General features: G+C 36.4%; 1 protein-coding gene across 1 annotated transcript; it reads right to left on the bottom strand.

Moving 5' to 3' along the window:
- Positions 1 to 67,146: 67,146 nt before the first annotated feature.
- CDH9 (cadherin 9) lies at positions 67,147 to 133,918 on the bottom strand. Its single transcript, XM_037382216.1, has 11 exons — positions 133,614 to 133,918; positions 109,839 to 110,133; positions 88,417 to 88,536; positions 85,944 to 86,111; positions 83,995 to 84,182; positions 82,425 to 82,678; positions 80,954 to 81,090; positions 79,611 to 79,732; positions 70,293 to 70,410; positions 69,944 to 70,195; positions 67,147 to 68,050 (listed from the first exon to the last, which is right to left on the bottom strand). Exons 1-11 carry the CDS (start codon positions 133,842 to 133,844, stop codon positions 67,563 to 67,565), a joined length of 2,373 nt encoding a protein of 790 aa, XP_037238113.1. The 5' UTR covers positions 133,845 to 133,918; the 3' UTR covers positions 67,147 to 67,562.
- Between the last annotated feature and the right edge of the window lie 10,261 nt (positions 133,919 to 144,179).

Below are 144,179 nucleotides of genomic sequence, written 5' to 3'. Positions count from 1 at the left end.
TAGCTGCCTGATGTCAAGCAGTGACAAAGTTCTGTTCATGTACACTAGAATAAATAAGAACTGATTACAAGAAGTAGTAGAAGTATAGTAGACTATGATGTTTGGCAGGAAATAGAAAATACTTAAACATAATGAAAACAACTTAACAGGGGTTTTATATACCATTTGTCACTTGAGACAAACCCAGGGCTGGAAGAGTCTTCTAATTCTTTCCCATTCATTTTAAATTATTACTATTATTATTATTACTACTAAATAATAATAATGACAATAATATGTCTGTAGTCCTCTTATCTACTCATTGATGGGTATTCCTATGTGTGTACATTTGCCTCTGTGTGTGCATATAAGGTAGTGTATAAACACTTTGACTTCACTGACTTCTCCAAAAAAAGAAATAATTTTGGAATACTGGATAGGGTATTTCCTGGAAATACTGTCTAGTCATTTATTATTGCTATAGATTTTGCAATTTTCTTACTAATTTTGACAGTTAAAAGAGGAAATCCAGGAAGCCACTTTGCCAGATTTCTCTCTGCTGCTGAAGATTGCAATGAGAGATAAGATCTACTTACATTCAGATCATTAAGTTTGAACATACATCATACTGGTAGTGATCTATACCATGGTCCTGGTGTTTTTCATCAGACAGGCTGAAGGTGGTTTCTTTGAAAATCAGGAACTATACCTGTGAGTATATGCTTAAAACTTAAGACGTGAGTCCAGCTGTCCTTTAATTTTGGAAGCTTGTCCTTCCAAGCTAGGTTTTGAGGTACATTGAAATCATGGACATTGTTTAACACTAATTACTACCTGTGTTTGCAATTTCTTCTATTCTTTTTTTTTTTTTTTTTTTTTTTTTTTTCCCAATGAAGAAAAGAGGGGCAGCTAAATGTCTTTTTCTTTTCCTCCCTCTGTCATCTTCTTCACTTTCTTTTCCCTCTTTCCCCAGGTATAGCAGCAAAATCCTTTAAAGAGATGATGAGTTCTGTTCAAACATAACGACCAGTTAGTTTTTCTATACCAGAAAATGAATATTCTTACTGATGGTATTACCTCTGGCTTTCTCAGTGGAGCTGTTTGTAAAGGAATTGGCTTTGATGTTTCACTGTGCTTTCACTCCCGTATCTCAGCTAAGGACCGTTAACAAGGCAGTATGAAGAGGTTTGCACCTTGAGTAATCAGACAAATGTTCATGTTCTGTTACCTTTACAGAAACCAAGATACAATCCAGTATGAGCAACGTTGTCTGGACTTCCAAGAAAGTTTAACATGTAAAGCATGGGTTTTACATTGCTTAGCTACTTTCAGTCAATTCTTGTGTAACATTTGTTTCTTACTGTCAAATATTTCAGTGCCTTCGAACGTGCCTATGGCCCCCCGTCCCCCCTCCCCCCCCCCCTTATAATAGACTATATAAAAAATTTAGGAATTTGAGTTAGATGTACTAATATACAAGTTCTGACACATGTAAATGCAATTCAACCAGTCAAATGTCATCCCAAAACAAAAGAATATGATTTTATTCAGAACTCATAAAACTTTATGTCTTAAGAGTAATAAGAAAATTAAGAAAAATAAATAAAAGCAAATAGCTGGGGAAAATATACCCTTGGCTGCAGAGAAATGTCTGATGATGTTTTCTATAGCATAACACGAACACTTATGGATCTGATATACCTATGCTGTTGAATAACACTCTTTTGTGAAGGTCAGTGACCCCAAGCAACCTTCTGTAGGGGAGCAAGATTAATTCTTAGCAGACAGTGTCAGGTCACATAAAGTAAATATGATGGTGGTGAGGCACTGTAAGGAAAGAACAGAAGAACCGTTTGTGTCATTGCAGTTGACAGCCCATTTATGTGCATTTTTAACAGATGTGAATTTACAATCAGCATGTAGGTAAATGAAGATTTTACCTCAGTGACATTTTCATATTTTGAAACAGTTGCAATGCCTGTTTTAGTGTGCTTGGGTTTTGATTTTTGCTGCATCTTCTTCTTATATTGTTTAATTCAGATTAACACTGGTCTTTAGCCTGTTCAGGGGTGAGTGGTGACTGCTTCAGGAAACTGGCCATTTTAAGTTAGAGTGGAAGAACAGTTTTGATCTTAGATGTGCAACTCTTTGTGTAGAACTCAATTTCTAAATAGGGTTTGCTGAGTCAGCAAAGAATTGCTCAAACCTCTTGGAATCCTGCACAAAAGTCAGCAATGATTTATATAATACTCAAGTGTTACATTTACAATTACTTAAAATAATATTCAAGACAGCTACTTTATCATGGAAAACTACTTATAAAAAAGGATACTAAAAGTACAATGGATGTCACCTGCAACAATCACAATATTTCTAATTTAGAATGACTGAAATATGCCTTTCTCAAGACAATCCTAAAATTCAGAAATCTTGTGCTTTTTTATTAAAAAAAAAGGCTATTTTTTGTCTAGAATTTTAGATATTCAGTATGAGGCAATTATACTGTATGCTGTTTGTCACTGACACAGGTGTGGCTTTGGAAGCCTTGGAATTTTTTTTTTTTTTTCCTAACCCCACTGCAAAAGACCAGAATTAGGGAGCCCAACACCAGCCAGTAGTCTTACATCAGTTAGTGACCTGAAGGCCCTGACCCAAAACTTTTGATTGTTACACAGTTTTAAATATACTGGGTTTAATGCTACTTGCAATTGTACTTGCAGAAGTCCACGTATGTTTTTTTTTACAGTTTGAAGATAGGTCAGGCCTGTGAAACAGGCACTGAAGTAGGAATCACTGTAAAATTGTACCAACCTAAGCTTGTGAGGGAGGGAGAAACAATATTTCAAGGAAATTCAAGTTCAAGTAAACTAAATCTTCAATAATAGGCAGTTTACCTGGGCAGTCACCTCTGAAGAAATCCTGACGGCTATGATGTTTACCTACATGCTTCACAGGGACAATTGCTTTCATTGGAGAATTTATACTTCCACTCTCATGTCTTTGGCTTTCAGACCACTAGCAGTGCAATATGACTGTGTTCAGAGGACATTCTTGATTGCCAGGAATGTCTTACAGAAAATCATCACTGAGGTGATGAAGGAATGCAAATTTATTTCTAAAATGCTGTGAAACATAAAAGGCTTTTCTTAGATCTTTTCTTCTTCCCAGAGGTGATGTCTAACGTCCAGCACATAAGAATTCAAGTACTATTTCTAAAATGCTCTGAAACATAAAAGGCTTTTCTTAGATATTTTTTTTTCTTCCCAGACATGATGTCTAATGTCCAGCACATAAGAATTCAAGCACTGCTGTGGAAAATACCAATACAATAGACTCTTGGCAAAACATCAGGAGCAGAATTCCACTCTACAGTTTACTAAATTCCTAGATGTCACAATGAAAAAAATAAAGGCCCAGAAAGTATAATTTTCATTTTATTGCAGGCAAATTTTGTATAAAGTGTGACATTTATGAAGAAGGAGCTGTGACAGAACATTTTACTGTTCATAAAATCTTACAAACTAAATTACAATGTCATAAACTTGCAATTTTAATATATCAACCTTTCTGATAAATAACATGCAAAGTACCTGTCAAAGACTAGCAGCAAACTATGAGACTATTACTGATACAAACAAAGGGATTGACCGAAAACGCACTGAAATCAATGGGTGTATTTTGATTAACTTTATTGTTTTTTTGATCAGGCCTGTACTCTTAGTGATATAAATAATTTTTGCTTAAATGTTAGTTCACAAAATTGTGTTGTTCATGTTTTGCTTCATGGCAAACTGTACTTTATCTCAGACTGTTGATTTTCATTCTATATTTTTTGTAAATTCTAGCAGAAGATGTTTATACAAGTGTGTGTATATAAAACTGCTAATTTTTTCTTTTTGGCTTGTCATACAGGTGAAACCAAGTAATAACTTCAAAGAACTTTCTAATGGAAAATAGGAATGATTAGCATCATTGTGAGTCTTGGATTTGAGCTATATTCATGTTTTTGATATTAAGATTATAAAAGTTATTTGATCTAACCCTGAGTGCTATAAAGAGGAACCTAGGGATATATTCAGGATGTGGAATCCAGACCAAAACATTGGATACGTATAATCACAGTAATGCATGGTTTTAGTATACCTACTCTGTGAGGTTGATACAGACCAAAGCCTAAAAGTACATCATCTACATGGTTTTCTTGCTAGTAAATGCAATAAATAAACCCCCCCAGCCAGGTCTTCTGCTTGCCTTTCTGCCTGTAAGTGACCCTGTACCATTCCCTCTCTCTCTGTGTTTATGGTGCTTCAGCTTTGCTCTGAATTTAGCTGATTATTTTTTTCTGCTTCCTGATCTCTGTGTGTTGGCTTTAGTTTGAAGACAGAGTATTTGTATTAGGGATTAAGTTTTACTGTGTGTACATACTTAGCACAGTAGAGTACCTCTAATAACAAGATTCTTTCATACGCTTGTATAAAGATAATACAAGTAAGAAACCAGACGGTGCTAGTTACCTAAGTTTCAGTTTCCATGAGGGCCTGAATGACTTTCTTGTACAGTGCACAGTTCCAGAGTTTACCTTAGCCCTCCCATCTTTTGACCACAGCATGACGCAATTTTTTTATGCCATGACTAAGGTACTATAGGGGCATATCTGGCAAAATAATAGTAATACATTTTTCTTTTAGCTTCAAACTGAACAAATATAGTTGGCATTTTAACCTATATTATTGTGCATGTATCGTGGGAAAATATATGTGGAAGACAGAAGATATATAAGTTGGTTCCTGAAGGAAACTTTACGTAGGAAGTTCTAACCCAGTTCAGGACAACACAACTGAAAAATCTCAACCAAAACCCTTTTTGTCTGAAGAAATTTGTTACTGCTAGGGTGTGGCATGGATTGCTTAGATAAAGGTCAGTTTCCTAACTTGAAAGTGTTTCTCTAAATGCTTTGCAGTCTGTTGATTTTGTTCAAACTGAAAAAGACTTCATGTTTTCATATTTTTTGGTTGAAAACAGTCTGCAGAACAGCTCAATGGAGGGTGTTAATACTTTCAAGAAACAGTATATGTCAATAAAATGTGGATGAACATGATTAGGCCATTGATGGGTAGTGTAATTCAAAGACTCAACCTCTGTAAGGGAGAAAGGTGTACATGAATCTGTTTTATTTTAAAGAGTAAATCTATGTGTATCTTATACATACAAAAAAACCAATACAGTAGTAAGATTATGCAAGAGCTGTTCTGTAGTTTTCAAGGTTAGAGTTTTGAAGGCTTTGGGAGTGCTGTTGGCATTCTAGGTTGTGGTCATAACAAAAACTGAGATCCTACTTGGTTTTAGGAATACTGAACATCTCATATGTAAAGTACTTTTACTATTTGCTTAGAGAAGGCGTTATGTGGAGAGAAGATAAGGAAGATTTTCCTTGTACTTGTCTGATTTCCCATTGAATTCCACTTGAGATATCAATGCACTGGAATTCTTGAAAGTGATTACATTATTATGTTATTTTATAATATTATTTTTTAACCTTTTTCTTCAGTCCTCAGGTAAAAATGTTTTTATTGTTCTGCTTTAGATTCTTGTTGTAATAGAAATCACCAAATATTTCAGAGTCAGCTGATGAATCTTAACATATTAACTTGTTGAAATTATAAAGACAATAATTTTTCTGTAAAATAAATTTTCAGCAGTCCTAGTGTTCATCACGGGTTTGGAAAAAATGCTGAATAATACTGCTGGAGAAAAACATTTCTTCTCCATGGCTTGGTCTTTGCAACAAGGTTATAATTCTGTGCCATTCCATCCTCTCTACTCAAAGACTCAGAAACTTACTACCTCTCTTCAGGGAATAGAAGCTCATGGCTCCACCTTGCTAGGGAAAATGCGCTAAACACATGCAACAAGGCATTCTGTATGAGGTATTGTATTCCTGCCTGTTGATATTGTCTATTTGAAATTAATTGTTATTGCATCACAAGCTGGAATCAAAATAATCTATCTTCAAGCTATTGTCCTAATTCTGAGGCCACGATTCTCTATCCTTTTCTCACCTGAATGGAATTACTTCAGGTAATATAACATAGCTCCAGCAGAAGTAGCTGATGGAGCACCCATTCTGAATATACAAAGTCTGGTAGAGATACTCTTGTGGAAATATTACCTCCTGACCAGGGAAGAAAATTAATTTGAAACATTCTTACTGTTAATAGATGATATTTCATTGTTTTCAGCCAGGAAAACAAATAAGTAACTAGAAGAGTGAAATTAAATTTTCTTACGATTAATATAATTTTGGTTATTTTTGGATGTAGCAGCTAGACCCCAACAAGTCTATTATTAAAATGATTTTCAAACCCAGTTGTTCTTTTTCTATAGCTCTGTTCACCTTTGTTTTTTTCTGTCTTCTGTTATTTTTCTGTCTTCCATTGCAGTCTCTCTCCCATGCTGCCAGAAGATTTCTCTCAATAACGTATTTTGCTGTTAACTATACATACTTATTTTCATTCTTTCTTAAGGGTTAATTACAATATTTGTCAGAGGTGTCAAACGTGTAAGAACGGGCATTGACTCCATCTTCAGTGTTCCCGAAAACTACCTGAAACAATTCCCACTGAACTCAGAATCTGAAGTGTGAAATACCACCTGCTTTTACCTATGATTCATATTCTTTTGTAACCTTGTATTCTTTGTGAGAAAATACTGGTTTATTATATAGTAATACAGAAAAACATATGCATATGAGACTAATAAAACAGGATCATGAACAGATCTTTTTCAGTGTAGCACCTCTTCAGCATAAGAACCTTTCTTGAACTTTGTTATAATAGGAACATAAACAATTTAAGGAGCCAGATAACCTATTCTATTAAATGCTGTTGTGAGAATAAATGCTGAAATTCTTCAGGTGAAGTAACATACTAACAGGAAGTGGAAACTCTCCAATTTCAGGTGGCAACCACTAATATATAAGCCTTAGGAGGTAGCCAGAAAGAAGACATTATCCTTCACTCTTTAGAAAAAAGCATTTCAACACTATGGAGTCAATTATGCATCTAAAAAACATTAAATGAAATAAATAAAAGGTCTTCTCATCTACCAGTACGCACAGAATTCAATATGCCAAACTCAAGAAAAACTGAGTTTGACATTAGAAAAAATTGAGTGTGACAGCTGCAGCAGTTACGTTTTGTAGAAGGATGTGTGTGCTTGCAAAGACTTTACGTCAGGTCCTGGTTGGGAGCTGGCATTTTCAAAGGTCATGAAGCTCCTTAGCACCGTTCAATTACTGCACAAAGGGTACCACTGACAGGTTTAACACTGTAGTTAAATTAGCCGAGGACTAACTGAGACAATCAAATTTTGACAGGAATGGCTGGATAATATATATATCACCAAAAAATTCTGTCCTGGTTTTGTCTGGGATAGAGTTAATTTTCTTCTTAATGGCTGGTACAGTGCTGTGTTTTGGATTTAGAATGAGAATAATGTTGGTAACACACTGATGTTTCAGTTGTTGCTAAGTAGTGCTTACCCTGTCAAGGACTTTTCAAGTTTCCCATGCAGTGCCAGTGAGCAGGTACCCAAGAATCCTGGAGGGATCAGAGCCAGAACAGCTGACCCAAACTGACCAAAGTGATATTCCATATCATAAGACATCATACTCAGTATATAAACTGTGGGAGTTGGCTGGGAGGAGCCGATCACTGCTCAGGGACTGGCTGGGCATTGGTCAGTGAGTAGTCAGCAATTGTATTCTGCATCACTTAAGGGTTTTTTGTGTGTTTTGGTTTGGTGGGGTTTTTTTGTTCTTTTTGTTTTTTACCCTTGGATTTTATTTCCCTCTCTCCCTCTCTTCATTACAATTAATACTGTTGTTGTTAGTGTTATTAATATTATTATTATTTTTACTTTATTTCAATTATTAAACTGTTCTTCCCACAGCCTACAGCTTTCAACTTTTTCTGGTTCTCCTCCCCATTCCACCAGCGTCAGGGGGAGTAAGCAAGTGGCTGTGTGGTACTTAGTTGCTGACTGGGGTTGAACCACAAAAAATTCAGCTATAATACTCATGTCACTCCTGCTCCATCTTTATTTTTGAAAGACAAAGAAAACATCAGAGAACCATTCAGTTGTCTTGTAGCTTGTGAACTATCTAAGACTACAAATTTTTATAATCGCTTTGCACAAATACAGGTATTTCATGAGGTATAAGACAAAGTTTTTGATTTCAGCTGGTTTTGATTTTGTTCTTTATTTTAGCTATTTTCTTCTGAATGTGTAAAGTAATCTGAATCAGTAACAGACAGATCAAATTCTTTCATTCTGTTCCCCATCCCTGTCTTCCAGCTCAGTACCTGGGTACCTGGACGACAGCTGGTCTTACCCTTAAAGACTGAGGCAAAGAAGGCATTGAGTAACCAGCCTTTTCCTCAGCCTTTGTCACTATGTTTACTCCCATGTCCAATAAAGGATAGAGGTTCTCCTGAGCCCTCCTTTTGTTGTTAATGTATTTATAGAACAATTTTTATTACCTTTTACAGCAGTACCCAGATTAAGTTCTAGCTGGGCTTTGTCCCCTCTAATTTTCTCCCTGCATAGACTCACAAAATCCTTGTAGTCCTCCTGAGTTGCCTGCCTCTTGTTCAAAAGGTCATAAACTCTGCTTTTTTTCCTGACTTCCAGCCAAAGCTCTGTTCAGCCAGGCTGGTTTTCTTCCCTGACATGTCTTTCAGCACATAGGGACAACCTGCTCCTGCATCTTTAATATTTCCTTCTTGAAGAATGTTCACCCTTCCTGGACTCCTTTGTCTTCAGGACTGTCTCCTAAGGGACTATGTTAACCAGGCTGTTGAACAGACCAAAGTGTGCCCTCCGTAAGTCCAAGGTGGCAGTTCTGCTGAGCCCCCTCCTTCTCCAGGAATCAACAACTCTATCATAACATGATGACTATGCCCAAGATGGCCTCCAGACATCACATCACCCACAAGTCCTTTTCTGTTTGTGAGCAACAGGTTCAGTGGAGCGCCTTCCCTAGCCGGATCACTCACCAGCTGTCAAGGATTTCCCTTCTACACATGCCAGGAACCCCCTAGGCTGTTTCCTCTCTGCTGTATCGCATTTCCAGCAGACATCTAATAAGTTGAAGTCCCCTAAAGAGAACCAGGGCTAGTGATGGTGAGACTTCTCCCAGATGCTTAGAGAATATTTCATCTGCCTCTTCATCCTGGTTGGGTGGTCTATAACATACTCCCACCAAGATATCTGCCTTGTTGGTCTCCCTCCTTATTCTTATCCATAAAAAGTCAACCCTATCATCACCATCATTAAGCTCTAGACAATCAAAAGATTGCAACATACAGGACTACCCCACCACCTCTCCTTCCTTGCCTATCCCTTCTGAAGAGTTTATACCCATCCATTGCAGCAGTCCACTCATGCGAATCATCCCACCATGTTTCCATGATGGCAACTATGTCATAGTTTTCCTGCTACACAATGCCTTCCACCTCCTCCTGTTTCTTGTCCGTGCTGCATGCGTTAGTGTAGATGCACCTCAGCTGGGCTATTGATCCCGCCACCCTTTTGGGGAGAGAAATGCTAATTTCTGTGTGAAAATTTCTATGTGAATTTCTATGCACTTCCATGGTTTCTAACACATTAATAACCCCTGCATCTTTGTTACCACTTGGGTATTCATGCCCTGCCTCCACTGTAGATGGCAGACCAAAGGACCTTGTTAGCACACCATCCTTCAAACCTTCGTCTGCTGACCTCAGGCTTAGGTCTGGTGAGCCTGGGTTTATCCCTTTCCCTCTTCAAATCTAGTTTAAAGATCTTCCAATGAGCCCTGCTAACTGCTGCACAAAGATCTTTTTCACCCTTTGAGACAGATGTACCCCATCTTCTGCAAGCAGTCCTGGTGTCATGTAAACTGACCCATGATGAAAAAATCCAAAATTCTGCCAGTGACTTCATGCCTGGAGCCAGGTATTGATCTGCTGGCTCTTTCTGTCTCTTCCTTCGCCATTGCCTGCAACTGAATGGTTAGATGAGAACACTCCCTGTGCTCTTGATCCCTTACCCAGTCATGCCAAGACCCTAAAGCCTGTCTTGATTGCCCTCAAACTTCTTGTTGCAACTTCATTGCTGCCTACCTGGAAAATCAGTAATGGATGATAACCTGAGGGCTATACCAGGGCAGGAACCTCTTTTCACATCTTTAGCCCAGGCCCCAAGGAGGCAGCAAACTTCCATAAGAAGTGGATATGGTCTGCATATTGGACCTTCTGTTTCCCTCGGGAGAGAGTCTTCTATGACAATGTCCTGTCTTCTTTTCTTTAATGGAAGTAGTTTTGATGCAGGGCATAGTCCAGCTTAACCTTGGCAACACCTCCAAGATAGATGAAACGTCATCCTCGTTATTGGTTGGTTCCATTTGCACAGCCTTGTACTTGTTATGCACAGACACCTGGGAAGGTGGGGCAGTCACAGAGGAGACACACCTGTTGGCCAGGCAGGAACTTGTTGCCATTGCTGCCTATCTTTTAAAGCACTGTGTTCAGGCTGGCAGAGAGAGGATAGGGGTTCTTCTGTATTATGTGTCCTATCTTCCTGTTGGGCTTGCCCCAGAGAAGGCAAGATGCGATTCCAGTAATCTCCCTCTCTCTTACTTTCCCTGACACTCCCCAACCTACTGACCTCCTCCTGGAGCTGTGTCACTGAGTGGAGGAGTTCCTGTACCTGGGCGCACCTCCCAGGGCTGTGCTCACTGCTGCCGTCTGGTACTGGCACAAGAGCAGGGCACAGCCTGCAGCCCGGCTCCTGGGTGGCAGCTTCTTCCCACCGGAGCTCTGTCCGGGCAGCTGCGTCGGTAGTGGTGGGTGCAGAGCTTAGAGTGGACATGGCTTTCTGCTGGGTGGGTATCATTGCTCCCTGGTTGAACTGGTAGAGCTTCAGCACCTTTGCTGCACACCCTTCTGCTCGAACTGCCACACAGATGGCCGCGCCATGCCCTTGCTAACGCACCATGCCGTTTACCCACCCTTTTGTGGTGCTCTTGACCACTAGTGCTCTCTAGGGGCTTCTTTTATAGGGGGGGGGGGGGGGGGGGGGGGTTGGCTGCCATTGCTCCTGGCCCCACCCAGGCACTGTTAGCCACTGTGGCATGAGCTGGGGGCTCCCCTGAGGTTCCCCCAGTTTGGGAAGCCCCCATGTGCACTGCACTAGAGCACTCCATTGCTGATTGTGCCAGCACTGGAGGTGCTTGTCTCAGCGCTTTTGTGTTTAATGTTGTTTATATGTGTGTACATTCTTGCACATGCATTGAAGTGACATAGGGAGGCCTAGATGAATCTTTTAAAGTAGATGATAAACATAACACAATAATGCAATTAGCACTTCTGGGTATTTACACAACCACACTTGCTTCCTGTCTTCTGTACGTATACCTAATTATGTACATGTGTTTCTTAGGTACATGCATGTGCACCTGCAAGTCCCTACACAATACAAACTATAATCAGCATCCTGAAGATGAGGAGAGTTATTTGTTAGCTCCTCTGCACAGCATACAAGTATAAAGTTCATCTCCTGTCTAGGCAAATTGGCTCCTTATTTCTGATGTTTTCTATTTTCAGTATGGAGGGTTTTTTTGTATATGTTTCTCATGTACATAAAACTTACTAATTTTAATCTAACAGTACAGAATACAAACCCAAATATGTGCATAGATAGGGGGTAGGATAGAGCGTTTTCATAGTATTCATAGTAATGAACCCAGCCATTACAAGGATTTAGCTGGGTGTTTTGAAATATTTTATATTCACGGATGTAAGAAAAGAGAGAGTAATAAGGTACCATTGGACTTGACTCTCTGAAGTCAAATTGAATCAAAATTAAATTTCAACAAAGCATCCCTGTCTCTTATAAACTTTTTCTTTCCATGTAATCTTTCTCTCGCCTATACTCTCAATAAGTCTTGATGTCCCAAAAGCTCTCCTTTTTAACATTTGTTTCTACTCAGTTATGAATTCAGCATCCCTTTTCCTTATGATCCTACCTCCTTTCCACATCTTGTCCTTCCTATCGACATTTTAGATATCTGGAAAACATGGAAAGATGAATATCTGTTTATTCTCTCTGTTAACAGCTTGGGTTTTACTGCAAGTAGAAATGGCTCAGCATCATTCATGAACAATGACCTGGCATTGCTGAAGAAGCTGAGACTTTCATGGAGGCTTGATACAAAATGTAGTGTCTTAGCTTCTGTGTGAACTCTACTTTTTGTTGTGTTTAAACAGGTTAAGATTCAAGTCCATAAATTGTCACAGTCATCACCTTTGGCTTTTTGGGACCTCTGTCTTGAATCTGAATCCTCTGACCCTAATTGATCAAGTAATCCTTGTTGATGTGAGTTCATGAACTCTATAGCAGCCGCAACTACATGAAGAGTGATGTTTCAGAATATCCTTGCTGAGGATAATGTATGTATGGTTTTCTAAGAAATTGAGACAAGGGTATGAAAACCACATAATAAATTAAAAATGTAAAACACTAAACTATAGAAAAGTATCTAAAGGTGTGTAAGCTAAATCTTTGCTCTAAAAATAGAGGAAGACTATCGACATGATTATTGCTAAGACTTTCAAACGTCTATTTGCCATTCTTTATTCTGCAGCTCTTGTTATTTGTCAATGAAAGTATGAAAGTTCTTAAGTTTACCTAAAACACAAGTCAATAATAGCACTACAGCCCCTCTTTGAGTTATGGACTGTTCCACTGCTGTTAGTATACAACTTGATAGTAAGATAGATAAATATATCCCTTTTTTAAACATTGTGCCAATTTGTTAGCATACTGTGCCAAGATATCCAAATCTCATGAGCTTCTGATCAGTAAAGATATGCATTAATCTCCCAGGAAACAGAAAAAAAAAATATCATTCAGTAGTGTTTTGAAGCAATAGTAAAGAACTACGGTATCTATGGTAGAGAAAAGATCTGTGAAGCTCCAGTCAGTGATCATTCAGATAAAGTACATCGTTTCTTGCTAGATGTCTTGTAATTATCCGTTAAAGTTTATCACAACCAGAAATGGAATATGCAGAGTTTAAAATCAAGCATCTTCAAGGACTCAATCTAAATAAGGCCTTGGACACCAACTGAGGCTCCATCTGTTTAAAGTCATGGCCAAATGATGAATAAATAGCAAGAAAAATATTTTGAAGGAAAAAGTAACTCTGAAAAAAACAGCCATGTCATACTGGTCCCAGAGTAGTGAGGGAGGCATGTACAATTGTAATAGAGATATAAATACAATATTTGGTCCAAGAAAAACAAAATTGTCTAGCTCTTGGGATTTGTGGTCTTCTAATACACCTTTCTGAAATACGTTCTGTTCTGAAAGACAGAAGACAGTAGCAGGCTACACCACAGTAGCAGTGTATGAACAGAAAATGTAGGAGATGGAAGGAAATAAACTGTCCAGACACAGGAATGTTAATGCATTATGCCAGGAAAAGCTGCCTGCACAGGATGGATGTACTATATGTCATATGAAAAGTGAGAAAGCATTCAGTTTCACTGCATGTTCTGTACATGCTCAGGACTGTTATGAAAATATGGTCAGTAATTGTGTTCCTGGAAGTCTGAAAATCTGCTCAGCTAGATATTTGGAAAAATGCCCGGTTACAGCAAAAAAAAATGCAGCAAAACCCTTGGATCCCATAAGACTGTCTTAAGGGATATGGAGTTTAATGATACACAAGAAATCTCATTATATGGGAAAACTAGCAGTGGTAACTGGCCAAGGAGTCTTGAAGGTCTTTTCAAGTAGTAAGGGGTTGAAGCTGCTTGTTTAAAAGCCCCGTTGTTTGGAGTACCTAAAGAATTAAGGATTTTGTACTGGATTCCAGACACTTTCTTAGCTTCCAAAGGATGATTTTCTAATAAAATCTGGTTTATAGGAGAAGATTCCCACGTCTTTTTGTAGGGACAAAAAATCCGCTATTATCAGATTTCAGAGATACTTTATGAATGTTACCATAATGTCACTATCTCAGTGATAAAAAAGGCATTAGATTTCAGTACATCCACTCTCAGCTCATCACATACCCTTAGAGAATCAGCTGGCTACAAAGGTATTAATAATAGTTAAGGAAGCAACTTTAACCTTGAAATCTCTGAAGAGACTTGGTTGGTCTAAACAATATGAAACTTGAAAAGGTACATAGTATTAAATGTTCCCATCTGTTACGAATAAGTATGAACCAGGTCTCAGTTAAAATAAAATGACAGATGCTTTAGGTTTTGGTGATTTTTTCTCCCCATCATTTGAAACTGTTACTTTGAAACTTAATCAGTGTCAAAATCAGTGGGTGTGTATGATGTTTTTCTCATCATGAAATAACCAGATAAAAAAATCTTGATAAAATAAACAGGCACTGCTAAAAGTCTGCCTATTATAAAGAGACATTATTTGAAATTTGTTAATAATGAAAATTTTTAAGAAGTATGAATGTAACAATTCTGAAAAAATCTCATATTGCATTCTGAAGTGCTGGAAATGGTACACCCCCCCACCACCACCACCTTGGTTCAGGAGGCAAGGAATTACTGCAAAGTGTTCCAGCTACAAACCCCTGCCACTTGTGCTGGGAAACAACAAGGTATTAGTGCCTCCTCCATTGGGATAATGTCTTGGGATTGCATTTGTTGTTTAAATCTTCCAGAGAAAATAATTAAATATTATTTATTACCACTCTTAAAATCTGTAAAAAAAAACCCCAAAACACCACTACCATGTTACTTTCTCTCTTTTTTTTTTTTCCTTTCTTCCCCTTTTCCAGTACTTTAGTAATATATGCAGTCAGTAAAGGGGAAAAAAACCGACCAGAAATGACTGACATCAAACATAACTCAATGTTCAATCAGTGCCATACCATGCATATTGTGTTAACACAGAGTGTAATTACTTTCTCACCAAATGCTATGCCAGATCTTTTCACTGAATAAATGTGTGTGTGTAATGTGCCATCATTCTATCACTGCCAATTTAATAGGCATCTCCTCTGGAGAGAAGAAGAAAAGTGAAAGTATTTAACTCATTTCTTTGAATTTGCACATTCAGTATTAAACAATTAAATTTTCTAGGTAGAATAAAAGTTTTTATTAAAAAGTTGTACAGAATTAACATCTACAATGATGAAGATGGAAGGAAAAACAGAAGCCCTGAACCCTAAGAACCTCTGACAGTACTGGGACATCCAATTCCCTTCACTAGGAACACAGAAGAAAAAAGAACACCAGAGATGGTATGAGCTTTTTGGTTCTCTACCCACCTATCCTTTACTTCTTAAATAATAATAATAATTAAAAAAAAAAAACCAAAAAACAACAACATTTTGTTTCAACTCAGTACTCAATTTTTGGCATAGACTGTTGCATATCCATTTTGTCTGGAATCCCTCCTGAGCTGAGTATGCTATTTTCATTGTATGTTCTTCTTGTGAGATAATTGTCAGAAACCTGTGAAGGTAAAATAATATTCTAATGCTTATTTGTATGATGTTAGAGCAGACACAGCATTGGTGTGTACTACTGCACATTAAACTATATTGTTTCTATGGCCATGTAGATTGAACTGTATGAGAAATGTGACACTGAAGCATGAGAGGGCAGTAAGGGAGTGAAAATGAACAGGAGAAACAGATGAAATGTTGAGTATAACATGTTAAGCTGTGTTGTTTGACATGCTATAAGCTAGCAAAGAACAAAATCAAGTGAGCTTGGAGGCAAAGCAGCAGCAAGCTGTAAAACAATTTCACTTTGACAGTTTCTGAACAGCTATAAACCCACTCCCATTTCTGGTGCCTCTAACTAGGATTATGGGATGGATATCGGTTTTCTATGAGCTTGTGAGCTGAAGGGGAAAATCTGAGCAGTAAGGGAGTGCCCCTACTGAAATGAATACATAAATACATTAGCTTCATACTGAAAATAAGTTTTATTTAACATGAAACGAGGCTTGTGGATTTTATTTCAGACACTTCCAGTAAAAGGAAAGACAATGGAAATGAAAAGTATAGACTGTGCTAGACTTGATTTTGGCTTTTGTCTATTAGTCTTGTAGTTTGGTAACTCACCTAGGTTGTGGAAGACGTCTTTCAAATCTGTTATCTGTCTGAATCCCACAAAGACTTACATTAGAATGCTTCAGGATATTTTGGAACAGGGATACTCTCCTTTTATTTTGTTGAAATTGTGTGTCTAAGGGAACACTTTACTATCATTTTAAATCAGGGCATGCGATGCAGATGTCCAGTTAGGTAAATGGCTTATTCATTAGATTGTAGAGTCTGATGAAAATATTGGAGTATTCCATGAAAGGTGCAACTGCATCCAAGAAAAGGGAATGGTAGTGTCCCATTCTCCAAACCTCAATTCAAAAATATGACATTACTTTGGGAAGGTGCAATTTGGATTCATATCTCAAAAATCTCCAATAATTTAGTGAACTAGCTGTATAATGTCCAGAACTGTTTATTTTGGAAAATAGTTTATTTCCTGAAAAGAATTTGCATTTCTCTCACCTAGACTGTAATCTGTACCTCCAACTAGTTCTGAAAAAGTGGTGTCACTTTGGAGTTCAATCTTCTTAAGGCTTGAACTACAGGAAATATTGCTGACTTTTAAAAAATACACCTTTGCATGATTTTTTTGAGAGAACTAAATGTGTTGTTTGAGCCTCTCTTTTTTTAATATATAAGGAAAAAGTCTGTGAAAAATAGCTGCTGTTTTGTCTTTCTTTTCAAAGACAAGATCAGAATACATTATGGGGAAAAAATATGATTAAGAATGGAGTTCTATGAAGTATGAAGTCAGGAGAGACCCTAGTTTCACTTCCTGCAAGGGACCACAAGGTACTTCTACTTAGTATTTCCAAATTTCATTATTTCACGATGGTATTCTTTTTCACAAAAAAGTAAAAATGTTCAAGTAAGAAATCTTGGGATTTTTTAATATTGGAAACTTTTATTGGAATATATTGGAAATATTAAGTGGGTAAATCTTAATATTGAAACCATACATTTTCCAGTTAAGTATTGCAATGGTAGCTTTGGCATACTCAGTGTTTCGAGCCTTCCTAGTTTCAGGTAATACAGTGCCTGAAGAGCTCCCATGGTTTCTTCACTTACCTGGCATTAGTTGCTCTGAAAATTGAGGATATTGTCAAAAAGCTCTCCTTCATGAGTTTCTTCTCTAAGCCTGCCACATTTTTGAGGTTTTGACCCATAAGTAGTTATTCACGGTAAGAATTTCTAAATATATATATATTTTTAAGAAGAGAGCATTCTACATTGGAAGAATACCACAAGAAAAGAAAACCCAGAATCTCATCAAAATGAGCCAGCATAAAAGCAACAGATAAACAGACATTAGCCACACTAGAAAAACACACTCCAACCACGAATGAAAGAACAAAATTATTTTTTTGGAAAAAGTATGCAATTATAAACTAATATCATGAAGGATTTTATTTCAGAAAGCAGAAAGATGCTTTAAATGCAAAAAAATTAACCAGCAGCATTACCCAGACATACATTTATGTGAAAAAGACTGAAAGCAAAGCAGGAATGAAAAGGATGATCACAATCAGGCAAAACTGTTCAGACATTATTAACACTGACTTAGATTAGAGGATTTCATTTTAATTTTCCCACTCAGAATAGGCCTACTGTACTTGGTATAACTGGTACAGTGCTTTTTATTTTCTCTGTTATTTTTAGCATAAGCCATTTTTCAAGGTGATAAACTTTATTTCTCATTATTCTGTAATTCTTCCTTTTTTTTCCCATATTTTCTAAGCAAACTACATTTTTCTGTTTATGTTCTTCAGGGAAAAACAAGTTGAAGTGGTGTAATTGGATACATATTAGACATGTTAGTAAAGAAGATAAAATAAATAATCTTTTACTCCACAGTTTTGTCTGTTATTTATTTAAGTACAATGAAATGATCAAATTATTAACTTCATTTATCCAGGAAGCACTTACTACCCACTGAACAAAGCTAAAATGAAAAAACCATGAAAATTCCCAGACAAATGTAAAAACTACAATGCACACCTAACAATAATAATTTAAAAAAATCATTAAATAAACTTATGATTCAGATTAGAAGTTAGTCTACAACACTTAAAATCTATGTCCTGAATGGTTCAGTGCAAGCACATACAAATTACATTGAGACAGAATGCTCCTTTATCCTTTTAGCTCTCCAATTTGTCTTGATGCTCAACTATCAACTCATATTTTCAGTCTTTATTCACCTTTTTGTGAGTTTTTCTTTTCTTTTCTTTAAGAAAGCTTTAAGATTTCTAAACTGCTGGTAATTGGTAAAATAATATTTATATGCAAATGAATATTACATATGAAATCTTAGGAATAATTGTGAAGTCTGAGTAATTTTTCTCCTTTTACTTTGTATCAGTAAATGTCAATGGAAATGTTTAAACCACAAAACCAAGCAGTGTAACATCCAGGATTAAGGTTCTACTAGACCTAGAGCAAAAATATGACTTTGAACATAATTTCTTTTGATGCAGTCTGGTATGTGAGGAACAACTATTTGCACAGCCTACCCAACTTTTAAAGTCAATATGAGGAAGACATGTCATTTTCTCTACTGATCAAGTGGAAGAAGGGTGAACTACCAGACTGTATTCTTGTTCCTTGATATTATTTTATTACTGCTTTATTTCATTGCTTTATTACATACAATAGGTATTCAATGTTCCTTTCAGACAGCTGTCAACCCACACAACTGGCTAAAAAATTTGGTCTCGAAAGGGTCCCTTAGCTATTTCTTTAATGTTAGGGTGGGGGGGTCTTTGGAGTTTTGTCTCCTGTGATATTGATTGCATAAGCCTTCCCAAACCTTTATATTCCCACACAGATTTTTATGCTTTAGTCTACCTCTTTTTCCTCCAGTCAAGTTTTTTTATCTATATTGGACTTTATCATTAGTTTTAAATCTATTTAGAACCCTTACAGCAAATCAGTTAGTTGAGTAGTAAATAAGGTAGTATTGTCATCTCTGGATATCTTCTAAGATTTGAAGCACGTGCATGATTTGCTTTTGGTAAAAGGCAACCTCAGTTGTTCAAAAACAAGACTACAGATACATTGATTTTATGAGATATTGTCAGGGCCGATGATAAATGTCTGTGCTACTTTCAGTAGTTCTAGTGAAAGAAAAAAAGCCTAGATTCATGTTTCCTTCAGGAAAAGTCTGCATTCTTGCTATAATGAGGGTTTTTCAACATATACTTCAATGCTGTTGAAAAGTTCTCAATTGACAGTTCCAAAGAATGAAGCCCTCCAATGCAGTTACGCTAATCATGGCAGTAATGTCATTAATACTATTGTAAGTTTAGCCGTGCATCAACAAGTTTATGTGTTCAATTGCTCTAGTTCTAGTATAACTTTAATAAGCAGCAGTCAACTGGTAAGAGGAGGATATTATCCCTCCCATTAGCTCATGAAGAACTGTTCAACAGACAAAATTAAATTTCTTCCTTTGTTTCATAAAATAAATCTGTGGAAAACCAGGGATTGAACCTCTCTGTTGCTTGGAATCCTATTGGGATTGAGCCAGGTAAACAAATCTTCCTGGTATCCTGAGGCATTATTTAGGCAGCTGAGTGCATATTGTTCCTACGCTGCCAGTGATGGGTTAAGTTATGGAGAAGTAGCTTGCTGCATTGATGCACAGTGCAGTTCATACAACCAAACCTTCATAGAATTAGTGGCAAAAAATAATAATGGATGTTGATCAAAGTCCATTAATGATTACTGAAGCAAATCTTCACCAATGAAAAACCAAAAATCTAAAGAAAGTGTATTCAAGACTTTATGTTTTTATAAGAGGATGTTCAGAGATCCTAGGGAGAGGAGACAAATCACAGCAATGCCCACTGGTCAAATTTATGACTGCATGGCAATGAAACTCTTGATTTTGTGGTTGATGTACAGGTGGTATTTTCAAAGACAAAGTAAAGATGTGTATTTGGTTTGTGTGGCACGGTTTTGGTAGCCGAGGGGCTACAGGGGTGGCTTCTGTGAGAAGCTGCTAGAAGCTTCCTCTACATTTGATGGACCCAATGCCAGCTGGCTCCAAGATGGACCTGCCGCTAGCCAAGGCTGAGCCCATCAGTGATGGTGTTAGCATGTCTGGGATAACATATTTAAGAAGGTGGAAAAAAAAAAGCCTGAGCAACAAATTGCAGCCAAAGAGAGGAGTGAGACTATGAAAGAGAAACAACTATGTTGACACCAAGGTCAGTGAAGGAGGGTAAGGAGGTGCTTAAGACACCAGAACAGAGATTTCCCTGCAGCACATGGTGAAGACCTTGGTGAGGCAGGCTGTTCCCCACAGTCTGTGGAGGTTAACAGTGAAACATATCACCTGCAACAACAGAACAACCCTGCAGCCCATGGAGGAGCACATGCTAGAGCAGGTGGATGTCCAGAGGAGGCTGAGACCTTGTGGGAAGGCTGTGCTTGAGCAGGCTTCTGGCAAGACTATGAATCCATGGAGAGAGGAGCCCACACTGAAACAAGTTTGCTGGCAGGACTTGTGACCCTGTGGGGACCTGTGCTGGAGCAGTCTGTTCCTGAAGGACGGCACCCCATGGAAGGGACACATGCTGAAGCATTTTGTAAATATCTGCAGCCCATGAGAAGGACTCACATTGGAGAAGTTCATGGAGAACTGTCTCCTGTGGGAGGCACCCCAGGCTGGAGCAAGGGAGGAGTGTGAGGAACCCTCCCCTTGAGGAGGAAGGAGCAGTAGAGACAACGCGTGATGAACTGACTGGAACCCCCATTCCCTGTCCCCCTGTGCCACTCATGGGGGGGAGGAGGTAGAGAATTCAGGAATGAAGTTCAGCCTAGGAAGAAGCGAGGGATGGGGAGGAGGGTGTTTTTAAGTTTTGGTTTTATTTGTCTCATTATCCTACTCTGATTTGAATGGTAATACATTAAACTAATTTCCCCAAGTCGAGTCTGTTTTGCCCGTAGTGGTAACTGCTAAGTGATTTCCCTGTCCTTATATTGACCCATGAGCTTTTAATGATATTTTCTCTCCACTGTCCAGTTGAAGAGGAGTGATAGAGTGGCTTTGTTGGGCACCTGGCATCTGGCCAAGGTCAACCCACCACAAGAAGCTAGATACGTGTTCCCCTGACTTACCTTTGTCATTTGCCATTACTTTGGAATGGACTGCCGTGTGGACCTTTTGAAAAAATCATAGCCACTGATTTATTCTTTCAGCATCATCCGTTTGATTCTACGCTTTTATAGTACTCTTTTATTTTAATTGTGTAATCTTAAAAACAGTAAATATACAAATTAAACTTATCATGATCTTTTCTGTATTACAAAGTGAGCCAACTTGCTCCCTCAACGCTGTCTTTTCTTCCCATACTTTTGCACAAAAGACTGTCATAATTGTCTGTTGTATGATACTGAACTGGTTATCACTTCAACAAATAAGAAATCTGGCAGCCCTAAGCTCATGCAAATTATTATTATGTCATAATTCAAATTGTTTGAGATATATTCAGTAAGACCTTATGGTAAGAAACACTCATTGCTTGAGTCCTAATTATTTCAAAGATCTAAGAAGCTTTTCCTGTTGCAACATGGGAACAATTGTATAGGTGTCATATCATGTAGCATCTGTTTTGGAGTTCAGGACTTTTTTAGAATCATGAACAAAGGAAATGTTTCCCAATGTTGGCTAAAAGAAGATGCATCTTGCTATTAATTGGGTGCAAATTGAAAGGTTAAGCTTTTAATTGGTTGAAAGAACATATTGGACTAATACAGTAAGAATAAAAGAGCAGATTCTCAGGGTGCAGTAGCAAAGAGCAATGCTATCTCTAAATTTGTATTAAGCAAAAGTAATCAAAAGACATTTTAACAGAAACAAACATAGCTGTGAGCAACCTCTTTCTACTCAGTGTGCTTACACCTTAAACCTCAATCCACTGAAACTGGTTTCATGTGATAAGTATTTCAGAGCAAACACACAGCAGGTGCTTACCATTGAAGTCTGAAGTTGATTTTGAGGCTTCCTCCCAGAGGAGCAGCATATTGTAGTACTGTTATCTATGGGTTCATGAGACATAAGAAAGAAAGGCAGAACAAGAAATTCACTTCGTTTTCAGGTGTCCTGCAGAAGTGCTAACCTTGGATATGCTAACCTTTTCAAGGACTGTTCACTCAAGTTTGATTTCAGGTGTGTGTTAGCTTAAAGGAGGCAGAAGCTGTGGCCTTTGCTGCTTATGTACAGGCCCAGCTGGGTGAAACAGCAACCCGTAGAGAAGGGCTCTTCTCTAGGAGCTCAGGTGTTAGCATAAATTCTCACTAAATTTTTGGGGCTTTCCTCAGATCTCTTTCAGAATTCTCCTTCACTCTACCCTTTAGTTTGTCCTTTTCTAGAACAAAGCGCATCAAATTCAGAGTGCAGATTTTATGTGCCTTGTTATGCTATATGTTACTTAAAATCAGTTATGCCAGCCAGAAAGATATATCAAATTCTTAGCTGTTTCCAGGGTAGGTGTCACTGATACCATTTTTGAAATCTAAAAGTATTCTTAATCTTTAAGGATTAAATCCTTGGCACATTAAAATATTCATATAAATACCAAATATGTATTTGGAAAATACCAAAATTTTCAACCAAGCTTTTTCTTTTAGAAGAAATTTGGATTTCCTACTAAATCAGCTTTGGTAGGAAGCCTTTACTTTGTTAGAAAGGTCTTGCAGTGTTTGCAAAAAGGATTTTTTAAGTGAGGAAAAGATTATTTATCTACTCCCTGTCACATTGCTTAGGGAAGAGCTAAACAAAGTAATTTCTCTGAGTATGGTTCTTAATACAGAAGGATTATTGGTGAAAGTTTTAACAGTTACATGGCCGCAAATCATGGGTAAAAGTAATTTTTTTTGGCATTCAGTGAAGAGACAAGTTAGCATTCAGAATAATGTGGATGGATGCTGAAATCATCCTAAATTGCATAGGAAGGTAAGCGGGGTGCTGAATTTTGAACCACCTGTAGCTTTTTCAATCCTGTTGCTGTTCTTGAAAGCAGTGTTGCAACAGCCATATTGTGTATCCTGACCAGGTGCAGATGGAAGATTTGTTGTTGATTGCACACAGTAATGCAATGCAGAATCTCAAAAAAACAAAGAAAAAAATCTAGGATGGTGAGCTCTGATTAACAAAAGGCAACCTTCCTTAACTGATACCACTTTCTAGTTCTTTTTGTTATTCTAGAAAGAAGTTTTTACCATCTCTTTTCAGCACCATTTAGCAGGCTTTTAGGGCACTGTGTATACAGAGCAATTCATGTGGCAATGGTGGGTGCTGGTGATTGATACCCAGATACAAAATTGGCTGCCTTTGGTCTGCTCTTGATATCTTTAAAAACTTCAGACTTCTCGGTTTTCCCCATATGTTCCCTTTACACACTGAAGACTAAGGAAAAGAAGGCAGATGTGTGAGAGAAACTAGATGTGTTGTAAAGTAGAAGTTTGTTCTTTGGCCTTAGTAATATGTTTATGCACTCTTTTGTAAGAGTTGTGGAGCCATGTGGATAAACACCTCTTCAGGAAGGCTTTTGTTGTAAAGCTGATCAGTGTCTGTGTGAAGCTTCTCTTCTCCTTTGTCATTCTGTGGGCTTTGCTTTTAAGATTCCACCTACTTACTTGTCTTGCTATTTGGCAAGGCAGATAGCTAGTTTGCTAGATATCCAGGCGGGTGCTTAGCAGTGGTGATGAACGCTTGAATCTTCTCTAGCTCATCAAGTGGTATGGCAAAGTTGTGTAGCATTTCTGTGACCTAGTTCCCCAGCTGTACTGCAGAAATAATATCACCGATTTACTTTACTTTAGAGTAGTGATGTGAAGATAACACCAGAGGTATTTAGTTATTATAATAATGAGGGTTCAGAAACATATGAAAAACTTGGACAAATAGGTTTTTCTCCTTTCAATGGCATTTATTTTTGTGTGTGTTGTTGGTTTGGTTTTGGTTGTTTTTAAAAAAAAAAAAATTGAAAAATTGAGATGAAAATATATGATTATTCTTTTTGTCTGAAAAAGTTAGCAGTATTCACAGACAGTTGTTTAAGCATACGTACAGGCAGATAATAATGGAGCATCACCAAAGATTAAGGTTAGGTTATATGAACCTCAAATGAAGCAATACCATATGACCTGTGAGACATATAGAGAGATATTATAGTGACACAATGTTACATGCCAGTAAAGCCATTAACCCCATGACAGCATTACAAGACCTTTTATATAAGGAGAAGCAATTTTAAACTTCAGTGATTTCTTAAGGAACTATCTAAATAACAGTCCAAGCTTACTTCATTAGAGTCCATCCTATTGAGCATAGTTTGTTTTATATCACTTATTCTTGGTTGCAAAGATATGTAATATACTTCAGTTAATGTCTTCCTAATATAACAAGACAGGTGTAGCATAACATGCTTTACAAGTTACTTATCTTCAGGAGGTGCTTAGTCTGTCTTACTTATGTGATAAAGAGTTAATGATGTAATATAAAGCACATAACTGCTTTGCCTTAGATAAAGTATACGTTCGTACATTGTCATACAGTTATAGGAAAGTATGCTCTGGTGATCGCAAAATAAAAAATAAACCATCTTACCTTACATGTGGAAGAATGAAGAGAAAGAAATGCAAGAGGAGCTCAAGGGCACTAATGTAGGAAAGTCTGGCAGGTGGAGAAAGAGGACTGGCAAATATGATTTTGATTTTGCTTTTTATTACCTTTGCCAAACCTAACCCAGCAATATGATGAGATTGAAAATGTGCCTCTAGAACGGAGAGAAATAATTTGGAGTAAGTTTGGCCTTAACAGCTTCTATTTAGGTAGGAAAAAAAAAATCAGTTAATTTGTGTTGTAAAAAAAAGATGGTTACCCCTCAAAAGTAACAATGTGGAGATGAAACACAACACCAATCTTGCTTGACTTTTTCTGTGTTGTACCAGTTTTGTGAAGTCTTCTGTTCAAGTATGATCTAGGTCATACCCCACAGTCTGTATTATCTCTTCAATGAGGAATATTAGGATCATGCAGGAATATCAGTGAAGGGAAGTTTGTTTTATTATGAGATCAAGGAATAGAATTTATTGATAATTCAGGTGTCTGGAAGACTGGTTTAAAAAAAAGGCTTTTTTTCTGGAGGTCTTCAGATGGGTATGTAGGTTTTCTTGCATTAATTTAGGCGACCTAAATCTAAATGCATCGTGCTCATCATGGCTTAACATATTTGACTTAGAAGCATGAGATATAATTGATGCCTAATTATTCCATGATGGTGAAGTGGCTGAAGACTGAATGAACAGAATTGTGTTCTGTAGAATCTTTGAGAAGACTGCTTTTCCACAATGACAGATATTCACAGTTACAGTTGAAATTAATATATGTTACATTCTTTCCGTTAGGATGTATATTTTGAACAGTAAAGGGAGAATTTTTTTCACTGAATCTTTTGATCCAACGCAATTATTAGAGGTATTGGGAACAATTCAGAACTTCCCAATGTGCATGGGAAATTGCCTTGGGATGAAGCAAAATCATTTTTAGAATCTCTGTCATTGGCAATTGTTCCCTCAGATTGAATTCTTTCTGCATGTTGAGACAGAACAAGCCCTTGATTCCCCTAAGGGGACACGTATTCACTACTAGATCACCCAGTTTCATCTGCCCTGTGGTTACCTCTCTCTGTTTGCACTGGCTTGATTCACCTCACTTTGCAGAGAAAATGTGCTGTGATGTTTTCAGGAGGGTCACAGCAAGCTTCCAGCATTCCCTGCACTATCTCTGTAGGTGGTGTGATGGTTTTGGATTGGGCAAAGTCAGTTTTCTTTGTAGTTGCTGGTATGGGGCTATGTTTTGGATTTGTGCTGGAAACAGTGTTGATAATACAGAGGTGTTTTCATTACTGCCGAGCAGTGCTTACACAGAGTCAAAGCCTTTTCTGCTCCTCACACCACCCCACCAGTGAGTAGGCTGGGGGTGCACAAAAAGTTAGGAGGAGACATAGCTGGGACAGCTGACCCCAAATAACTAAAGGGATATTCCATTCCATATGATGTCATGATCAGCATATACAGTTAGGGTGGAGAAAAAGGAAGGGGGGCGAGGACATTCAGCATGATGGTGCTCTTCCTCCCAAGTAACCATTACACACGATGGAGCCCTGCTTTCCTGGGGATGGCTGAGCACCTGCCTGCTGATAGGAAGTGGTGAATGAATGCCTTGTTTTGCTTTGCTTGTGTGTGAGGCTTTGGCTTTACCTATTAAACTGCCTTTATCTCAGCCCACAATTTTTCTCACATTTCCTCTTCCAGTTCTCTCCTCTGTCCTGATGCAGGGGAAGTATATGGCATTGTGGTGCTTGGTTGCTGGCTAGGGTTGAATCATGGCACTGTAATGGCCTACCCTGCCTGGCCATTTACTGCAGAGCAAAAGGGATGAGAGCCAAGGCAAGTACAGGGGAAAACCAGATGCACAGGATGCGTTGGTGTGGTTTGGTCAGGGGTGGGGTAGTTGTGGTGGTTTGTGTCTGTAAAATTGCACCATTAAGGTTTTTTTAATTATTATTATTATTTTTATTCACTCATTAATCTTGAGTGCCACGAGGGGAAAGTGCCAGATATTGAGAACGCTCATTTTGATCTTGCATCTGATTTCTGAATCATTTGCTTTGATGTAAGGTAGTACTCTTTATTTGTGTGTTGTTTCTTGATTCTTGTCAATGCTACTAGAACGTAAATCTATGCATCAGGTTTTTTGATATACTGAGCTGTTTTAAGTAAAATGGTATTCCAGGTGTTAGAGAGATACATTTATTGAAGTAGACATGTCGTCAAATTTATATTTTGCAGTTCTCTAATCTAAAGAATATTTTTAATAATACAATATATGCAAATTAATATAGAAAGTCTCTTTATGAGATGTTAGCAAGTTCATGTGATTTGTATTATCTATATAGGATTTGTTCAGGATCGCATTATGTGAGAAAATATGTCATCCTTCTGTCTTTATGAAGACACAAGTAGTCAGCAAAAAGTGGCACGCTATGCTTCAAAATGTCAAATTAATTTGTGAAAGAAGCAATTTGACTGTGTTATAGCCTATCACTTTGGAAATTGAATCTTCACCTTGCCTGTTTTACTTGATAAAATTTAATTCTGCATGCTTTTTCCTAAAAAGTCTTCTAGAGTTTTTGCTACATACCTTACAGGGTACTCATATGTGCCTCCCTTGAATTTGTTGTTTTATTTGCAAAGGAAGCCTTTTAAATATATGATGTAATTTTTGTTACTATTTAAATTTCAGAAAAGTACTTAAAGATACTTGTGCAACTTCTATGAATGTTTACGAGAAATTGCTTTAACATGCGACCACACTGTTGAGATTCAAAAATAGTTTTCATCGGGAAGAAATCAATGACGTTCAGTCAAGGAAATCCAGATCATAGAATCATAGAATGGTTTGGGTTGGAAGGGACCTTAAAGATCATCTAGTTCCAATCACTCTGACATGACAAAGTTAATGAAATAGGTTTTATGCATTCCTACGTGAAGCTTCTTTCTTCAGTAGATCTTGATACTTTTTTTAATTGAAGTGTGCTTAACCAACTCCTTTGAGGTTCGTAGTGTCCCTAGAAAATGGAGAAGTAATGTATTTTACTGAGTAGCAAGAACTTGATAAACTCTCCAGTGAGGCAAATACTTCTAGACTGTAACTCTGAAATAGCTGACAGTTTCATGTTAATGGCAGATGTCGCAAGCATCCTGGTGAGTACTTGTAGAGTTTTCATAAGCAGTTGGCTGCTCTTGGAGTTGGGTGAAAACCTTAGCTGTCTTGTTGCTGACAGCTTTCCACATATAAAAAAAGATTTAAAAGTCCCTTTTGAAGAACCCTTTTGGATTTTTTTTTCGTTTGTTTTGCTGTAGTAGGATAGAGGTGAGAAGCTAAAGGAGGAGCATGCCTGTCATGAAATGATCGGTTCCTCTCCTCTTGTTCTGATATCCATCTCTGAGATGGCTGTTGCCTTCTCTGTTGCTGTTACCAAAGGCTGTAATGCTTGAACTGTTCTGTCTGAGAACCGTACTGAAAACCAGAGAGAATTATCAGTTCTGCTCTTTAGTTACTTCTACCAGGTTGGTGCTGCTTCTATGATTCTGCATTTTGTAAAAACCTGTTAAATATTGTTTTTCCAGCACTGTTGTCCCAAGGCCAGTTTTGTTCTTGGTTCTATAGAAAATCTTAATGCATAGCGCTTACAAATAAGACCTCTGAAAATAATAATTAATCTGAAGTTTTACACAAAGCAATATAGTTCACTAGCTGAACATAGCTTGTGACCTAGTGATTTATTTTTTTTTTTTTACTCATTTATTTGATACCATGACAGACTAACATTGACATTTTGGTCTAAATTTCTGCTGGCACAGAGATGGTATCAAGAAGTGTGTTGAAGATCATGCTTATTAAGACAATATGAAACATGTTATAATGGGAAAAAGATGTTTACATGATCTAAAAATCTTATTTTTTTAAATAAACTAGTACACTAGCTTTTACAAACTGGTTTCACTAGGGATGTTCAGCTATTACTGTATTTTTCTGGCAGCTTGTAACTGTGGAAGGCCTTTATCATAGGGGGAGCAGCCAATTGTATACGACTGATGAAAACTCCAAAGTGATAGTCTATAACAAATTGTGTTGTGGTCTTTTTCATTTTACAAGTAAATAGATTTTGTAAGAAACTATAATTTTTGACTTATATGTAAAACAATCTCATTGTAAATGTTTAATTTAGTCATGAAAGCTTGAATGCCAGCACAACAGTTATGTAAATTGCTTCAGAGTCAGAAGTTGGAAGGTCTAATTACTGGCCTTTGTGATTACAACAGATTTTGGAATTGTTCAGTTCTTTATGCTGCTTTCACAAATTCCTATTAGCAAAGATACTACCAAGAGGCTTGTCATTCAAAATGGCATCAGGCACTTTGTCTTGATTAAGATGAGTAGTCGAGAAAGCTGACCCAGCAATGAATCTCTGACATCCTCTGTGTTTAGAGGTCCCAACAGTCCTCTGCTGATTAAATCCTTCTGTAAAAGCATCTGTAATGATTCTGCACAATTTCAAATATCTTAATTCCCCTTGATTTCTACAGAGTTCCAGCTTTACAGTAGTGTCTCCCCATAAAAAGGTGATGGATCAAATTGCTGTACTGTTCGCTGTATGTCCAGTTTTACAGAATGCATCTTGCATGCTGTTAAAAAAAATCAGTGCCTTTTGCTAACTGAAGAATATGGCACCTTTTCCTCCATCTTTTGGTATGTCAGAGTTCCATTACCAGAGAGTGGCCACAGTATTGGTGATTCTCCTCCATCGTAAATAAGATGTGAATCTGTGAAATAACAGTGCTTGTGATTTTACCACCCTACCTCCCTCCTAAATTCTAAATGTCGGATGAGTGATAATATATTACATCTTTCGAGGTCTTTCCATCTCCTGGCCCCTTGCTTCTTCAATGAAAACACCACAAACATCTTTGACATTACTTCTGCATACTTGGGAGAAAACAAATCTGACGAATGGAAAATGGCTGCACCTTGAATACTGTGTTCAGTTTTGGGCCTCTCACTCCAAGAGGGATGTTGAGGTGCTGGAGTGTGTCCAGAGAAGGGCAATGAAGCTGGTGAAGAGCACAAGTCCTATGAGGAGCAGCTGAGGGAACTGGGGTTATTTAACCTGGAGAGGAGGCAACTCAGGGGGGATCTTGCTGCTCTCTACAGCTAAAAGGAGGTTGTAGGCAGATAGGTGTTAGTCTCTTCTCCCAGATAACTAGTGACAGGACAAGAGGAAACAGCCTCAGGTCACCCCAGGGAAGATTTAGATTGGATATTAGGGAAAAAAAAATTCACTGAGAGGGTGGTGAAATATTGGAATGGGCTGCCCAGGGCGGTGATAGAATCACCATCCCTGGAGGTGTTTAATTAAAAAAAAGTGCAGATGTGGTACTTAGGGACATGGTTTAGTGATGGGCTTGGCAGTCCTGGGTTAATGGTTAGACTTGATGATCTCAAAGGTATTTTCAAACCTAAATGATTCTATGAAAAGTCCCTGTAAAAAAATCAAAACAGGTAAGACAAAATATCTCTATTAGTTATTTTTAATGACTACTTCTGTTGCACTAAATTTGAAGGCTGCATATCTAGTGACTTGAAAGTAAGCAGCATGTGATACAATGTCAAGATAGATTTAGAAAACATTTTTAATTCTCGATTTTGAGAGTGTTTTTACTTATTTTGAAGTTTTATAATAAATTCAGATCATGTTTTAAAGATTTTCTCTGCAAACATAAGGGCTAAAAACTTTTTTTTGTTTTAACTGACTCATGTAAACACTTTGTTTCAGTGAGGTAAGCTTTTGAGAAGAACACCAAATATTTTGAGACTTACAGTATAATTATCAGAATTGTTGAGATTGGGTCCAAATGTAGCTCTCAGCTGCTATCAAATATGCAGCAAGTATAGAACATACACTAAATCAGTGATGCCAATTTCACAATGCACTTCAGTGTTGAAGAATGAGAGTTTTTCTACAAATGAAAGTAATGTTATTTGAAAAGCTACTTGTTACTTCATAGAATTTTTCTCCCTAGCCCTTCGCTCTCCCTACTTGAGACCTATGACAGATTGAAAGTCATTGTCTTACGGTAGCAGGAGAAACCACTTTCCTCTTTCTTGTTTTAGTTAAATTTAGCACACTTTAAATGTCCTGAAACTTCTGGTTTAGTTAACAACTTGGCTCCTTGCCAAACATTTGCCTTTTAACTCTAATACTATCAGTTTTCTAGTTGCATATGATCATAAACAGAAATATCACCATCTGCGGCAGTGTCATTCATGATAAAGATATCGTCAGAAAGGATGTGGAAATATTTACTCACTCTCTTGTAATAATCCAATGGTATGGGGGCTAAGTCATGCACCAGGGTGGAAGAAAACAGTTCTGCAGGATTCAAAATTTTAATCTTGGATTGCCACATCCATAACGCCTTTCAGGATTTTTGGTGTGAAAATAAAATTTTTTCTCTCTTCTTTTTTTTTTTTTTTCCCTTTTTCATCCTTCATTTCCTCTGATCTCCATGCCCCCACCCCCCCACACCCCAAGAACAAAAACAACAACTAAACATAAAAAAACCACCAAAACACAACCACCACCCAAACCCCCAACTAAAGAACAGTCCTGAAAGTGGGGTTGCTGTGGCTTTTTGGTGTTTTTTCCCCAGTGTATTTTGCAAGGGGCGGGGCTGGGGTGGGGGAGGAAAAACGATACCAAGTTGTGGAAATTTTTTTCAGAATAAAATTTCCGTTTTCCAGTTAGTCATATTCCTTTGTCCTTCATATAACCTACAGGAATGAATAGTTCTCACAAGACGCTCCTCATTTAACACGGAGAATTGAACCATTTTATTTATTTATTTACAGTCCTGTTCACGCACTTTGGTCAGATATATATGCAGCCATTCTTTAACCAAAACCACAGTTTATGCACCATTGACAATTGCTATGGGTTTGTGGCCACTGATTTGTATAATTTGAGGTCACACTTGATGGCCCTCCAGTTTTCCCTCTGAATGTGCTCCTATGGTTGGGTTGCTCGTGGCTTTCGGTGGGTGCAGTGTGTCAGCCTGCAACACATCTATTACTCCTCTTGCTGTACACTGAATTCATACTTGGACCTTGTGAAACAAGCTGAAGGATGATGGTTCATCGTTAAGGAGCAACTGCAGAAGTGTTCAGTTCAAAGGATAGCGTTAAACACAACTGCAATTCCTTTTCAATCTTGTAAAGCTGCTCTCTTTTTACTCTAGTTCAAGCTATGTCATACAAAGGATTACCAGCTGTGCAGTATTGATTTGAAGTGTAATAATGTGCTTGAAGATTCGCTTCTAAAACTAAGATGAAAGCTGAATATTTCTCCCAGTGTCAATGGCAGCAGTTACTGTGGTTGTCCATAGGCTAATTGTGAAAGGTTCAATTCTTTTTCTGCATCGCTATCAAAACTTTTATGTCAGCTGTGCAGAACCATGATGTTTTTTCTTCCTTCCCTTCAGCAAGGCCATGCAATTCCTGCACGTTTTTGTGAGTGTGTGCAGTCAATGACATAGGAGAGCAGCTAGTTTGTAAGTTAGGATTAGATGTAGCATTAATTTTACAGTAAAGTCATTAGCTGCAGGTGAGTTATACCATGAGTTCTGTTTACACAGTGAAACATTGCTTGGAAAGGTCATTGCAATGCAGTGTATGTTTCTGTTCTGCCCTTATCCTCCTTGTTTCAAGTATCACCATTCCAGAAGGGAGGCTATATACATTTTAGTTGGTAGTTTTTGAAAAAAAAAAAAAAATATATTGTAGTGGTACATGAGTGAGATTTTGCTTACAAATTGACTATATCTGTAATGTCTCTGGGCTGAAGAGTCCCACTGTACTCCCCAGACACAGCTCCAACTATTGGTATTACTCTTGCAAGAAGATCGAAATCCCACTTGCCCTTGCAGCGAATGATGTTTATGTCTTTACATGAAGGGTGTCAGACTGTATTTTTGGTTTGATATTAATCACATTAAGGTATCGGAAAAGATGGATAGGAGTACATGATCATGCATTCTGGAAGCCTACCTAGATGGCAGGTAACAGAAGGCACTTTAAAATGCAGGGTGTGCACTGGGTTTTCCATTTGTGCATACAAATTGATTCACGCTGGGTCTTACCCTTGTCTTTCTGAGGGTAAATAACATGGAACTTAACATAAACCTTGACCTCAAGGTCACTTATACAATGCCATGTAGATTTAGTCAATCGGTACTGCAACTCAGATTTTGAGGTGATCAGAATTTTGATTGGTTGCATATGTGCTGTTTTTTTCTGGAAATGCTTCCAATGGTAATGCTTTATTTTAAGTAATTAATTTTATTTATGCTCCATTATGATCCCACTCCGACACTGCTGAATCAGTATGTTTTGATAGCCCTCAATTAAATGCTTCGTAATTTTTATTCCATGAGAAATTCTTTAGCAGTAATGCTTAGTTATCATTCCAGGAAAGTAAAAGAACATCAAAAGTACTTTAATTCTAGTCTTTCTCAGAGATGAAAAATTAATTTGTCAGAGCAGCTTTAATAAGCAGTGGCATTAGTTTAGTTTGTGACAGATACATCCCTGATAGAAGTACTGTTCCATACTTTAAAAGGGAGTTTGAGGAAAGCTTGTGTGTTTGCTTGCTGAGTTTGGTTAATACAGCCTCTTTCACAAGGGAACTTGGTATCCATGTACTTCTGTGTTTGGCTTCAGTAAGAGATTTTTTCTGTCTCATTGAAGAGGCAACTGATAGAGGGCAGCGCTGTCTTCTGCCAGGGCAAGACCTACTTGGACATCTGTACCTGAAAGAGCACCAAAGTGAAGCTCAAGCTTTGCCCAGAAAACTGTTTTGTAGATAGTATCTGCTATTTAAATATGTAACAGATGATCTGCTGGCTGCAAAAGGAAGTACACTAATGGTACAGGGGAGCATGATATTGAAAGGAATATGAAAAGTAGTTTTATTTTAAAAGCCTTTTGGGTTTGCTTGTTTGGAACTATTGTCTTTTGGGAACCGGAGCAAAAGGGACAGGAGTTTTTAAGTGCTGGTTTGTTGCGTTTTTTTCTGGCGAGAAACAGGCTAATTAATTATTCCAGTTATTATGGGAGGCGAGGTGAGGAGACTGAGACCTGAAGGTAAAACAGCTCCCTTGCTTTCTAAGGGGATAATACCATGTTGGAAGATCCTGGCGTAGAAGACCCTGTGTCTCTGTTCTCCTTTGTTGATTCCTTCTGACTCACATTTTTCTTTTAACTTTTGTCTTGTTTAAATTTATTATTTATTTATTTTATTAAAAGCTTTAGTGCATATAGGGTGGGTCTTTTGGTTAAGGTAGCCTGTAACACAGCATAGCACAAAACTGGGATTTAAATTTGGTTCTCTTTATGGTCTTCAAAACAGCATTATATAGATTCCAATCACACTGCCTCCATTTCTCTGTCTGCCAAATGGAAATAAGATGTATTGGGAAGAAATATCGTAATGACCTTATAATGATTTGAAGATGAGTATCCAGTGTGGGTACATGATAAAAGTTTTGAGGAAGACAGGAACAGAAAGAGCAATTTGTAAAAATAACTGCCATACAACCTTACATACTCCTCGTCTTCCCCAAAGTAATCTGGTTTATATTCCACTACCTTCTCATGGATTTTTTTTTTCTTTCTTTCTTTTTTTTTTTTCTTTTTTTTTTTCTCCAGGTACCTTTAAAAAAGCTGTTCCTAGATTTGTACAAAAATAGACAGCACTGATTATAAACTCTTGAGAATTTCACTTGTTCATACTCTACGTATGCCAGATTGATCAATTCAGCTGCAGTGTACAATTTAAGGTCTCTGTGCATGATAACGGTTTTTGTTTTTATCTCCAAGGTTTTCATTTTGGTTTCCTAAGGCACTAAGGTAATTTGCTCACAGTTCATCTGTCCGTAATTTTTTAACTCTTCTTTAATTGTACCTGAACTTTAAATATGATGAGAAGACAGGGCTTCCCCTCCCTTCATCAGTTAGCTCTGCTTCTGAGGAAAAGGCAAGCAGCAGTAGAGAGCAGCTATTAATTTTGGGAGTTAGTCATTTCCAAACACTCAGCTGCTTTGACATGCTGAGTGACAACTCCATGCTTCCCACAAGCCCTCTGGTAGCGATGCTGTTCCTTGTCTCTGGGGATGAAGAATTAAAGCTAAAGCAATGGGAAGGAAGACTAAGGAATAAGATACCTATGGGTAAACCAGCATTGTCAGTTGAATGGCTTTTTTCTGTCAAACATTTCCACTCTGTATCTTTCTTTGCTATAGATTCTAGATCCTTTCCCTACTTTACATCTTTATTTTTGTAATAGTATTTAGCTCCAAAAGCCCTCTGTTCCCACCCCCAATCTTTGCCAGTTTTGCATCAGTTTCCACAAATCTGCTTCCATCCAGTATCTGGTAATATCTTTCTGTCATTTTGTGAAAATCGAATTGTATTGTTTGCACAGTCTGACCAACAGTCTTGTGTAAATTTATCATGTCCCTAACTATTCCTAAAATGCACCTACCACTTGTAGGCAAAAAAGCTCATGATGGTGTACAGGCTTTACTGGATTATTTTATTTTATTTTTTTCCATTGCTGGAAATCTTGAATTCCATAAGTTTGAACAAGCCTGATTTTTTTTTTGTAACCAATAATTGAGTCAGATGAAGACTCGCTAACAATTTCTGCCAGGCTTGCAAAGTACATGCATGGACTTTGAAAACAGATCAGAAGACTATTCTGCATGATTCTCAAAGTATGCAAATGTTGCCTTTAAGGAATATACACATGAAGAAAATAATTTGCTTGCCGTAAGAGTATTTCCTGTGTTTGACTCTTTTCTAAGAAACTTTGATTGAAATTCTTCTTATTTTCTCTCACAGTAGGCTCAGAATACATTTTCATTTGTTTCTCTTAATCCTTTTCTCTCATGTCTTTTTTTTTTTTTTTTCTGGGTTTTTTGTGGGTTTTTTTTCCCCTCTGCACAGAACTCTTCTCTTCTTCCTTACTATATTCCACCTCTGCTCAGGCAGAGAGATATAAACAGTCCCAAGTATATTCAATTCTCATCACAAATGGCCACAAGGAAATATAAATTATTGCAGGAGTTGGTTAGAGAAATAATAAACAAAATTAAAGTAATATAACCCCCCCTTCTAAATTAATAAACATTAACACAAATTTCTGTCACCTCTGTTTTAATCATTAGACCTAAAAAGTTAATGTGGATTAATAACAGGGAAAATACTAGGTAAAATATGGAGCACTAGTATCAAGGAAGAAATGACCTGTTATGTTACTGATTCCATTTCATTTCCCATGCTGCGTAGGTCCTTGTGGTATGTTGTCCAGTCTCATTTAACTCTGTGAGGGTTCTTTGAGGAAGAATGTTCCTAATATAAATGGGGTAAGGTAAGTCTTCCAAGGTTCAAAAAGGTTCAAGCTTTTTTTTTTTTTTCCCCTGCATATCATGGTTTTGGATTTTTTTTTTTACTTTTAAAACCAAAAATTATTATTTGTTTGGGTTTTTGTTTTTGTTTGTTGTTTTGGTTTTTTTTTAAATACATGCTAGTCATCCTAGGACTATTTAGTAGAGGCAGCACTGAAATGAAAAGCAGTAGGTAATGCTGTAAATAGCTACTACCTATACTTTTTAGTATATTAGTCCACACAAATTAATAGGTAACTTCACCATTTTGTATCAAGGTCAACCCAAATGTTTTATTAAAAATTGTTGTAAGAAATCAACACAAAGGAAACCACTTCTGTGGGCCAGCTAAGAAATGGTACTGGTCTTAGAATGAAATCCTGGAGCTCTGCTTAAGCCTCACTGATTTTTAGAAAGAGTTGCTGGACCTATCAAAGGGAAAATAGATACCTTTGAATGTTCAACAACAAAGCAGCAGCTCCTATCTCTGTGTTACTCTAGTGAACAAATGCTGGCTGGCTTCTCAGCACAAAAGAAAAGAGCTCTTTTAATAGACAGTGCTCATACCTGCAATTCTGATGCTGCCAAGCTTGACAAGGAAAATCCTACCACCTTCACTTTCCTTATTGCTGGTGTCAGTTTGGCTTGTAGGTAATGAAGGAATGGATATATTGCTGTCTTTGTGTACAGAAGTGAAAAAATCAAGACTCAGCTTACAAAGGCAGACAACAATTCATAAGAGCAAAGTAAAAAGAGTCATTATGGTATAAAACATTTCAGATAAATCCCATGGAAATAAGAAATGGTTACCTAGCATTTCCCCTATGGTAACAGCATCAAGACTCTTCAAAATTTTCTAGTTCAGCATGGAGAAGTTTCTCAAACAAATGAGTAATACGGGGATTTCTTATAAGTAGTAGAAAGTGAAACAAGTTATCATAGGAGATGTTGGATTGAGGCATAGTGGTGATTTACTTGGTCTGTTACACATTAAATCAGCATGGGCAGTGTGCTAATAAACCACATTGCAGAATCAGGCAGCAGGACAAAGCACAGATGTCTACCCTGGTTGCTATTGGGACTGTAATCTTGCAGCACGGTATTTGCATGTAGCCTCTCAAAAGCCACTGGTAGGCTAAGTAGGAAGAAGCTGCTGGTAAAGGGCCACTTGGTATCCTCTGTTGCACGCAGAGAGGAGATGGAATAAAGTCATAAGCGGTATCAGAGCAGATGATTAGGAGAACAAGTGGGCACTCCTGACTTTGATAGAAAATGTGCTGAGAGTTAAAAAATTAATACTAGCACAGTCTTGCAAACCTTTCATGGCTTTTGTTTGGGGTGGGGCTATTTATTCTTTTTAATAGCTAAAATAGGCTGCTGTGTAGCTCTAGTGTCACATGTTGTATAATGGAAAAAAAGTGTTGGCCTATACTTAATCTGGCTTTATTCTTAACGTGTAATGCAATGCTATTGAACCCAATAATCTGTAGGTGACCTAAAGTGCAGTTTGGAGGAGGGAGCATTCCCTGATAATGGTGACTTCAAATGATGGAGTGCTATCTCACCTCATGTTCACCCGTGAAAGCTTATGTTCCATTTACAACTAGAAAGGAATATCCAAGCACTTTGTCCTGTGCTGCTTTTGAATATTGAATTACATTTATATCAGGAAATCTTTTTTTTTTTTTTTTTAAATGCATTATTTTCTGAGTGCAAGTACATAAGACTGTTCAAATCCCTTTACACCTATGACACTTCAGTTTATGCACAGAAGAGATGCTGTTCAAGAACAAATTTCCTTCATGTTGAATCTTTGTATGCATTTTATGTGCTTCTACTAAATAACTAAATGATCCTAATAGGATATTTTTAAGAGAAACAGGAAATCAACATGCTGTAGTGTTGTAATACCTTTTAATTTCTTCATTACATGCTGGATTTTTCTAACTTTTAAATTCATTTTATGTTAAGTATCATAGTCAAATCACCTTATTGATCAATGAAATTGAAAAACATAAATGATTCATGAAAGCCCCCACTGGTTCAGTCATATACAGCTATACAAGTCCACTGTATTGCATTCCGTTGTATCTATGTGACTAGTAATATCTAAATCAATCTACTGGAAGGAAGTTGCAGAAGATATTGCTGAAAAAAAAAAAAAAAAGGAAAAGAAATTGCCTCCATTCTGATCATTGCAACTTTCATTTACATCTGTCCACTTAGCCACAGAGTGGAGGAGTAACATTGTTATCCTCTTGTGCTGGCTGTGGACGTCAGGCTGCGAACAATTGCTCTCATCAGATGTCTGTCTGATATCTGATGTATGTTTTTTAAGTATTATGACAAGATTTTAGTTGGTGAAACTACATGAATTCTGAAAGATATAATTTCAATTCACTAGTTCCCTAACTCCAGTTCCTCTGCCTTGCATATTACATCAAAAAGCCAGCACAGATATTTAAAAAAAAAATAAAAATCTTCTTTTTAGTAGCATATCAGTTGGACTTGATGATCTTAAAGGTCTTTTCCACCATAAATGATTCTATGAATCTCTGTGAATATATTATTTTGTGTAACTAAAAGCACTTACATATAATTCAAACTCAAATGGATAGCTAAACTAAGAGCAGGACTAGCGTAATTACTCTTTGCAACATTTTCTTTAAGCTTTTAGTACTTCCAGGAAAATCTTCTCAATTCCAGTTACTCATTAACATCTTCATAAAAGTGATACTGGTTTTTTTTTTAAGGAAGAGGAAAAAATATTCTTGTAAAGCTATGTAATTGCTATCATAAAAATAGACACAACACACCCATTTCTTGATGCTTCCTAAAATCAGGATGACAGTCCATTACAGAGGCATAGTTCCTAGCAGGAAATATTCAAGGTGTTCCTTACTAACTAAATTTGTATGACTGTTCATGCAGGGAGCCATGAAATTCCAGGAGGGTAACACAAAGAACAAGGGCACTCAGCATGATTTTCACAGCATTCTCGAAGATAGACATGAGAGGATGGGCTGTGAGAATATTAAATTTTAAAAGCCTCTTATACTTCAGGAAGCCTTTAAAACTATAAAAAATTTAAAAGGGTTTATAAAAACTACATATACACAATCTTCAAAAGAGCTTGAAATATGTTTCGAAAGATCAAAGAGGAATATCTTACATTATCGTATGATCGGAGAAGAAGAAGGGAGGGAGGAGAGAGAACAAGTGTCTGGAGTTTGGTGTTGCAGGTGAGAAATAGAACTGGGGACAAAGGTCTGCTTTTCGGTTTTATATGGCACACAGTTTGCCAACTTCACTTGTTATATCTATCTTAGTGCTACTTAGAAAATTGCAGAAGGAGGTGGTGTGTGAAATGTCTGAATACCCTGTGATGTTCCATGCAAAAGAAATGTGCCAGTTTTAGTGCCTGAATGGCTGTAATTATCATATAGTGGGCGAGAGTGCTGAAAGCTTAACATTTCAGTGAAGTATGGTGGGATTATACAATGCAAGATGTTGATATGTACCTATAACTTTCGCATGATATAGTGTAAAACTGAAAGCAACAACAGAACACCCGTTGCCTTTAGGCTAAAACGATATGTGAAATGTAGGTCTTTTCTAAAGGCCGTTTTATAAATTTTGCATGCAGTATGCTGGAAGAGGCATACACAGTGGCACTTGATAGTTCAAAGAGTTCCTTTGGTTTTAATATGGTGAGAGTACTTCCAAACCTGAGATCCCAGTACCCTTCCTCCTAAGCAATTACAATGTTTTTCGGGATATTCAAGGAGCTATTAATTAAGATTACCCTTTTTCTCATTTCTGTTTTTGGTTGTTTGTTTTTTTTCCCTCCCTTCTTTAAAAAGTAATGCCAGGTTAAATTTAGTTCAAGTTTTAAGTTTGTGAAGCTTTACTTTAAAAAAACAACCAAACAAAAAACAACACCAAACCCCCACAAAAAAAAAAAAAAAAAAAAAAAAAAAACAACCAAAAAACCCCCACACAACCCCCACCCCAATTCATGTGAAACAAAAAAATAACCTTACAATTATAGTTGAAGTTCTTGTGTGTTTGCAGTTGAGATAGTATGCCATTGGTGTTGGAAAGAAATTTAAACTAACAGTAATTAAAAAGAAGAAATAAGCAATCCACATTTACTCTCCAAGCGGGTAATTTAAGTAATCCTCCCCAAAAATCACAATCAATTTCTCACTGTAACTCACTTGTGCTGTTCCATTTTGTTGCTCTTCATGGATTTTTCCATATCCATTGATGGTTTGTGCTCAGATAGGTCACGATTACTTTGTCTCCAGATTATCTTCTCCAGAGAGAGAATGAATTTTGTTCATTCAGAATTGAGTTTATCTCAAACACTCACAATGTGCCAACTGCTGTTACTCTATTCTACTAAAATAATTGTCCCCTCAAACTATTACAATTCCTGCTTCTTGGTGTTTTCTGCATTGCCACTCTAAACTCTTCTGTTCCTGCTTACTGATTTTTGTCTTGTCAGGTCTGGAGTCTTCCTACAAAACATACAGGGGCCATCAGTGGGTTCCTGTTCTCCCACTGCCTTTTGCACCTGAAGTCACATAAGAGCTGTTACCATGTACTGCACTATGGGGATGACAGATTTTCTAATTTGGCTGTGGTAGCTGCTTTTGAGCCAAGCTCCTTTGGCGGCTGCAATGAGGAGCAAGAAACAGTCTAAAAAAGCTTTTAGAGTTTTTTTTAGAGACAATAACTGCCTGAACTAAAGCCCTGCTCGACTAATTTTTTATATTTATATGAAACTGTAAGTAAACACATAAGGAACAGAATCCAGTTGCTTCCAGTCTGTTTGAAACTCCTATGTATCAAAATTAGTTTACCTTTAAGAGTCGTATTTTGAGATATTAACATTATCAGAGCATAGAAATGAGTAACTGTGCTTCCTAAAAGTGTTTATTTGCCTTTATATTTTTAACATGTCTGAGGTTTTCCATGATCTACTGAACTTTTCCAGGAGAGGTTCATTGCCTTATGATAATAAGCCATTTATTTCCTCTCTTTTATATTTCCTCTCTCTTTGTTTAATGTTATCTTATATAAAACTACAGTATTTTCCCCTAAGAATGATCCCAACGTATTTTACAAATTGAATACTTTAAATTTATTTAAACTCAGTATAAACCTATTAGGTAGCCTCTGAAAATAGGTATGTGCATATAGATTTCTGTATTTGTGTCTGCCCTGTGAAGCACACAGAACTGCTGCACATCATATTTATAAGCTCTAACTTGAATTCTTTCTGCAACTGACTCCCACTGGAGCCATCAAGCAAGTTACTTTTACAAGGAATCCAGACTCCTACACGGAGTGAGTATCTCTTGTTACAGACCAAGCCAGGGGATGCTGAGGGAATACTTAGTGTTGCCTTTAATAGTTACAGTAAAGGCTTGAGTCTCTAAGCAATAGTGTTAACGGAAGAGTAAGGGTGTGCAATGAGCAAAAAAGTTGCATTTCTCTACATAAGCAAGCTAATTAACTTCTCATAAAAATCCTCAAAAACAGTATGAGAGGATGATTTCTGGCACAAAAAAGACATGCTTTCTGTAAACAAATAGGCAGAACAATGGAAGCTAAACAGCATACTCCCTCTGTCAAGGTGTGCCTTCAGCTCTTTAGTTTGACCACTCTTACTTATGAAGCTGACACGCTAAATGTGCTCATTCATGTTTGGTTTACACAAATGGTTTTCCTTGCTGAATGCCCTAATTACCAACAAAGACTCCTATCACAGTTTCTCAAGATCTTTCTGTCCCATGTTACCATTTGCCTGTTTACTGTGTCCGCATAGTGTTCTGACCTAAACATTCATGAATTTTGAAACTTGTGAAGTCAAAGTGCATTACTGAAACAAAAACTATTGAAATATTTTGAAATTTGAAAACAATTTTGGCTTCACCAGATCAGAAAGGTTAGTTGCCATAGTAACAACATCATGCAGGTGAGAATGAAACATTACAATGATTCGTAAATATTGAATTGCTGCTCAAAGCTTTTCTTCTTGGCATATGGCAAATCAAAATGTTCATAACTTCACTGTAGTAAGAAGATAACTCGAATAGCTTTTTTGTTGTTTGTTTGTTTGGGGTTTTTTTGTCTCCCAGCTCACTCTGAGGGACAGCAGATTAGCAGCCTTCACACCAGTATCAGCCAGAATAACAAACTGTTATACACAAAGTTCAGTGAAAGGTAGTTTGCTGGTTAGGAAAGGTAAGGAGACCTTGGCTTTTGCTCATGAAACATTTATCAAGCCAAATTCCTGTAACAGCTTTTAACTGCTTATGCAGAGTGAAAGATAATGGACAGTGTCTCAGCTCTATTAGCACAATAAATTGCATTAATTTTGCAGAGTTATGCAATGCTGGCTAGTGTTAATATGTCGTCAACTGATGCTAATCAGTTTTTTTTAAAGAGCTTCTTAATGTCTCTGTTCTCCCTCACACACACACCCCCCAAAAAAAAACCAAAAACAAAAAAAACCCAACCCAAAAACAAAAAACACAAAACAAAATACAAAACCAAAACAAAAAAACCCCAGTACATAATCTCAGAAAACTTGTAAGGGAATGTTTTGCTATCACATAGCTTTCTTTCTGTTTTTAAAGAAAAGGTAACAAAACCTTAAATGTTCACTATGTTAAACATGTTGAATGCTGTTGACAAAACCCATCACTGAAGTATCATGGAGGGTGTACCTTGGCAGTCTTACTAAATGAGTTAGGAAATAGGGAAAATCTGTTTTCTATTCTAATTTTCTATTCCTATAAGCTTTTCAGTTGTGTCCTAAACTTTTCCTGCCCAACAAGCATGTAAGAAGGCTTAAATACTTCTTTAATGTGGTGTCAACCCATACAAATGCAAGAAACCCACTGTAGTTTCACAGATAAAATCCTGTGTTGATGATTTTGATCGTTCCAAATTAAAATTCTATTTTAATTATACAGTTTGGCTGTAGCCTCCACTTATGTTTACACATTTTACGCTTTTGTCCTTCTGACTTCATACCAACTGACCAGAATGTAAGGAACTTCTTAATAACTGGGACTGCTGCCCTAAGCCTGTGGTGTTTGAAACCTTTTTATTGGATTTTAACAGTAAGTACCCTGGAACAACATCTGGGAAAAAATTTGGACACCTTCCAGTTAAATGTTGTAAATTTTAGGGGTCTGACATTCATTTTATTATCCCAGACCTCAACAGAGACACTGTCACCTTCTTTATTTTGTTTTGGGTATGTCCCATTTTCTGTTCAGAAGGTTTTTCTAGAGGTAAAAGGGAGAAGAAAAATGAGTAGTTCTTGCTAAATAATATTGCATTGTAGCAGCCATGTTGAGCATTCTGAAAGATAACTGTGAAGTCCACGTTGCTTACTATTTACATGCCTCTGACTGCAGAGACAAAGAGAATTTGGTGTGGATTGGAAGTATGGGGCTCGGTGTGCATTTATTAGCTGTGCAGTGCATATGTAGAAACTTTCACTCATTCTTGTCCTGGTTTTGGCTTGGATAGAGTTAATTTTCTTAGTAGATGGTACAATTCTGTGTTTTGTATTTAGTATGAGAATAATATTGATAACACACTGATGCTTTTAGTTGTTACTAAGTAATGTTATATACTAATTCAGGAACTTTTCAGCTTCTCAGGCCCTGCCAGGAAGAAGGCTGGAAGGGCACAAAAAGTTGGGAGGGGACACAGCTAGGACAGCTGACCCAGACTGGCCAAAGGGATATTCCATACTCTATGACATTATGCTCAGTCTATATATATACTGGGGGAAGAAGAAGGAAGGGGGACACACGTTTGGAGTGATGCCATTCGTCTTCCCAAGCAGCTATTATGTGTGATGGACCCTGCCTTCCTGGAGATGGCTGAACATCTGCCTGACGATGCAAAGTAGTGCTTTACTTGTTTGCTTTGTGCATGGCTTTTGCCCTATCTATTAAACTGCCTTTATCTCAGCCCATGACTTTTCTCGCTTTTACTTTTCTGATCCTCTCCCCCATCCCTGGGAGAGACGTGAATGAGTGGCTGTGTGGTGCTTAGTGGCTGGCTGGGGTTAAGCCATGACAACCCTGAACCTGGTTCACGTCACTGTCACATCACTGAAATGCACAGCTCAAGGAAATACGTATTCACGAGGTCCCAGCTTCCTCCACCTCTGCTGGGCAGTTAAGCACCTGTTAAATGTTATTTTACAGAAACTGATCAGAGATCCTATTTCTCTCTTAAAAGATAGCTAATGGTGCACTTTGTATGCGTGTGTGTGTATGTGTGTGTGTATAAAAATAAAGAATTTTCCAGGCTTCGGCCTCAAGTCATGTCTCCGCTTCTGAGAATTGCCTGTAGTGAACCATATTTGTATCTTTTACCTCCTGCTCTAGCTATTGCAGGGGTGGGAAAGGGAAATGTGAGGAGGTGGAGACAGTAATGTTTAATAGGAACATTTCATTCTTATCTTTGAAACTGTATCAGTACCAGTCAAAAAAACTGAAACAAAACCGTTTCATGTGATGGAGAGAGAACTTTGAAGTGATTGTAGTTGAACAACCTGTTTTTTTGGTGCACTTATTTGAAAAAAGGCAAGCACAGATTCCTATCCCTGGTCTCAGAACCATTTCTTTCTCTCTCTCTATATATATTATATTTTTTTTTTTTTCAAATACTGTTTCAAATAAGTCACAAATAATTCCTTGGATTTCGAAACACACTTTATGATCATAGGTTTTAATACTTTCATAGTCAGGATGCCTCACAAATTAGATGGCAATGCCTAATATCTGCTTATCTTCTTTTTTTTTTTTTTTCTTTTGCAAGATTATTGATTTTATACCACTAAATGAAATGGCTAAAAGAATATCTAGTAACTACCTGACACATCACACCAATTCACAGCAACATCCGACAGTAATGCGTCATGTTTCCTGTATTTTCCAATGCTTATGCGAAGCTTCTTGAGAAGATTTCTATGCCTGAGATAGACTGCAATTAGTATGCTATAGATGAAGAAGTATGTAATATGCACAATATATCATTGTCTGCTGCAACCTAAAGAATTGTTTCCTACTCTGGAATACTCTGGAAGAATTCTTGAATAAAGGTATCTGATGGATATGCCAGATCTATCTCATACAGTGAATAGACCTATAGGGAGAACATGGATAACTGTTCAGTGCTTTATCTGCAGTGTGCGCAGTAAATAATTTATGTGACAAACATTAAACAATGACAGTATAGGAGATGTGAGGTGACTCCTCCTTTACAAAGCCAGCTATGTTGTATATGAAATGGGAGGGTAGAGAGGGTCCTCTGGGGAGACAGTATGTAAATAGCAATTAAATGCTGCATTGTAATACCTATACACTAGGGGACAAAAAATAGGTTCTGCTGGCATAGTTCTTTGTAGCATCTCCTAGCTCTCCATGAGCCTGACTTCCTTTCAGACTAGTTAGCAATTTCTGTAATCTTCCAATGTAATTTTTATTTCAGTTGCATATAAAGAAAGGGTTCTTATGCATATCTCTGTTAATATTAAACTTTAACTGTTTTTAAACAAGATGAAATAAATACAAGTATGTGTGGTTTTGTGCTTTCCATGATCCCATTATAATCTGTTAACTAGAGCTAACCAAATGCTGCAATAATTAGCTGAATTTTGGGTGGTTCCCAGTTCAGGCACGTTCATGGACCTTTCTTCCTGTTTTTACCTGCACAAGCAGGTTTTTTATCTAAATGTTATTGAGAATACCCAATTGATCACCTGTACTTCAATAAGTCTTACATAATGCTTAAAACGTAATTTGCAGTTGTTTATTATTTTTCTGTTTCAGAAAGCTGTATTCAAAGACCAAAACCAGTACAAAATCACTTAATTTTGTTGTTATTGCATTAACACAAGACTTTGACTGTGCCCTTGATGTCTTGTCTCTTCTTACAGCATGCTGTAGTAGTGATGATTACTATCCTGACTTTGATTTGTCACAAAGATCTGGAAATCAGCTTTTCCTGATTTTATGGGCCCTTTGAGTCAGACGTAAATTGGTTGTGATTGCAGGTTGGGCATAGTTAATAGCTCCCACACTCTCTTCCAGTGCTCTCTTCTCTTTTATTCATCAAAAGAGGGAAAATGAAATGTAAATTTGGAAACAAAACACATAATATAACTGATGAAAAACCAAAGTAAGTGTATAATGATGACCTGCAGGAAGAAGGTGTTTATTTAAGCAGCTGGTTATGAGATCCACTAATATTCAGAGTCTTTGTGCTGCAAAGGGATAAACCTCACCCTTCCTGAATGCTTACAAATACTGTAAATACTTTCAGAAATCAGGATTTGTTCAGAGTGTTCACTAGAGTTAAATGTTGCAAAGCATTTGGTTAGCTATGCAATTGTAGAAGGATTGGTGAGCAACTTTTAAAACTTACATTTGCATTGAATAATTAATGGAAGTAAGACATTGAAAATCCCATATAACTAATACTCAATCTAGCTTAAGATAGCTTAATATTGAAATTGTGATAAAACTGAGGTTGGAAGAAAGTCCTGAAGTACAGCATGTTAAACCTCTTCACAATTGCAACAAATTACTTAGGTACTCATTTTGCTTTTCTGTTCCACAGTTTGCTATCTAGGAAACAAGGAAAATGTTTTTATTCCATACCTAAAGAGTCAGAGGCAATAAAATAATGCAGAAATTCCTTAAGAAACTGAGGCCCACAAAGCTAAAAACATCTAAACTTTAAGACATGTGGAATGAATTACAGAATGAATAAACTGTAGGTGATGATACCAAAAACAAAATCTACGTAAATATGTAGGTTGTTGACTATTGCTGTTATTATTTATTTACTAAGATTACAGGTATTACTGCCTACATGGTATTTATGAGCTTGCAAAGCTGTCTGTCACTGTATGAGTATGGAATATTATATATGTTATAGAGCAATCTCAAATAGTTTTCACATTAATAAGTTTACCTACATTTTATTAAAGAAGGTAGAATAAACTCTTTCCTATTAAACAATAGTGATCTGTGATGTCTTTATATTAGCAGCAGTTGCCTCTGAAGTGAAGAGAGTTGGTTTCTGGTTGTTTGGGGTTTTTTTCACTTTTAGCATGCAATGTATAAGGCTACTACAGATATTTGTATATTCATATTCTTTTTAAATAGCTTGAAAATCACCTTAAAATGCCTTTTGCTAAAAGTAAAAAAAAAAAAAAAAATCTCATCTGCTAGTTTTAGAATATGTATGTAATGGAAAAGAAGGCATGACTTTCTCAGAAACATGTTACTGATGACTGCTGTTTAGCAAAATCATTAATTTGGTTAAACTGCAGTAACAAATTTCTGCCATATTAAAAACCTGGGAGAGCTTAATATTCCCAGAGACAATCAGAACCGTATATTGATTATGACAAAATTGTTCCCAGATATTATAGGTTTCTAAAACTCGTTAGATTTAAAATTGTATGAAATCTGAATCTACTGACTCTGTTCAGTATGACAGAGTACATCTTAACACAAATATGAAAATTAAACAGAACTGTGCTGCTCTTGATTTTTCCCCTTTATTGTAAAAGCAGAACCACTTAATTCATTAAAAAGCACCTAAAAATAAAGTTTAACATTAATGTCTTTATCTAGTTATACAGTAGTCAGCGATACTGGTGATAGTTTAATCAAAATATCAGTAAAGTTGCTGCCACTTAACTAAGCAGCCTAGAAAATTACATCCTGTTTTGCAGTGTACATTTATGTTAGTCCTTTTTAATGTGTTACTTAACAGAGAAAGCAACAACATAGTAAGACTTTCATCCATGGTTTCAGAAGTATAGCAGATTTTCTTTCATCTTTTTACTGTTTTTTTTTTTTCCTTCTAGCCAGCAATAATATTAATGATAATGAAACAAAACTTTGCATTGTGATTGATCTCAGTAAATGCAGATTGTGCCCTTCAACTGTAAAAAGTAATTTAAGTTTTCACAATATCTGAGAATACTCCCATGATGCTTTACCAATAAACCAACATTTTCTATATGCTACTCTCTTGCTTAGTGCACAAAAGAACATGCTTAAGCATGAACCCAGACATTTTTTGACATATTATAAACTTTCCCATCCCTTTAAGAAGTAATTATTAAACTGTATATAAAGATTGTGTAACCTCACTGTAATTATGCACTGAGGTAGCAATTATTTTCCTTATGTTCAATACTGTGCTCCACAAATGGGTAATAAACATTTAATGTATTAAATGTTTATGGCTTTTGTGACCTTTAGTTTTTGATACTGCCATGAAATGACTGGCTTTAGAGAGTAGTGTTGGAATTTTTTTATTAGAATCTCCCACAGGTAAATCCTATGAACTACAAAATCTAGTTTGCACATCTTTGGGAAAGACAAAGAAATGCAATAGCCTGTCTTCCTGTGACAGATTTCTTCCCCACCTTTCCTCCATAGCTACATCTTCCAGCAAGATACAAAAAGCCTGCGCCTTTTTACTCCCTACTGCTTATCCTTACCTCTTTTTGTCTTGCTTTCTTTTTTTCTTAATTTATTTTTTAACTTAACAATATCTTGCATATACTTCTGAATCTGGACAAGACAAGAAACGTCAAAAAGAAAACAATATAACACGGAAGTAAGCTCCCTGTTATCCTCTTTCAATCTTGCATCATGGTGCTCTGGGTGATTTGTGTGTTATAGTATCATCAATTTCTCTAATGTTGAACTCTTGATTTTCATTTTTTTTTTTTTTTGCAGGGATGTGAAATCTATTGTTGCTTATCACATCTCTTACACGTGTTTTCTTACCCTGAAGCAACTTATTTGTCCAAATACAGCAAGGGTTCTGCTGCAGCTTCCATAGAAACTGCTCTCACTAAAGTAGTTAGTGTCCTCTTATTCTCTGTTAACGAAGAGTCCTCATTTCAATACTTGACATTGTTGATAATCCCATCTTCCTGAAATATCTCCATAGCAATCCTAGTTACCCTACCAATCTAATCCATTTCTGTCTTTCAAATTTGGGCTACGTCTTGCTAAAGTTTCTGCTTATAACGTAACAAGCTGAGACTCACGATCCCATTTTCTGTGTTCACCTGTACAGTCTTCCTCTGTTCCCTTGTCTACATTTAGTAGATTCCCAATATTGTTTTACAGTAATAAATTCTAAGTGGTTTGTTACATGTTTTAAGGAGAGGAATACCAGGTTGCAAGTTTAATTGCTGGCATGAAAATTATTACTAAGACATGACTTCACAAGAAGTTAGACATCTTTGGAAAGTATATGCAGATGACAAAATAACTATGTCAGCGGTTTTCCCTGTGGGTGATATGTTTGGTAGCCTTCTGGGTGGCAAAGGAAGTGGGACAGAAACAGCAGAGCCCAGTCAGAGAACCCTACCCTAATGAAGTTCTCTCTCTCTCTCTCTTTTTTTTTTTAAGAACATTTTTTATTCTCTCTTTATCCCAGTATGATGATGGCAGTATATCAAATATACTTCAGCACTGTATTATATAAAAATATTGTAAAGAATGAAGAAAAAGTCCACATGGGAATGATAATATTTATATATGAATGTAGCGTACAAAATGTGTATATGCTACTGAGATTTAAATTTCCATAACTGACATATTGGTGACTTGTTTTTCTTTGATTACATCCCGAGAAGCAGCACAAGAAATTTATGCTATTAACAACTGATACATTGAATGTCATGTTTAATATTTTTCACGTGTAATCAAGCTATTTAATATTTTCTAGGGGCTTCTTCTGTATAATGCTGAAATTAAGGTCAATGAAACACCATATTTTTTTAAAGTTCCTTATGAATGCAACAAAACATAAATGACACATACTGGGCTGATTCAAGCATTTTGCTGTATTAGCATAAACATTTCTTTTTGAAAACACACACATAAAAAAGGACAGCAGGATTGTAAATTTGGTATTACCATGCCCCAGAGAGTTTATGCGTATGTAGCAGGGCTACAAAATGAGACCTTTCTTCCAAAAACCACAATTTTGCCCTATAAAGGCAATTTGATAGGGTTGTTTTACAGGTATACAAAGGTTTGCCCGTGGAAAAGCTCTGCAGGACCAGGTTCTGCATCTCAATACTGTGTAATAAAAAAAAGGAATCTATGTACACTTATTTAATATTGCAGATGCTACTGCTGTAAAAGTGTAATATTGTCTTTCCTTCATTCTGTTTGTATCCCTTATGTTTTAGTAGAATAGCTATCTACTGCATTATTGTTTGATCTTCTATTAGTTAAATTGTAACAAGTAAACGAACTTCTACATTTTTTCCTGGGGAGATAACTCTCCAGTTTAATAAATATTAGTGCTTTGATACTGAATTTTCTCGTGTTTATTTAACACATCCCTGTTCCTAATTTTTAAATGGAATACCCTACGTTTTTTAAGATAAATGTCTTGTAGACCACACTTGGTATTTAGACTTTTTTACATTGGTCTTAAATTTGAATGGTGCTTTCCTACTGTGGAAAGCTGCTTGTTTTTAAAGGACACTTCTTGGTTTTATTTATTTTAATGTTTTTAGACATTCTGTAGTTCACAAAGAGGCCTGGATTGACTGGATTATTTCTTAACCTATATGATATCAGAAGAAGCTTTACCTTTTTGCTGTATTTTTATACTACAAAATCTTCTCTTTCATTCTGTTTCCCTTTTCACTCCATAAGTTCTAATTGCAGAACTGTGGGTGATGCATGGGCAGAAAAGGGACACAGCTTGACTTCCTGCTTCCATGCAGCGCTAGAGGCACAACTAAGAATGAAAACAATATTTCTACTAGAGGACTAAACAAATATGATCCTGAAGTCATTAGCACTTAATAAATTTGGAATCCCCATTTTTGTTGAGCTATTTGTTGGGGTAGGATTCTATTGTCTGTTAGCCATCACAACATGTATGTAATTTCACTTTTTAGGAGAAAACATACTTCAAATTCTTTTGAATTTGCTACACAGAGTTCTTAAGAACAAGCTAGTTTAAAAAACTAAAAGCCTGGTTTGGGAATTACTCACCTTTTTAATGCAAATAATAAAATACTTATAGGACGTGGCTGAAAAAGTTTTGAAAGCAATCACTATTGATCCGATGATCAACAAAACTAATTTACAAATTTAACGTGTTCTAGTTTTGTGATTCTTCCTACTACTGAAACCAATAGCATAATGCAGATGCATAACCAGACTTCTAGTTATCCAGTTTCTGTTCCTGTTCACTGGCCACATCTCTGACAGTCCACTGTCTGTGCCTTGATCAGTCCAGCTGCATTCTGTGACCCTTGTCATCTTTAAAAGGTGATCAAAATTATTTATTTTTATTTTTACTCACAAATTTCCATTGTCTTTCATCCTCTCACACATCTATTCTTTTTCGTATTGTCATTCTGATATCTGTGTATCTTTATTTTATGATATATTTTGGTTTCCCAAACTGTAATCTGAGATCTGTGATCCGCAGTAATCAGTAAAGTACTTGTGTATAAGTATTCTCCTTTTGTCCTGCTCTTTCTCCAAATGTTGGTTTATTGTATGAGTGTAAAAAACCATAAATCTATTTTCTATTATTTTTCCATCCTGAAGCAATTAGGTGCTACAAGAATGCCTACAGCCTTTAATGACTGTCCTTGGTTTTTCAGGAAACTAGAACAACATTACATTAATCAGCTGTGAATGACATTATATCCTTCTAAACTTCAATAAGTTGTCAATGCCATTTAAGCTTCAGGTTGTTGGTTTTGGTGTCTTGTTTGTTTGGTTCCCCCCCAAAAAAAATTAACTATTTAAAATCTATTTATGCATGAAAAGTTATACTGATAACATTAAAAAATAAATTTTAAAAACTTTAAAACTTGATCTTATAGTTTTTTAAGAAAATTTGTTAGCAGGCTTAAAGCAAGTGCAAGCTCATATCATAATTAAATAGAAGCTATTCAAAACACAAATGGAAACAAAAGAGAATTTAAAAGCTTCATGGAAGATAGATCTATTAGTGGCTATTAAAATGATAGTCCAGAACAGAGCAGGATTAGTACTGAACTAAGCTCTCCTCTTTCATTTCTAGAGGCTGCTTGTAAGAAGCTTACTGGTATTACTGTTATATAAAGAAAAGAAAGCATGTTCTTTAGTTAAAACAAAACCAATAAAATAGGTCTTTTATATTCCTGAAATGAGAATGAATCAAAAGTTTTATACATGAATGTAGAGAAGTGGAAACATTTAGGATAATCCAATTATTGTCCTCTAAAGCATCTCTTCGAAAAAATAATAGTATCCCAATATCTAAACCAACCTGAAAGAGCTGAACTGCTGCAGAAATCTCTTTGTGTGTCAGCAGGAAGAGGGAAAGAACATTAGTTTTCTCAGTCTGTTCTATTTACAGTCTGCAGGTTTGGCTGTTTGTGTGAAAAGATTAGTATCAAATCATCATCAGTAACAATATTCTGGAAAGCAGAACTACATCCAATGTTTCTTCTGCATTTTTACACAATGAGAAAATCAATACTACCGAATTAGCACTACACTCATGTATATGGGTGCACAAGGTATTATAGAACAGTAAACAATGTCCTATATATTCAGACTGACAGTGCAAGCCCTGGGGTTAATTGCAAAAGATGGCGAGAGGACAATGGAGAAAATGAAACTCAAGGAAAAATGGATTTGTTCTTGAACCTGGTAGAACACGACAGTTTTGTTCAGATCTGCTGATAGGCACTACATAGATTCAATGATTTATGTATTATGTAGATTTATGCTTCCTATATTTATATTTTTAAGCAGTGTATATTAAAGGAACTTTGTATAGGTTCATCATGACATCATTCACTTAGTCACACTCTTCAGGGAAGGATATGATGCTATGGGACAGATGGCTATCCACATCCAAAATAATTTGTCTTGAGGGAACAGAAAATGAAATCTGGAGCTGCTCAGGATAATGCGATAACCCATTTATCATATTCTTCTCAAAGCTGGAAAACACTGAAGCTCTATCAATGAACGTCCATTTTCATAGATGAATTCTCCTATGTATGTAGTGTCCTGATTCACCAGGATATTTAGAACAATTCTGTCACTAAATGTAACTGCAGGCATCCACAAAATCATTCAGGCTTGATTTCATGACGATGTTTCAACTTGAGAGAGTTGCCTGTAACAGTACTCCACATCCGAGCATTACTGGGAAGCAAAACCTGGATTTAGGTGAGACTTTTATTGAATCAGCAGTGTAACTGACTTTGGAACAATGAAGGCTGGGAGTCAAATGTTATGCCTTTGCTCTTGATTTTAGCCATCCAGGGCTGCAATGTGGCAGTTCACAGCTCCCATCTTTGGCAGGACAACCATGGCATGGCAGGAATTTTCTTAAAATCCAAAACCTGGTTGCTGTGACCCACTGGCTTCACAGAAGTTCTGTGCAATACTTTAAAGAACTCCGTATATTGCAAGAGCCACAGAATAAATTTTTATTTAGTTACATAGCAGAATTTATTCAGCTTATGTATGTGTTATGCATATGAATTATGAACTACTTTGTTGCAAACTGGTTTATTTTGAACTAGCTGCTTTGAAATTCTGCTCTTCTGCCTCTCTGGGTATGCTAACAGTCCTAAACTACGAAGTTCAGGCAGTGTGTTGCCCTACTGGCTGAAAAGCAAGATTAGAAGAATGTTTTCTTATTGACTGATTTGCCATGTTTATGCATATATGACAAAAGTGAATTAAGAAAAGCATTAATTGGCAAATGTCCCTAAATTTAGCTATAGTTTATATCAGCACATCTACCTTGCAAATGTTACCTTACCAAAATACCCCAGATCTGTAATTTATAAACGAGAACTACTGTTAATAAACAATTTAAAAATTAATTTGGCATTTGGACTTTAAAAGCTTACACTGCAGAGTGGCATTAGAGATTTTTCTAGTCTTTGACAGTCCTGATGAGTAGGGATTCATAAGCCTAAAAAATGCCTGGTTTTATTAAAGCAGCTAATATAGTTGGATAATAGATGCTACTTCTCTCCTCAGGCTTTCCTTCTATTACAAGTGTATAAATCTTCTTTATGGAAAAGTCTCTATTTGCTAAGTAGAAATGTATCACCTTTTTCCCCCCTCTACTTTATGTAAGACAGTATAAAGTCATAGTTTTTGTAAGATAATTTTAAAATGTGTACAAAGAATCTTTCTGCAAATTATATTCACAGTATACAGTACTATCTAACCCTTTGACATTTATTTAAACCTGCTTTATAGGATTGTTAGGATCAAGATTTTAATTTACATGCAACTATCTGGTATAAAACATCGAAAGAGATTTCCTTTATATCACTCAAATACAGGTAAAAATTATGTCAGATTACATCACTTGTACAGGCATATGTTTGGATTAATGATGTAATGCAAAACCAATTTTCATTTAATTTTTAAGGGCTTTTCATAAAATCAAGAGAAAGACTATTAACATGAGGTTTGTGTTTCCTCTAAAAAATTACAGTGTGTGATTTCTCATAGTATTTTGCAGTGAGTTTGGTGATGTGAAGTACAGCAGCATGTCACTGACTTTGGAAGAAAAGTGCCCTGGGTGTAATCTGGCCCTTACTGGTAGTGCTGTGCAAATGCTGGCTGTAAAACAGTACAGGGCTGGCTGAACATCAGTGACAACAACTATTCTGGCACTGTTGCACAGGACCTCTGAAGGCACACGGCTATGGCACAAAGGAAAGCACACTGCCATTGCTTTGGGAAAGTTCAAACTTTTCCCTTGGTCAACAAATTGCAGATGGCAGCGTATGTGTTAGCAGGTGGAGAAGCTGTTTACACCCTTTGGTCTCACTCTAGATCCCATTGGATGATGCCATGCTACCTGCTGTCCATTCTATATCCTAATTTGAGCTTTAGTTGGAACAAAGCCCTTCATTTACATAGAGGATGGGGCTCTTCGTATCTTGTTTTCTCTCTGCATCTCTGCTGAGTGCTGGTCAGGCTTGTTTCTAAAGATTTGTCATTAAGTTGCCAATCTGGAACTACTAAGGGAAAAGCAATTTTTTTATCAATCAAAAACTAATTTCTTATCAAGACATCAAATGGAAAGGCAAGGAGCAGAGTTCTTAGAAATTTAAAAAAAAAAAAAATTCTGAAGGAGTGGAGACCAGCTGGTGTTCGGTACCACAATTTCCTATTCTTCCACTGTTTGCCCGTTCTGTACCACTGTCTTCTGCTTTAAATGAAAGATTAACTTCTAGGTTAAAGCTAATTTGCCAAATCGGGGCATATTCCTGCAGGTTTTAGGGCTTACTCCACATTTCTTTGTCTTTTTCACTTTGTAGCTGGAATTAAAAGCTTCTTTCTTTTGCTTTCCAGAAGGAAGCAAGCCTGAGAAAGCACCTTAACTTCTCCTCGCAACTACCTTGAACCTGTCTCGGAAACACATACTTGTCCAAAGCACAACCTTAATTTGGAAAGGGTCTTTTACTCATGGTGTCCCATGGAAGGGCATCTTCCTTTAATATGTCTGAAAAGTGTGGGGCAGTAAAAGCTAATTAAAAGGAAAATTTCTGATCAATTTAAACAGTGAAGGTATAGAAATTAATGGCTCCTAAATGGTTAGCTGTCCTTAAGGAAGTGCAGCCTGTGAAGAGAACAAGTTTCTGCTCCTGTCTTCATACTGTCCTGCTGGGCATCCTTGGGGAAACTGATGCTCAAATAAGTGCTTTTCCTACTGGTAAAATGGTGATAATGACACTGACCCTCTTTGTAAAAAGCTTTAAAAACTAGGGATGAAAAGCATTATATAAGAAGTAAGTATTATTATCGTTGCCCCTAGCAACTAGCAGCCTGCTTCCTGACAGCTGCAGGAGCAATTCTCAAGTGACAAAAATCCCAGCCCTAATTTCCTTCTCTCCATTTTTACTCATGAAACTAGCTTTCACCTCTCCAGTAGCAAGTGCCAGATATGTACTTATGTGATGCAGTGTCTGGGAGGGTCATCCTGCCTCCTGTTGCTGGAAGGAAAGGAAGGCTGTCAGGATGCTGGACTGCTTTTGGAACACTGTGCTGCTCCAGAGATATTCTTGAACTACTCTAAAAGATCATAAACTGTTTCTAATGTGGTCAAAATGTCTACCAGTAACTCAAAAGGTAAACTGAAGGACAGAACTATAAGCAGTGAACAATGTTATAATCATTTTACTCCCACAAATATCAAAATCTGTGTTTGTGCAGGCTTACTTTGTACAGCCTGTCATTCCCCTGTGAGAAGTGATGGGAGAAATGCTCAGCACACTGACTCTAAAAGCAAATGCTTTTAAAATGATGGAGTTCATTCCAAGCTTGATGAAGGTATATTAGTATGTGTTATGACAGGAGCTGTGTCAAATTCCATGGTAAAATGAACAATATCAGGAATAAGCTCATACTTTAAGTCACAGGACTGCTATGAAAATGTACTGCCTGCTAAAACACTGCACACTAGCAAGAAGAAAAAGATAATGAATTTGTGACAAGACACTGTCACTTCTTCAGCTCTTACTGGTGATCTAAAATTTGCTGAAAAGTATTCTAATGATTTTTGCTAGAGTGGGCAAAGGGTGTTGTAGAGTGCTTTGGTCTGAATGGGGATGGTGGGGGGCAGGGAGTGAAAGGAAAGCAGTTAATGTTCCTGGATTTCCTCTGCTGCATGGTGCCCTGTGACAGGCAGTGGGCTGACTCCAGGCAGAGGCACTCGCTTCCCCTGCAGAAATATTGTCAACATGATTTCTTTGGAACACAAGAACAGTGATATTCACAACACTCTTTTCTGCATTTCCATTCCTGTGGAATTTTAACAAAGATGTAAAATCCCAAATTTGGAAGTGATTTTTACACAAAGTTCAGGCCGGATCCCTCTTAGTTTGAATTATGATTCATGAACTGAAACTGAACCAAAATGCAAATATATCCTTTAACAGCAGGATGCTAGAGTAACATAAAACAATTTGCAAGATCATACTGAATATGTTTGCATATAGCTGAATGTGTCTTGTAGTCTGACTTGGTTTTTTTTCTCTTAGATGGGCATATCTATTTGAATAGATACTGGTACCTAAGGGTTTCTGTTGGTAAACCTTATAGATAATAAAGTGGTGGGGTTTTTTTTTATATATGTGTATATATAAGCTCACTCATACATATAGACAGACAATCATATTCATACAAAGTAATATCCACATTATGTTACTGAAAAGTTCTTCTAGAATTCATCTCTCCCCCATTCATCTTTCCATAGCAGAGGTAAAAATGTTTTCCCCATTCTGCTTTTTTTTCTTGTTAGGTTTTTTTTCCTTTTCCAGAACTGCTCAAGTTCATCTACAAGTTCAATTGTAAAACATAAAATATAATAATACTCCAATATGCAATGACCCAAAGACTTATGTGTTCTATCTGTCTGCTTAGTACAAGTGAGGAGTGAAGTGTAAATGTGACTTTAAAATACAACTTTCAGTGTAAATTAGACCATTACTAGTTGAAATGCCTTCCCTAGAGCAGAAGGTGTTAATGCCTGTTGTCATCAATGCATAAGAAAAGTACTAAGGGAAAGTTTTATATATATTTTGTGTGTGTGTGTGTGTGTGACTATTCTTCTCTGAAAACAGTCATTTCATGAAGTGACTAAAAATTTTAGAAGTGTTGTAGCTCATGACGTGTCCAAATCTGAGCGCAGCACCTGAGGGACCATCAGCACTCAGACTCTCATGGAGAGGAAGGCAAAATGGCAGTTTATTGAAAGACACAGGTAGTATACTAGTAGCAGAGCCAGCCCCTTCATGGGCAGTTTTCTACTTAGTTCCTACGATTCCACCACAACACGTGGAATGGTGATATTCCACATTGCCACATCCCTATGCTACTACAATTCCCCCCTTCCATGCTAACAAAGATACAACATTAAGTACATTGGTGATGATGGTCAGCCATGTGAGCCGACAAAACATACTGTGCCTCTACTGTCTAAGTGAGACTTAATAAATGCTACTAGTCTATTAAAAATGCAAGGTCCAAAAGTTAAAAGCAACATCAGAATAAGAAGAGGACCAGCAAGACTAGATAATAAAGTGGTTAGCTAGGGTGATTGGTTAAACCAGGATTCATACCATGCTTGCTGTGCCTCACGTTCTTGTTTATGCTGTAACAAACCCTCACACAATTTTGCTAGTGAATCTCTAACCATGCCTGTGTGGTCCGCATAAAAACAGCACTCTTCCTGCAGGGCTGCACAGAGGCCTCCTTTTTGTAAGAAAAGAAGGTCTAGGCCCTGCCTATTCTGTAGGACCACCCCCGATAACGAGGACAGGGATTTCTCTAGGTCTGAGATAGATCGCTTAAGTCTTTCTAAATCCACATCAACTGCTGCGCGCAAGGAGGTCCAGCCATTGTTGAACTAGGGAAGTGACGCCAGTCACCGTTCCGGTGATTCCAAGTGCCGTGAAGGTTGCGACCGTTATGGCCGTTATTGGCTCCCTCTTGACCCAGACAGGTGATGGTTGTTTTTCCCAGTGTGCATATGTGTCCTCCGAGGGATGATATAGAAACCTTGGCATAACTAAAACTTGGATACAAAAATCAGTGATGTTATTAAAAGGTTCAAGTGATACACACGGTACGAGGCCCTTCCTGGAACATATCCACCACCCTCCTTCTCCAGGAATAACCCATTTGACGTTTCCACTAAAGGACTGTTGAGAGATGTTATAAGCACACAACGAGACCCAGCTCCTTTTCACCCGGCCCAGACAGGTTCCCTCCCCCTGATCGCAGTCATCGTGAGGCCGATATTAGACTTCTCCCACTTACATGAACACCCGGGGTTATCCGCTGTAGAGAAATTATAGGTGCCATTCCAAGCAATACCTTCATAAAACGGGGGTTTGCTGTCATAGCAGAGCCAACAGGGGTTAGTGAGGTTTGGATTAGATTCATTCAAGGTGAAATACATCATCTGCATCATGGACCAAAGGGGATAAGGGTCAGGGCTTTCGGTATGAGTCCTCTGAGGGACAGGAATTGTACCTTTAGTCACTTCAGGAGCTGTGTCAGGGGCACGGGTCTGTGGGGGTAGAAGCCCTGAGATTACTATGTTGGGGCCTAGGGGTTGAGGTTGAGGGGTGTACCGTGGGGGTTCTTTTATGATTTTAATAAGGGTGCCCCTATCAGTGTCTGATGTCCAAAGCATTACTCCCCAAGTTTTGCCAGTAAACCAAGCTGGATTGGACGAGTTAGTGACATTTATCCAGAGGTACTTCCACGGTGCCATACCGTCCCACCATCAGTTTTAGAAGGGGTATTACAGCCAAAGCGACCCCACGTTACCATAAGAAATCTATCAGGTTGACTCGGGGTCCATGCTGTGGCAATAGTTTCGCAGCCCCAGTAGGTACAATAAAAATAACCAGGGGAATTACAGTAATTTCTACTGGGATTTGAACTTGGGCACCACTATGTATTCCTACCCGGTGTCCCACCTGCTACTGTTACTAGCACAATTCGGGGCTCGCCAACCATCCAGTAGATCTGGGCCCATCAGCTGACGGACCATGACATTGAAGGAGGGAGCACCCGGAGTCACTATAGATTGTGGTATTCGCGATTCTTGAAGTTGTATCAGTGTCCAGTTGTACGGGCGATCACCGTTGACCAAGGACACCAAAACCAGTAGCAGTGCTAAAAACTTCGGATCCGTCCTTTTCCCTGTAAAGAATCTAAAGTCATGCATTATTATCACAGTTAAGGTCAGGTTTGATACATTTCGGAGGGACCCACCTAACTTCTGGTTCATCAGGATGAGATACAGCTGCGTATCCCCGACCAAAAACTACAACTGACCACCCAGGCAACCATGTATCTGTTCCCGGAAAACATACTAAAAACTTTTGCTTTTACATCAGTCATGGGAAGTTTATAGTGTTTTCTCATGGGTGTACAGTCTGTGCCATGCCTATCAAATTGATTCCAGAGATACAGCGCTTTCATTAAGACAGTATCTTGTTGATCTAAAGGGACATGTGTTTTCTTTTCTATGATGCGATTTAAAGATTCTTTCAATGTACGGTGAGCATGCTCTACAGTCGCCTGACCTGTTGTGTTATAGGGGATACCATGTGTGATAGTGATATTCCAACGATTTGCCCATTCTTTTACAGATTGGGCCACAAAATTCGGTCCATTGTCCGTTTTGATGTTATCTGCTTTTCCTAGCCACATCATAGCTGTCTGCCAATGTGTTATTGTTTCTTTCACACAGGCTCTCCTTTTAGCTGTAACAACTAAGACACCGCTATAGGTATCAATAGGTACAAACAGATTAGAATTAGGTTTAAAAGGTTCATAGACTGTAACATCTGTTTGCCAAACTGCTGATGGAGCCAATCCCCGTGGGCTGACTCCCATTTACCAGAGCGGTGATGTTTGACAGTGTAGACACATTGCCACAATTTCTCGAGCTTTTGAAAATGATATCCCTGTAGTTTTTGCTAAGCTCTTTGAAGTCAGCTAACTTGTCTGCAGACTCGCTGCAGACCCCAACAATTCCCCCTTGTTTTTTTAACTGCTAGTACCAGGTTTGTCATGTTCTGCAGGGCCCTTGCAAACATGATGTCAACCAAGGCAATAGCAAACTAACAATACTGCCAATTGAGTGAATTGATGCCAAAAAGGCTGACATTTTCTCAGATTTTGGTAACATGTTGCTGCAATGGGGCGCCTAAAATCCGTGCAGCACATACCATCAAAATCCTCACAGCCATGTTCTTGAGCCAACAGCAAAAAACAATAGTTGCTCTGTTTTGTATATAATGGTGGCAAATTTGACTCACATTCTTAACTGCCTAACAAACAAGGTATCGACGTTCAAAGTGCAAACAATATTGACTTCTTTTGGGTTAACATTATACAGAGGTAATCAGTTATCGAAAATATCAAGACTTTCAGTAAGATTCTTCATTCTTCATTCCCCGCATACATTCACTTTTTTTGCAACAATGTTTGCAAGTCAGTTTCAAGGAAGGGCACACCAAACAAGGACTGGTTCAAAAAGAGGCCACACATTAACTGTTGGGTTGACTGGTGGCACGATCCGGCACCCTAAGGTCAGGCCGCACACAGCGAGCAGGTATCCATAGCAGACCTTCATCTGTAGAAACACAAGCATAACCTCTCCCCCAAGTTAACAATTCATGGGGTCCTGACCAATGCCCGGTACGAGGGTCTTTCAGACGTACTAAGATGCCTTCGTGCTTTTGCTGCTTGTCACCAATTGACACAAAATGTCACGCAATGGGAGGCACCGCATGGTCAGCAGAGTTTTTCAGAAAGTTCAAAACAGAACATGCTTTCTTTAATTGTGCCTCTGGGGTCATTCCCTTCATTCCATTTTTTTTTTTCCCCCCCCCCCCCCCCCCCAGTCAATATTTATCGATTTTAAAAAAAGCCACGAATTGATTGAAATTACAAAAGGGAGGAGGGGCGACATGGGGACACACACACCCCGACCTTGACCTTGGGGGGTGGGGGTGGGGGGGGAGGGGTGGGGGTGGTCACCCATTGGCACCCATGGGGTCGGGGTCACCACTTGTTGTAGCTCATGACGTGTCCAAACCTGAGCGCAGCACCTGAGGGACCATCAGCACTCAGACTCTCATGGAGAGGAAGGCAAAACGGCAGTTTATTGAAAGACACAGGTACTTATATACTAGTAGCAGAGCCAGCCCCTTCATGGGCAGTTTTCTACTTAGTTCCTACGTTTCCGTCACAACACGTGATATTCCGCATCGCCACATCCCTATGCTACTACATAGAAGTTTATGTACAGTGCTGGTTGCAGTTAAATTGCTTAACCTGGCATAATAAGTCTGTTTTGGCATTTTGCTGAAAGATGCAACCTTCTGTGGGAGATTGTCTCCAGCATTATTTTTTACTGATAAAGCTGTTCATCAGGATAAGCTTGAGGATGTTAAAAAAATCAGTTGAAGTGAAAATAAATAGAAAAAATATAAACATGACAACACAAGACCTTCATAAAATGTTCCTCTCTGCACCACCCCCCCCTCCCCCCCCCCAGTTTTCATGATAAAATGGATATACTTTTCCGGATTTTTCTTGAAACATTTGAATGGAATTTTTCTATAATCATATTTATTCCTTTTCACTTCTTTTTCTCATTTTACTTGCTCTTAAACCTGCCCCCCCCCCCATTCAAAATGGATTTAAGACTGTTGGGGATGATAACTAAATCCTATGGTATTTCCTTAGGAGTTACTAAATTTATCTTGGCCCTTAGCAGTCACAAGTAGTTTTACTGCAAGACATCAGAAATTAGTCTTGTACATCCTAAGTGTTTCCAGCTACTTCTTCTCCTCTGGAGCGAACCACAACAGATCTGAGTGGCAGAGAAGCAGATCTTTGGTGAGATTAACATCATAAAAAATTATGATTAACATCATAAAAAATTATATTTCTCCTTTGTATTGACCATCTCCTAAGGTCCCAAGTCCTTGAACTTTCCAGCAAGATATGTCTAAGGTTTGAGACAATCCCACAGATCTGGAATTTTGCTAATCACAGCTGATTTCACAGAGGATGAAGAGTGCAAAAACATGAAATATCCAGCAATTCTGTGCCTCAGTTCTCTCACAGAGAAAGAAACATCTCTAGAAACATCACTGAAAGAAGTTCCTACCTCTCATCCCTCTCTTTGTTTCTTGCTGCTTAACCAGTATTGCATATCCCACTGCATCAACCAGCACTTCTTCCCAGTATTGGACCAATATTGTTGCCTATCCAGCTGAAGCCTGGTCTTTCCTTTGGACCTTTTGTCAGTTATACTCATCAACATCACTGATCTTATAATGCCAAAGTAAGCTAATAACTTAATCAGTACCAATTGGTATTGGACATCTCAAAGACATTTTTTATGTGGATAAAAAGGACCAGCATATAAAAATATGATCCTTCAACTAGTTTTATGCTAGGATAGTGGTATCCATGCTTGACCTCACCCAGTTCCTCTAAATGTGGACCCATGAAACTGACAACAGGCATCAAACTCTAACAGGCCTCTCAGGACCTTCTTTTCCTTCTGTGTATCTTTAGGAATCCGGATACAATGTAATAGTGGGATCTAGGTGTGATGCTTCTTTTAGGACTTAGAGAAAACATACAGCCATTGTTTCACCGATGTTTAAAAGGAGACGACTTACCAGTAACAACTTCAATGTGGTTGTTCATATATATGCTTATTATCCAATATTCTTTCCTTCTTCCTCGGAATACCTATTTATTCATTGAATGATGAATTTTGTTAATATTTATTTCACAAAAATATTGTTTAAATGATTAAAAAATTGCTGTACATAACACCATCAGTTGGAACCTATTACTGGAAAATAGAAGTTAATCAAAGGGTGAGCTGAAGTTTTTCTGCCACCTTTGTAACCCAACAAGGTAGCTTTCTATATCTGCCACTGCTATGCAAGTTCCTATTGCCTATATCTATCCCTCTGCCTGTTCAGAGGCATAGAAAACCTGAGATTTAATTAGTCACAATATTCACTGAGGCATCCAGAGCAGCTGGCCGTGTAGCAGCCTCAGTAAGTCACGGGCCAGAAGCTGCCCCTGTTCATCTCAGAATGTCCCCAGCACCATAAGGTGATACACCGTGAGTTTTGCAGGCACACCCTCTAGCATTATGGATAGGCAAACTCAGAGGCAGCACAGCTGCTCTGCTGAGTACCCATAGCAGCAAAGGTGCATGCCTCTGTCACGGGCAAGGGTGGCTGTGGTACTCCTGAGGGATACAACTATGGCTGTGCAAGAAGACTCCTCCATGGGAAATACCCTGGGAATCAGTCTGGCTTATGACACCAGAAGCAGCAGTTCATCCTGTCGCACATGGTTGTCATTCATTGGTTCTATGATATGTAAATACCCCACCACCCGCCACCCACCCACCACTCCCTCACAGTCTCAGTGGATGTAAACAGAAGAAAATGGTACAGTGCAAGACGGACATATCACAGTACTTTCCACCATGAATACAAATTCTTCATCTGTGATGTGCTATTTACTGTGTTGTTTCAGATGTAAGAGGAATAGAAGACACATTTTTAAAAACACATTTTGAATAGAAGAACTAGTTTCTGCAGCCCATTTGAATGAACAAGCCCACACATCTTACAGTTAGGCATGTCGGGTGGTAACTTGCCAGCTAGTTTTAGCCATTTTAAGAACTCTTAAAATTTTTAGCAATTTTGAGAAATTACTTCTTTTGCTATATCAACTATGTGAATTTCTTTGAGCTGTAAATCCATGTTAGTCCTCTATTAAACATACAGCACTGTAAGTGATACAGGGCTCTTGGGCTCACTACTATAACAGGAAAGCATGGGAGAGTCTCATTCTCTGCTGAAAACAAAGGCTAAAGTTCCCTTTGTTTTCATGTCAATGACTCATGTGATGAGAAAACCTAGACTGAGAGGAGAAGGGTGCCTTTTTTTTATGCTCTTCCCAGTACCACTGTAGTACTATGACATCATGATTCTGAGGACATGTCTTTACCAGAGCATTCTGTGAGGTGACTTCTACATTACTTCTTATTTTCTGTCACTCCTTTCTGAGGAGAGAGAAAAAAAAAAGGGGGTTGGAGGGGGGGGGAGTGGGGTAGGGGTGTAGATAAATAACAATACACAAATAAGATTATTTCTGTGTGGAAAATTTAATTTATAAATTAAATTTATATGTCTTCAAGAAAGATTTCCTCACACCCTGTTTCCTTCATCCTGCCTTCCACCAGGAGCCTCTCTAAATCAAACTGATGCCCTTTGATGTGTCCTGCACCAACTCTTCACATCTTAACAAGTTATTCAGCTCCACTGGCGTATACCTTGTCTGTATCTGTCTGTGCTTGAGGTCAGATGTATTTTCTTTTTCCTCTCTCCTGCCATTCTACATCACTGTGTGATATGCAGATTTCTAATGACAACTTACAACTCCTCTTAGTCCAATCTACTGTGTTTGTCACTGAAGATGAAGTTTAGGTGTACAGTTTCTATAAGTCAAGGAAGTTCTTCCTATATTCTTGTTTTGGTTTGGTTTGGTTTGGTTTTTCTTTTAACTTTTTTCCACACTCATATCTCTTCAGGGACATAGCTGTTTTATTGTCCATTTTTTTCCTTCTATCACATCTTAAGGAAGTGCCTTAAAACTATGAAGATTGCATTGAAAGACCAAGGCATTCCGGTGTACTTTCACTTTGCCTGCAACACTGTTGAGAACATACATTGCATAAGTCTTTTGTTTTCACCTCAAAAAAACCCCAAAATAAGAAATATGCATTCTTATGCTATATGCTGATGTCTTGTAACTACATCACATCCATGTACCTGGCTCCCACATGGATACAGGTTATTTTGACTTGTGCCGCTCAAGTTTTTTGCTTGCAACATAGTGTTGTGGACCTGACACGCAGCTCAGTGAGCTGTTCAGGCACTTGTCTGGAAGGAACAACAATCCCCTGACACACACCACCACCACCCCAAAAAAAGAGAAGTACAGTATCAGAAAACGAGAAGCATCCTTGGGGCTGTCAGAAGAATATGATAGAAGGATAAAATAAATAATAGTAAAGTGATATTTTTGAGAAAACATCTGAAAGTCAACATAGTAGAGAAGAAAATGTTAAGCAGGAGTGTGTTCCTATATCTAGGTGAAGTGACCTTGTGTGTAGCGTCTTTTGTATCTTTGTGGTAAGAGGTGAGTGCCTCAGTAGTCCACATAACATTGCAAATGTGTATCTTAAGCTTCCTTCTGAAAAATAATTAAGTAAACTAGATAAAACCTTAAAATATTATTATTTTGGACATCAATATGCACTTGGTTTTCCCTAAAATCAATATTAAAAATGGAAACATTATGGGTAGTGTACATCCTATACTGTTGATGACATTGATTTTTCGTTTGAAAAAATTGACTTTTAAAAATTTTTCTATTCTTTAAACAAATGTGGATGAACCTTGCAAGTCTCAATTATGTCACATGTGATCCAGGTAAATTCCTCCTGTCCTGTGTTCTGAAAGAAAATGTGCATTGCATAAACGCTGATCCAGCAAACAGATTTTAAACACAAATATATACTTGAAGTTTTTCATTAATGTTTTAGAAAATATGCAAGTGTATGCACTTCTTTGAAGCAAGAAAACAGTAGCATCTTTAATGAACTAGTAGTTTGACTTTGTTTTTATTGCTTGGCTCACTTTGATTTTAAAAGAAGCTATTAGTAACATGTCTGATTTGCCTCAAAACCTAAAAATAAGATTAGAATACAAAAACCTTCCTTTCATTATTGAGATTTTCTTAATTATTCAATTTTTTAAAAGGCATATTATAAAATCATTTTCATATCTAGCAGGATAAACCTTCATGGTTCCTTAAATGCCCAGGCTTATATCTGTTAAATCTTATCACTGGTCACCTATATAAGAAGGTATGTGGGGGCAAGTTTCACAATGAAACTATACTATTATGCCATATAGTAATACACATTGCAAGTCAGACTGCATTTATTTATAATCACTTTTTCAAAATAATTTTTCTTTTTTCTACACTGCATTCCCATCACAGAGAACTCTCTACATTTCAAGCACTAATCCAATATAAGAAGATGCATTCAAAATTGAAGTATTGCACAATACGCAGTTTCCTTTGTTCAGAAAGATTGGACAGTTCCTTATGATTAACAAAGTGCGTGAATAAGTAGTGTTTTTATAAATACTAATTTATTTAATAAAAATACAAAAATATAAATATACATATATAAAAATATCATGATGAATCAACACACAGACATTCTTTAACTCAATAAATATGGCAGTAATATTAAACTTTTTTAAAGTATATTTTTGAGAATATGTTACAATGCAGGTGCACACTGTCCCAGCTAGTAGGAAAGGTAATGCAAAGCAATTAAAAAAAATTAAGGTTCCATCTCATTATTAAAGGCACAAAAAGCCTTTTATTGTCTTTTCGTTGTTAATAAAAACCTTTCATCAGAGGTTTCTAGGCAGAGAGGGTGATCAATAGATTTTTTTAAAATCTAAATCATTTATATTCATTCACGTTGACTTATTGATTAAGCAAACCCTTACTAAGACAACACCTATTTTTTGTAAGTTTTTTATTCCCAAGTAAGAGAGGGTAGGCCACTGTATCTAGTAACATAGACATGAATTCCACTAATACTGACCAGGTCACAGATTACTTGCTTAGTCTCGATCACTGTCTTCTCCACCATACATATCTGCTAATTTTTTAAACCGAGGTCCCCAGTCACTGAGGTAATCGTAGTCTTGGTTGCCCTCTGTGGTAAGTGATTCCAGGGAGCTCAGGGAATTTGCTATGGAATCATTTCCTTCGTAGGCGTATGTTGCTAGTGAATCATAAGGAGGGGCAGCTGGGTCTAAATCATTTTCCTTTAACCTTCTATGAATAAAATCTTGGACATCAATATTTTCCCAAAGAGGTGCAGTCCGTCTTATCTGAAATATAGTTTCTGGGATAACATCTCTTCTCATCTTACTTTCCTCTCTCGCTTCTGGATTTCTCAGTGTGCCAATGTCAAAAGCCTGCGTGTCTTCTTCCCCACCTCCTTCATCGTTGTAGGTCACGATGTTGTCCCGAACATCATCCTTTGAGATGATCAAGGGTTCTTTCTTCCTCTGTCTCTTAAGAGCCGTAAACAAGACAACTAATACTGAAAAGAAACAAAACATGAATGAAGAAATGGGCAGTTAGAAATTAAATAAATGAACAAATAATTTACATTATCTGTTGAACTGGAAAAGTTTTAAGGCTGGGGTGGGATTTTAGCAGGAAAATAATGATATAAGCTATCTCCAAGTTGAAGTTAATAAGGAAAAATATTAATGATTTCATGGCAGTCAAAAAGTTAAGCTATTTTAAACCTACAGGAGCAATGATTAAGTGTTTCTTTTTAAAAACACGATCCCCCTAGTTTAAGAAATTTTAGTTGAATAACTCTTCCTTTTGGAGAGGTAAGGATTGACACAACAATTAACCTCTACAGAGGGAGATGAAAAACTGAGGAAAAATTTGTAAATACGTTCTAGTGTCTAAATGCTATTGGTTTCAGTAGGAATTCAAAGCTTTAATGCATTTAAAAATATGACCCTAGCTCCAGTAGCTGGAGTAAATTAGAGGGGCCAGGGAGATCATTTGTCAATGAAGCATCAGAGTGGTTGCCAAACCACACATTACAGCAATGCTGAGCAATTTTGTTGAGTCTTAGTAGCAAAGTTTTTACTCCAAACCACTTTAGTACTGGTGAGTAAGAGGGAAGATTGAATGTGCTGTGGGTAGGGAGAGGGGAACTAATATCTTTCACATATCATGGTACGATGCTGGGAACGTGCATGAAGGGTGGCTTTGAAGATGCAGAGCCTGTTGACATTGTGTTAAGAACTATGCAAGGTAGAGTGCTAGATGTGGCAGAGTTTGAACCGTAATTGCCTGCTGGAAGTGGTGCCCTGCAAGTTCTGCGGCTCAGACTATGCCTGGGCAACATGTTGGGGAATCCAAGCTGACTCACACTAAACCCAGGCCAGCAGTGATGCTTGAAGCTAAGCAGTACGGCAAATCAGTTTGTCAGAGCTCAAATACCCTCACTTCCCTATGCCCAAAAGTACTGATACAGTTCCTACATATTGCCCCTTTCCTAACAACCTCTGTGGTCCACTGAATATTTACTGGAGGTAACTTGAATCCAACCTAAAAACTGAAAATAAAGTGATGTCCTTAGAATGATATAAAGTGACACTTGTAAACATGTCACTGCTCCCTTGGCAAGCTGTGTTTGCTAGGACAGGTGCAAAGGGAAAGAGGTTTTCCACAGAGTTTGACTGGAAAATAAAGATGATGATGACACTTTCAAGGAGTCACTTCTCTGGTAAGAAAAATATTGAAGACGCAATTTTTATGTTCTTAGCAGCAGGTTAGGATCTAACATTTATTCTAATCTCTTCATATATCACATAATCTTTCTAATGCTTTTGCTTTCCAATCATCCATTTAACTTCTGCGTTCACATTTTATTTAACCAGCTGCTCTCGCTGCAACTTGCAAATAATTGAACATTTCTCTTCTATGTTTTTGAGCTAAATATTTCCCAAATATAAAAATTACAAATAATTCATTATTAAATAACCAGTATAATTGATAATTTTTTAATCCCTGAGAAACTTATTATGCAGCTTCAGGAATATGATTTTAAAGTCCTGGATATAAATTAAGATCTATTTATAAAATAAAACATTACTCAAATGAGCATGGTATCTAATCCTGACCCTAGATTTTCTAATTTATTTCATATAAATAACACTGATTGTCTCATTCTTTTGTTCTGAAGAGTAATGATGACAAACAGCCCATAGTAGCTCCACCTCCTGCTCTCTCAGCTCCTTTTCCATCCTATAAAACAGTTAAAAAAAACCCAACAACCTAAACCGAAACATCAGAAATGAAATATTGTTCTGCAGGGTCATGAGAATAAGGGGTTAAAGAATATCAGGGGTGGACAAGTGACCAGACCTTTACCTAGTCAATTAAACAGCTCGTTACATGTACTTGCCTAACAGGATAATGATGCAGAGGAGAATGGCAACCAGTGCCCCCGTGCTGAGGCCAGCCGGGAGGAGCAAGGCCTCAGCGCTGCAGGACTGCATGTTCCCCCGGCTGTCGCAGGCGCACACCCGGATGGTCAGCGTGCCCGTGCTGCTCTGGATCGGGTAGTCGTTGTCAAATATTATGACTGGCAGGAGATAGGTACTCATCTTATTACGGCTGTATCCATTTCTTCTAGTCATAATTCCTGCTGTGTTATCTAGAACAAAAAAGGAGAATAAATAGATGTTGCTGGATGAAGTTTTAAGTGGTATTGGAGGGGGGGTGATGGGGTGGTGGTACTGGTCAGCAGTTACCTTTGTTGTCTACAATGGAGAAGTTTGGATGAACAGCAAATTCTGGCACCAACTCAAAGAAAAATTTGTGTCCTCGGGGAGGCTCATCTTTGTCAACTGCACTCACAGTCTGTATGAGCTATAAAGAAACAGTATATCATGATATTTTAGAAATCTTGTGTCTGAAATAAGGTCTCTGCTTTTCATGTGCAGTAAAAAATCCAATGAATCTCTATGTAAAGACACAAATTGATGTCCTAAGCCACACATAAACACAGGAGAGGTTACAGTAAGCAAATTGTTGTTTTATTGTTTAAATACATAACAAAGGATGAAAAAAGGGCCAGTCCTCACTGCAGGACAGCCATGTGCTTTGATTTGTACTCAGTATCTTGCAGTGATACAGAAACAGTTGACTGTCTGAATAAGCTATAAACCTCCTTTGGCCTCATGTAGCAATAAGAGAGTAGTGCGTAAACCAGTTGCTAAGTGGGTCTAATTCCCAGTCCATCTCATCTGCTTCTGGCGATAAATTTGGAGTACTGCACTGGCAGGATGCTCAGTTCTCCTGAGATAATAAAAAGAGATGCTTTACTCCCTCCTAAATTGAATCTTCTGGCTATGGAACTTTATAGCTGCTTTAACAAGGCCACTCAGGCCCAGCTGGGAAGAAGCCACGATAGTGCCAGCACAGGGTCAGAGCAGAGTGGACTAAAACAGAGAGGCCTCTGGATTGCACAGGCTGTCCTGTTGCATCAAAACATGCAGATGTGTATACTTACATATATAGAGACACATATATATGCTAGCATTTGACTCTTTTGCTATCTAACTGCTACTAGACTGACAGATAGAGGCTGAGGAAAACAACTGCAGAACTGAGGAAGGAAAAGATAGCTGGGAATAGCTGTGGTTTGTGAAATGACTTGCAACAGTTAACACCATGCCAGGTTGCATGAGTCACAGTAACTCCAGGAGCAGTTTGAGTGAACTGCTCTGTCTGTTGCACTTCCAAGCAGGTATTGCACCAAGAGACCCATACTCCACCTTGGCTTGCAAGGACATGTTTGAGTTCAATCACAAGATGACAAAACTTCGTGGCATGAGAATGGGAGTAAGATTCAACTAAGGATGCTGCAACTCAGTACAAGCAAGTTCCTATGGCCCCTAAACTTAAAAGGCAGAAAGAGCTCAGCAGTCAGACTTGTTTCTTTGAAAGTCATGAGGGAGCCAATGCCTGTCTTGAGGTTTTCAAGTGTTTCCAGTGTGGAGGGTTTCTTGAAATCCCACAGACATCAAAGCCCCTTGTTATCAAAGACTTACTTCACAGCTTGTTTTTCTGATATTTCCAGGGAAAGTACAGCATGACTTCTTCAAGAAATACAGTAATTGACAAGTAACAATGACATGATTTTTAAGTTTTGCAGCAAGCGAGTGAGGAATGCCTTTTCCTTATGTTCTTTCTTTGAACATCAGCTTGATGCTACTCGAGGCTACTGTTAAATTTTGGAGGGTATTTAGCATCTCTCAGGATGGAACACTGTATTAGATATATATAATTATAGGGCTACCAAAAATACTAAAGGGTTTTTCTTACTGTATCTTTCAGAAACCTGCTGCTGCAAGTGCTGTACTGCACAATGAGCATTTGGCCCATTTTTTTAGTTAATTTTGGGATACTTTTATTATAGCTAATAATATTGTTATAAATAACCCAGTAGAGACATCAGAGTTTGCCTCATTCACTTCCTAGCAGCTCCTTTGAAAACAACCAAAAGATTTGTTTTTATCATGTTCTTTTTATTTTTGAGTCATGTTGAGGAATTTGAAAGGTTATTTGTGAATATCAGCCTGTACATGAGGATGTGACTATAATGAAGGTAGGATTTCTAAGTGTGATTAGAATAATAACTTCATATTAAAGGTCTCCTCACTTTTAAAGTATTAGATTTTTTTTTTTTTAAAGTTGTAGCTGTTTCCCAGGATTAGCCAGATCTCTGTTTATGGCAAAGCAACCTGTTCAGTATGTTGCTGAGTGTCTGATTATGTTGACATTTTTCCAGTGTTCCGTTGCTTTTCTCATGCTGTAATTTGCCTTGGAGAGTGGCAATACAGAAAGCAAGACCAGGATAGTGCTTGATTTTAGTTTTGTGCTGTTTAATGCAAAAATGTAATATTGCTACCAAAAAAATTTCCTTCTGATACGACTAAAATACCAAATTGAAATGAGAAAATTTTTGTCTTATATTTTCACAAGTTTGAAAAGACAGAAAAAGTGCAAAAGTACCAGAGAGAATAGAGAATTAGAATATGTGATAGTATTTATGCAATTACTTGCTGAAAAACTTCTGGAGAAAATACCCTGATAAATAGCTACCAGAAATTGTGGTTGAGTATTTTGGGGCTTTTTCAGGTGGTAATCAGTGGAATGTTTATAGGATATGGATTTGATTCCCTTCATGTGCAAGCCACATGGAGAAGGACAATTGTATCAGGCATAAGTGAACCTAATTACATTGAAAATTTATTGTTGATGGTAAGGCTGAAGAAGGAAAAAAAAAGACAACCAAAATGTATTACCTGCTCTAACTACTGGCTACAAAATTGAAAACTGACTGCTTTTCCACCAGGTAGACAGGGGAATAAAAGAACAATAAGAGAGAATGATTGCAGGTTAATTTTTCCAAATTATGAATAGGTAAAATGAAATTACAATTATCTAATTAATGTTTGGGTTTTTTTTTTTTCTGTTATACAGCTTTAAATAAAAGAGAATGATGTCAAAGATAATCACTGCAGAAATGAAAAAGATGTAGCCATTTTTAATGTAGGTATCAGAGTTACAGGAAAAAAATTGTTACTTTTCCCTGTACACATTGTAATTTCATGTTGGAAATGTGTTCTTCCAGTCTGAAGCAGTTATGTACATTGAGTTATGATCACTCCACCAGAAGTTCAGAGAAAGATCTCTAATAGCCTAAGATTTATGAGGCAAAAGTTATTTCAAGAAAATTATTCAAATATATTTCAAGCGTATTAGGCTTAGAGAAGCTAAAAAGCATTCAAATTCTTTTTCTTTCTTCCATAGTTTCCCATGAAAATGAGCACGATTTATAAAATACAGCATTATTGTAATTATTTTGAAGGTTGTGTGTGCACTGCACTTCTGTGTATTTAAAGAAACAGTCTCATACTCTTGAGTGGATCTTCTTGGATAAATTCAGTTTTTTAGAGGTCAACTTGTCTTTGAGGGTATGGAAAATTTGAACTTAGGCATTGACATAAAGTTTTCTCTTTTACACTCAGGACAAAGTGTTTGTAGCAGTTTGACAATGTAAGATGAGTGAGTTGTAAAGGAGGAATTATTCACACTGGAAAAAAAATATTGAAAATTCTATTTCATGATGAAGGCCAGAGATTCTTTTAAAGGGTTTAGACCTATTTCCCATTGGCATTATTTTTTCAAAAGTGAAAATGGTGTGATTATAATACTGTTTTGTGGTGGTTTTTTTCTCCTAGATACTGTGTTTTTAAGGCCATGACTTACACCACAGTCATAATTGTGACCATAGTTTATGTTCAAGCTATTTTATAGCTACTCATCTCTGAAAAAGTGATCGGGGATGAATAAACTGCCTAGTAACAGATCCCTTACATGTATCTGGCACATCCATAGACATAGCCCACACTCTAGTTCTCTTTAAGCTTTTTAAAGACAGAAATTGAGTAAAAGCTGGGGGGGGGACGGACGGACGGACGGACGGACGGACGGGGGACACGACACACATGGACAAGGGGGAAAGATTCTGAGATATCAAGGGTCCCTGTGCACTTCAGAGCTTGCCCTTACTGTTCCCGAGGCTGCATTTGTGGACATGGAGAGCTGCACAAGGGGGGGACTTGGGTTTGGGACTGTCTCCAAAAGGAATATAGGAACCATTAAAGTAAAAGTTAAGCTAGCAGTGCATCTTGAACAGTATAGAGGTCAGCACCAGCTAGCCACTTTTTAGACTGGCTTTTCAGTCTGTGCTGGCTTGGCATGTCAGGAGAATAAACACCCATAGCACATTGGCTCCACAGAACACACTTTAAAAATGCAGCAACGTGCTTCAGACAGATTCTTGAAAGGCTCATTTTAAGAAAGCTGAACAAGATGAGGTCTATAAATGGACAGATGCAATATATTTTCAGGTTACAAATTTTTACTAATAAAACAGAATTTGAGACAAAGAGTGTAATGTAATCTGCTGCTTCTTCTTTCAAAACAGCAGCATATTGGTGATTGCTATTGTATTTTTAAACCTTTTTTTCAAAATTCCTTCTTTTAAAATTCACTTTAAATAAGACAGTGAAAAAAATGTCACTTTCAAAGGAATTTAAAAATGGTCTGCTGTTGTAGACGGTGCCATTCTGAAGTTTTAAAAGAATGTAAATATCATATAGCATGAAAATTGTACTTTCAGGCTCAGAGATGTAAGACCACTAGAGACAGACATTGTTAAGCTAGAGATACACTAACAGTTGCTGAATTTTGCTGTTTCTTGTATGTGATTATAGATATGCAGAAGAGTAGGCCTTCAATCCGCTTGAATCATTTGGGCTTTTGTTCTTTTTTACTATGCTCTTAGTTAAACCTGTACAACAGAGTAAACCTCTGCACAACAGAAAAATTTCTCAAATGTCCACTTTATCTACTTCCAGCTGTTTCTGAGATAAAACTTAAAAAGTATCACTAGGCACTTGAGAAAGGAATGTTTGGGACATTTTGCTGTTTGATTTTGTCTGACACTTTTTTCGGAAGTGGTATAGGAGAGGTCAGAACAAATCCTGGATCTTGGAGCACTGACTTTGTAATTCTTGAAATTTATTACACTTGCTTTGTGCTGAATATATTTGTCAAGGAATCTGGAAAGATATCACCACTTTGCAATATACTATGAAAAACATGTAAGGGGGATGTTGCTTTTGACAATCATCAGAGTGTTGTAGTGTGCAAATGCTATGGGGGAATGGTGGAAGAGCAACTGTGTTTCTCCTGTCCTCTCTTGACCTTTTTCCTTGATACAGTTCTTGAATGTATTAATAACACAGCACAGTGGATTGAATAAAGATTTTGTAGATTTTGAAGTCACTGCATTTCTCTAGGAGTGAAATAATAATATAGTTCAAGTGTCCTCACATAGAAGTGTTTCAAAATCACTGCAGCTGTCAGTGGATGCTCTTCTTGTCATTTTGCAGCTTGAGTGATCAGACATGTACAGGCACAGTTTTAGTCTATACACCTGTATGGTGCTAGCTGCAGAAAGCTGCCTCCATCACATGTGTGCAAACTTGAATAGACTTTTGATGCTTCACGTCTTCAAAAATGTTCTAAAATGCCTGCCACTTAACAAAGCTTCATGTTTGGTAATGCGAAACAGTTTGGTTTTCAAGTCTTGGCTCTGTTCCACAAATCTGTTGGCAGTTTTAAAACAGGACTGAATGCTTATCAGAAGTTGGAAAATTCTTTCTTGAACTCCAATTCTTACTTCAAAAGAGAGACAGACTGTCAGCATGGGTCTCTCGCTAAATCACACCAATAGCTGTCTAGCCAGAGAAAGCAGCTACAATATATAAACAACTCATGACTGATAATTAGCAATGGCCACATGAAAAATCTGATCTCTGCTCCATCTGAAAAAGGGAGATGGGGTGTGGAGACTAATGAAAAGAAAAATCTGCCAGCTTTCTGAAGGAGGAAACAAACTCTCTCTGTTCTGATGTCTGAGAGCCCCTGAATGGCAGGAAAGAATATAGCATCAGTGCAAAAGAAGCAACCCAGGCTATTTTATTAAATATTATTACTGATGTGTGCTGAAAGTAGCTAAATTGTTACTAGCAAATTGTTCAGTTAAATCAGACTCTTTTCAAGTAAATCTTCCTGGTTTCCATGGAGAGGACTCATCCTCTAATCCAGCTAAAAAGACCCAATTAATTCCTGTGACAAGGGCATGAGAGAACTTGTACCAGAGCCTTCCCCACAACAGTCCCTGGGGCTCTAACATGCCAGCAAAGGATTAGGGATTTGTAAATTGTGCAAGAGGAAGGCTGCCTCATATTTTTCTTTAGCCTGTGTATTAGTCAGTGGAACGGGACTCGCATGGTGACAAATCTATTCCAGCCTAATGAACATAGTTATTTATGTACCTCTAGCGATGCTTCTCCTCAGTCTTACCATTGTTGTTTGGAGACAAAAGAGTGGCAGGGGAGGAGGAGAGACTCTAGGATTTTCATTTTTCTGACCCTCCAAAGGCTATCTGAAAAACCCAATGAATGCAGCCTCTAAAATCTGCTGATGTGAGAATGAGTAATGTCACTTGGTTACAGAGAGCAATATTTGATCATTTTGACTGCTTACTGAGGCACCTGAGATTTAGAGAGCAGTGTGATTAATAGCTGGGCCCGATTAAAAAAAATATTAAAAATTAACTAAATGTATTTATCTTCTCAGTCTGGCTCTCCTGCTATGGGTACCAGATGTAGAAGCACTGCTGTGATGTGTAAAGAAGCAATAATGATTCTAATAAGACAATTACTTTAGGTGATCTCTAAAATAAGGTGGAGTAGTACCAAATGAACACAACATGATTCTATATCTTCATTGTATTGTGGGGGGACTGCTAAACACGAACCAAACAGGCTATATGGAACTTAGCAGCCTAGGCCAAAGTATTGAAGTTTATATCTCTATATTCATTGATATTTTTAGGCGCCAAAATAGAAGTAATCTATCTCATGTACTGAAGGTAATATGTTTTCTGAAATGCTAAGTCGACTACACATAAATGTCCAGATACGAACTCATGCCTGTGTTGAGGAACCTAATTGTTAACAAACAGAACATGAACAAACAGCCTGGATTTCTCATTCTTCTGCAGCTACACATGATGCACACTATCTTTCCAATTAGGGAAAATAATTCCTGGAATTACATTGGTATGCTACATGTAAGGGAGATCTGAATAACAATATGCCTATCTAATAGACCTCTGTCATGTCTGCTAGAAAAGCACAGAATTTACCAGAAAGATAAATTAATTTTTATCCATTAATGGATATTTAATTAGGTATGCCAGACTAGATGGAAATAGGGCTAAGGAAAGTGACAAGCAGTATGCCTAGATTGAACTTGATTCAAATATATGACAAAACCTGTCTTGCTAGTTGATAAAATTACAAATGATTTATTTCAATGAAATCTTCCTTTGTAAACTTTGGAACTTTTCTTTGTGTTAAGCAATAAAAGTACATAACTCATTTTGCTATCAGTCATTATACTGAGATTTTAAGATTTATTTGTCTGTTTCATCTTGTGCAAAGAGAATTTTTTGCACAGACAGAATTTAGGTCATGTGCCAGCTGTTGGAAATGAATGGCTAGAATTATCTGCATGTATTCCACCTGGAAAAACAGCTTATAAATCACACACACACACAAAAAAAAATCAACAAACAACTATGAGGGTACAAGAACCAGAAGTTTAGGGATTTTTTTGCTCATTATGTAATGCTTGAACTGTATTCTCATGACAATTTATGTCTCTGGTTAAGGCACAATGTTCTGATCATAAACCCCAGTTGTGAAAGGTGCTCCTTGTTAATTTTTCTGATATTGTAATTTCTTCCACTGTTTTAATTTAATTCAGCACAGCCTTTGATATGCATATCCCTCTATTTATGTCTTTTACATCAAAATTACTTTCTTAAAAAAGACTTTCTTGCATAAGAATTAAAATCATGGTCAAGTACCTCTTCAAAGCCAAGTGATTTCATTCAAAGTATCTTCTGTCTTTCTAACACACTTACGTAAATTCCAGTATTAGGTGCAATGAATAAAAAATAAGTAGAATAGTAGAATTGAAAGCAAGCTCCAGCAATCCACTGTATCCTCTTTTTCTCCCTTTTTGGTCTCTTTTTTTTTTTTTTTTTTTCTTTTTTTTCTTTCCCCTCTCCCACATCTGTTAAACCACTCATAAAACACCATTTGAATTGCAACTGGTAAATTGCATGTACTGGCTCTGTCTAGAGTTTTGCAGGATCTGAAATTCTAGACTCATCTCAGGTACCATTTATGCTACTTTCAGTGCAGCCCTCGTGGCTGTGTTAAATACAGCACTGGACAGTGACCAAGGTAAAACATGAGCATGCTTCCTGACGTGTACCCATATTCCACAGCCCTGTAAAGCCTCTGACTGTTGTATTCTCACTGTGATCTAAGGACAAGCAAAATATCCTACATTCTGATCCTTTCAACATAATTTCTGTGAAGTCAGTCAGCTTTGGTTGGATGTGTCTGCATAAAACTAACAAGACACAAGGACAGACCTAAACTGAGTTTAGGACGCCATCCTGGTGTCTATGCTTGAGCAGGAGCCCAGCCAGATTTGTGCTGGTGAAAATGATCTCAAGCTTTTTCTTCCACTCAAAAATGCATCAGTCTAGAGAATAGGCTTATGCATGGACTTAGGCCCATACTTGAAAGACCATCTTGAGATACCCAATCTGCTATTAAATCCAGTTCTTTGCTAAATACTGTCAGAATTAACATTCAGCAAAACATAGACCTTTCTTCACAGGATTTAAAACTGAAAGTCTGACTGGCATTATCATAAATAGATGTTGGTTCTAATGGCAGTAATACCAAAAGATTTCTGTAATATCTTGGCTCTGAATTCCGTTGGTCTGCCTTCTTTCCCAGTTCCCAGTTATTCACTTTATTTTCACTACAAACCTTGTTATTGTCTTTTTAATTTATTACAGAATTGCTGAAATAGTTTAGAATGAGATCTACATGAGCTTTGATCAAATTCTACTTAATTCCAAAATGAAGTTTAATTTAAAATGGAAACAGTTGCATTATCTGTTATTTTTGTAAAAGTCTATTTTTCACATCTCCTTTACTAAAGCATAATAGAAGATTTTCCTCCCTTTTGCACTTGAAGATGTGGCTACTTTAACTATAGCTTTGAAAAAAATCCAGAAAGAATTTGAATTATCGGACGGTATAAAGGGTTTTGTAGCATTATGATAAGTATTTCTGAAAAATACATTCTGATATTAGGAATGAAAAAACACATTAGAGTACAATTTTGTATTACACGTTATGTTATTATACTAGGGTACAATCCTGCATCTTTTATCTCCTCAGTTTTTGAATCAACTGGTAGATTCTGTAGAAGATAGGGAATAAAGAGGCTGGGTTGGTTTGCAGTTGTTCAAATTAAGATACCTTGAAGTCGTCATGAGGATATTCCAGGATAGTTTAATTACAAGTACTTCATTAAAATAAGTATTTGTTTACCTGTCCTGCTTTTGCATTTTCACAAACAAATGTTTCATAGTATTTGGCAAATTCTGGTGCATGATCATTTATGTCTAAAATCCGGATGAAGACAGGTATCTGGCTACTTTGTTTAGGGTTATCTGAAACAAGAAAATTATTTATATTACAATGCAAAGATTTACAGTCTATGTCTATGAAAAGACCTGAAATTATAAAATTTATTTTTTCAATAGACAATAGAAATGTTCATTTTTCTTGATTATACCAAAAAAATTGCATTTCATTTTTTACTGACATGCATCCCATATGCATAAAGCATATATTTAAAACAATTTGTTCTATAATAGTATATATATCTTTAGAAATAATATAAAGTAATCTTAAATTGATTTGCATTAAAAGAGGTCACTGAGTTATTATGGACTTGTATTCCATACATCAGTGCAGTAAATGATTCATTGAAGAAGCTGCTTCCTGAGGTTGAGCTGTCAAGAACATTGGTAAAGCAGTTAAACAGTGTCAGTCAACACAACCACCACAAAAAAAAAAAAAAAAAAAAAAAAATAGACCAAACACAACTCAAGGTCAAGGCCATATTTGACCAAACAATGAAAAAGCATCTATGAGGAAAATCTTTCTGAAAATGGGGATATAATTAATCTCTCCATATTACCCGACTCCCAGACTGTTAAGCACATAGACTCCTGGGGAATTTATAGGGAGAATGAAGGACGGGATAAAAGTTGTTCCTTAAAATCAGTATCTCTCTTTCCCTTCTATTAGCAGTTTGCTGGAAAAAAAGACAGGCAAAAGACATCCAGATCTAAAAGGATCCAACAGAATAGTAAAGAATCCAGGTGAAAGACTTAGGGCCAGGCTTTGCTTCAGACATGGAAGGCAAAGAATTTCCTCTAGTTTTGGCTTCAAATGAAGCTATTTCCTGATCTAAGTTAAAACGGTTGAAGTAAATCATATATACTTCCCCTGTTTACAATGGTCATTCTGACAGTGTATTATTTGTCATAGATATCTTTATTTTCCAAGGATTTTCCCAAAGACTTAGCTTAGGATAAAGCCAGTACATCACACCTGCACCAGATTATTTGCTGGGAATTCTCAGAGAACCAGTTAACTTGTATAAGATATACTGTATATAGTTTTGTTGAGATTTCAAAATTATCTTTTCATAAATGGGCAAAGACAATCCTAAAGTACCAAACTGAACTTTGAGATGTGCATTTAAAGACACTCTGCATCTTGTTAATAACTGAATAAGGGCAAAACTAATGAAACAAGATAAATCATAGAATTTCAATCTTTTCTTGGTTCTAATGTTCCGAGGTAGATGATTTCCAGCTTACTGATTTCAGTTGCTATGACAGTGATGTTGTGCCAGGGAGTTTCTTCCCGGTCAAGTGCCTTTGAGATGAATAAGGATCCATTTCCTGAATAGATGTTAAATATTCTGTCAAGGTCAGTGTGTCGATCCACAGAATATCTGTCAAGATACAGTACAACTGAGCATCACTATCTCCTGTGACAGTGTCTACAGCCACCTCTAAAACATTTCTAATTTTTACTGTGGTTAATCAAGAACATTTTCTTTACAATTAGCTTAAGCTTTCCTGTAGCTACCTGAGAAGTGCAACATGTTACAAATACTGAACAGATTTTTAAGACCAGTGGGTGGGATGAAAAGCAAACTATTTATGTGGGCAGTTTGTTAGACTGACATTTGAAATTACATTTTAGCTTATAAAGTGAATGCTGGGATAACAACTAAAAAATGAACATTCTCTAGATAATGTTTTTGCCAATTAATTGTTTCTTGAAGAACTCAGTTATTAAAGGACATGCATTTCAAATATAATTAACTATCAATTTATAGCAAGATATTTTTGAGATGTTAGAAGGACCATCAAAATCACCATAAAAATCTTTGCATTTGTTGTTGTTTAAGATGAAAATTCCTAAAATCACGTTTTATGACAGTTTTTTTTTTTTTTGCTTCGTTATTTCTCAGCAAGGAAAAAATCATCTTACAGTTGTTGGGAATTTTTTTTAAGTTAGTCTAGTAGTTACCAGTTATAGCAGGTTGAGTCAAGATTTTATACATAGATTACTTTAAAATATTTTATTTTCTTCATTCCCTCATATCTCCTACCTCAAACTGTACTGATGCAGAACATAACAGGCTTGTTCAGAAATGCAGAAATCAAGTTTCATAATCAGTTGCATGGTAAATACACAAATGTCAGTGCTGTGTTTGTCACTGCAGATAATAGTAGCAGATGGCTGACAATTACAGCAATTTCACAGCACTGAACTCTTACCTCTAATAGTTATGACTTTATCACAATAATTTATTTTTTTTATTATAACGTGATCATTAAACAGTTAAGCTATAGAACATGGTGGACGATGTTATATCTAAGGGATTATGAAGGTACAGAAGGCCAACAGCTATCAACCAGCGATGAGTGTAGAAATACACCATTTTGAGTATTTTACATAAATTTGCTGCTGAAAACATGTTTCAAAAGGATAATCTTATGAACAGTTTGGTGAAAGTACTAGAACAAGATGTCATTAAATGCTGACCTCTCATTTCCTTTTACCTGGATCCTATTAGCTGTCCTTCAGGAGCATAGTCTGCTCTGTTAACTGTATTTGCCTTCACAAGCTCCCACTGATATTTATCTGCTTGACACTTTTCAGTAGCCCCTATGTGCTTAATTATGCAGGTGGCCCCCTATTACATTGCACTCTCACCACTCTTTTGCATAAGACTCAACCCACATCTAAAACATTTTATATTGTGTAATGGCTTACTTTATTGCATTCTTTGTTATATCTGGGTCTTGGGCTACAACCTGCCCAATAATGTTTCCTTCCTTGGCATCTTCATCTACTTCTATTAAATACCAGGGTCTGCTGAACACTGGAGGTTCATCTATGTCTTCCACAGAAATTTTGACCATAGCTGTGTCTTTGAATGGCCCCAGTTGGAGAAAACGAGGATCAGGATGAGTGTTGGTTGCTTCCACTCTTAAGTTATATAACTTCTTGTTTTCAAAATCCAGATGCTGGGGAGCAAATAACAATAATAATAGAGAAAATTGTGTCACTTTACAAGAAAAGTGAGTCAGTTTTTTAATGCTGAATTAGAAATACAGGCACTTTTACAGCAAAAACTTTAATATTTAATGCCTCTTGAAGAAGATGGAATATATTAGGGCTTGTTCTAAGTATAAGCAAAATAGTGAATATTATAGTCCAGCAAGGCAATTATAATCCCTTTGCCTACTACTCGTTCAGATTGCTGGAAAACCAGGAGGTTTCAATCTATAGAAGAAAGAAACAGGGAAATTGGACTCAATCCATCACTAGGAGTTGCTAAAGGTCTTATTTGTCTCATCTCATTGGTAGGAACAAGAACAACTATCCCAGCTCCTAAATGCTCTCTGTCCTATTTCCTTTTTCCTTACTCCTCCCCCAATACCATCTACCCTTTCAATTTCTGCATTAGGAGCAACCCAGGCCTGTCTCTGGCCTCCATGTTCCAAAGTGAAAAGAAAAACTATGGAGTCTGATTTCCAATGTACATGACATCTGTATTACATATATCCATACACACACATGTATACATACATTTATATGTGCAAACATATACATGCATGCACATACATAAACCTGCCTGTTTCCAAATATATGTGTATAGATCTATATTTTATATATATGTATATCTCAATTAATTGTTACTGATGTGTTCAGTAACAATAGAACTGAAAGGAGCATTCAGAGTGCAACAGTCTGAACACTAAAAAGCTGCAAACAAATCTGTCAGAGATATAGTAATTTGAATTAAATTTCTGCCCATGTCTTTGCTCTTTGGACTTCCATTGACATAATATATAACAACTTGAGTTTCACTAAGGTTGGACTTAAACCAAAACAGATTTTAGGTACTGGGAATACCTGACTGTTGGACAGATTAGAGAGGGACAATTTAGCCTGGGAGGTGTAAGTTCATCAGACTTCAGGTGAGCCTCCAACCCTTGTGAGCCTTACTGCAGTATTCAGCTGACAAATCCCCCTGTGAACTGAACCCATCCAGGTTTTCACAGCCCTAATCTGAAAGTACTGTGTGTGATAGTACGTATATATTGAACAGACAGCAGCCACTGAAATATTGCTTTATGTGAAGTGACATGCCAGTAAATTTCCCTTGAGACTTGAAAATAACAGATACCTGCTGAAGAAAGAGAAGAACAAAACTAATACAACAACTCCTTGGCAGCCTGACCCCTCATGAGATCTAGCCTCCCTTTCCCTGAAAAAAGAAAAATAACGATAACACCTGGAGAGCTAAGTACATATAAAAGAGGGAGAAAAAATAAACCTTTTTGACAGTTATAATCCCTTCCTGTGTGTCCTTGTCAGTGATGATATCAAACATGTCTGATCCATCCCCATTGGAGATGTTATACTCAATCTCTGCATTTTCACCCACATCAGGGTCATTGGCTTTAATTCTGCCAAGAGGAGTCCCAGGTGGCGCAGACTCAGGAGAGCTGAACTGGTAGGTGCCTGGAACAGCAAAATCAAGCATTTTTTGTTTTGAGAAGCTTTGTTCTTCTGAATAATAAACATCTTCAATTTCACCTGGATTTTTTAAGTAACCTGAAGTTTGAAACACTGTAAGAAAAATGCAGTTAGTCATCATACTAAACTTTAAAACAAGATTTGGAGTTGATTGACAAACTGTCACAAAAATTCCAAATGATTCTTCAAAGCCATTTAGTGCTGTGCTTTTAATGTGTGGTGTTTTTTTTTTTTTTTTTCTTCAGCTTTAAGGAACAGAGAGCCTCAACAATAAGAAACAGTTCTAACCTTGATTATTTAACAGTAGATATAGATCTATTTTCTCAGTTTTCTAGAAATATTCCCAGATATATTTAGAAGTAGTAGGGGACTTTGTTTTGTTTTCTCAAGGCACAAGAGTTTTAGAAATCAGTGTGGATTTTGAAAAGAGTTTAAAACAAAATAGGCACTTTTAAAAAATTCTTTTGAAAAATACACTCAGGATTTGTAGGTGTTCTGTGTGAAAGTCATTCATTCATCTGTTATTGGTAATACATACTAAAGTGTCATGGTAAAGAACATTTGATACATGTTCATGTTAATTGCTATAGTTAATTTAAATGCAGATACATTCAGATTTTCTTTAATTTACTGTGCATATACTTGTGCTCTTTCAATGGTTGGTTTCATTTAATGTTTTTATAATCAAGGTTTGCTAGAAAGAAATCTGATTATACATTTTATTCTTGCCCATGTGTTTGAAAAGTGAATGTATATATATTTTCTGACAACATTTGCCATAAAAGTCTAACTATAAAGATAAGCTGTTGCAGAAAAAGTATAAATCCAGTGTTTTTCTTCTGGTTATTCTGTCCAGTCAGAACTAGACAATGAAGATCTCTCATCACTAGGCAATACACAAATGTTTCTAAATCAATGTTTTCAGTTATTTATTACCAATAATATGAAAAAAAAATAATCTGATATAGTCAGCATTTGCATGTGACATTCCCGAATCTGATGTTATTTTTTTATCTGTTTTCTTATGTAAATTAATATTAATTTACTGAGTGAAGTTGTAGCACTGGAAAAATACCTTAAATATCTGACAGAATGCACACCTGCACCTGATAAAATGCACAATCCTTATTTGAAGGGTCCAATAAGGACCTGTATGTTAAATATTGACTTGTAACAAAGTACAGTCGAGTATCTTTCTTACAACTACCCTCTTTTCCCGTATTTACAAGCCCTTTGCTTTCTTCTAAGACACTTAAGGGGTCCTGAATGTTCCTTTTAAATACAACTAATATACCAAACATCCGAGTGCTGAATGGGTTTTCAACCCCAATTGTACAAACTACAAAAGTGTCACTGCAAATACCTTATATTTATATAAATTTATAACAAAAAGGAAGCTAAACATGTGGAACTATAAGTGCCTCCAAAAACTTCTAGATTTTGTAATTGAATTCCTCTAAAGGCTTTCAAGTCACTGCAGTTAGCCTAGGTTATTGTTACAGCTCGCATTCCTGTAAGCACACTAAGAATGGGAAGTAAGTTTATCATTCCAAGAAGTATTTTGCTCTTAAAGAAATGGAAGCAGTGATTCCCATTTGTCTTAATAATGCTGCAACATAGACGCAGCAGTGGGCTAGTATTTATACTAAATAAAAAGGGAGAAAAAAAATCCCAGACTGTGACAGTATAACAGCTGATTTTAGAGAGTTTTTTTGGAAAACAACAGAACTATGAGATGCTCCATACTCTGGGGGAAGCGAGGTGGATTGTCGTTGACATCCGTCAGAGTGATGTTCACAGTGGTGGTCCCTGATAGTCCTCCCATCTGGCCTCCCATGTCCTTTGCCTGGATGACCACTTGGTACTGTTCCCTGTTTTCTCTGCTCATGTCCGGTAAAGCAGTCTTGATTATGCCTTGGAAAAGAGAGGAAAAGAAGAAACAGAGAAGTGAAGTACCACCCACTTTAATCTCAGAGTTTTTACATGGATTCACATAAGGTAACTGTGCAGATGTTAATCCATAGTAATCAAAACAAGAAATACGGCAATAAGCCTTTCAATCTAAGGCTGATTTAATGTGATTTTAAGAAAAATAAAGGAGAAATAAATGTAACAGGGATATTATTCATTGTTTGTGATGTGCTAAATGAATCTAATCATTCTTTCAATGACAAAAATATAAATTTGTTGAATTAATGATACTTTTCAGCTACTGTCCCCAGCTATTATTTTAATGAATTTTTAACCTCCAAACCTGGTGAGGTTTTGATGTTATAGCGCAAGACTGAACTCTAACATGCCTTGGATTCATTCTTTGGACTGTAATAGAGCATAGATTTTAATGTCCAGTGATGGCCGCTGTAAGATAGCTAGGGTTATAAGTAATAAAAAAAAAATTAGACAAGACTATAAAATCTTTTCTGGGTGTCCAGTCTCACTAATTTCATAAATGTAATTTAAATGTCTCAGAGTGTTCTGAAGACACAAAAGTAGGGAGCTCAGGAGACAAAACCAAAAATCCCATAGCCTGAACACAGAAGTCACCTCAATTCTCTTGGGGTCCAGAGCCCAAAAGACCATTTCATTGAAGTGGACACACACAAGTTTTCTTTCAGAAAATCAAGCAGAACTTTTTTTATTTTTTTATTTTTTTATTTTTTTATTTTTTTTTTTTGTATTTTGAAGGTGGTGGCTTTGCAAGGCTGAAGTGATGAGGGTTTTCTCTTGTGAAGTGGGAGAATTTAAACACAGCATCCTTCTTGCCCGGGTTATTTACACCTTTGCCTTTCCTTTCTCAGAAGGTGGCTCTCATTACAAGCTTATCTTGATATGGAAACTGGTTTATTCTGCAAAAAGCAGCTACATTGGAAGACTCCTATTCATAGAAAGAGAGTGAAACAAAGGAAAAAAAGAAACACCTTTGTAGTCTAGTGGTTATGGCATTTATGTCTGATCCAGGATTACCAGGTTCTGATTACTTTACTTGTTAATATATGTAACATTAAAAAGCAAATTGGATAAAAATGAAAGATAATCCTAGAAACAAAGATGAGAACCCAGGTCTCCCCAAAACCGTTTGCCTGCCTGATCTCCTGCTGCTATCAGTTAATGACCATGTGGTACTGAGCCTGTTTCCCTGCTTATGCCTAGTACATATGTTTTGAGTAGGAGACTGGAGAAAAGAGAAAAAGAAGAGAGACAGGGAAAAGGTGGAAAAAACCCAAACACTTTAATCCTAGGCAAAATTATTATGCTTCCCTTTAAAACTATAGCCATGTGACATACAATCTTTTTTATACAATGCCCTTGCTGTATTTAAAAAAGAATTTGTTTCAAAAGGAAATTAGGCATCATCTGATTGTGCTTAATGGATTATTAACTTCAGGGATTCTGGGCACAATTGCACTTAAACTCTGGATTCTCAAACTAGAAAAATGTAGATAATGTGCAGGAACAAGATAATGCAATTCCTGCTAAATCTTATGTGCATTAGGATTAAATATCTGGAGGAGAGGAGAGTGGTGTTCTTTGTTTCTTTTGTGAATCCTGATTTTGGATTATAGATATCCAAAGTTCAAACAAGTTTTTCTTCTTTGTGTCTGTCTCTTATGTAATTTCTGGTGTAACAGTGAAAAGGGTGTCCATTCATACTTTACAACTTAGAATCATTAATGCTTCTTGCTTCAATTCTAATAGCTGTTGGAATCAGAGTACAGTTGTTAAAAACTTCAACTTAAAGAGTTAAAAATTGTCAAAAATCAAGAATCAATCACAAACTTTTAGAAATATTTAATTTACCTTTGGGGATATATTTTTTTTTTTTAAACCTTATATTCTGACACTTTCCAGCTCCTTTTTTCTTTTCTTAAAGACAAACAGATGAAATTCCCAGAAACTGGTGTAAAATAAATTTTAATATTTTCATGATTCTTTGGACCCTTTACAGTAAGCTACATCCTTGCTGGACTGTTGACCTTTACAGTTAACACTCATCTTCTGGTACCAAGTAAAGAAGTTCTTCTGAAATAATTTTATTTTAACAGAAAAAGGCATACTTTCACTGTGATTCCAGTTGCCATTTAGAAAAAGTGTATCAGCTTCATGACAAGTCATATGATACCATAAGCTTGTTCCAATATTTAAATGCAAGTGAAAAACCTCTTGATCCCTGCATCCTGTCTCTGTATTTGCAAAAAGTAAGACTAAATGAATTACTAACCTGTTTCTGGATCCACTGAGAAATATGGCTGTCCCTGGAGGATGCTGTACACCACTTTGGCACTGTTTCCATAGTTGGCATCATCAGCGTCTGTGGCTGTCACTTGAATAACAGATGTACCTAAATGGGTACCAAGCAAGGAATCAGCAGATTTTAAGACATCTACTTCTTGTAAACCACATAGAGTTGTTTCAGTATTAAATTCAGCAAAACATCAAACAGCACCCAGTGAACAAACCCAATGTTACCCTACCCAAGCAAACAGTAAAATAAAGTCTCATCTTCCTCATGACTAAAACTAAAATTTTTATTACTTAAGATTCACGCTTCAGTTAAACATGAGTAAATGCATAGGGATTGATGCGTCTTTGAAGCCCAACGCAACATTAGGTTTTGGGTGATCAGACTTGAAGATTTTTATTTTCTTATAACATGACCTCAGTTGAAACTGTTCACTTGAAAGGTAGGTAAAAAGTGTGAAAGTACCTTTATGATTCTTAAGATTGGATTACTCAGTAAATTAACCTAAAACAAATTTCCCCATATTAATTTTCTGCTTACATGACAACCTCCAAATATCTGAAGTCAGAAAGAATAAAAAAATTTGTCTCATTGTCCTGATTTCAAATGGATTGAATTAATGTTCTTCCTAGTAGCTGGTACGGTGCTGTGTCTTAGATATAATATGAGAATAATGTTAATTTACTGATGTTTTAGTTGTCGATAAGTAGAGCTTACCCTAATTCAAGGACTATTCAGTTTCTCATGCTCTACCAGTGAAGAGGTTCACAAGAAGCTGGAAGGAAGCACAGCCAACCTGAACAAGCCAAGGGAACATTCCATACCATAGAATGTCATGCTCAGTATATAAACAGGTGGGAGTTGGCTAGGAGGAGCCAATTGCTGCTCAGGGACTGGCTGGGCATCAGTCTGTGGGTGGTGAGCAATTGCATTGTGCATGACTTGCTTTTCTTCAGTTCTATTCCCCTCTCTTTCTCTTTGTGGTCTCCATTTTCATTACAATTATTATTACTTGTATTAGTAGCAGTATTATATTTACTTTATTTTAATTATTAAACTGTTCTTATCTCAACCCACAGGTTTTAATTTTTTCTGATTCTCCTCCCCATCCCACTGGGGGGAGGGGCAGAGTGAGTGAGCTGCTGTGTGGTAATTAGTTATCAGCTGGGATCAAACCATGACACTCATCCTACCTAATTTTTAAGATGCTTTTAAAAATATTAGCTTGGTTTTGCAATAAGAAATTCTGGGTTTTTTTTCTCCCTGGATCAAAGTTATCCACCTGTTTGGCAAATAATTGCCATTAAACAACAACTACATTTTTTCAGCATTCACTTGTTTTGCATGGAACTGGCTTACCCGTGTCCTGTAATCACAATGAGGAGAATATAGGTTATATGGGATTAAGAGCACTGTGAACCTTTAAATTTGGTGTAGTTTATGGATTAGAAGCAAGTGAAAGCTTCCATAAAGCCTTTCTTATAAGATATATAAATGGAAAAAACAGTTATTCAGAAGTTTTTGTGTCTAAGCAGTTTTCAAGATGTCAGGATACATTTTGCTAACATGATCTAGATATGACAGATGTCTGGATAAATGCAGGCAGTCCAATAGCTAGAAGTGTAAAGGCCATTAAATCCTTGCCAAGGGCAGAAGGGTGACTGAGAAGTAGCTCTTCACCCTGTTTGTGGCTGGGTATTTTTTAAGTATCTCACGTTCCTTATAAGAAAAAAAGTCTAGTGAACACTGTCCACTGAAGTGTTTCCTTTTTTTCTTCACCTGCACCCTCTCTAGATTGAAGTTCACCCAGATAACTTGAAGTATCTGTCTTGACTATAAATTTAGAAGATGCTTATTTACCTGTGACTAATGCAATTGAAATGAATCATCTCTACTGTCGCTCTTCACTGTATATGAGGGATCGGGGAAAGTAGAAATCCAGACTAATCAAAACAGATTTATGAAGGCACATATTGTTTGATCCTGTTAGCTGGATCTGTTTTCTTATAGTATGTAATACTTCTTTACACATAATAGTTTTTCCTACATAATAGTAACAATTCCAACTATTTCAGGTTATCTGAACAGCATGACAAGAGGGGAGGAATACTTCCTTCTGTGCAACAAACCAGCAGAATGAAGTTGTAAAAATGTTTTATCACAATTCATCGAACTCTGAAGAGGATTTTTACCATCTGCAAACTAGATTACTTTTGCTTGGTTAAACAGTGCCAAGATGAGCTGTAAAGGTAATCCTGAAGAGGTGAATATTTAAGGACAATTTTATCACTAACAGCGTCCAGCAGAACTGCTCGTCTGGACAAAAAATAGATTTTTGAGAAATGTAAAGTTCTATGACTCTTATCTGCTTTCAAAAAAGCAAGTAAGTTAAATCCCATGCCTCCTCAAGACTAACAAGGAAAAGAGACTTAATATCACTTCCCAGCCTATTTAAAAAAAAAAAAAAAGTAAAATTTGTCAGTAGAATCATATGCTTAATACTGTGTGCCACTGTGACATCTCGAAGTTAATGCTCAAGGGAGAGGTGTGTGTCCATCCCACACTTTCCCAAAAAAACCCCAAAATATCTTCATCAGGGAAACTTTTGCTGTGCCCTCCTGACCTAGGCACTCTTTTGGTACAGACACAGATGTTGGTTGTAACAACTGAATGCACATTAACTTTCTTTTCCTATTGTACTGTTATGGTGAAAAAAAGAATGCTGATGCCTGTTTTGAGAATGACTTTTTGTATATATATTTGTGGTTTTGTTTTTTTTTTAAAAGTCATTACAGAGCTCAGGGCAGTCTTTGGGGAAATTTCTATCTTTGTCTCATTGGAATGTATATCTTTGTTTCCTGAGGCTCAAGTGCCGTATAATTATGGTTGCTGAGGACAGCACAGAAGCTGTAACCCTACAGAAACTTTGTGGGTCATCACCAGATATTCAACTGGATCTTAGATAGAATTAGATTTCACTATAGTTTGCAAAATATCAGGGTTTTTTTATTTTTTAATTTTTGTAAAGTGGTGAAAAAATAGGGTTATAACAGCTGTTTCTTCCTAGTAAACTAATAATACAATTGTGAGAAATGATTAAGAAAAGTATGTCCTCAGAAAATTTGTTGTCGGCATGCAGTTCACACTTTTCTCTGCCAACAGTCTGCTGTGTCATAAAGGAGAATCCTCACAGACAAAAGGAAATGCTTGTGCAGCTTTTTTTATGAGGAAAGAAACTTCTCAGGTTTTGGGATCCAAAATTAAACCAGTCTGGATCTTTCTAATTAAAGATAATTATGCCCTGTCCTCACCTCCAGCTGAATGGTACCCACAGAATGTGAATGTATTTATTAATTTGTTTATTTATATTCTCGATTAACTCACAAGCAGCCTTTCCCCCACATTTGTCAGTGAAATCTGCATTATTTAAAATACGAATCAGGCTGCTAGATTAGAAATTAGAAGTTTTCTGAGATACTTACACAGCTGCCAACAAGAGCAGTAATGAAGAAGTGAAGTAGAGCCTGGGAAGAACTGGGGGTATTTTAGGTTTTTTGTTTGTTTCTCACCATCCGGCTCTATTTTTAATGGGCAATAAATCAAATTGATTTTCCCAAGTCGAGTCAGTTTTGCCCCTGATGGTAATGGGAAGTGATCTACCTGTCTTTATTGCAACCCATGAGCTTTTCCATATAATTTTCTTACCCTGTTCTGTTGAGAAGGAGTGAGAGAGCAACTAGATGGCCCTCTTGCAGCCAACCAAGATCAAACTGGTGTGAAAGCTGACAGAAAAAATGTGAGAATAACTACAATAGCAGTCTGAGTGATAATATCACTTTTCTGCAAAACAAAGTGAACCCAAACCTACCCAGCAAGCCTATCCCATTTCAGGATGGGAACTAAATCTCGGAGTTAAGAGGAATGTCTTATTTTCTTTTCCTCTCTTTTTTTCTTTTTCTTTTCCTTCATGCAACTTGCAGATTGTTTTGTTGCGTTTAACTCTCAAAGATTCTCTCTATGTCTTCATACAATGAGTAAGGAATAGCAGTTTGCTGAATGTGTTGAATTTGCCAAGCATCAGCGTGTTTTGGGGTTTTTTTTCTTCATTTTTTTCTCTGCTTAGACGTACATTTGAGTCTGGAAGCTAAGGCACTTTGAAAACACAGCTGTGATGGATGGGGTACTAATTTAAGGGTAGAAAAATGAAGGATAATTGTGAAGATAACCTGAGAGAAAATAAATTTAGATTAAATTTGTTTAAGTAGTGTCTTTGTGTGCATGTGTTTGTGTGTGTGTATGTATGCAGGTATATGCATGTAAGAATGTACAGTCCACAAAAGGAAAACTGAATTAGGGAGAGCATCACTCCACATCTAGGACAGTATAACTCAGTGTTAGGACTAAGTGCCACTAACACAGATATCCAGAACTCAGGAGGTTTAAGACAAAATTGAAAAAAACATTTGAAATGAGAATGTTTTTCTGAATTATGTTTAAAGTATTTTCAAATTTTTTGTGCTTTTCAGTCTTTGAAAGAGTCTTTCTGGTATAATTAAGTCTTCTAACACCATACCAGAGTGCATTGCAAAACTGCAATAAATAACCTGCAGAAGACTGCTATAGTGCAAAAAAGGTCTTCCACTGATGATATAGGCACATATTTTGCTATCTTTTCATGTAAAGTCATACTCTTCAGCATGTAACTCTTATTCCTACTTGGCTTCTTTGGTTGACATGAGTTAAAACAGCTGCCAGTCAGAAGAATATATCTGCATCTATTTGAAAATGCTATTTTTACTGATAACTTTTTCTGTAACCTTCATTTTGAACAGTAATCTCCAGCTTGAGTGAAAAAAATGAGCAGATTATTTTGTTAACGTAGTATGTTTCAAGATTCCACCATGAACGTTGGATCAAAAAGTGTCAGATAGGGATTTAAATATCATTCAGAGCTATGACATTTATTTTCCAAAGGGAATTCTGTAACTTCAAAATGCATGTTGAGTTTGACTCCGACATTTTTTATAAAAGTAAGATTTTAGATCAATTCAAACTTTTGATTTTAAGAAAAAATAAGATGTTTGCTTTAGCCTTTAGCCTTCTAATGTAAAGTTTTCAAAAAGTAATTTGGGAATAAAAGAATCTGAAATTGCTAAACCAGGATGTTTATTACATTATCAGACAGCTTCCTTTCTATTTTTTCTCAACTTCTGTCAAAATTGGAAATTATTGAAAAGTTCTGACTTTTACAGACAATGTGTGTGTGTGTATGTGTACCTAGTCCTGTTTAAGAGAGCGCTCCACTCCAAGCAGAAAGGCTGTTTCATTTTCAGAAATAGAAGAGCAGCTGGGGCAAGCAGAGAGGCAGGAAGGACTTTATCTCCCTAAAGGAGAAGGTCTTGTGCTTGCTTCCTGTTTTCACACACAATGACAGCTTGCTGTTCATCAAATTTATTTATGGAGGAAAGATTTTAGAAGTGGATTACTTTCACAAGCTGAAAAGATTTGGGAGAGCTCTGGAAAACCGCTGGAGGCAAAATTAAGAATTTTGTTTGGCTAAAAGCCTAAGGAAGATAAGCGAACAGACAGTTTGCTCACACAGCATGGCTCCAAGTATTATTTTCATGTGGATATACTACGGAGATGCCCCAGCTGAAGACATGAGTGAAATTTTAGGTGATCTACAAAAGTATTGACAGATATTAAACCACTTTTGTTTTTGAGAGCACTTTGTTCTCTCTGGATATGAGTCTGTGCTTAGGCAATGAGCTGGAGAAATTATGAACTAGGAGCAGTCAGATGGCACTACCCAAGCCTAAAAAGTTTAGGAACACATAGAATTCACCATCAAATATCTCATTACCATATCAGTTGGACTACAACACTTCAGACTGCTTTCTATACAAAAGGCAGGACTAAATATGGTTGAGAGATAACTCTTACGTTTTGACTGGAAGACAATTCTATGTAGAAAGCTGAACAAATAGGGAACTGCAAAGTAAACTTTGCTCTTTTGTACATGACCACAATTTAATGGAGATTTTACTGAACTGTTTTTTTCTTTGATGTGGAAAAGGCCAGAAGGTTGGTAGTATGAAATATTTGTCAGAGCAAAGGAAAAGGAAGAGTCAAAGCAGAAAAGAGCAAGTATCAAGAGGTAAATAGATAAATGATCCAGGCTAGAAGAGGAATAAAAGGCCATGACTAAAAAAAAAATAATAAATTAATAAATAAAGCCAACTTAGAACATATAAGGAACCTGAGGAGGCAGACTTAATGGAGCAATAACATGATATTGGAAAATTAAGAAGAAACTTAAAAGGTGATTCAGCTATGTATATTCAATAGAAATGTATAAAAAAGAAAAAGGAGGAAAAAGGTGGCATAAAACTGGAGATACAATCGTTTATAAATTACACTTTATCAAATCTATGATTTTTAATAATCTGCCTTATAGGCATGAGGTGAAAACTTAATTTCACTTGAAAACATGTGTGTTATTTTTGTGTATACAGTCTCACATGGCTGTTCGAGAAGTCAGCTGATATGCTACCTCCTGTAGGTGAGTACTGTGCTTTTGTTGTGGCTACCCACTGATCTTCCATCCAGGAGTCACAAGCTTTGCACTGCTGTGATATACATAAACAGTGACTGTAACCTCTGCCAAGGTGACTGAAACTAATTTATGAGAGATGCAAGAAAACAAAGTTATGCTGCATGGCACAGCCTTACTTCTGTCAGAGATACCTTTTCCTCTCCATTTCACTGCATACCAGTAAAAACAGATGGACCTTACCATCCATTCTGGAAACATAAGATGCTGTTTTTTATGCAGCTTTACTCTGGAAACAGTCCCTTGGATTTTATAAATATAATGGGGAAATAATTTTTGTCACTTCTTGTCAGTGTTGCGTTTTGGTGTTTTGTTTAGTGCTTCCTATTCTATGATAAAATGAAGTAAAATTTTAGATTGTGTTACCAGAACTTGCATTAAAGAAGTATGTGCTAATGATTGTCTCACCACATAAAAAAATGCAATGTGACTTAACTACTCTGTCTTTAATCTGCCTGAAATACTGCATGAGGTAGAGGCTTTTGCCAGTGAATACAATACAAACGCCATTCTAACTTAGTACCTTAAATTGGACTAGAAAAGAATGGCTAAAGCTGAACAAAGCCTCCAGCCCCAGCCCTCCCACTGTTCAATACCTTGATACAATAACTTTAGTTTTCCTTTGGCAGCAATTGTAACTGTGAACTGCATCAGATGCCCTGCATGAGAATTTGGAAAGTGTTATAGATGCAATAACAAGTGGGAAACAGCAAAAAGAACAAGAAGCAGTTTGATGTATCGGTGGGAGAACACTGTTTATTCTTTTGGAAAGCTTCATTTTCCCCTTCTTACCATAAAGAAAGTCACTGCTGAAATAACAATACTGGTACCATCAAATGGCAGTGATAAGACAGAGAAAAGAGTAGTCAGAGTTTTCAAGTGCTAATGTTGACTGGCTTTTACATTGCATTCCCTAGTGACTAAAGAGGTACAGTATAAAGTAATTATAATAAATTAAATGCAGCTTAGGAATCTTCATGTTGTTCAATACACTGTATGTACTTGCAATTAGAAATCACACTTAGGCAAAGCAAGTATCTGCAGCCTATGTTCAAAAAGAAATTGAAACCAAAAATGAAAATAATAAAACACAACATTATCTTCAAAATATCTATTCAAAATAGTGAAACTCCCCCGCAGCATGTTTCTGGGCCTGGAGCTGCTATGCATATTGAAAGGTTGTTCCAAGTAGATAGAACTAGTTGCTAATGAAACCAATATGTTGAAGGAGCAACAAGTAATACCATAATTTGGCAGTTAATTATGTTGGTTGCTCTTTCACTGACCACAATGCTTTAATGGAGTATATGGAAACAATCCAGCTTTATGGACTACCAGCTGCCATCTGTGGCAGATCAGCCACAGGAACTCCACCACTTCTTTCCTTGTTAAACATGAGAGCTGGAGACCTTGGCCCTTTTTCCCATCTTAATTTCTGGAAGACTTAAAAACAAAGAAACAAACAAACAAACAAAAAAACCCCCCAGCTTTCAGCTGTTTTTATGATACACTTAGGAAGAACTTGTCCTCCTTGACCCTGCTAGGAGTAGTAGTTCATAAAGACTCAAACATAGTTATCTATTGGTTAAAAATCCTAATTCCTAGCCAACAGTTCCAACTAAGTTTTCAGTCCTATTATAATTTTTAATTTATAAAATAATGAAGAAATCATAGGGATGTTATTTCTCCACTACTTTGAGTGCCCTTTGTTCATGCAGTACAGTTTTAAGAAGCTATCTGCTTTGCCCTTTTCTCAGAAGGAGTTACCTGGGGTCCTCCATACAATCTCTACAGATTTCACTTATGAGCAAAAAAGCAAGCTTAAAAGAAAGTGTTTTCAATAATCGCCACCTTTTAGGACTAAACTTTGAGTTTCTGAGTTCTCTGTACAGCTCTGTATTTTAAAATGCAACACAGACCAGTTTATGGGGTTTTTGGAAGGAAAAGTTAGTTTTCTGTACCTATTTAAAATTTGCTTTCTTCTTTTGAGCTCTGCTTTTGTATCTCTCTATTAGATTTCGGAGAGATTCTGCTATGGATTTCTGTTTATGACTGGAAGCTAGAACCTCACTCTCTTTTGCATATTAAAAATTTGTCTGTAATACAAGTAAATAGAAATCTTTACAGAGTATCTATCTTTTGCCAGCTCTGCAAACAGGTGCAATTTGAAACCATATGTGAATTTCTATTATGACCATGAAAATGTAGTACATGACTATTAAGACAACAGGCTGGTTTCATATTTATTTTATTTTGGGGCATTTTTATCATCTGTGGGAACTCCTGTTTGGGTGGTGATAAAGTCTGACTCTTTAAACATTAATACAGCTGTGGAAAATAATAATTTTCTATGAAAGTGCAGTAAAAGAAGTTATCGGTAAAAAATCTACATTAGTATCTGATATGTGATTCATGAAAGCCTCTGGCTTCTGTCACATTAGATACTGTGGATATTGTCTGTGGAAATGACAATAAAGACCTGTAATTTGGAAGAGAAATGGAGTCTAAAGCAGAGAAAATGAAACAAATTCAGGGCTGTCTCAGTCATGGGCTTTTTTAAAATTACATTAGTTAGAATACTATTTTTAGACAAAAGCAAGACTTCTAGAGCTTGCATGGCTATATATATAAGTAAATATAGATGTAAGTATATACGTGTGTATGTATATACATGTAGATAAACCTCCTGAAATATTAAATAGGTTCACTAGGGACTTTTATGTTATTATTTCTAGACATTCCATTTATCTTCAAAAGTGTTCAAATATCTTGAGTATAATCTTCAAATGATACCCATGCAGAAGTGCTTTACTGAAGACTGAGTTTCCAATGTCTGCAAATTGATCACAAGTGCATTGGCTATTGATTGCAGGGTTATGGTCACAGTAAATGACGCACATAATAAGGGTTATCTTATATGGACAAATCTCATAGATTTTAAATCTTCTGGTTGAAAAAATTTAAGGTATTGATTCCAAATTTCTTGTCTGGGAAACGCCTGACCTAATTTCCAAAGGTTTAGAGGCTGGAGTGTCTAGGTCTCAGTGAAAATTAGTTGGACATATGCTTTTAAATAGTTTGTTTCTCTTACTTAGGTAGACACGCTTTCCTGATAACTAAGGTATCTTTTAATATCTTGTTCATGAAAAGTCAGTATTAGTCTTCTAGACCATGAAATATAAGATACTTTTTTTTTTTTCTGTCCTCTCTTTTAACCACCTCAGTGCAATAAAGAGTTGGCTATTATTCAGGTGGGTTTTTTTACACAGCTGTCATATATTTTGAATTTATGATGAAATAAACCTTTTGATCTTTTGTTTACATCTCCAGTATACTGTGCACATCACCTTATTTATCACAGGCTATTAATCATTTGCCTTGGAGCAGAGAGGAGTAACTGTTATTGAGTTTGCTTTCTGACAGAAAGCTTTGATGAGAATTTGCTATTTATTCGCAGCAACTCTTAAAAGCAGGGTATTTAAACGAATATATATACTTTGGTGGACAGCAAATTAGGTTGTTTTGCTTTGTTTTTTAAATTATCAATTAGGTGTGAGAAATATGTATTTTAAATATGAAGATATGAACAACTTTCATAAGGAATAAAATTGATACTTGCACAGATCTTAATTATACCTGATCTTAATTTCACAATGTCACATATCTATGAGGTTGTAAGAAAAAGCTCTTCTGGAGAGTCTTTTGAGGCATCTGGTTACATAGTAAACAATAAAGTAACTGTGAGTTTCAGGATTTCCCTGTGAAAACTTGCAGATGGATATTTTTCTCGATATTAAGAAAAATACAGTGTTTGCCATGACAAGTGCTGTAGCCTATCTTGTTCCACGTACTTAGTAAAAGATGAGTATCAGTGGGAATAATGTAGAGTAGCTTCCAAATAAGCAGGAGTTAGACAAGATAGTCCAAGATAAGACTTCTTACCTTCATTTTCTTGACTCTGTGAAGGCTGTGTATGACACAGAAAATTTCCAAAATGACTATATGATTGGCAAGAAAGAAAAATGATGACATGTAATAGAATTCAAGCTGAATTGTTAATTGAAGAAAACCACGCACACAGTAATTGCCATTTCAATTATTCATCTTGTATGCTGCTAGAAACTTGTTACCAATTCTTATACCTATTTTCATCATTTAACTGAAAGAAATGTCATTTACCATTTCTGTAATATATATAAACATATTTATCTATTATATATACATATATATATATATATGTATGGGCACATTTTCAGTGAGAAATTTACTTATTTAACAATCTTGTATCCATTATGGGCAGACTTTCATAGTCCTTCCATCTCAGTAGAGAGCCATTCAATGGTCTCTTTTAGGGAGAACTCTTTTGGAAGGGTAATGTTCCTCTCCTGACCTTCCTACTCTTAGGCTGGTGGTACACTGAAGATAGATCATTTGTAATAGAAGTAGTACTAATCATTCAGATTCATATGAGATAAAGTTTTCATTTCTCAGTAGCTCTACTAAAACTGAGAGTTAGGGGTGGAGTGGGATAGCTCATTAAATGAGATACACATAAATAAAGAAGTAGGAGCATGGACCTTTGTTTCATGACAGATTGGTCTGTTTGATGAGACTTAGTTCTTTGGGAGACTGAAAATTATGTAAACACATCTTTATGTACATTTTACTCTGTGTGACAGTTACTTTAAGTTATCATATATTAGAAAAATAAATTGTAAAAAATTGTGGTTTATCTTATGCACAAGTATGATCCATTGTATATTACTTACACATTTTGGAAACCCTTAGAAGTTACAGATAAATCTGGCAGGGAAAAAAAATCCAAACCACCCTGCCTTTGTGTTTGATTTTCAAAATAGATGCATGCATGCGTTAGCATGTTTTTAAAAAATAAACCTGACATTCTACACGCAGCTGCATAACATTAGCAACTAAAATGTATATTCAAGCATTCAGAAAGCTGCCTTTACTTTTATAAATTACTGAAAAGCTTCTGCATTCAGAAGATTAGGCTAAGTAAGCATCCCAGATGTGCTTTGATTTAACAGAATAAAAAAGAGAAATCATATTTCTCAATATAATTTGTAAATTTATTTTATGGCTACATATAACCAATTCTGAAACAGGTTTAACTTATACCTAGTTAATTACAATTCCTTACTTAGATCTGTGTGTCCAGTCTTCCCAGCCTACAACAGATCCAAAGTTTGAGAAATCCCATTTTCAAAACTCATTTAAATTAAGAAAAAAAAAAAAAAATTTAGACACCTAAACCTACACAAGTAACTTAACTACACAGTGTCGGAAAAAAATCCTGTACATTAGCATGATATAAACAGAGACATTAATGTTAGCACTTTAAGACCAAGATCTGACCTTAGACAACAGATTACCTTCTCCCCACTACTAACTTGCTTACTTTAACGTCATGTTATAATTGTAATAAAGGATATAAAATGGGCATGCCTCTATTTGACATCTTCCTTCTGATAAAGAAGTAATGTCAATTAGTCCCAGCTATTCCAGTCCTTGGTACTAGCAGTTCAATAGCCTCAGGCTCCAATATTGTCACATAAATGTGAGAAGGAGCTCACCGCACCTGTTATATTGTATGCTGTCTTAAAAGAAGCAAAATTATTTGGCAGCTGGTAGCTGCAAGAGCTCATAAGGGAATAAATTAGGTGCCTGTAAACTGGCATCATAGATAGAAACTCAGTATTTACTGTGGCTCTGAAAACAAGTTGCACATGGCTGTGAATTGTAACATGTTTATATCAAAGGATGTATAAAGGTTGCATGTTCATATCAGGAGGTATATATACTGGCTGAAGTAATGTGGCTGTTCCTTTATACTTTCAGAATGTCAATGAGATTTTTGTTTTTTAGATGTGAAGCCGTGAAAGATGAAAAGACCTTGGTTTAACATCCTATCAGAAAGACATCTCTAACAATGCAGAACTTATCCCATTGTACTGCACTGCAGTGTGAGCAAAAGTGCTGATGTAAAGAGTTTGGGCTCATTATGCTTTTGTTCAGAGATTATAGTGTTATAGCTGAAAATCTACTGAAATAAAAAGAAGGAAAATGGATAGATTAAAAAATGTTTAGTGGAAGTATGATACAGGAACTTTTAATGCTGATTTCAAGCTCTAATCTACAGAGGTCCAGACCTATGGTTTTTTTTGTTTTGTTTTCAATGTACACAGATAATGGGAAATAATAAAATTGTTGCAATAAAGTAGCCAGGCAAACAGTATTTTACTGAGTCATTTCAGAGGAATATAATGGGGAGCCACGTTTAAAATAGCCCAGGCCTGAAAATTCCATTTGGCAAGAAGACTGCTACTCCACGGGTGCTGTAATGTCTGTTGCTGCAGTAGCTGAACACACTTCGACATATCGATGGAGCAGAGCTGTTCTAGTCTTCCACTAGTGGGTGGGGAATTGATACATAGAGAGATTAAATGAGCTTGTGTTCACCTACAAACTGCATCTCCAAAGTTTAGGCTAACCAGTTTACAAAGCCTATAGTAGCCTATAGTGCTTTAAAAGTCACCCATCCTGCTTACTAATCGCTGCATTTGAACTGCTGTCATCTTAGTTCTTCCTATGAGAAATAGTTTAGACCAGCATGCTGTGAAAGGTCAGCAGGTGGAGGTTTATGGGAGCTCAGAGGAGGTCAAAAACTTCTAAAAATGAATTGACAGCAGCTCAGTTCCTGTAGGACTGAAATATGGAAATTATTTATACCTTCCTGTGTTTACAGCAAGTGCTAACTTTATTTGTTGACAGCACTTCTGCAAAACCTTTATTTCTTCTACCACCAAGAGTGAGCAGTTACTCACAGGGGGTGAATAGATGATTCTGATTTTCCCGTTGTGCTGCCTCAGACTTGTGGTGTCTTAATAAGAAACAAAACCTGCCCCCTCCCCTCCCCCCCCCCCAAAAAAAAAAAAAAAAAAAAAAAAAAAAGATGAGAAAGGAAGCGGGAGTCTTGTCTAGAAGATATGAGGATTTTGTAGCTGAAGAAAACTGAATGTCAAGTGATTTTTAGCTGAGGTTAGATACTGCTGGATGAAAGAGTCTCTCCTGCTTTTATCTGCTATGCTTTGCATGGTCCTGTCGCTTCCGTAGTACCAGCTCTGGCATCTGACTTCATGTGATCCCTCCAAGGGAAAAACAGTAGTGGAAAAAGAATATTGACCTTGAACAATCCATTTTTCTGATGAATTAGCTCCTTAAACTTTCTTCTTTTATGTTTAGAAGGAAACTGGGTAAGGCATAAGACAGCACAAATAGGAGCAGAGACACCAAAAGAAGAAAAAGAGCACCACTACTTTTGGCTGTAGCTTGAGATCTGCTTCTCTGTAGTGTTAAAATGTTCTGTAAATCTTAAATTTGTGGATTATTTAAATTCTTCAGAAGTACTGCTTTGAATCTTGTTAAGGCTGATTTTTGTCCCTCATTTTTCTGAATGTGCAGTCCCTCGATTTTTTCAGGTGTGACATTAACACATTCTGCATAAACTTTAAAGGAACTATAGTATTTCTAATGACTTATGAGGAATTTCCCAAATTTTATAAACATGATTTATTTAAGTTTCCTCTTTACCTTCATATACATATATATATATACATAATATATACATATTAGGTTTTATGTGATTTCTTATGTTAGTTTTTTAAGTGTTTATCTTTTTTTCAGTCAGTAACAGAATAATGCAGCATCAGTAATGGATAAAATGACTAAATATAAAATCAACAAAGCTCTGAAAGAGAAAAACAAATAGATGAATTCAATAGTTACTTTACATTTCATATGTTGTATTTGGATGTTGAATAGAGCTGTACAACAATATTGTCCCAAAATGTTATTGTTAAAAAATAGTTAAATTGCTTTCTGGATTCTAAAAGGAAACTTGTATTTCTTTTGGATCAGCGAGTATGTTTATTTGTTTCTCGAGCTCAAATAATTAGTTGGGAGTGTTGTAAACTCATAGATCTTTCCTCTGAGAATGGTTTCCTTCTTTCTCTTGAAGAGCCAAAATGTCTACATTAACTATGATTTTGTTTATCTATCCTCAGGAAAAAAGCAGTAATTGTAAATTGTTATTAAATTTTACAGTAATTGTGTACATTAATCATGAAATAAAGTTGGTGCAGTGAGATCCTAACACTTACATAACATCCAGCTTGAAATCACTGGACCTGCAGAAATTCAAAATAACCTGTTCATAGTATCAGAGCTGTAGTAAGTAAGTTCCTTGCACAATAGACCTCTTTTTTGCTAGGAAAATGCTGTCCATATTTTATATACATACTTATACAAATGATAAAATAATTTAAGGAAAAAAACCCTCATGATCAAAGTAAGATTCCTTTGGTGTTCTAATGTTTCTTTTCTTTTTTAACTGGAAATACAAATTTTTAAAACACCAACTCATACACTTCTGCAAAAGTTCTACCTCATGTCAAATACAAAATATTTGTAAAGAATTCTATATGCTATCCTAATAAAAATGTAATGCAAGCCTATTGAAATAAAAATGCTATGCATGTATCTAACAGAATGCATGTGCAGAACTGACAAAACCACAAAATACACCAATTTTACTGGAAAAGTAGATTTATATTTTTAACTGTTCAACAAAATGAGGTTTTTCCCTTTTCACCTAGATGGTTTATTTTAAGAAAATATTATGAGGCATTGAACTCATATTTTATGTTTTCATCTGTATTTTATTGAAGGGTGGCTTTGTTTTCACTATAAAGACTTGCATAAAAATAATAAAGAAGGTAAATCTAAGAAGGATAAAAATACTGGATTTAAAGAAGAGAATCCTATGCAGGTTCTACAGAGGTTTTGAAATTCTTTAGTTCTACTGGCAAATGCAGACAGAAATATAGGAAGTATTCTATCTACAGGATTTCTGCCATTGTGCTTAGTTTGACTAAAAGGAATTCTAATGCTGTATTTTAAGTGCAGTAAAACATGAACTTGCAGGTGAAATATTTATTTGAAATATATCTTCCTCTATATATAAAGATAACTCAATTCATTTAAAAATAGAGTATAAGTTAATAATTATCATTCTGGAATTTTGCAAGTTAGCAAAGCAGTTTTCACAAGCTTGTGGCAAAGTCAAGACAGTCATTCACAGCTTTTTTTAATAAGCAGCTGAAATGAGGGAAAATATGCAGAGAGGAAAATATAATTATTTCCTGCTGAAATATGAAAGATGAGAGCTGCTTCCATTTAGTCGTTTACACACATCTGTACGTTAATGCTTACTGACATAAGCAAATTCAAAAATAGAAAATGTGATGGTTCCTGTATTTGGTTCAGGTTTTTTTGTTTTGTTTTGTTTTGTTTTTTTCTTTCTTTTTTTTTAATTGTAAGGCCTACTTAGTCTTGTAAGAGCTTCCTATACAAGCTAACAAACTGTTCTTGAGAAATACATTTATGATTATGTGATGCTGAAAATGTGATGTAACTAAAACTAAATATCACAAAGCACTCTTACTTTAAACCCAGTAGTAGTTGTGATTCTTACAGATTCCCAAGCAATACTGTAGCAAGAGTGAGCAACAATAATGGAACTTCCTTCACAATCATTATGTAATTGATGTTGCAGTATATACTACTGCACTCATAGACAATAGCATGGTAATAAAAATGGAAGTATTAGTGCATATTACCCTGTGTGTTTTACTGCAATTTCATCTCTTCTTCTTTCTTTTAATCTGTGCATATTTATTTTATATATATATATCTTAGAGTATCTGTTAAATACTAGGCACGTTTAGGCACATTCTAATCCTGTATGCCTGAGTTGAAAATGGCTATATTTATGTTTCATATATAATGTCCTATCAAGCTTCACTGTTCAGCCATAAGGAAAACTCTTTTATTCTGAGTGTATGTGCAATAAAAGTAATTTAATGGAAAAATTATAAATTTTCAATTTAGCCATTTAAAATATGGCACTCTATACTCATACAAATCTTGTCATGCAGAAATTCTGAACTAGGGGATGCCTTTGGTTAGATCCATAAAATCTAGAAAGTAGCAGTTAAGTAGGAAGAAACGAGTGCTAAGTTAAATTAGGCATTATCCCTTCTCTTAATAGGATCAATTCAAAGATTAAAAAGAAGTTGTGAAATACTCATCAGCTGCACGCTTAAGATGTTTAATAAGAAAAGATGGTAAGCCTTACTCATTAAAATTAGCAAGGAAGGTACAGAAGGATGCAATATTGACCCAGGTGTCAAAAGGGATTGAACTCCACTGGAGATCTCATTGCTAACTTCCCTTTTTAAAGATTTCTTAATAAATTTATTTATATACTGACAAAAGTGTTTTTCACAATGAGGTGTAGGGTTAGGTTTGATTTTGTTTTATTTTTGCTTTTTAGCAATCATTTTTCACTTGGAAAAATACTTCGATCATAGTTTTGACTCATTTAAGCCTTGAAGATGAAAGTAGATTTTAAGTATGATCAGGGCTGTACTTTCCCTTCTACATGAAGAGGAAATTAAAAGATTATGCTCAAGATGCATATTTAGCTTCTCTGAAGTTTCCTCTTAAAATATTTCTAAAATACAGCCAAATCAGAACAGGTCATGCTTCAAATCCATATGTTCTTCATTGTGACCAAGACTGTATCTTATAGCTTTGACATTCTGTTAAAGATGTTGAACATTTTTGTTCCTATATTTTCTGTATTATGCTTTGATTAACCTTTATGGTCTGTCTAGCATCTTTTTCACATTTTTTTGAATTATTTTTTATTGAATCTACTTACCTAGTCTGACATAAATCTCAGGATTCTTCCAGTTAATTTTAGCACTCTAAAAATATATCTACAGCAGTTATTATCCTCCAGTTCTTCAGCTGATTTTAATGAGAAATTCTGTTATTGAGTTTTGATATCTCTTAGACTAACTTTCTCCTTTTATTTTTGAAGTTAATATCGCTGTGAACATTTAGCATGATCATTTCCATAAAAGCTATCTGAAATGACACTGCAGTCAGCTCACTTCAGTGGTTTTGATTGCTTCCAGTACTAACTTTGCTACACAGCATTTTAGGTATACCCATAATGCTGTTAGATATGACTGGATCCCATTTAGGCATAGCAAGGCTAATTTATGTATAGCTGGATGACTACAATGTAGATATGACAACAGGATTACCACAAACTAGTGCACAAATAAGCATTTATATTTCCCTCTGGGCTTGGATAGGTTGTGCTGAAAATCCATGTTACACTTTCACTGTTTTAACTATCAAACTAGTTAAACATGAGTAAGTTTTGCTGATTGGTATTGAAAATCACACATTCTGTCAGAGGTGTTGACTTATCATCTTCCCTTGTGTGCTTTAGATCTAGTTCTTCCAATAGTAACATAGTGAGAAATATGTAGTATGACATGTCATTTGACTAACAGATACACACAGAGCTAGAAACATTGCTAGTGATTATTCCTCTTCAGTTTCTCAAACTTAGTGACATTTTCCTGAGCTTTCATAAATATCCATTGCCATATTTGTTGAACTTCGCAAACAATAAACATAACAGGTAAAAAAAAATATATTTTAAGACACAAAATTGGGAGGAAGAAAAGAATAGGATGAAAGAGATTTTCCCACAAATTTTTTACTTGCCTCTCATGAATATATTTCTTAAAATATGTATAATATAATTATGTAGTTGTTTGCAGTCAGAAAACTTACTTGGTTAGGTATGCAAGAATCTGTGTATATATAGTTGTAACAAATAACCTTCATCATCCTAAGTATTTATGCAGGTAATCAAGAGCTACACTGACCTTTTCATTTGATTTGGTCTTACCAAAGATGATCACTTTGTTCCAGAGATTCTTGGTTTTATTTTATTATTCTTATTTTCTTTCATTTGTTTTAGAGAAACATAGAATTAAGAGCCACTTGAGTTTTTATTCTGAAGTCTTCTGGTTTTCTGAAATGCACTTTTGTGATCTGTCTTTTTTCTTTCTTTTCATTTTCAGTATATTTTTTATACTATTCTTTTAGATTTACTTACTTTCACAGCAGCAATAATCCTAATATGCACTCAGTAACTTCTATTTCTTATTCTTTCATGACTTACTTTACACAAACCTCCGATTTCAAATTCCATCTTAAATTCTACAGTCTGGAAGCAACTAAAAGGTTTGGTCCTACTTCCTTACCAAGTTCAACTTTTAAACTTCTATTTGACACCTATCTAATCTGTAAACAGCAATATATACTAAAACCACTGAAGAGATTAAGTGTTGAGGTGTAATGAACCTACTTGCATAATTGACAATTCTGTAAATTTATGATGTTCTGCAATAAACAGTATGTTCAGGAAAGAATTATTTGGACCGCATATCCAGACAAAAGAAAAGCTAATTGTTCATTAAATCTTACCTCTTGAATGAATAATAATTACAACTGCTTAAATGCCATTTTTATAATGCATTGGAGATTTTTTTTAATGGATATCCTAGCCACCGTAGAAAGTATGAACCAGGAGCTACTTCCACAGCCCATTGTTTGAGCTTAAGTTTTGTCAGTCTCTCTCTTTTCCTCTTTTCTCTGCGTTTTTTTATACGTGCTGCCTAGTGCATATTTGCTGCCTTATGCTTGCATAGCTTTCTTTTGTCTAGATATTTCTAGAACTATATTATCTTCATTTTTTGTTTTATGTGTTCTCTTGTGTGCTGTATGGGAATGTTTAAAAAAGTACCACTTGCTCACCTGTAAGTTGTATTCCACTTATGGCAAGTATCTCACCTTTTCACTCCTAAGTTACTTCCTCCAGTTATGCCATCTGCTTCCTTATCTGAGGGATGGGACAAAGGAACTCCAAGAAAAAATATATTTGTTTATCCCTTATTTGCCTATCTGTACATCCTGAGTGTTGAATTAACATTCTTATTACTCACTTCAGAAATACAGAATTTCTGCTTCTTGAACGGGCTGATTTGGATTTGGGTTCTTATGCTCTGCTACCTCAAGTAATTACGAAACTACTTTTACTCAAATTCAATGCTAAGAATTGCCATTCCAGCATAGTTTTTATATCCCCACATAGAAATGTCAACTAAACAGAGAAAAGAGTAATTCAGTTCCCTTTTTTTTTGTCTTCATATTGGTAGTTAAGGGGCTTTTTTTACTATTTAAATCCTTTTCCTCTAATTCTTTCTTCACAGTAAACCTCCCCTTTACTTGGGTCTTTTATTGACACTTTTTCAGCTTAAAGAGGTATTTACACTATCCTCATCAAATATAGACATTTCAGAGACTTAAAATTTCACAAGCAGTGCCAAACGACTGGATGTTATTCTGTTCTCTTCTGTTCATACTTCTCCATTGACTCTAATGAAGTTGGACTAAGTGATAAGGTTAAACAGGGACATCACACTTTTTATCCTATCTATTCCTACAGAGTTCCTTCCTTAAAATATATATTTCAAATTAAATACGACATGTGCACTGCCAGCATTTCTCCTTCACAGATTATCAGCAAAGTAAATTTGGAATGGAAAGGATTTCTCTATTTTCCAGGTATCTTTAAAAGAACAATTCTTGAACTCTTTGCATTATACCTAGTCATGTAGGTATTCCCTTGTTGTGATTATAAAAGAGAGTTATAAAATAGTCTTCCTTTGCTGTATCTCTGCCAGTGCTCTCAGAGATAATTATTAGCTTCTGGAAATTATTTTGCAAAGATACAGATTAATCACAAATGTTGATTGGTGTCTTATTGTCTCTCCATCATCCAAAGCTGATTTTGCAAACCATTACAGTAATTCCTAATGTAAATAACTTCTGAGAATTTAGCTGTCAGTTGTTTCCCATAGCCTATGTATTGTATGCTTACTCATTAGAGAGACTGTCTCTGCTGTAAAAGAATGGAGCACTTAGGTAATCATGACAACTTCTGATGAATGTGTGCTGGTGAATATTGTCTATCTTTTTATATTATTTGAACAAAAGTCAGAGAATTAATTTCCTTTGATGCTATATTTCTCACCTGTCTTCTACTGTCATTTGACATTTTTACTTTTCAGTGCAGCACTTGTGACTAGCTGTAAGTTTTTGTCCATGAAGAAAAATATTTTTTAAACAGAAGGAGTTATTTCTTTGGAGAAGGAATTCACATGTTTGGTATCTTAAAAAAAAAAACAACCCAAACAATCACACAAGTCCATATTTAAAAAAAAAAACAAACCTCAACAGCAAAAACTACTAATATTGATACCAAAGAGAAAACATAATTAAAAAACCCAAAATAAATCAAAACAAACACCACATCAAGTAAATATTTAGGTATTTATAAGAACATATTTTGCATCATTTTGATACATTAATTGTTTTACATACTTATGTGCTTAAATTTGTTTCTAAAGGTACAGAAATGTTTGGTAAATTAGACTTTACACATACAAAGAGGATACATTTTATGCAAGTGATAATCTTAGCTGTGGCAAAACTATGTAGTAACTGGTAAGACAAGCATATATGCAACATTCCTTGATGGTTCCAGTGGGCTTAAAAGAGTAATGAGTAGCTTATAGTGTGGAAAAAGGATTAAAAAGTGGATGAAGATGAAAGAAATAAATAAAAGCAGAAACCAATCATTTATGATACATTACTTGCAAGAAAAATTGTTCCATGGATATTCACAGAAGCTAGTATTAAGTGCCTCTAGTAATAAAATATGTTCAAATCAACTCAAACCCTTTTATATTTTATGTAAGGATAAGTTTTTACCTACCAACTCCAGACATCTCCGGAATACTGGCGATGTACATGTCCTTGGTGAATTTTGGCTCATTGTCATTGATATCGTGGATTTTAATGATAAATTCAGACTCTGGCTCCACTTGTCTTCCTGTTTTTCTGTCTATAGCCTTGGCACGTAGCACATACAGGGACTTTTCTTCTCTGTCCAATTTCTTTGCAGCATGAATATCTCCTGTATTTTCATCTATAATGAACAGACTGCCAGCCCCATCTCCTGTTAATATGTATTTTAAATTTCCATCTCCTTTATCTTGGTCAGTGTGTAGCTTCAGGGAGGTAGAAAAGAAGAATTTTATAAATACATGCATTGTAATTACAGACCAAATCATTCAGCATATATGAGTAAGTCTGTACAATCTTGACTATCATTGAGGTCAGTTGTGGTTATCTTCTGTTTCACTGTTGGTAAAATAAATTGCAAGTTTGAGACTTAGTGATATACAAAAAATAGCTTTAATAAAACTCATAAGGACACAGGGCAAGGTAGAAAATATTGGAGTAGTGCTTAAAATGACTAACTTAAACCAAGAAAAGACATCTCTTTGAATAACCTGTCCAGAAATCACCAGAAGTCTCCTTTTTGAAGATGATGGGTCTAGAATCCCCAAGTTTCTATTTGCAAAAAAATACTTGTCTTCCCATTTATTGATTGATGGTAAGGTAACAAGTTACCTTGTAAAAACGTAGAAGAAATGGGTTTTAAGGATTATAGCTTCTGAACTTCCCAAACTCACCTACAAATGTTCTGATTTAACCAATTTGTGTTTCTAGTTATATTCTTTTTTTCCCCTCTTTTTATTTTATTTCTTCAGGAACATCTTAAGTCAGTTAATTACTTACTTCCTTCTAGTCCTCTTTACACAGGAGAAATAATTTTCAAGAACACCAGGAGGTAAATTTTCAAAGCATTGCGTGGTGTTTAACAGTCCTTTTCCTACTACATCTCTTCATGAGTGTTCAAAACTCTGTCCCTGTGAACTTAGGCACTGATTAATTTGCCTTATAGCACCATTATGAAAAAGAACCTAATACCAAAGTCGAAGCAAGCCATTGAAGCTAACCCAGCCACTAGGAATTCTCACATAGCACTCTTTTTTAGAAGTTTATTCCTCTAATTTCATTTACAGGGACTCACAGTACCTTTTTTATGAGCATCTGTAGTATATATTCTTCAGATATATGCTTACAGTCACATCTGGCCACAGATCAGTGACCTGAGTGGTTTTTAAATGGGGACAGAAATAATCTTATCCCAGCATTTTTTTTTTTTATTTCTCAGAGTAGAAAAATATAGTATGACATCCACCTGAGAAAATATTATTCAGTATCAGTAAAGGTATTACTCTAGATGGACACTATGGCCAGACAAGTTATTATATGCTGCCACTTTCCTTGTTTCCTTGTTTCTGTATTCCAGTATGTATGTCCATATTTCATAGCTGAGCCATTGCATCTTTTTATTACTCCATTTGTATGAAGCCGGGTTGGGGTGGATTTTCTTAAATTCCTTCACTTTGATTTTTTCTCTAGTTTAACACTGTAGCCTAACACTAGTCACCCAATGCAATCTGATTATTGTTACAGTCTTCTGACTCTAGAAGAGGATTAACTGGATTAGATAATTGTCCAAAGAGTTTTAGCACCTAATATATTCAGTGCATATCTGTAATATCTGTGAAAATTCTTAAGGATTCTATACAATGGTTTGAAAGAATTATATGCAACATGCACACAGCACCCAAAAAAAAATCCTTGTAACTTGCCAACTCTACAGGTAATACAGAGAAAATAAATTTAAATATTGTATGGGTATTTTGACACAGAATACGGAGAAATGTGTAATCAATATACAAAGTTCATTCAAAATATTTGAATCTTGTTTACATATTTGATTCTTCGTTTCAGGAAAAAAAAAAAAAACCAGACTTATTTTGTATGTTGAGTACAAAATACAGTGTATTTCTTTTAGTCAGATGATCCTGGCTTGTGCCACACAGGACAATTTCCTATCCCTACAAATCAGCACACGTTCATTCTTGTGGAGAATATTCCTCATCTTGTGAAATAAATATAGCTTTGTCCTTTTTATTTGAGGTAGTAGGTTTTTGAAATATGCTTAATAAGAATCAGATCTCAGGACTAATGACTAGCACCTGAGCCCAGTTTTCTCATGAAGACAGGCCAGCTTCTTTTTGAGTCTTTAAAACGTCAAATACCTGTTACAATGTCCTGTGTTGTTACTTGCCCCCTTAACATCCTCAGCCATCCAGCCGGGGGAGTAGCCAGGGCAAGAGCCATGTCTGGAAACTCAGTGAGGGATTAATCCCATGGGTCAGGAGAAGTGAAATCACTTAACATAAGGCATTAGGGAGGTTGGAGCCTCCGTGAAGCTAATATTCTCAACACAATACAAGGAAGTACTCGATTCTCACATAATAAGTTGTCACTGAATAATCAGTAATTTGTTAAACTGTTTATAGTACCAACATTAGTCATGTAACTGCTTACATTAGAAATGTAAATTCTCAGATGTTGAGTAGCTGCACATTCTGCCTGTATTTATGAAGTTCTTGTATTTTTGAAGTAATTTCCATCAGTTTCCCTAGGGCTTTTGTATTTTTCCTGCATGTGTATATACTCCAACACTTATTTAACTTACTTATTATTATATGAATTAAACTGGACTCTGGCCTAAAGGTATTATCTCCATCCACCTGCCTGGCAGACTGCAAAGGAAGAGACTTACAGGAGCCCTGGTTTTTAATCATCAGGACTGCTATGCATGGGAAGAATGGGACATGTCCAGAGACACTGGAAGTTTCCCACTTTAAAAAAAAGTAGACATTACTGAAACAAAATACTACACAGTTCTGAAATGGAAAATAATAAAAAGAAGGGGGTAGGGGTAGAATTAAATTTTTATGTTGTTTGTCTTGATTTAGAACAGAAAAAAATATCTTAGTTTAAGTAGGAAAATATTGTATACATGAAATTTTATCGGAAATAATAAGTAGATAATTTGCATTTATTGGAAGTTATATCTGGAATGTTATTTTAATATAATTTTAGTTGAAAGTGTGGTGGTAATGTAATTCATATTTGAAGACCTGCTAAATTCTTTTCCCAGGCAGTTCTGCTACCTATAGAATCTGTCAGACACTAAACTGAATTAAAGTTTGCCCTTTACTTGCAAAGGTTGCAAATTTTGCTATTTGAAATTTTTTATTCCTGCAAACTCTTTCTAAATTTGGAGAGCTGGTCATCTGCTGAAAAGAGGTCCTATATACTAAAAGAAGGCAGATGCAGAAGTGTAGCAGAGATCTGGGCTGTGAATGTAAATGTTAGCTTGCCAACCTTATTTTGATTGCTCATAAGAGCAGCTCTGCTGGTAATCCAGGGTTGATAATGGGGTCTTGAAATGGGGTGATGACGAACAAGTAGTAGGAGCAATGATCTTTTTTGTGCTAATGGGTGGTTCTGGAAAAAAAAATCACATCTGTCTGTTGCCATTCCCTTACCCTGCTCCTCAACTATACATAGATCCTTGAACAACAGGTTAATTTATTCTATCTTGTTGGTCAAACCATCTCCAAAGATGTAAGGTAACTCAAACTGTTACAGGTATTTTAAGCTTCCTACTTATCTCATGTTTCTGTCAAATGATAAACAGAGTTTTAAAGCATGATAAATATGGGAATAGAATGTGATTTCCTAAATATGAAGAGTTTCACCTCCTATTGCCAACTTACTATAAGAAGATCACTTGAAGTACAGTTGCAAACTACCACTTATTTGAACTGTAACAATTTCTAATTCCTATGTATGTTTTGGTTTGCACTTTGTATTCAAGGAATCTTCATTAATCTGGGAAGTAATTTTGCAACAACAGTTTGTGAAAAAATGGGACCTTTTCGTATTCAAGAATAAATAAATAAAGTGAAACATTATCCAGCATCTTACAGAAACAGGATACTAGTTGTGTAAAAAAGAACAATCAAACCATTCTCTCACTATATTGGAGTTACATGATTAGGAAAAATGCTTTTAATTTATGAGACACAGTAACTCCCCATGAGATTGTAGATGTTTATGCAAAACAGATGAAGATAGGAACATACACATTTGTATGAAGAAACTGCAATTTAATTTTGATCAATCTATATTGTGTTTCTCTATGACTGGTAATCTTCCATAAACTGCTTAGATATTTTGAATTTATAATGTAAACGATGATTTCATCTTTTGAAATTTTAATTGTTCTACAAAGAGCCTACAGAAAATTACCTAAAGAAAATCACGTCCAAACATGTGGTGTGTTATGAGTTTACAAAATATCATGGCCTTTATTCACAAACACCAAGGAACAGGAGTACAATTTTTTTCTACATCCTAGAAATTTTAATTAGTAAACTGTTTTGTTTTGGTTTAAATTAGGAAACTTCACGTGTGTGAAGGAGGCTCAGATATTCAAACTGGAAAAATAGTATTCATACATTTGATCCAAGGTAATCTTTGACTGCTGTGATTTCCCTCTACATTTTACAGATTCAACAGGTACAGGGAGGGCCACCATTTACTGTCAGCAGAAAGTCATTCCTATTGAAATATTTGGTTTGTTTTACTCTACGTGATCCTTTGTCTCTATTTGTGGTGGGGTAGGTTAGCAAGCAAAACCTCTATATGGGTGGAAAATGAACCTGTCAAATGTATCCTTTCTCATATCAAAAATTGTTCTGTAATTTCTGTGAAGAGCTGGCAGGTCAGAGGACAGTCATGAAATACTTTGATAAAAGTAAGCAAACAAACAAACCAACCTCCCTCCCATATCAGATAATAAGTTACTCAGTATATAGTGGCCACACTGATAACGAATGTCATCCTTATTCCATTCAATACCTAGTATCAATTCATCTGAAACATGTTGGAATGAAGACATAACTTAGAAGATGCACTGCTTGGTATCTTGATTTCTTAATATTCTTTTGAACACATTTCTTTTTCTATAGTCTTCTATACACATTCACAACGCAACTTTTCCTGAGGATCATCAGAGAAGACATTGGTAATGGTTATGGGAGTGATAATTAGCTATTTCTGTAACAATGTATGCCTTATAAATATGGACATACTCATAAAATGCTCTCTCAATCTTTTTTCTGTATTTACATAGGAAAAGTGTGCATCTCTAATCAGCCTTTATATCCAGTTCTGTGAAACTGAATTTTTATGTGATGTGATAATTGAGACCTTGATGTTCTGAAAAGAAATCTTGACATAAATTTACATGGGTCCCTGTTACTGCAATTTCCAATAAGTAAGTGAGTAGGCAAACAACAGATTATCTCAAAGTTCTCCAGCATAATTCTATTTCCTCTAAATTAAGTACCCTGCTCCTTTACCTTATGCTTCACCCTCATGTGGCACTCAATATATATCGTATTATTTGAATATGCATTCTTAGTATGTCCAAGTTTAATCCATAACTTCTCTCAAAAGTGCTATTATTATACACAGTGGAGACGGTATCAGCATTCTTTGGAGGGAAAATATATCTCATAAATTATCAAGTTCAGGGATTGGTATAGAATGCAAAATATGAAGGAAAAATTGGAAAAAAATTACCTTAGAAAACAGTTCCTCTAAGGCCCATGTTTAAAAGTATTCGACTTTTTCTTCTGAGTTCAGCTTTAATTAAATAAATTTCCTGAAAACTGTGCAGGTGATCTGGTTCTCCACGCTTTGTAATTAAGAGTAACTCTTTTCAGGTTAAGCAGACATATAATCAATAGAAGCAGGGAAAATCAATGGACACAGTTAAAAAATTATATAGACATATGAATGAATTTTCTCCATTTAGAAGCAAGAAATTGCCAGATTTCATTTAGAGTTCCTTTTATTTGCAATTCCTTTCTATACAACTATTGTTGCAGAAGAACGGGGGGAAAAAGAGCAAGATGAGCTACTTAAGACTAGCAAGATTGTTAGGAATAAATACAGTGAAAACATTTATTTAGTTACCTAAATCCAGAAAAGAGGTATGATGTCTCTTGTGGAGGGGGATAAGGGAGAAGGAAGGATGAAGACACGTCAAGGAGAAGGTAGATTGATGTTTACTTTGTAGTAGGTACTGTACTAATGCTTACAACTTGGTTTAAAATATACCTCTGTATCACAGTATAGAAAAAGAGCTATTAGAGATTTCTTACCTCCACTGCCTCCACCCACACAGTTGTTTCCAGGGAGGAATCCTGATATCCCATGGCCATCCTATCTCAGCCCCTATTTGTCTGTAAATACCCTGTATAAAGTGTGAACAATGCTCTTTCCTTCCTTTTTAAGTGAAGATATGTTGGGGTGGGGTCAAATTATCTCTTTTCAGTGTCACGATGCTGATTTCCATATTGTTGTGGTGAAACTGCTGCCAGAACACAAGCAAGCCTCTTCAAGAGTATGTCCAGGGTGCTGGATTGTATGGAGCTGCAATCACCGTTAGAATGCAGATGCACATGGTGAGGACAAAGGCCACAAATACAGACTTCTATAGTCAGATATTTTTTTTTTTTTTAAGTTGTGTCATAAACTTATCAGATAGGCATTATTAATATATGACCTGGAGAACAAGTGAATTCATGGGCATACCCAGGCCCAGGCTCAAACACCTGAAACTCTAAACTCACTAAAATCCTGGTCACACATTATAAAGAACAAAGGTTTTAATCTGTCTCACCTATTTTTATTTGCTCTCCTCAAACCTTGACAGGGAAGAATGGGAGCAAGATGCAAATCTGAGTTTTTTCTTGGCATGGAGAAGTGGTTCTGGGTCCCACAGGTCAGGTATAGCTATGGTGTGATACCTTTCTTCCTGTGTTCACTGTCAAAAACATTGCCCTTTATATTGTGCAGTACTTGCACTTGGGTGTTCATCCTTACTTGCTAGTTACTGTTGTGTATAAGTAGAAGAAAGGAAGTTCTTTGAGCAAAAGTCCTACAAATTACATTAGAGAATTTTAATGTCCTTACAGTATTTTTAAAATTCATCCTGTAGTATTGTGAAGGTATTTTCATAGTGTCTGTAAATTCGCTATGCTAATCTTAATTCCTCTTTCATATTATAGTTGCATAAATCAATTTCTAAGGTGGCTACTGCAATCTTCTCTGTTATTCCTTTCCATCTTCACCACTAAAGTTAGATTGCGTTTATATTTACAGAAAACACTGAAAATGCTAATGGTAAATCTTACATTTGTTGATGCCTGTATACATATTTTAGATGTTTAGAGCAGTACCCTGTTACAAAATCTCTGCTAATTTTGGCTGGAATAGGGTTTTGTTTTAGTATGTGCAATTCAAAGGTCTTTCTTGAAGGAGGACATTAGGGTTTGCTTGCTGGGATTTTTTTCTGCCAGTTGCTGAGGGCATAACTTTAAAACATAAAGTGTAAATGGTGCTAGTTATTTTGGTTTGAGGCATTATAAGTCAGCAGGAGAAACTGGAAGCTACAAAAGTCACAGATTATTTTTTATCCCCTGTGAAAATGAAAGCTGAACCAAGAGTTACATTGGGACTGTCTTTTTACACTAAATATATTTCTATTTAAGGTTTTGCTGAAGCATAATGCAGCTATTCGAACACATCTATGTTCTTTTTATGTTTCATGTGCAATTTATGCTTCAGATGGAAAACTTTGTCACCCACCCCCACCCCCCACCCCCCTCAAATGCTGTATGTTCAGCCTCTTAGGTCGTGGTACAGTTAAGGTGTTTTCCACATGCTAGTCACAACTTTGCCTTCACTACGAAGTCTTTTCCTTGAGTTTACCTTCCATAACATTGCTTTCTTTATTGCTTAAGGCAAAAGTCTCAAACCATGTATAACTTCAGATTGAAAAAACTTTTCATAAATTTAACATAATGAAGCATTATAATAGTAGTTTGACAGCTATAAAATGTTGGGGTTTACCTGTAATATATCCCAACCTACTGACTCTGGGAAATGTACAAGGAAACCGTGATAGACTGTACATGGCATAAACAATCATTGACAGTGTCATTAACTGTCAGATTTAGTATGATTCTTTCAAATGTGCTTATATCTTCCTAAATATAAAAGCAATAAGCATAAATAGTAAGGACTGGGAAGGAACAGGAAAGCATGAGCTATTCCCAAGTAAGAGGAGAGAACGTGATTTCTGTACTTTTAGGATTCCTCAAATTTCTTTTCATCACAGTTTCTAGCTAAAGCCTAGGAACTTTACATGCATAATACAGGAAAACACAAGTTCATGTGTATGTCACATTTACAAATCCATGTGCCTATTTACATCAAATTTCTTTTCATATATGGTGATTGTACTATGCTATTTATTCTGAAGCTGTGGCATAGAAAAGGATTGAGTTTTCCAAGTCTGCCCAATATGTATTAAATCATAAATTGATTTGACCCCAGGAAACTTGACTGTAATTATCACTCTAAGCTTACTCCAAGTAAATAAGGTTATGCATATAGAGATGGGAAAGAAGATAGTATTTGCAAAGGAGGATGGATGAGTATTACCTAGAACAAAATTAATTAATATAAAAATTGAAAGAAATGAGCTTGAAATAAGAGCTTGTGGCATCCTAGCCATCCCTAAAATCTCACAGAAAACACATTGAGTGCTAGTGGCAGGTAAGATATCAACCGGTTCCCCACTGTATGATTTCAGACCTTTGTGAGATTTACAGCAGCTAGGATAGAGCACCACCAGCAGCTCCGCCAGTATTCTCCTTGATTTGCATTTGAACTAATTAAAAACGCTAAAGATATCTTAATAACTGCAGTAGTTCTTCAATGTGGATTGCAGTAGCACTATCTGCATTGCTTTAATTTTCTATTTATGTGTGTTTAATCAAAAGTTTTATGTATGTGCTAAATGGCAATGTGTTTACCTGACTTGAATTTGTGACATCAGCACAAACTTAATTAAACAACCAAACTCAGTGTGTGATGGTAACCTAAGTGACTGTATATTAAACAAGGCAAATGACATTTACTTTTCTTATCTCCTGTTTTCCAGCATCTGGTTCTTGTGTTCAGCTGCCTATTGTTACAAATTCTCTAGAGAATGACATTGTGAAAAACACTGCTGACATCAGCTGCAGGTGCTGATTTTGACTTAGTAGGTAAGGGTAAATCTGGTTTTAATTCAGGCAAGGTTCAGCAGAATTCTTAGTCTTTTGGTTCTGTTGAGACAAACACAATACAGGGAAAATAATTCCCTCCACCTACATCTCCCCATACCTAGGAGGTTGTCCTGGAAACCAGAGCTGTTTGCTCAAGTGCCTCCTTCCTATGCATACTTTCTACATTTCCTGTGCCCTATATGCTAGGTTGTAGACAAATCTGGAGAACTGGTTGCAATCTTTCTTCTGCACAAAGAATTGGATTTCAGAGCACATAGAATTTCTTTGTTTGCTCTTCTCTCTCTGTTCTCCAGATCAACAGCTGAGTTGCAGGTTTTCAGCCCGATGAAAAGAAACAAACGCTTCTTTTATGGTTTGCCATACCCTGTCATTTGGCTGTTCCATAAAATGAGATAGAGGTTTACAGGAAGTTACTATAAGTCATCAGTTATATCCACAGGTCAGAAATTATCACATCATAACTTCAAGCACTGTCATTTTAATCAATCCCTGGAATAACTGGTAAATCCATCATTATTTTAAAGGCCTCACGATAAGAATTGGTTTTTCTCTCACCAGAAACTTCTGAGTGAAATCTGTCTCTGTGTGTGATACCTTTTGCTGTTTCAGAGGCACTCAAACTGTGCTGCAGTTCCAAAAGATCTGCACAGAGATAGGCAGGAATAAAAGCTCTGGCCCTGGAAACATGAGTTTGTCATATGGATGAATTGTCCCTTACCCTCCACAGAACTAATTGATCTGGGCTCAGCTCTAGGCTAGTAAGCATATAAGAAATATTCTAGCAGGGGAGACCAACAGTTTGTCTACCCAAGTACTTTATCTCAGAGGCAATAGGAGATGCTGTTTTGAGAGAGCGTGCAGGTCTGACCACTGTGATTTTTGCTTCTTTTACACTCACCTCCCCGCCAGCCCCAACATCTGCAACTGTCAGATTAGAATAGGGATGCTAGAGGGACCTACGGAGGGGGGTCTTTTTGTTTTTATTTGGTTCGGTTTATGAATCTGATGTCTGAACTTATTTAGTTACCCCTTGACCGACTGTAGATAAGTACTGCGTTGACTGAAGTTATACTGAACTGACCAATGTTATACTGTTTCCATTTCTGAGTCTCTCACAATGATCTGAAGAACACATCAATAACAGGAGAATTTACTACTTTTAATTACAATTTTTTGTCTCTATATACATATGTATATATGTATACATATATGTGTACTTGTAGACAGGTGTCTACAAATCAAGATAATATTTTTTCAGCAAGTCATACAGCACAATTCAAGAGTAATAGAATAAAACATCAAGATGTGTGGCAATATGATCAAAGAGTCTTTTTTGGCCTAAGATATGTAAACAGGCTTCCAGGTTTGTAGCACCAAACAAACAAAAACAGACTGTATGCTTGCTGACTTGAAGCAGATCCCAAAATGTGCATTTTTCCTTTACCGTTCAACTATATGTTGTTTCTAGAAATATTAAAAATATTTTTATTATCCTAAATCATATTTACTTGTGCATGAATATATTTCAAACCCCAAAATGATGATTCTGAGTTCCATACTTATTTATCCACAATAATGCCTACCACAAAGCTTCAAATCACAATTTTAAAAGGCATATTTTTCGTAAGATCCTGGTTTGCAAAATGATAAGCTAAATATTTTGTGGACACTGTACACTCCTCACAAGAAATAATCTGTCCATTCCCCAATAGTCGTTTTGGTATATGGTTATTAAATGGTGACTTTTTAAATACCTTACCTGTTTATCTAAAACAAAACTTTCAAATGAACAGTAGGTAAGATCATTGCTTGACTTAAAGCATCACCAAGGTCTTTTGCTACTGCTTATTTATTGGCAAAGTTCCCCAAGCAAAAAGGAAAAACACAGTATTATTGCTGTTTCTCTACTTTGCAGACTGTATTGGAAATGTAAACTCCTAACAACTGAAGGGTGCTCAGTGGAAGTATACTGTAGCATTATCTATCTCATACTTTCTTCAGTCTGAATGAAATCCCCCTGTCCTGTGCCTGTTCCCAGACACATAGGTGCATGCCCAACACTTGATAAAATCTGAGAAGGAGATTCTCAAAGGTAGGTATATCAAAGCATAAGGTCTGAAATCAGATTGGGGTATAATAAGCACCAAGCCTTGAATCTTTCTTGCGATAATGTAGCTTCCTAAGTGAAGCTGTTGTTTCAAGAAGAGTATGCTGAAAACCAGCAGTTAGGAAAGAAGTATTTAGGGTCATTGTTTTGCTTCTTCTTAGTTGTCACTGATTTTATATTTATTGAAATTTGCATTACCTACTTGTATGTTTTTTCTAAATCTTGTTTCAAAATACCACCTGTGAAAGGCAATCACTGTAATGATAGCAAAGACAAGATGGTGGCTGGAAGAGTTATCAAAACAACTTCATTACTTTCCTGGCACAACAGAACTTGATAAGTGTAATGCCATTTGGAAGGGACCTGAGATGGGCTTCAGGTTCTGCATAAACCACAGGCCGATTGCACCTGTCTGATTAAGCACACTGTGGCTTGGAGGAGAGCCAGGATAAGGCTGCCTGAGGCTTCAAATGAAAACTCCATGAAAGAGAAGTAGTGCCTAGAGAAGCCACAGCATAAGGCCCAAAAGAAGCACAAAGCCCTGCAGACCAACAGTGTTGCTTCGTTGAGGTATGTTTAATTTAATAGCTGAATCTGCAAGCTGATCAGATGGAGTGAGATTAATCTGGAGATGTCAGACAATGCAGGAGTAATTTAAGAGGGATTTTTTATTTATTTATTTATTCTCAGAGCAAATATTAACAAAAGGGAAGTACAGCAGGAGGTGCATAAAGGATGAGTTAAACTAATGTTAGTTTAACAGCATGGATAGTCAGAGCATTTGCGTCTGGTTAAAGCAGATAAAAATCTGAATGCAGCAATGTTAATTTTGTATTAATTTTATGAAAAAAATAAAAAATTTTTAGAAGAAAATGGAGTCTTCATTCTTTGCTGAAATCCGTTTTTGCCTAAAGAATTACTCTGTACTTTGGAGAAGCACACAAAGTAAAATTTATTATCTTGCTAATTATCCTATAACTTCATCTGAAGTCAATGTTGAACACAGTCTTGTTGACCATTTGGAGATAAGTTTTATGACAGAACTTGAGATTTTGCTAATTTTAAAAATAAAGGATCAGGACCGCTCTTTTTCCAAATGGTTTTCACTCTTGATGTGTGCTGTCCTTTCTGCGCTGATCTTTTCAAATAGATAAGGTTTACCATTACGCTGAATTTGTCCCTGTGCAATAGCTATGCAGTGCTGCATCTAACTGTTGTCATTGACTGGCTCTGTGACCTCAAATCACTGTTTCAGCAACTTTGCTGCAGTTTTCTCCTCGGAAGAATACATATTATGACATTGCCTGCCTCACATTAGGTACTGTCAACTTTATATAAAATACTTTGATATATTTCATTGAATGGTACTTACATAAGTGGAGATTATTATTATTAATCATAGCATCATCATTATAAGGTTTATTTATCCTTTTCTCTTTTATCCTCATCAAAAAGATCAACTTAAATCTTTTCTTTATCCTGAAGAGAAAACAATGAGTTTTATACATATACATAAATACACACATACATATTCGTAGCTTTTTAGAAGCACAACATTATTTTAAACTGTGAGGGTTTTTTGTTGTTTCTTTTTCTCATACACGCTTTGAAGTTAGACCAGATTTAGCCACCTGAGGTACAAAGGCAATTAATTGCAGTACCGCTAATAGAATGAAAACAGAATGGGTCATTCCTGTTTCCCTCCATTAGCAGTATTTTTGAAGGACTAAAGATTTTCTTCTGGGGTAGGTTCACATTTTGCACTTTGCTTCATGCCTTTCTGAATGTGATTCTAAATATTTCATATGGAATGGGTGAGAATCAGACTGTGACCTTTTCCACTTTGCAATTACTAGCCTGTACAAAGATTAATGTATTTCCATGTTTTGTGAAACTCAGAGGGACAGTTAAAAAAACTGTAATGATTTATTTTGATTTCTTGCAACAATGTCTCTTCTATTTACCTCAGCAACAATATATACAGAAATACCTGCTTCCATGCCAAACTGCTCTTTACATTAATTTTATTGTTCACACCTTTTGTTTATATCTAATTAATATAGTTTCAAAATTATCATTATTATTTCTTTTAGTCACTTGTGTTACATAGAACGTTCAGTAACTTTGCCTTTTTTTTTTTTTTCAGATTATTGATCTAAAGGTTCTTTAGTCTCAACAATTGAATGTAGATGCTGCAGTGGTAGAGAGACAAGGTAAGCAAATACTTTCTGTATTTTATTTTTCAATTTTTAATTCAGTCCTATTAGTCAACTACCTGACCCAGTTATATTTGAAAAATTAATGCTCTGATACCTCATGGTATTTGACAGTATTTATTCATCACAAACGCTTATTAAAAAGAAAAATGTGCTTACTTCTACAATTCCTGTAAGACTGAACTATCAGAAATACACCATTTTTAAAGCTTGCATCAGTAGTTGCAGCAGTGTAATATAGTAGTGTTAAGTCCACATAAGCTGCATAGCAAGTTGCATAACACGTTGTAAAACAGAACTTTTTTGTAAAAGCCAAATTTGTTCTCAGTATTTAGAAACTAAATCTATTTCAGCTTTTAAGTAGAAATAAGTTAGCAGCAGCTAAAAGTTCCAGGGACAGAAATGGTTACAGGTGATAACTAGATTCACAAGTTTTAAATTACATGAATGTATTTTATGTATGCTTGACTAGAAGTATAACATTATCCCGCTTATTACTTCTGTGTTTGTAATTTCTATGCCTTAGGAAAAGTCAAAGTAGTCATTTCTATCACAAATTCAAGCACTGTTCACCAGGGAGGTAGCTATTAAATATTTAGGTTTTGGGTTTTTTTTCCTTCTTTTCATAGTGTGCCCTGGTAACTTACTAAACCAAATACTTCCAAACCATGCTTTCAGTCTAATGGCTGAATCATGGCTATGATTTCATGATATTCCAGAGCTTTTTTGTAATACGATGTGAGAACAACTGACACATAGACATTTTCTGAGGAAAAGCTTAATTAGTTAAGTGTTGGCAATTGCATTTTACAGATGGAAAAAATAAAGCAAAATTCACATAAAGCAAACATCCAATCAAATTTTATTAATAATTATGTCCAGCATCATCAATTTATGGCAGGGTTTGGGTCAAAATTTTGTTCTTGTAGACGAATCAACCATTCCAAAGACCTCTGATATTTTGTTAAGAGTTATAAACTTAAATAGAGATAAATTGATGTCATTTATCCCTAGGTTCCCTCTATGGAAATGGAGAATACATAAAAGCAATTTATTTTCAATTAAGGCTAAACCAAATTTAATATCATCAGCCTGTTTGTAGTTTCCTCACATTCACAATTTGACAAAACTGGTATTATGGCTTCCATCTGAAATAGGCATACCTGTTCCTGAAATGTGATGCAAGATAGGGGGAATTTGTAACTTCTGAAATGTTCACGGAGGCTGGAATGCTACCTAGCTTTTTTTATTACACACTTCTGTGTAAAAACAGACAAGAAAGATTTCAGCAGAGTTTCTTGACCATAGATTGATATAAGAGAGAGCAGAAGTTAGCCAGTGTGATTGTGTTGCTACGGCAAGGATTTAACCATAATTATGTATTTCTATTACTGATGTGAGATCACAGATTACTCTTTTGATTGATACTCAGCATAGTGTTAAATTGACTGCATTGTCTAGACCAATATATTTCTCAGTTTCTCGAAGGCTGAAATGTGTGATGATTCCTGCAATGGACAGGATTTGATGTATCAGACACATACAGGAAGAAAAGACTTGCTGTTCTTGACAGTTGCTTGTTGACAGCTTCTCTCTTTGTCTTCAAGGTGAGTACTCATAAGCCTTTCTCCAACAGTCAAGATGTTGCACAATACCAGCCTCTGATGCAGTCAAATTGCCCTTTCTAAGCAGTCGCATATTGATTTGCTCTGATGGGGTTTGCACTCTTTTTATCACCAGGCTGGCAAGTACCAGTAAACCACAATAGACTCAAAACACTTCGCCTCTTCAGAATCACTCCCATAATGTAATCAATGCAGTAAATACACAACATCATGAAAAGTATCTTGTGAAACACATTTTCTTCACCTTCCCACCTTTTCATGCACAATAAATAATTGCCTGATAACAGATGAAGATAGGTCTGTAGATTGCCACTACTCTAATCTTCTCTTCTCACAGGCTTAAAGCTGCAAGGCAGACAAATACCACCTTATGAAGTTGTAATAAGAAGATTGGGCTATCCTATGAATAATAATTACCTATTGTGGCAGGTTCTTGAGCCAGCCAGGTCTTTGAGGTAGACCTACTTAGATGTTTTTGCATAAGAAACTTACTGAGACCAAGAGGCTTTTAAACTCAGAAAAGCCAGTTTTTATTAAAATGAAAATGGTATTTCAGATGGAGACTGAAAATTAAAACTGGAGACAGAAGAGAACTCCATTCTCCATGCCTACCATGTCTTTAAATTATGTGGTTTTACTTTGAGCCTTGGTTTTCATTAGTTTGTCAACACCCTCAATCCTAGCAGACTTCCCGTGGAGACCTCTCCCGTGCAGGCACAGGCACCCATTACTGTTGTCCTGGCCTGAGCACATTTGGGAGATGCCCGGAGAAGTGGACCTATTAGTAAGCAAAGAGCAAACATTGTAGTGAACAGTCAGCTAGACTCCACATAGTAGCCTTTGCTGCTATGTTGGGTATCGGGTGAACATATTTTTTCCACACCTGACAGGCGAAGCATGGAGGGAGAGAGGTGAAAGAAATGGGGAATTATTATTGTTTGGTATTATGATTGAATTGTCTTATGTTGGCTTTGGCATCAAAGGTAGCTAGTAATTTTTCAGATGCCTATATTTATGCTATGGATGAAGTTTTTGCTTAGCTTTGCTAAATTCTCAAAAATTATCTTGCAAATTCTCCTTTTTACATTATGCTCAAAGGCTTTCTAAAGGCACATAGTTGGCAGCCTTTTGCTTTTTTCTTTTAACTTGAAAATCATTACATACTAGATGTTCTGTCCTGGGAGAGGACTGGATGAGAGGGGAAGGAAAAAGGGAAAGGAAAGAGTTTAGAATAAACAGTTAGGATTTCCTCGTTTCTTATGTCTTTGGGTTTATTCTTGGTTTAGTTTTGTTTTACACAAGCAATTTGGCTGATTTAGCACTTGAACTTGAAAAACACACACAGAATCCTTGAAAACAGAACAGAAAAAGACTAAAAGGGATAATCTTTGCCATCATCCTGGCTCCAGGTAGGATCAGTGTGGACTTTCTGGCATGTGATTTTTTAGTTTGTCATGAAAACCTCCAGTATTGAGATAATCCTGTCTCTCTGAGTGATCTTTACCTAGTACTTCAGTGTGTTGATTATATTTAAAATCAGGTTTTTTTTTCTAATATTGAATGCAAATCAGCCTTATGACAGTATGAAGCCAACTTCTTGCCCTGAACATAAGAACTTGAAAATATTTCTTTAGCAGTCTTTTTATGTAGTTGAAGAAACAGAAGCTGTCAGATCTCATGACAGCTGCTCTATCTGTACCAAACAATGCCAACTCACTCTTGTTATTCATGCATTTGAAGTCTCTGATCATTGCAGGTTTTTTTCAGAAATTATTCTTACTCTGTGAAATATGATATCCAAATTTGCTTGCAAAATTCTAACTCAGGCCTATCATTGCAATGTAACATTCAGGACAGTTTGTATTTAAACTGTTTATACTTGGGTTATGCATGATGTGATTAGATCTCTTCACTATTTTTGAAACTGCAATTAAAAATGTATTTAGGTTGTCAGAAATGAGCTTCTGTCCTTTCTTCAAAGGAAAACAGTCCCATTATTTTTGGAAGATGTAGGATTTTTCTTTCACTGTTTTCTTCCCTGGCTCTCCAGGTTTCTTTTAAAAGTAGCAATCAAATTTTATTGAAAACTTTGGGGGTTGCTATTTTTTGACAAAAATAAGGTGTACTTCCAACAATTTTTCAATATGTTTTATTTTTGAAACCTTCATAAAATGAATTATTTTTGAACAAGTAAGGCTATGGATCTTCATTAGTATTTGTAGTTGTTATGAATATAACTGGAGACAGGGCCTTGTAGCTTTTTTTTAACCTTTTATTTCTAGGTTTGCCTGTTTCCATTTTAGTTTTATTTTGGGGGATTCATCTGCCTAGAGATATGGCTGCTTGAAATGTTTGTTGAAAAAAATGTGCTAGCTGACAAATGCAATGTAAATGGAGAGAATGTGTTAATTTATTAATTTTGGAATCAAATAGGTTTTCCATTTCTGATTTTTTTAAATATTAGTCAGACTCTTTTTTCTTATTTCTTTGATCTTTTCTGTCCTTACAGCTTTTTTCCCTTTTGTTTTGATACATCATTATTTCTGCAGTATTCATTCAAAGACAAGCAAAAACTTGGAGTCTGAGAAAGGAAAGACAAAAGGAGGAGACTCAGGAGACCCCACTGATTTTTCTTCTTTTATTTAATGTGAAATACTTATTTTACTTTAAGAGCACAGAGTCTAAAGAAAATATATTATTAAGTCTTCTTCAAAAGCTGTGTTTTAAAAGATAGCTTTGGGGTATAGTGCATGCTAGATGGAATACGTTAAGAATGTGATGACATCTTCCCCCAGCTGAATCACACTTTTAAATGATTGTATGTCAACAACGTATGATTGTTTATGATTTTGTTGTTTTTTTCAAAACGTATCATACTGCTAAGTCAAAAAATGTCATAGAAACATGCTGGGTTTAGCAGCATTTAGATGTTGTACTGAATGCAACAGTTTTTCCAATAAGACAAGTGGGATGCATCTGTAACAAAGTGGTTAGCATACTTGAAACACAAAAGAATAGTGCACCTGTATGTTCTCTCATTCTAAGAACAGGCAGCTCTTAAACTGACTCTTTGGAGGGAAAATAACAAATGCTGGAAAGGTATCCTTATGGATTAATTGCATAGCTTGATTAAGGCATGAGTGAAAAAGTAAGTTCTGTCACATACTTTAAAGGCAGGATTAAGATAAAATTCAGTACCTAAAGAAAAAAATACTAGGTAATTAATAAAAAAATATTTTGGCGGTGTGAAACATTATGCTTCAGGATGCAGAAACTCAGGTTACTACAGAGTGTGGCCCATCAGCGGGTCACCCATTTTGGCCTTAAATTTCTGCCTCCCAAACTGGTCGGAGTGGAGGCTGAGAATGGCCAAGGCCTTGGCAACATATTGAGAGGACATGGATGAACCGGAATAAGACTAAGTAAGTAAGAGTAAGGGCTTCACTGATCCCGTTTTCTGAGTTCCCTGCTGCTTTGCATATTGAAAGGAAGCCTACTCTGGGCTTCTGTGGTGTATCTAGGGCAGCAAATGAAGTAATGTGAAATAATATTTTCAGGCATTAATACATTTTCAGTCTCTATTTACAAGGAAATACTATCCAAGTCCATTAAGCAAGGAAAAACAACAACAAACCAAAAACCACAGACAGTATAATGGGGCAGTTGAGTGAAGTTTTGTATTAAATGACAGCAAGTCTGGTGAGGCTGGCAGTTCAGTGAGACTTCTTGACTCGTTACATGAAGTTCTTTGGTCTTGAATCTCTCTTTTCTTTTAAGCCAGACTGCACTTATAAGGCAACCTCACTTGTAGATGTCTGAATATTTGTAAGTGAAAACTACAAGAAATAATGGTTACATTTAAATATATGTTGTATCCCACTCCCCTGAAAAAGAAAACAAAACGCACACATTCCCCCCCCCCCCCAACCCCCAAACAAAACAACCCACCCTCTGAATATTTTTATTTTCACTTTATGTATCTTAATAAGGCACTGAGGCAAATGTCATGAATCAAACTCACTGCTTAACTGGAGGTAGAACCGAGATTTTTCTTCAGTTTGCATCCAATTTAAATGATACTTATGACATGCAAAGCCTAGTTCATTTATTTTTATGGAAGTTATTAAACAGAAAGTTATTCATGGAGCAGCTAATTCTAAGCAGTGCCAGTTCTTTTTAATTTGATTTTGTATTTCCCCCCTTAATATAAAAAAAGTTTGCAGGTAGCATACAAAATTGTTGTTGTTTGTTTATTGTTTTTGGATTCCGGGATATGACAGGTGTTTGATTGCACCGTTTAGCATTGGATCTAACATACATTGCATGGAACTTCACACATTATCTGCCATTCAAGATTAGCCTTTGGTTAGCGAAGTGCCTGTTTGATATAGGGAGAGACTAGCTTTTATGTAAAAAATCTAATTGGGTGACTTAAAGGAGGGAAAAACCTCTTTTTTTTGTGTGTCCCCATTTCTAAATAACTTATCCAATACCCACTGAAGGGGCATCACTTGTGCAAAATGCCAAATATCCCACCCCTAACTCCAGTCCTTACAAAATATCCCTAGGAGGGATCAAAATCAGCAACCGTTTTGGAAAATGCAGTCTTTTACGACTTAAGTATATTGTTGCAAAGCATAAAAGACTGCATTTTCCAAAACGGTTGCTGATATTGATGTCTTTGGATTGCTGGTTTAGAACATGAGTAAATTTGTTAGAAATTTCTCATAGAAGATCAGTGGTTTAGATTTTATTTCTTAGGTTCTGCATGGGACTTACAGTTAGTCGCAGCTGAGAAGCTGGATCTATGGCCCCTCCCTAGCAAAAGAAAAGGAGATCCCAGAAACCAAGGAATGCCACAGTGACATATACAGTCAGGTATTACATGTATTTTCTCAAACACTTTATGTTCCACAAAAAATTGCCAGTTGTTTCTTTTCCTTTAAAAAGAATCTTCTCTCATACATTTGACTTGGGATGTTGTATTGTAATCTATTCCCTGCCCCTCCCTGTGAATTTTTAGTGGGCAGAATGAGTTTTACAGTTCCCCTCCCTACATCCTCTGAAAATTCCTCCAGTCTGAAAGTTCCTCACATCAACGATCTCACTGAGATATTCAACATTCATACAAAGCAACAAATATCTTGAAAGAATGTGGTCATTTGTTTTAGATATTTTTTTTTTCTTGGCCAGATTTTCAAACAAGGCTCTGTGATACTGTTTTAATATAAATTCCTTTGTTCATCAAACAATACTGTCTATTTCTGCTAAGTGCATTAGATGCACTTACTGGTCTCCATTTTATGTCGCCTATCATCACTGCCACTATCTTTGTCTAAAAACTATCTACAATTAGGAACATAAGCTCTGTTCTAGCTGTTCAGAGTTGATTAACACCACGTTATCCCTGTAAAGGAGTTTGGGAGCCATGCACCAGGTTTGTGTGGAGCTGGGTTTTTCATCTACCTTACCAGTACACAAATTTTCTTTTTCAGTTACTTCTTGTCGCAGGGTGAAGCCTACCCACAAGCACCTCACAGATAAATGAGACCGTGATTGCATCTGCCAGCTCTAACTGTTTAGATTAGTCTGGTATGTGCATGCAAGAAACAAAAAAAGCAGGAATGATGGAGCTGTTAACCACTTTCTTTGAAGACATTTGGGAAGGAGACCAGAGGGCAAGAGTAAGGCTGGTAGCAAGGGTAACAACTGCTACTTGGCTTTAGATATGGGGAAAGATATCATCAAGGAATTAGTAAGGCCATTGACTGCTGACAATCTGATTTTGAAAAGCACTACTTGAGATGAGAACACCTCAGATATGAGGAAGAAACTCCTCCCTCCAGGGACCTGTGACACAAGTGGTGCCTAAGCACAAGGCAGAAATGCCCTCTCAGGGGCCAGACTGCCGCCAGGACTTGGGCAGTCCAGCAGTCAAAGCAAGCGTCCGGTTCCCTCGGGTCCCTGCTGCTGGTCTGAACTGTGCTGGGGGACTGAGCGCTGGGAGTGAGAGCTGTGTGGATGTCACAGAATAGTTCTCCATCCCATGTGCCCATGCTTCTTAATAAATAAATTTTATCCCATTATGTCATACTGAGTCACCCTAGCCCACTGCCAGTAGCAGAATGCAATCATAACAAAATAAAGCATCAACAAAGTAGCATCACTAACAAAACATGAAGAATGACCTAACAGATTAAAGTTGTTTGCAAATTGAACTAGACTGGGAAATCTACTTTTTAGTATTATGGCTATGATCCTTCAGAAGCTGATTAACTGATAAAGTTTCTCATTTCGGTTCATTTAGTTTTTAGTATAACATTTATTATTCTACCCCAGTAATCCATCTGCCTGTGCATATCCATATTAAAAAGGGATTGGATAAGAATACTTGCTATGAACTAGTCCCCATGGGTTGGAATAAAAATGTTCTCTCCACACTACCAGTTTGCTAATTATCATCACTTTGAGCAGGAGAATACTAAACCTGAGATGCAAGCATTTCTCAGAATAATATTGTTCAAAAAAGTTGTGCATGGGGGTTTTTTATTATTATTAAAAAAAAAAAAAAAGAAAAAAAAATCCTTATAGCAGCTCCCTCTTGGTGTATCACATGTACCCAGGATAATTTGAACTAACTCAAATACATTTACTGTGTTTTTATACCACTGAGGAAAGAACTATGATCGTTCTGACATGTTATAAACTGTTCTAAAGTTAGTGCAACCACATGGAGTTTATCACCTCAATCCAACTCCATGTCTTTGGAACATGGGGTATATTTGGGGTGATTTCCATCTGTTTAGAGAATCAGTAGCACCGACCTCTCCCTCAGGGCCGATGTATGATATTTTGCAGTCAAATGTGAAAAATCTCAACATGTTATCTGAGTTGTGAGAAATGAATCATCTCAAATCCAGCTGCTGTGCAGCAATTTGTTTTCCTTCCTGGACTTAGCTCTATGGTAGTAAGGTTCATTGGCTTCTGGTTAGTTTGGAGTAAGTACAGAGTAAGTTTGCATCTGTTGCAACGTACTGCATGGGCATTCCTTGTGTGAAACAGAGACGGTGATGACAGTTTTGATGTAAGCTTAATTTATTTGAGGTTGAGAATGACATAGGTAGGTTGGAGTCCATTCATCTCTAGCAGTGGATATATAGTGGAATTGAAACTGGAATCAACTCTTATGTTTGACACTTGCCTTTTATGACAGCTTTCTATTACTACAAAAAAAAAAAAAAAAAAATGTCTGTGCATCTAGGTAGAACTTACCGCTATGGAGATAGATAGTATTGTGTACCTTATCAAATGTTTTCCTTGCAAGCTTGATCAATCCTAAAAGATACTTCTAACCAAATTTTTTTTAGAAATCTGTCTATGCAGTTTGTTCACTCTTTTCTAAAGATCCCTTTGCCTGAAACAAACCTTCCTAATTTACACACTGATAAACAGATCTAGCAATAGGATTGTTTCCTCTCATGTTATTTCCAGTACTGCAAGTCAGAATTAATTTCACTGAAAACAGAATTTTATGGGTGTAGTATTGGTATAAACAAGGTCAGAATAAATCAAGTTCATAGTTACCATGGTTGGCTTCTTTGACGTTTGTTTCTTAATAGACAAAGATGATTTCCATATTTGCTAGATGATTATGCCTCCAATGACCAGAGATATTACCAAATGTTGAAAACATTTTGAGGTCTTTGAATTTAAAATGTCTCAATCCATTTGGTGGTTAGGCGCCAGAAAGTGAGAGAACTACCTGTCAATCCAAGCTAGTGACAGCATTGTAGTGAGTGACAGAATATGGAATGGACATTTATTAACTTAAGATAGTAAGATAAAATTTTCCTTAGTTTGTAGGTCATTCTGGGTGGTTGCTGTGTGTACCCTAGTTCTCTATCAAGATTGTTTATTTATACCAGAGCAGAAGGCAGAGCTATGGACGGTGAGACACCAAAAAGGGCTAAAAATCTGGAAATCTTTGAGTTGTGTCTTATCAGAAAAAAAATAGGACTGCAGACAGGTGGAATTCAGAGATGCTGTTGTCAGCAATAACTGATACAGATAGGTCTCAAAGAATGGAATCTTTCAAGCCATTAAGTAAAGATCTCAGCTTATTGCAGAAATTATGAAAACCAGGGTTTTTTTTTTCCTCTTCAAACACTATCTATACATGTATATTTTGCATAGAGAGCAATTTTCTTATTAATAAATAGAATTCTGTATTTCACTTGAGGAGGTACACATCCCAGTATACTGGTAAATGCCATGAGGTACATGAATGGAAGCATAACTTCTCTATTCCCTTATCTAATATTTGTGTTTAACAGTTGAAAATTGGAAATTATTTAGTGATAAAACTTGCAGGGGCATATGTAATAGGAAATTTGAACATTTTAGTCTAAACATTTTTCTATTTATTGTCACTAAAGTACTTCATTTCTCTCATAACTTTGGACAATCATGGAAGGAAGCCTCAGGTGGTCCCTGGTATTCTTTTTTTGACTTAAATGAGAAATTGGGACAATTGTTGTATAAAAGGCAAAACAACTATATAGAAGGAGGGAAAATACTGAGGGTGTCAGATACATCACCTCTAAACACAAGACTTACCTTACCCACATATTGAGTGTCTGGACCTGTGTACTCCTCCAGCAAGAAAAATTGATTCCACATCCAACCACGCTTGGTGCGGTGCAGGGTTTTTCCATCATTCTTTGACAATCCTGTTATCCTTTCATTGTATGAGTGCTTGTTAGTCCTTTTTGGGGATGGCATCATATGAATCACATGAAACATACAGCTCCAAAGCAAAACTGTCAAGAAGGAGTAAGTCCTCATCATTTACAGAAAAGCTGTTAGTCTCCACTCCTCTAAAATTCACCAGAACAATTTTGTCAAATGTTATATTCCTCTTGTAAGTAGGACCTAGGGGATAGAGAAAAGTATTTGAGTTAAGTTGCAATAATTTTGTTTCCCTAAGGCCTCGGTCTGAGGGAAACAGGAATACCAATAGCCTAGTGATCATGACAATGACCCACGGAAATTACACATAACTATAAGAATATTTCAGAGAGTTTTAAGTCAAGTTCTTTATTGTCTTGCTTATCTTCTTCTATTTTACTCTCTTACACTCTATATAGACATTAATTTAAAACACAATCTAAGTAAAACACTTTTTCATCTGAAAACTTTAGCTACCAGCAGCATCCTGACACAATGAAGCAGCCCAAATAGTAAAAAACCTTCAGCCTAATCACTCCTAGCTCAGCCTCTCTTGCTATCTGTTTGGAATTGCCTGCAAACCTGAATTTTCTGTTCCTTCATAATTAATGGAACCTCTTTTTCCCCTTTGCTAGCCCCTAATTATCCAGAGGATCTGCTTCTGTTTCTGCACAAAGGAAATCATAATATAAGATGAAATTTAAAGATGCTTTCAACAGATTCCTTAAGAAAGAGAAAGTACTTATCTAATAAGTTTTGGTTCATAGGAATCCTGTTAGGGTTAAAAAAATCCTGCATTTATGACAGACTTGTGCCTTTGGAATGTCTTTTATTTTTTCCCCTCCTGAATGAATGGAAATTTTCATGATATGGATTCTTATTCTTACTATTATTTTTCTTATATTGGTACTGATGTTTTGTGTAGAAGTTTGTAAAGAGTATTTAATCATATTTTTTTTAAAAAAAAACCCTCATACTCTATTTAGCAGTACAGCTGAGGTGCCTTATGTCCCAGTCTTTGCCATGACCTGGGTTTCTTGTCAAGCCTGTTTTTACTTTAGGTTATCTTTAGCTGAGCTGTCCTTGTATATTACAGAAAGTATAGGAAAATAATTCATCATCAAAAGTATTATTTATTTTAGGAATCCTAGCCTATGAGCAGTGACAGTAGCATGAAGTCACAACACCCAGACATTTTAGAGTACTGAAATATTGAAATTTAAAAAAACCCATACATACCTATCCTCATTTCTGCCACAACCCATCATTACTAGCAGTTACTTGCACTTTGGGTTTTTTTAGGGGAAGGGAAAGGAGTCTTTTTTCTGTATGGAAAGATATATTTTTTTTAAATAAGATGTTTTTTGTGAAAATTATTAGTCACTTGAGAAACAAAACTGTTTAATGGAAAACATTGTGTGAATTCTACTCTAAAAGCTTTAATGATTAAACTAATAGAATATTGCTCTTGTGTGAAGTTTTCCTTAAAATTACGATATTCTGTATGGTCTCAGGATATTAGCTAGCAATCCTGAAGGAGGATCAAAGTCTTAGTATCTTAGCAACTTCAAACAGAGTTTTAGCTGAGCAAGACGTGAAGGCTTGGAATATTTATCACTTTCTAACATCATGTTCAAAACCAAAAAGAAAACAATTTCATAGGTGTCAAATTTATGCAGAAGATCATGTATATAATGCTGGAAAACTCTTGTTTTCTTATAGTTTATTTTAATTGAAGAATCAAAGCACAAAGTAAATTAATTCTATTTGCATCAAATAATAAATGTACATAGATCCTGACATAAATTAATGGATATATTTACTTTGAATTCTTGCTTTCTCCCTTGTAATGCTCAGTATGTTCCAGCTAAGTGCAGAGGGGCAAAGGGGAGCTCTCCTGTGTCTAATTTAATATCAGTAAATTTTGATGTCGACTGGAAAATACGTCACATACATGATGATTTTGCCTTGTGATTGAAATTTACTGGATATAGATCAAACGAAAAAAAAAAAATCTCAGCTAACCTTTTATCCATCTTTAAATTTAATGACTCTAGTTCCCTGTACAATATAGATGGAAGTAGTTTTTACCACTAAATAAAACTATTTATCAATGTAGTGTATAAAACATGATCATTCCAGATCCTCAAATCCAGCCTACTGTACCCTCTGAGGCAGATTGCAGGACCTTTTCAGACATTTATAATTAGAACCTGGTTAAGATATTGTAAAATGAAAGTAAACAGCAACAGGAAGTACTTTTTAAAATACTCTACTCAAAAGGCAGATTATCAAGTTTGTTCAGTAGCTCTGAAGTCTCTTTTCTTGAGATACTCTTACTTGATGTGTCTTCAAACAGTCCTCTTTCATAGCTGCATTACAGCACTTTTTGTTGGACTGTATTCAAGAATTCATCTTATATACATTCTGAATAATAACATATTCAGATATTCACATTGATCAAATTTTGGATTTGATTGCTTTTGCTTTGTATATGAGTGATGTTTTGCTACTCAACTATTCTGATAAATGTTATGGTTTCATATATTTAAGGTTATGACTTATTTATCTAATTTCTTGGAACACATCAGCTCTTCTACATTAAAATAAAACAAACCACAAATCCCTGAAAACTACACATGTATTTGGAAAAAAAATAACAAATAATGGATTTATGAAACTTGAAAATCCTAAAAATATATTGTACAAATTCTCTAAGACTTGGAAGACTGCTGTGAAAAGTAAGTTATCCAAAAATGTCAAAGAGTTTAAATTTTCTCTTAAAATGACATTATTTTAAAACTTAGACAAATCTAACGGTTGATTTATTCTGGTTCAGTTTTACCTTGTTTTGAAACAAGGGGACAGATAGGGGACATCAATATATTTTCATTTTGCCATTTGAAAATGTGTGATTACATGTTCAGTTTTGCGATAATTTCAAATGGAAATAAATTTTCAAATTTTAAATGTTTCCCTTCTGCTTTTTCAAAGCTACACAATTTAAATTTTCTGACATTGCCTTCATTCCTTTCTGTCTTAACACTATTTGCTACACTAATTCAAATGGGTAAGTTGTTTATACTACTCTTTTCTTGGTACTCAAAGATATACTTCAAGGTAGTCATTGGCTTATGCATTTTGTCTGATAGTCAGCTGTTTGAATGGGTCAGGAGTTTAACCTACTCATAATCAGAGAAGGACAATGGTGACCAAAGTAGCTTTGTGGCAGACATTAGACTGAGATAAATCCACAGCTGAATCTGCTCCTGGCAGTATAACAAAGAGCATAACCATGCCAGTCCAAGAGATATGCCACTGGCTGACAAACAGTGAGAAAGACTCTCTAGGACCATCTTACTTTGCAGTCTGCAAATAAAAGTCATGTTCAGTAGACAGAAGGTGTACTTTAATACTGAAACAAACGGTTCTGGTGTAGTCTTGAAAAGCAAGAAGAGCCAGCTGTTCAAAGGACCACAATACACTATGCACAGATGCTCTGAGTCTGCTATAAGAAGTTATTTCTGGACAAACACCATTTTTTCAAGAGTGGTTTGGTTTTTTTGGTTTTGTTTTTGTTGTTTTGGTTTTTTTTATTTTTCTAGGAGGAATCTAGGTTCCCGTATTTTGTCCAGCCAGGGCAGAACTTCTGAGATTGCTTAAAATGTGTGGTTTTCTGTGTAGTGCTGCCCTCTACTGATTTTGTTACTAATTAACAGAAAGGCTTTACTACTGCTGAGCAGAAAAGTAATATCCTTCATGTCAAGAGTAAAACTCAGTTTTTGGACACAGACACACCCCCCCCAAAAAAAAAAAAAAAGTGAGGGAGGGGGAAGATATAACCCATTATCTTTACAATAGTGGCATCTATTAGGTATAAAATCTATTAGGTATAAAGAGATATTTCTTCTAAGAGGAGCAAAGATCTTAGGTATGAAAACAGAGAGAATAATTTTAATGGTTTTTTTTCTAAGTAACTGATCAACAGTATATATGAAATCATCTTGCTTCACTTCTGCTTCCACCATTTAATAAGTACAATGGCCATCCTATTGTTTTTGTCAAACAATGGAAATGGTTTTCTTCCTAGTTGCATTGATGTGGTATTCATGTGTGCTTGGTCTGGATGGGATGGACTTAATTTTAATATTAATATTTTAATATTAAACACTTTAATGTCCCAAACTGTGGAGAACCTACATTCTTTCCCTACTTTGCAGATCAGAGGATCTGATTTGAAGCAATACATGTTTTTAATGTTTTACAGTTTGAGGGATATGCAATAGTAGCCTAGGACCATTAACATCTCTCATCGCAGTAAGGACTATGATATCAGAATCCTACACAGTTCCAGGTAAATGAATTATCTCTGTTTGAAAGACATTATTCTCCTGAGGACATTATCAAGTGGAAAAAATATTATCTTTCAAAATCCTTTTGAATTTTAAATATTCTATTTAGATTGTTCATGTGTAGTGTGAAATAAGCCCTGCTGGGATCAATAGTAGGGATTTGTTAGCAATAATGCCAATTTAAATGTTTCTATAGCAATTGCCTTGGTAATGTTTTTAATTAGTGCAGCACAGTCACTCACAGGTGTGACATGAAGAAAGGCTAACCTTTGGCAACTCAATAATGTATTCCATATTAGTTTATTTCATTTTTTAATAGTGAGGTAAAATTGTGTTCTAAAAGAAAAAGGCTGTAGTGCTCTTGTATAGCTAAATATAGCAGAGTTAACTGCAGCAGCAGTGCTTCATATTGCGCTCACCGATCTTTAAATAGGAAAGACGCAACTGATGTTCAGGATGACCCAAACAAACTGTAAAACTAAAATATGTATTTTAACAGGATATAGCAAGTATAGATCTTGTGTAGCCTGTATGCATGGAAGTGGTCTCATTTGGCTGTGTTTCTTTTGACAAAATAATATCTGAATGTAGCTTTAATCTACCTAGCCTGAATACTAAGAACAGTAAAGCTGTAACAGCTAGACACCGGTGCTGTAAACAGCACACTTCTACCAATAATATCAAGACTTAGGTAGAGGCTAAATCTGTGCCACCATAGGTTCACTTTTATTACTGCCCTAACTACTTAACGATAGCCCAAGTATGCATACACGTGCTTCCCTCTGACTACAGCACCCAAATATTCTCTGAGAGCAGATATCCTACAAACATGAATATAGACTGTGGATGTATCAGTAATGGCTGACTTTCAAAAAGCAAGCTCCTTTTGTTTTCATCTTCCTAAAGTTTTTTTTCCTTCCCTTCCTACCCTTCATAGGCAAAGATGGGTTTGGTGGTAATATTGAAAGGGTGAAAACAAAACAGTCGATGTGCATCTTCATTGACCTCCCATACTGAACCTGAGAGAATCGAGAAAAGTGCTTTCATTTATTTCTATGAGAGCTGAAGTAGTTTTTGAGGCATCCTCAAAACTTAAGGGACAGGTTTTTGACTGATGAACACGCGTTCTTTTAGTACAAGTACTCAGATCCCATTCAGGCACAGAAATACGGGCCATACTGAAAAAGAAACATTTCCCTACTCAGCAGTTCCAGCTGCAAACCTTCCAGAACAGATTTTCAGAACTGCTTTTGCCCCTTGGGTTACTGATCTGTTCAGCAATATATACAGTGGAGATAAGCTGAGTTGAACATTTTGTCAGGAAGCAGCTGAATGCAGTTCTTTATGTCTGGAACACCAGTGCAGGTTCCCTTAGCTGCGTAAGTCAAGAAGTGACACTAATATAAACAAAGTTTTAAGGAATGTGAACTAATAGCAATTTGTATTAAAAAATCTGTTGAATTAATACCTTTAGGCAAACAAATCTATGGTTTGCAGGCACATTATAAGAAATTTTTATCTTGCCGTGACAAGAGAGTATCTTGGGCACATACATTGGAGATGCTAGTCCAAATTCAACTCAACATGGCTTGTTTCATCTTCTTTACAGCACTCACAGTGACTAATGCCAGTTCCCTAAGTGGGTGGATCTGGCAAAAGCATGTGTTGATTCATATTTGGACAATCCTTGCTGGCAAAGACTTGCCACAGACACAGCTGTGATTTAAAGCAACTGTCCCTGGGCAGTGAAAATATCATCTGCCCTCCTCTGGAGCAAGTCTCTTCTGAGGTGCAGATGAAACTATTTCTCAACTCTTTCTCCCCTAACCATCCTTCTGCCAACTAGTGAAGAAGCCTGCAGTGCTTCCAACCCATTCCCTATAAGGGTCTCTCACTTGTTAGCAATGATATGGCAGCAGGTCACTAGAATAGAAAAATGAAAAGTCTATTTTCACATTTTTTTTGAAAAAGAAAGAACACCCTTTTTCCCCAATAATGAACTTTTTTACAGGATCTGCTTTTCATCAGCACAAGGAGAGCTAGGAAATACAGCACTTGTAAACCCTTAAAACAAGGCCTTTTGAAGATACTCCTTTGATCTTTAGTATCATATTTCTCCACAGGGAATACATTTCACTCTTATCATATAATGAAGCTGCATTATAATTTTTTATACCACACCTTATTTACAAATGCAACACACTCATCACATTTGTATTTTTTTAAAAATAGCCTTCGGAAACAGGAGAAAGAATAAATGTTGCCATCAAGCAGAATTCTTGTCTTTGCTTCCCCTTTAAGATTGTCTCAAGTTCAACTCATAAATTGGTTGGCTGTACTTTGATATTGATACCCTGCAATACTTAAAACATTTTTTGTTTGGGTTTTCTTGTGAGGTTTGGGTTTTGGTTTTGTTTTGTGGTGGGGTATTTTGGTGGGTTTATTTTTGTTTGGGGTTTTTGTTTTTTTTTTTTTTTTTTGTTTGCTTTCTTTAATAAACAGCATAACCCTCTATCTGCATGGTACAAAACCAATGAGTATCTGGAGGTGTATGCTTTTATTTTCCAGATGCACTGATTCTCACCAGGTTTTCTGCATGAAGCAGACAAGATTCACGTGTGACAGAGGACATACTTGTAAGTTCTCCGTATAAATGGAACTATGTGCTTTCACCAAATGCCTCTTTCTTACCACTTCATTATGCAGCAGTCTGCTCTGGTCACACAACTAGATCCTAATAAAGCAGTTTGAAACTCTATATCAAGTGCCTCCTACATCTCCACATCTCCTGGGCATAGTAGTATGTACCATGATGAGAGCTTACTAAACTTTCTGAGTCTACAGCTGGTATAATGGCCTAAGAGGTTGTTACAAGCCAGAATTTCTCAGAATAAAGACATCTTCAATCTAGTATTTTCCAGATTTTTAAAAGCCATTAATCTCTCCCATACTCCTTTATTTGTTCATATAAATCTGAGTCATTAGAAATCTTGTTCCTGTAGAGAAGGATTGTGAAAATCAGACTTAATTACTACTTGCAAAGGAATATACATCCACTTATCTGGACTAGAAAAACTGTTGCTGACCAATTAAAGGCATCTACCAGCAGATTTGGACTGGTAAGTGCAGACCATTGTTGCAGCTTCCTTCCTGAAGGAGCTGAGCAGCTGCTGCATGTTGTCATTTATCATGGCTCAACACCCTTTAGGCCCTTCTGCTGTCTCCAACGGGGTCCAAAATCAATAAAAGCCTCATCCTCATAGCTGAGGAGGCCCTTGCAAACATAGCAATTTGTGCACAGAAATAGTGCCTAGGTTTAACATAATTTTTGGCTATTTATTATCTCAGTTAATCTCAAAGAAGTCTGGTACAGCTGAGGCTTTAGCCTTTTTTTCCATAATAAGCACCCTGAAATACCTATAAGTGGTAAACCTACCACTTACAGGAATAATATAGAACTCAGAAATATAAAGTACAATGACTTTCCTTTTTGTTATTTCTAGGTCTGAATCTCCTCCTTAAAAACAAAAAAACACCACCACCATCATCCCCCCCCCCCCCCCCAAAAGCATTTCACTAGCATCTCGTTTGTTTTTGTTAGTGAAAGACAAGTGCAAAACATGAACAAATTCAAAAGAAGTGTAACAAAGTATTGTTTATTCTCTTAGTAACCTGATAGACCAAGATGAGGATGTCTTCAACAAGCAGATATCCATTATAGTGTATAAGCATGGAGAAGCATATATTGATTTTTCTCCTGCACGTTTTATCAGTCTCCAAATATTAGTTATTTAGTAATCCCCAATAGATTCTCTTTGTCATGACTTTTCCCACTTTTACTTTGAAAAGTGTAAGTTTCTAGAAGCTGTAACAGTCTGCAAGGACACTCACAGTTTAACAGTCCTGTAAAAAGAACCAACTCTTTTCATTCGTTTTTGAACATTATAACTGACAGCTTCATTAGACAACTAGTACTGTCATTAGAAGCCATAGTAAATAGTCATGCTGTCTTCCTTTTCTTTACCACTCTTGAAAGTATAGACTTAAATAAACTTCTTCAGTTGTCTCTTTTCCAAGATGAAAAGCTCTGGGACAGTCTGCTTAATCATTCCTTGTCTGGAAGCTGTGCCATACTTTTGGTCAGACCTGTAGCCCTCTTCTGAATCTCTTCTGGTGTATTTTGAGATTGGCAATCATAATTTGTTGCAGTATTCAAGCTTCAGGAGCTTCATGCATGTATAAACAGCAGCTTAATGATATTCTTTACTTAATTTTCTTGTGATACAAGGCATTGTTTGCTTTTTTTGACCACTGAAGACCCCTGGGCTAATGTTTTCCTGTTATTATGAATCGTTACATAATGGTGTTATTCCCCAATGGCAATAGGCAGACTTTATTCTTTTAAACATAAAATATGGGGTTTACTGTGTGTGGCTTTGCATAATTTCATAACAATTTCACCATCCATCACTTTTATGTCCAATCACTGTATTGCATAGGCTACAAAAGTATATATAGCAAACTGCTATAGTTATTAAACCTTTGTAAGGTAGACAGTGGTTGGCATGGCAAGGCTCAAATCCATATGGCTAAACTCTCCTCTTCTCTCCCCTGCCTCACTCCAAAGCAGGGTTACCATGTCCAGATCATTTATATCAAATCACCCTGGGCTTGGTCCCCAAACACTGACAGGAATTTTCAGGGACAGTGCTGGTTGGTACAGGTTAAACTAATGTTAGGGACTGAATTAACAGCAAAATAGTATGGTCAGCAACATAGCAAAATCTATTTCCCTTGCCAGGTGAAGTATATTGGTATAATCATAGCCATAAGATCCTTTTGCAAGCTTTTGCAAAGGCCTCTTGGCTTTATTATGCTGTGTTGTGGTTTAATCTCAGCTGGAAACCAAGCACCACGCAGCCACTCACTCACTCCCTCCTGGTGGGATGAGAGAGAGAATCGTAAGAGTAATAGTGAGTAAAATTGTGGGTTGAGATAAAGACAGTTTAACAGGTAAAGCAAAAGCTGCGCATGCAAACAAAGCAAAACAAGGAATTCATTCACCACTTCCCATGGGCCAGGCAGGTGTTCAGCCATCTCCAGGAAAGCAGGGCTCCATCACACATTCATGGTTACTTGAGAAGACAAATGCCATCACCACAAATTATCCCCCTTTCCTTCTTCTTCCCCCAGCTTTATATGCAAAGTATGATGTTCTATGGTATAGACTATCTCTTTGGTCAGTTGGGGTCAGCTGTCCCAGCTGTGCTCCCTTCCATATTCATGTGCACCCCCAGTCTACTGGCTGGTTGGGTGGGATGAGAAGCACAAAAGGCCTTAACTCTGTGTAAGCACTGCTCAGCAATAACTAAAACACCCCTGTGTTAGCAACACTGTTTCCGGCAGAAATCCAAAACATAGCCCCATACGAGTTCCTATGAAGAAAATGAACTCTGTCCCAGCCAAAATCAGTACACCGTATTCTCCGAATACCATATGCATGAAAGCACAGAGTAATTTCTCATTAAAATCAAAAACACTTTTCAGAACAAATCCAAATCGTAGCCCCATAGTAGCTACTGTGAAGAAAATTAACTCTACCCCAGCCAAAACCAGTACATGCTGAATGTCACTTGCGAAGATTTTCACCTTGATGATCAAACCTGTTTTCAGTTTATTTATGAGCATGTTGAACAGTGCTGGCCCTAGTACAGATCCCTGTGGAACACTACAACAGACCTTATTTCAAAGTGAAAACTTGTTATTTACTTCTTCCTGCTGGATCCTGTCATTTAATCAATTACTGATATATGCAGGGACCTTCACTTCTAGCTCATAGCTGCTTAAAAGTCTTTGATGAGTGACCCTGTCAAAAGCCTTCTAGAAGCACAACTAGATCACATCAAAGAGGTCAAAGCTATCCATATGACTGAGAACTCTTTCAGAGGACTCGGATAGGTGTATGAGGCAGGACTTCTCTTTCCAAAAACTATGCTGACTTTTTCCCAGTATGTCATGTGTCCAGCAATTGTATTCTTTATAAGAGTTGCTAACAGTTTCACTGGTTTCGGCCTCAGACTTTGTTACTGCAACTTGTCCATGG

The sequence above is a fragment of the Falco rusticolus genome, chromosome 3 (genome assembly GCF_015220075.1).
Source record: "Falco rusticolus isolate bFalRus1 chromosome 3, bFalRus1.pri, whole genome shotgun sequence".
Classification (NCBI taxonomy): Eukaryota; Metazoa; Chordata; class Aves; order Falconiformes; family Falconidae; genus Falco; species Falco rusticolus.
This window is presented reverse-complemented; position numbering and strand designations above follow the sequence as displayed.

Excerpts from the sequence above, each read along its gene's own strand:
- CDH9 (XM_037382216.1), bottom strand. The coding sequence starts at position 133,844 with ATGATGAGGACTTACTCCTTCTTGACAGTTTTGCTTTGGAGCTGTATG. Across the intron at positions 81,091-82,424 it reads ATAACAAAGAATGCAATAAA|ATATTCTGTGGATCGACACA; the intron begins GTAAGCCATTAC and ends GTATCTTGACAG. Across the intron at positions 70,411-79,610 it reads AAAATGCAAAAGCAGGACAG|CTCATACAGACTGTGAGTGC; the intron begins GTAAACAAATAC and ends GTTTCTTTATAG.